Source organism: Melopsittacus undulatus, chromosome Z, assembly GCF_012275295.1.
Source record: "Melopsittacus undulatus isolate bMelUnd1 chromosome Z, bMelUnd1.mat.Z, whole genome shotgun sequence".
Lineage (NCBI taxonomy): Eukaryota > Metazoa > Chordata > Aves > Psittaciformes > Psittaculidae > Melopsittacus > Melopsittacus undulatus.
Genome location: NC_047557.1, coordinates 11,073,725 through 11,189,925, shown reverse-complemented (window position 1 = coordinate 11,189,925; position 116,201 = coordinate 11,073,725). Strand labels below are relative to the sequence as shown.

The following is a 116,201-nucleotide window of genomic DNA, read 5'->3' as shown; positions in this document are numbered from 1 at the left end:
GCACCTCACCCAGAGGTACATTGGGCTGGGGGCATGAATAGGAGCCAGCAGCCCTGCTGCCCCCCCCTTTGGTCCCCCCAAGCCTAAATCCCCCAGCAATACAACCCTGAGGCCCCCCAGCAGCACCTGCGAGGGCCAGCACATGGCTGGCAGCGGGGGTCCGGGCTGACGGGTGCCTTGGGGCTGGACGTGCCTCAAATACTTTCCATCCCATATTCCTGTATAAGCACCCATGCTACATTCTCCCCCCTTCCCTGGCCTCTGCTGCCCACCAGCCCTCCCTTCCTCCTGGGGAGGGGGGGGGGGGGCAGGAAGGGTCCCCGTTGATATTCAGGCAGCAAGAAAGCAGGAAAACCAGGTTTTATTGGTGAACGCGTCTTTCCAAGGAGACATCGCTATCCCCCACCCCACCCCGGAGCCTCGGGGGGAGCTGGTTTCCTTCAATGTTTTAATATGGGATGCTTAAAGTATCAAAATAGTGAGAGAAGCCTCAGCGAGTGCAAAGGGGGAAGGGATGGAGGTCCCGGAGCCGAGGAGGGGTGGGATGCTGGGCTGCGGGACCCTGGGGATAACTGGGCATTAGTGGGCAAGGCACGAGCTGGAAGTGTGGAGGGGGGTAATAAATGAACACTGAAAGCTGCAGGCTCAATACTAGAGAAATGGAGGAGTTACAAAAATACTGCAGATCTCGGAAAACAATGCAGGCACTTGGGAAGGGGGAGGAGGGAGGCAGAGCTGGCTGGGGCTGCGGAGGGCAAAGAGCATCTCTAGGGGTGAACCCATTGCATCCCCCCTATCCTGAGCAGAGGCACTGCACCCTCCGGTCCTGCTGCTCCCCAGAGGAGCCCAGGCTGAAGAGGATGCTCAGGGCAAGGGGAGGCTCAGTGCCTCCCAGGGAAGCTGTGGAGGGAGGAGGAATACTCAGCCAGCAATAAGGCATTGGAGGTGAAAGGCGGCTCTGTGCAAGAGCTAAGAGAGACCACGCTGCTCCCTGCGCCCCATCACACAGGAGGGGGCAAGCCACGCGCCTCTCCCCATCCCGCGTGGAGGAGAGAGAGGGAAGGGGCACAAGTGGGAAGGACAAAAGGCACACAAAAAAATCCCCTATAGTGAAGAGCTCTCCAGCCCCATTGTCGGGGCTGGCGCGTGAGCCCTGAGCCGGTGCAGCCCCAGCTTCTACCCCAGCCAGGTCCCCCAGCACCACGGCCATGCCCTCGGTGAGCACAGGATGCTGTGCTGGGTGCTGAAGCGGAGCTGCTGGCGCGGCACCGGCCTGGAGCAGCGGCTGGGTTAGCCCTGGTGCTCCGTGTGTGAGCAGAGCCCGGGTCTAAGCCCTGTTCTTGAGGCGGGTCGTCTTAAATAGGAGCGGGCGGGCGGGCAGCAGTCTGTGCGGTGGGTGAGCGGTGGGAGCGCTGAGGGGCTCAGTTCTGCTCCTCATCCCGCAGCTCCGAGGGCAGGAACTTGTACTGCTGCTGACGGATCATAGCCAGCTTCTTCCGCGCCTCCTCCAGCTCCCGCTCCTTGCGCAGCATCTCCTCCTGCGCAGCGATGATCTGCAGGGAGAGAGCCCTGCGGTCATGGCTGCCCCTGACAGGGATGGATGGGGCCTCTGCCATGGCAATGGTGACCCCAGAGCTGGGCTTTTCCCAGCTCCTTAGGCTGGTGTGGCCACAGGAATGAGGGCTGGAGTGCCTGTGGTGTGATCATGGTCCTATGGAGACACAGGGAGCAGCATAGCTCCTGGGGCTCAACCCTGCACATCCCATAGCCTGTGGCCATAAGGGACCTGTGACACCTTTAATCCAATGTTCTGCTCTTCTTATGTGTCATGAACCCTGGGATGGTGCAGGCACTGCACCAAGAAGCCAGGGCATTACACTGCTGGGAGCATGCACCACCAGCAGCTGTGCCCACTGCTACATGTGGCAGGATGAGGGTGAAGCCACAGTGTTTAATTGGTGCTGGGTGGGATGGACTTGCCTGCAGCATGTTTGTGAGGCTCTCTGGAGACTTGCTCCATACTGGTGTGTGCCAGGACACAAGGACTGTGGTGTCAGCCAGAGCCAGCCCTGTTCCTCACCTGTGCAATTCCCCCGACCATCTTCTCCTTCACCACCACCGTTTCATCATGGTCCTGGAAGGCAGCTGCCTTCTGTGCTGCCTTCACCAGATTGTCTGATGCTCTCTTCACTGCATTGCCGGCAGCCTGTGGGAGGGAAGTGAGGATCAGCACCCTCAGTCACAGCCCCAGGACAGCACTGCTGCCTGCAGGGGTGAAAAGCCCCTGCCCCAGGCTGGGCTGGCAGCAGGACAGGCATGCTGGGAGCCGCAGGCAGTGATTCCTTTACATGGCTCTCTGCCTTGCCACCCGCTCATGACCATTTCAGGCGCTGCTGCTCAGAGCCAGCTCTGGCTCCTGTCAGAGCAATGGGGCAGGGAATAGGGGGTAGCCCTGCTGACCCTCCCCAGCCCGAGGGACCAGCTATGGGACCCCATGTTAACGCCCCAACCCATGGGCTTTAACCTCTTGTGTGCCATACAGTAAGAGTGCTACAAAACAAGCCACCCAAACATTAACTTGAACAGCAGTGATGCAGCGCATGCATTTCAGGGATTCCTGCGCCAGCTCCTCATCCCTGAATGCCTGATGTGAGCATCACTCACACTCCTGGCACGCAGCCCTAAGTCCAGGCAACACAGAGCCTGCGCTCCAAGGAGCCCATGGCACACAGGCAGGGAGTGTGCACCCCAGGGAGCACCCATGTGCCCTCACCACGCTCATACCCATGCCTCGAGCAGCCCGGGACTCACCTGGAGCCGCTTCATGGCCTCTGAATCATGGTCAGCCTTCACCTTGCAGGCCACCAGGAGCTGTGCAGTGGAGGCAGCCACTTGCTTGGCGGACGAGATGAGCTTCTCCTCGCTGGCGTGGCCCTGTACGGCTGCATTGGCGGCTTCACACAGGTTGTTGGTGGCAGCAGCCACCATACGTGCCTGCAGTGAGAGGGGGTCTCAGGGGGTGTGCAGGAGCCTGCCCATAGAAGGATATGCTCCGACTGTTCCAAAGGAGGTTGTGGGGCATGGGATGGTGATAACCAGCTTCTGCACCGTGTTTCAGGTGGTAGGAAAGGGAGGAAGAAGTGTGGCTGCTTCTTCCACCAAAGGAGGGTCCCCCCATCCCCTGAGCATGACCTTCATACTCACGGCTGAAATGAGTCCCTGGGACCACTGTCCATCATCCAATGCATTGGCAGGGATGGCGCCCACCTGCAAGGAAGAAGAGGAGTGAGGCTCACCACCCTGCGCACACCTTGCCCTGGGGAACAAGCAGCCCCGGGTGAAGGGAGAACCCACCAGAGCTCTGCATCTTCTTATTCCTTTCCCTCGTCCAGCCTTACCTTTCCTTGGGCCACTAATTCTCGCTGGGCCGCTGAGGCTGCCTTCACCAGGGCACTTGTGGCTGCAGCAATGGATTTGGCAGCTTCAAGGATCTGCTCCTCGAAGTTCAGGCTCTCATCTGCTTGCTGTGGGCAAAAGCAGGGTGTGAGTCCCAGGCAGGCGTGCTGGGCAGAGCAGGATGATGGCTGCAGGGGGCTGAGGGGCACATCTGAAGCTGGATTAAGGGCTGTGGGGTGCAGGGATGTGGAAGGCAGCAGGAGCACAGGAAGAAGGACTGGCTGTCGCGTGGGGCTTCACACCAGGCTGAAGCGCAGGGAGGAGAGCCCCAGCGCACCCCAGGCTGAGCACCAGGGTCAGCCAAGGCTCAGCACCACTACCTTGGGCTTGGCTCTTGGTTTCAGCTGCTCCAGCTTCTTGGCTGCAGCCTCAATGGCAGCTGCTGCCCCCAGCAGCTCGTTCTCAGCAATGACAGTGGGGTCTTCAGGGTCGACCCACTCTGTCCCTAGGGAAACCAGGAAGGGAAGCAGGTTAAATCTGCACGAGGCCTCACTTCTGACCTGCCCCTACCTCCTGCAGCAGCTGCTGATCCCTCCATGCTAATCCCAACCCTCACGGCCTTACCTTTCATGGCCTCAGCTGCCTGGATGAGCTCGGTGACGGAGCTGGCCACGCGCTTGGAGTATCCTGCCAGCTGCTGCTTCAGCTCGTGTGTTGGCTTCTGCAGGATCTGTGGGCATGGGGCAGATGTAAGCACATGGAAAAAGGGGATCTCATAGGTCTGTTCAGAGTGCAACCCTAAGGGAAGGAGGGTGGGATACCCCTGGGACCTCCCCCCCAATATCCCCCCTACATGTATATACATCAGGGGTTGTCTGTGGTGCTTTCTCAAGTGACCCTGGTTGGTCTTCTTGTGCCTGAGGATGGGATGAGCTTCCCCACAGGGTTCTGCATCCATAGCTTCTGGGATGTCTCGTAGACACAAGTCCCTCCGTGCAAGCCTTCCTGCACTCAGCAGCTATCCCTATAGGATTTCCCCCCAAATTCCCCAAGCATTTCAAGCTCCAGGAATATTTACCCCTTGCTGTCCCCATTTTGGAGATCTATCAGCCAAGACAAGCTGGGCAAAAGGGGGACCCATACCCTAGAACAGCTGGCCATAGCAGGACGAGGTGTCAGTCATACCCATGAGAGTCCTGCACCGGGGCTGGGGGACACACATGCACACACCACAGCACACACACAGGGTCTGTACACACAAGCAGAGCTCACCGCTGGCCTGACTCGTGCCCATCAGCTAGAGCAGGTGTGAGTACACACACACGGACCCCGGGGTCCCTGCGGACACACACCAAGTGCCACCCCAGCACTGTGCTGGGCACGCAGACACGCCGTGAGCAAGGCTCATGCTGAGGTTAGACACCAGCAGGCACCCCAATGCCGCCTTACTCACCGGCTGGGAGGGAGGGAAGGAAAAGAAGAGAAGAAAGCAGTGAGTGCCTTGGCCAAGACACACAGACACTGGGCAGTGGCAGGGGAAGGGGGGTGCTCTCCTGTGAGGAGGGGTGAAGGGCAGCCAAGAGGAGAGGTGGGAATGAAGGATCAGAGGTCCTGAGTGCGGAGCGGTGCTGCCATCGTTAGCTCATAGCACAGCCCTGCAGGGCTGGGTGAGCTGGGGCATCCGGGTGATGCTCCCACAGCTGGAGGAGACACCTACACCCAGAGCAAGCACGGAGCCATGCTCCTCCTCACCCCCTTTTACACCTTATTCTCCCCACCCTGAATTGCTTCACTGCATTTTTCAGCCACTGGATCTGATTCTGGAGGGAGAGACCTATTGCTACCAAACGCCAAGTCCCTGTGGAGGTTCAGATTCCTTCCCCTCCCCAGTGAAATATGCAGGCTTTCCCACTCCTCTGCCGGGAGCTATCCCAAGTCAAATAACCCTCTCTCTCAAACCTTAACCACTCTTGTTCTAGCTCTGCTCCACACAAGGCACTGGTTCTTACGAGGATCCATCATACAGCAATGAGCTTGCTGCTGCTGACCATCCACTACCTCCTTCCCATTCCCTTACATCCTTCCTGCTTGCAGCTTTCCAGGAACCTGCTACCCTCTGATAAATGGGACCCAATGGTTCCTCCCCTCACAGACCAGAGTGCTGCAGAGGCTGGGGAGTCATGGCTTTATCATGGGCTCTTGTGGGGCCATCCCAGCAAAGTCACTGAGCTGCATGCGGCTCAGATGGCTGGTATCCCTCACAACTGCATCCAAGACTAAATGTCCCATTATTAAGCCTGCTATCTGTTCTGACAACAAGTTTAGAACTGCTAAATGCTTGGAGATGAAGGCACCGTGGAGGCTATGAGCTCACTGAGGTGCCTCCAGTGAACATCTCATGAGATGCACCAAGGTATGAGATTCAGGATATGTATGTATGATACTGCATGCAAGTGGAGGGTTACTCCCAAAATACAGCAGAATAGTCTGATCTCAGGCACTGCCACACTAAGTCATTAGCCCCATTATCTGTTAACAACAGGTCAGCCTGAGAATTCTTCCTCAGCACTCATGACCTAAGTGTGGCTAAAAGCATCTTCCAGACAAGACATTTGATCTAGATGCAGAAGAGAGAAAACTCACTGCTCCTCTTGGAACTGCATCCCAGTGGTTACCTCTCTCAGATAAAACCACTCTGACTTCCCCCTTGCCCCAGGTTCAATTCCTGCCCACCTCCTCTTTGTGCTGCCAGTGCTGGTTATCCTCTGCCTAAAGGAGCCTTCCCTGCAGGAAACCACAGTCTGAGCTCCACCCCCTTCCATCTGGCAAACCTGAACATCACCAGTCCCTTCTAACCAGCTCAGTGAAACCTAGCCACGGAGCTGGCTCTTCCTCTGTCTTCATCCTCACCCTGGTTCAAGGGCTGTCACCGCTGCTGTGATACACAGGCTGGGTCTGCGCATCCCTCTAGAGCCCCTGACTGTACCTCTGTGAAGCTGCCAAGAACGCAAACCACGGAAGGACCTCGCTGGATCCTTTCTACCTCTTTGTGGTCTTACTTTGCTTCTTGTAAACTACACTTATCTTGCAGGACAGTTAATTAGAGCAGCCATCTGAAGTCCTTGGGAGGACTCAGTCAGACAAAGACCAGATCACAAGGGTGCAGCTGGTGTTCGCAGTCATCACCTCTGCTATCTGCTGCCCATCTCCCCCTCTGCTGTGAGATTAACAAGCTGTTTTCAAGTCTCACTCCCACCACTTTTACTGGAAGCTGCTTCTGTGTTTTGCTTCCGTGTTGTCAAATTTCCAGCCTCCATCTGCTTAAGGCCAGTTAATCTCCATCTGTTGTTAGTCAAATAACTTTCCTCAGAGCCTGTTCCTCTTTCCAGAATCCACTTCCACACAAGGGCCTCAGACATGTGCTGTGCCAGCAGAGCCAGAGAAGGGGCCACTTAAAGACCTCAGTGGGAGGAGATGCAGAGCACAGAGGACCCTGGGGATGTGGGGAACAGACATGGGCACCCCCTGCCCACTCTGGGAGCAGGGACAGGGACACTCACCACGAGCACGTGCTCCAGCAGCTCCAGGTATCCATCAGCACACTCTTTGCCAAAGCGCAGCGCCCGCTGCCGCACATCCCCGCTCACCTCTGGGTGGTAGGCGGCTTCCTGAAACCCGGAGGCAGAGAATCCTCAGTTCACATCCAGCACATCCCCGCCAGCACCCACAGACCCATGCCGGACCCACCTTGCAGGCACGCAGCATATCGGCGATGGCACGGCGGCTCAGGTTGGCCGTGGCGATGACATCCTCCTGCCGACACGAGTTGCCAGCAGCCACCGCTTTGGCCGTGGCCATCGTGATGCCTTTTGTCATACGGATGAAGTCCTCTGGGGTGGAGACCTTGGCAGGGGGCACTGGGGAGGAGAAGACCTGCGAGGAGAAGGGTGGTGGTGAGGCACAGCGCAGGCAGTGAGTGGGGCAGCAGACACGGCACTGCTACTGTACTCACCGCCAGCTCCTGGCGTATGTGCTCTATGGTGGCCTCCAGTGCCCTTGTCCCCTTCGTGGCCTCATCCTCAACAGCTTTCACTGTCTTCAGCAAGGAAGTGACGTTTGTCACCATCACCTGTGGAAGGGAAAACACGTGAAGCCCCACATCAGCTCTGGTTCAGTTCAAAACAGCTCTATCCACCCACTCTCCGCTCACACCACCTCATCTTGCTCTCCTACCAATGCCTCCTCTGCATGTTGTGCCCCACGTTTATGTGCCACTTCTTCCCCTCCTGCCCCCAGGTGGGCAGAGAAGCCCCCCCCTGCTCTTTCTCCTTCCCTCCTTCCCCATCCCCTCCTTCCCACCCCATCCAGCTCAGACCTTGGCAGAGTTCTTCAGCTGGTAGACAGCAGGATCATCCCCAGCTTTGCCAGCAGCTGCCTTGGTGGCACCGATCAGGTCTCCAAGTGCCTTGGCCACATCCTTCACAGCATTGATCAGAACCACCTGGGGACAGCAAAATCAGGGCAATGGCTTGGCTATGGTCACGCTCAGGCTGGAGATGGTAAGATCCAGCTCAGCCAGCACTGCCCAAAGCCCAGCAAACCCTCTCCACAACAGGCAGGACCCACCCCAGGGTACCACACAACACCCGCAACCCTCAGCTCCTTCAAACAAGCTTCAAGCAGCTTTCACCCTACAAACCCCATCTCACCTGAGTCTCTGGGTCTTCAGATCCCAGGCTGGCAGCACCCAGCTTCACCACCTCTGCCAGGCGGGTGATGGTGGACACAGAGGACTGGGCAGCCTGGGCTAGCTTCTCCTGGCTGGCTGTGGCGTTCTGCACCAACACCTTGGTGTCCTCCACCAGCGCCTTGGCTGTCTTCAGGATGCCCTCCCTGAGGAGAAGAAGGGAGTCAGAGATGATACAGCCCTTTATGTGCACACATGGTATAGCGAGACTGTGGACCCTGCCTTCTGGAGAGGAAACAGAGTCAGGATGACCTGTACTTGCAGTCCTTGGGGCTACACCACAGCTCATAAAGACAGAAGACCACAGGACAGAGCCTGACTCCCCATCTCACGGTGAGCAGAAGCTGTACAAGGTACCTGTGGTCAGCAAACGTCTCCGAGTTCTCCCGGTTGAGGGTTCCTGCTGTGGCAAACATGATGGTGGTGTCCAGGTCCGCAATGATGCCAGAGACAGCGCTGGCTGCCGTGATGCAGGCTTGCGTCCCACGGTTCCCAGCCTGCAGGGCTGCCAGCACATGAGATACCTGTGGGGTTCAAGGAGGGTGACCTGGGGAGCAGAGCTGCTGTGCACACCTTCTCCAGCATCTCCCAGATGGAGCCACTCCATGTCAAGGAAAGGATTTGGGAATCATGTGGTCTGGACACCCCTTCTCAGCTTTCAGTTGTATCTATCATGTTTGGGGGTTCAGGGGATACTGGACTCTGGTAGTTTGCAAATGAGCAAGGTTTGCATGATGGGCATCAGAACATCACAACTCATTTCTCCTTTGGCTGCAAAACTCAATTTCTGTAATTGCACAAGCACTCACAAGGGAACAAGTTTCCTGATGGAAAGCAGTCTTGGAAAGGAAGGAACTGCAGGAGGTCCTGAACATGCAGGCACGTGCCAGGCATTATAACAAGTGTTTGTTTTCCTTTTGTGATTTCGCTTACAATCACTGCTGCTCTACACTTATCAAATACAGCTTTTAAGCCATGTTTTCATCTGCTATTCAGAAGTGTGCTCTTTAGACTGACTGATGGGACAGGATGCTTTCCAAGATCAATCTCCCAGCACGAGCTACAAGCTTGGCTGGAGACACAGTAAACACTATGCCCATCAATTAAAGCCTGATTTGGAGAGAACCTCGTTTAGCAGCTCCAAAGGCAAAAGACTCAATCCAGCATCCCTCCTGCCTTGCCACATCATTGCCTCTCTCTCTGGACCACTTACCTTCTCGGAAACCTTGCGTGCACTCTCTATCAGCTCCTTCTTGGTGTAGGCATCACTGGGGCTGCACTGCAGGGCTCCAGCCTTGGTGACCAGGGCAGCGCAACCATGACCCAGCTCCTGCACCCGGCGCTTGATGTGGGAGCCAATCTGGAGAGCAATGAATGCATGAGAGAGCCAGCAGGAGACTAAGCCTCATGTCCATGACACCAGCCCAAAACACCACCCACCATCACCCAGCTCCTCTCTCCCAGCTGACAGGCTGCCAAAGTTGGGGCTGTTCAGCCTGGAGAAAAGAAGCTACATGGAGACCTTAGAGCAGCTTCCAGTGTCTGAAGGGGGCTACAAAGATGCTGGAGAGGAACTCTTCATTAGGGACTGTATTGACAGCATAAGGGGTGATGGGTTTAAACTATAACAGGGGAAGTTTAGATTGGATATAAGGAAGAAGTTCTTTACTGTGAGGGTGCTGAGGCGCTGGCACAGGGTGCCCGAAGATGTTGCAGCTGCCCCATCCCTGGCAGTGCTCAAGGCCAGGTTGGACACAGGGGCTTGGAACTGGATAATCTTAAGGTCCCTTCCGACCCAAACCATTCTATGCTTTTATAATCCTTCCACTCAGAAAGATGTAAAAGGAAACATGGTTTTGTTCCACATTTTCACACCATGCTGCAGGGGAGGCGTGAACACTGCCTGCCCCCAGGAGATTCAAGAGTCCTTTGCTCTCAAGCCCCAGCAGACCCCACTCTGCCCCACAGCACGCTCCAGCACAGCCCCCCATGCTCTCACCTCCTCATTCTCAGCAGTGAGAGCAGCTGGCTTGGCCTCTTGCGCCAGTTGCCCGTAGTCATTGGTGAGCTGGTTGGCCAGTGTGCCCAGCTCATCCGGGTTGGTGGTGGATTTGGTGACCTGTCGATGGAAGGAGAGCAGGAATTGGAAGAGCCCTATGCTGTGACAGGCAAGCAAGGAAGGCAAGCGCCTGCTTGGGTGGCAGGCAGAGCTTTCTGCAGCGACAAGCTTGCTTATACCCACCATCTCCTGCACAGTCACTGCGATGGCCTTGGCTGTCTTCACCATCGTGGTCTGGTAGTCCACAAAGGTGCCCTCCGGCTCACCCACTGGCCCCTCGTCCAGCTGTAAGACACCAGCAGGAGGCTCTGGCTCCAGCTCCAGACCAAAACCCTTGTAGGCTTTGACCCTATCTCTTCCTCTCTCCCACCACCAGCCCTGGCCAGGTCCCCTCCATGCTCCCCTGTCATGGTTTAAGCCCAGTCTGTAACTCAGAACCACGCAGCCGCTCGCTTACTGCCCCCCAGCCCCTTCCTCCCCCAGCTCCTGGAGGGATGGGGAGGAGAATCAAAGGAATGTAACTCCCACGGGTTAAGAACAATCCAGTAACTAAGGTATAACACAAACCACTGCTGCTGCCACCAGTAATAATAATGATAAGGGAAATAACAAGGGGAGAGAATACAACTGCTCACCACACACTGACCAATACCCAGCCTGACCCAAGCAGTGATCCAGCCCTTCTGGGTAACTGCCCCCAGTTTCTATGCTGGGCATGATGTGCTGTGGTATGGAATACCCCTTTGGCTAGTTTGGGCCAGGTGTCCTGTCTCTGCTCCCTCCCAGCTTCCCCTCCTCCTTGGCAGAGCATGAGACTCAGAAAGTCCTTAATCGGTGTAAACATTACTGAGCAACAGCTGAACACATTAGTGTTGTTCTCAGGCTAAAAGTCAAAACCACAACACTGCACCAGCTACTAAGGAGAAAGATGACTGCTACTGCTGAACCCAGGACATCCGCTCACCTGGTTGATGGCCTGGGTGATGGAGTCCACCATGCCCCCCACAACCCCTGCAGCACTGGCTGCCTCATTCAGCGTGGTGGTCAGGTCCTCCACTGCCTCCTTCATCATCTGCACAGCTTCCTCCAGAGCCTCCTGGGTGTGGGCAGCTTGCTGCAAGGACAAACCACAGTGAGGGAAGGTGGGCAGCAGCTCCTATCCCAACAGGGATGCTGCACACACACTTACCTCCATGTCTGACACACACACCCTGCAGCACCCATACACAGAGCAGCACACCACAGACACGGTGTGCTCCACATGTACTCCACAAGGTGACCTCCTGCTCACCTTGGGGTTCCCACCAGCCTCCTTGGCTGTGTACAGCATCTGCAAGGCAGACTCAGCCAGCGTTTTGGTCTGGTCCAGGAGGTTCATCTGCTGCTGGTGGTTGGGTGTTTTGGAGGCAGCACCGATCGCTGCCATGATGAGAGGCTCGAAGTACTGAGCCATCTGGGACACCTAGGGAAGAGCGTCATCAGCTTCCGGCCCTGGCTATCTTGTACCTCTCCTCCCACCATGAGCTTCTCCACACACAACAAGCACCTCATCAGCAGCTCCCCATCTCCGTGTTACCTTGTGCCCCAGCTGAGAGGCCTCAGCCCGTGCTGCACTGGCCACAGGCTCGATGAGGTTGCTGATCTCCTGCACAGCTGTGATCATCTGGTTGTGCAAAGCCTGTTGCAAAGAGAAGGCACTGCATGAGGCTGGGGTCACCACGTGCTGATGGGAGCCAGGGGGAAGGATGCCAGCCAGTGTTAAAGCATCCCTGTAGCAGCCCATCCCTGACACACCTCCTGGGAGATATCTTCTCGTGGGGCAAGCTGCTGGCTGATGGCAGCAAGGGAGGCCTGGTCCACCTCCCGCATGCATCTGTTCAGGACATCAATGGCTTCATCGCACTCCCGCTGTCCTGGAGCTTTGTCCCTGTGTGACACATGGATTAGCACAGCACTGGCAGCAGCTACACCACCCCTTTGCCCTAGCCTCATCTGGTGCTGGTGAGAGGCAGGACCCTTCTGCCAGGCTTTGGAGCAGCAGAGTCACAAAGCTGACATGCATTCCCATCAGTCAGGGCTGAAGGAGCAGCTCCCATCCAGGATGAGAGACAACATCTTTATCCCATTCCTTGCCTCGCCTCGCAGGCAGGAGCCAAGTGGATGATGAGCTAAGACATCCCCAGGGATGCTTGCTCAGAGCCAGCAGGTACAGGGCTGCAGCTGAGCGGGCAGGACTCTCCTCACCTCATGTTGGTGATGAGCTTCTTGATGGAGTCCGAGACGGTGCGAGAGTGGCCAGCCAGTACCGACCACTGCGGTGGGTCCTTGGGGTTGACAGCCAGAGAGCGGGCAGTCTGGATGAGGCCAGCAGAGCTCTCCAGCATGGCTTTGGCTGAAGACACGATGGGCTCCATGGCTCTGCGCCCCTGCACAGGGAGATGGTGGCTTGGTGAGACAAGGGACTGTGCATGGGAAGTTACCCCCTTTCCCATCTGCAACCCTCACCACGGAGCAGCCCCTCAAAGCCCAAGGTGCTGCCACCTCCCCATCACACTCCACCAAGGCACCAGCCCTGCACTGGGACTCCATTGCAAGCTCAAGGGGAGACACAGCTCCTCCTCACCCTACAGCAATCCCTATCACATCCTCCCTGCCCCTGCAGCATCCTACCTCTGGGCTGATCTGGGCTGGAACAGTGGCAAACTCTGGGTTGGAGGCAAAGGCTGTCAGGTTATCCACAGCCTCAATGAGAGGTGCGGTGGCGGCGCGGCACCGCTCCCGGTTCTCCTCGTTGAAGTCACCATCCAGGGCCTGGTGTGGAGAGACCAGAGCAGTTACTCAGCCTCTGCCATGCCCCAGATCCCATCCCCACCATGGTGTCCCAGCAGGGAGACCTCACCTTGATGGTCTTCACCAGGTTGGCCGTGCTGTTGGCCACCTCCTTGGCCGACTGGACAAACTGGCGCTTGGCCACAGGGTTGGCAGTACGGGAGGAGGCCAGGCGGCAAGTGTTGCACAGGGCTGAAGTGTGCTTTGCTACGATGGTGGCTGCTGACAGAACCTGCAGGGGAGAGCAGGGTAAGGCAGGATCCATCACAACACCCCCTCCCCACAGCTCCACCTTCCTGCCTGCCCCACATGGGGCATCAGAGACCATAGGGGTCCCTCTTGGGACCCAGGAAGGATTGCCAAGGTCCTGCATGCCCAACTGGACTGTCACCATTGCATCAAAGCTGCCAGCTTGTTCCCAGTGCAGCTGATCAGACACTAGCCATAATCTTAGCCAACTCTTGGGATGCAGCTCTTCCAACCAGCCTCACACTCGCCTTCATGCAAGAAAATGCCCATAAAGGTGCCCCACCTCATACTCACCTGGGACTGGGTGCAGGCAGGGTCCACCAGGTTCTGGCAGGCCATCTGGATGGCTTGGTTAGCTCTGGCAAACTGAGTGGGGTCTACCAAGCCCTGCTGTCCAGCCTGGCTGTTGGGGTCCGACACCCCCACAAGGTAGGCAGCCTGGGAGCAGGAGAGGGGTGATGAGAGAGAGCTTGCACCCAGCAGGACGGCTCAGAGGAGGTAAGGGCTGCAGAGGAGGCTGGTGGGACCGTCCTACAGGGACAGGCTGTGCACCAGGGGCAATGCTTAGGGCTGGGACCGAGCCTGTCTCACCTGAGCAGCTGCCTCCGTCAGCCCACAGAGAGCTTTGGAGGCGGCACTGATGGACTCGCCGAACTCGGGCAGTTTGCTGTTCTTGGCATTCTGGGAGATGCCAGCCATGGACTCGCCCAGCACCTGCAGGAACACAGCGGCTGTGGACACCACCTCCTGCTCCCGCAGTGCTCCCAGGCTCAGAGCTCACTGTAGGTCACCAGCAGGGGTGGAACTGCCTTTACCTCTGCCCACCACATCCTTCCCAAACCCGCCCCGTCCTTCCCCAGACCTGCTCAGGGCTCACCTTGGAGTTCTCCATGACGCTGTCGAGGCAGTTGAAGTAGGACATATCATTGACTGTCTGAGTAGGGTTCTCCAACAGCTCCTTCACCGTCTGCAGGGACACAGGCATCACAGCCAGGGGAAGGGTCCATGCCCTCTGCTTGCATCTCCCTCTTGGCTCCTTCCTGCCCCTCGCAGTGGGGCGCAGCTCTCTGCCCCCCATCATCCCAGCACCCAGCTATCCCAGCCTCATCAAGATGTGGTTTCTCACCTCCAGCTCCCTCAGGGCATTGTCACACTCCTTCTGGCCTGGTGCCTGCTGGGTGCACATGGTGATCAGCTGGTTAATGCTGTCGGTCACAGCCCTGCAAGGGACAATGGAGAAAGACCCACGGATCAACACCACCCCACAACCCTGCCCCTCTGCTACAGCAAGCAGCTCACACGGAGCAGTTCCTCCTACCGTGCTGCTGCTGCCAACTGATTCTTGAGGTTGGGTGCTGCAGGGTCGGCGGAGAGCGCCTTTGCAGCCAGCAGCAGCTTGCTGGAGGACATGGAGATGCTCTTCAGGTTTGACACCACCTGCGCCTGGTCTTCCTTATTCTGCAAGGAGCCAAGAAGAGTTACCTGCAGCATGTTTCCAAGCTCCACACCCTGGGTCTGCTTTGGTGGTTTTCAAGCTGAGCCAGTTCCCTGCATCCAACTCGTCCAACAGTGACAACACTCGCTGAACCAACCCAAGCCACTTTCTCCCTGTGGCTGCTGTGGCTTTGTACAGCTCTGGACCCCATCTCACCAGCTGCATTGGCCACAACCACCCTGACCACCCTGAGCAGCCACCCTGCCTGTGGTCAGCCACCCTCTCAGCACCCCAAACCACCCAGCATCACCCGAGGGGCACTGGCTCTCACCGGGGATTGGCTGGCCATCTCCACTCCTGCCTGCAGGAACTCATTGAAGTCCTGCCCAAATTTGCCAGAGGACTTGGCCAGGTCTTGCGGGGTGCCACGCGACGCCTGCACCAGCTCGTTGGCAGACTGGTTGAGCCCTGCAGCTGCCTGGTTCAACTGGCTCTGCGCCTCCTGGAAGCTCTTGGTGCTGGGAGGGAACTGGAGGCAGGGAGACCAGTTAGGAGAGGCAGCAAGGAGGATGGAGATGGAGGATGAAGGGCTGGTACATGCTTGGGGATATGCTCCAGAGGAGGCCAGTGCAGACAGGCTGGCTTGCATGTCTACAAGGCTTCCCTTATCCCCTCCTGCCCCAGCTCAGCTCACCGAATCTGAGAGCAGCCTCTTGCTGGCCTCTCCCACCATGCGGATGGCAGCGTCCACGTCTCGCTGCCCCGGCAAGCAGTTAACACAGCGGCTCAGGGCCTGTGACACTGCTTTGGCCACCTGCAGAGAAACACAGAGGGGTCACCATTCCATGGCCAGCCTTGTGCCCTTCCCAGGGGACGGCAGGGCACACCAGGTACCCATTCTCCCACCTGTGCCAGGCGCTGCTGGCTCTCCGGGTCTCCAGGCTTGCCCACGGCTTTCCGTGCCTCCTCGATGAGGTTGTTGGCTTTGTCCATCACGTCGCTGGCACACTCCAGCATGGCGTTCTGTGCCTGTGGGTCGGCGGTGTTGGCTGCTACACCACGGGCAGCCTGGCTGAGCGAGCGCAGGGCCTGGGCCACCTCTCGGGCAGCGATGCCTGGGGAGATGCAGAGGTCAGTGGCTGCTGGCACCGCACACTCCCCTCTCCCAGCCCTGGTGCTGATGTTGGTACCTGTGTAGTTCTCATTGCCCTGGGCCACCTCTCCCAGGAGGTGAGCGATGGCAGAGCTCACGGCTTTTGTGCTGTTCCCCAGGTCCTGGGCACACTTCTCCATCTGCAGGGGATACGTGGGACATGGTGGTGGGCTGCACATGCTGGTGGCTCCTCTGCTCCAGCACCTACCCAGCACCACCCCATGCACTCACCGTCTCCCCCGGCAGAGGCTTGAGCTTGCCATCACGAGCAGCTGCCTTGGCTTCCTGCAAGTCCCTCTCCAGGCTCTGCACCAGACCCAGCGCAGAATCTATCTCCAGGGGTCCACACGCCTCCTGCGCCTGCGATGGGGAGAAGGGAAGGTGAGTGGTGCGACCCCTGAGCTCACCCATGACCTGCTGCTGGGCTGTCCCCACGTTTACCCCTACTATAGACAGCCATGGTCCTCCTGCAGGATGGGACCCAGCCTCTCACCTTCTGGGCAGCCGTGCGGAGCTCAGCCAGAGCTGCGGCCAGGTTCTTGGCACACTGGCTGAGCTGCATGGCGGAGGCCTGGTCTGTGATGGTTGGGACGGTGGCCTTGGCTGCAGCTACCATCTTCCCACCAGGCTGCCGGGGCAAAGGGAAAAGCAGTGAGAAGGGGATGAATGCACAGCACCTTTTTGCTGCCCATGTGCTGCCCCTGGGAGGGCCAGGCAGGGTAGGAAAGCTGTAACACCAGAGCTGGTGCGGGGGACACCGGGCATCACAGGTACCTGAAGGAAGTTCTGGCTGGCAGCAATGAGAGCCAGCTGAGCACTGGGGCTGTCTGGCTGGGATTGGCTCCCTCGGACACCCTGCACCAGCATTGGGATCTGCTCTGCCACCACCTGCAAAGAGGAACATCAGTGCAGACGCTGGGAAGAGATGGATCTAATCCAGGACAAGTGACCAGAAGGTCAGCTCCTGGAGGAGCTCCACGAGGACCCCAGGGTCCTGCCTGCCCACTGTGTCTGAGCAGGAAGCCCCAGCACAGCTGATGGGAGAAGGGAGATGCCAGGATGAGGCCTGGGCCCTTACCTTGCAGCTCTGCACCAGCTGCTGCTGTGCAGCAGGGTTCTTGTTGGAGGAGGCAGCGTGCTGTGCTGCAGCGATGGTCTGGGTGGCAGAGGCAGCGGCTTGCTTGGCTGCGTGCTGACAGAGGGAGGCATGGGTTAGCACTGGTCACCACCAGGTCACCCTGCCCTGAGCCTCCCACCAGAACATCCCCAGCACCCTCAACACCCAGCATCCCAAAGCAATGTGGTGCACACATGGGAACAGTGGGGAGGTCTCTGTGGGATGCAGCATGGATGCTGTACACAAAAACGACTTCATCCCTCTGGGAAGAGCAAGGACGTGGGGGCTCCTGGTCAGGTCTCACTGCCCCTGCCTCCTTGCTCTCTGTGGTCCCTTGCCCAGCGTCTCACCTCCAGCTTGTGCACCAGCTTCTTCTTGATGGCGTTCTGAGCTGCGGCGTTGGTTGCCATGCGGAGCCCCTCTGCAGCCTCACGCAGGCGCTGCTGCTGCTCCTCGCTGTCCGGGTGGGCTGCGGCTCCCTGCGGAGAACAGGAAACCCATCACACCTCGCAGGGACCACAAGGTCCTCCTGTGCCCTGGCCTGATGCTGGGGAGTCCCCTGCCCAAGGCAGCCTGGCTGCTTACCAATGACCAGAGCCTCTCTGGGACAGCACAGCTGCACAAGAGCTCACAGCTCCTCTGCTACTACCCACAGCTCCAGGAAGAGCCCCAGTCCATCGCAAGGGTCCCTGGCTCAGTGCAGGACCTTGCTCTGGGAACCACTTCCCATAGGGACTGTCTGTCCCCTTCCCAACCTCGAGTGGATGTAATCAGATGTGGCTGGGGGCCAAAGCCAGCATTCTTCCATCCCATCCCACATCACTGACCTTCGCAGCCTCCACCATCTTCGCAGTGGCATCAGCCAGGATCTTGGCTGCACTCAGCAGCTTGCGTGAGTTCTCAAGGTCTGTCTCTCCTTCCGCATCAGCTTTGATGGCATTGACAAGGTCGGAAGTGGCCTGGGCCAGAATACGAGCCTGACGCACCATTTCCCCTGGGACAGGAAGGAAGGGTGGCCCCGTTAGCAAGTCCACGGGCTCCCTGATACTTCCCCATCCACCACGCTCTACTCCGGCTGCCACCAGGGCTCTCACCAGCATCACCCATGGAGCTGAATATGTTCTCGGTGACATTGAGGATGGTGTCAGTGGCCTGGTCATAGCGCCCGATGGGCTGCCCGCCCAAGGCATGCTGCTTGATGTGCTGCAGCAGGTCATTCAGGGCCTGCGTGACGGCCGTGGCTGCCACCCCAACCTGCTTCAGGAGCTGGTCATCACTGGTGGCTGCCTTGGATGCCTCCACGCAGCCCTCTGCTGACTTAGCCACCAACTTGCCAGCCTCGATCAGCTGCTCCTGGCACACTGGTGAGCTGATTGTGGGAGCCACTACCTGGAGAGGAGGAGAGAGCAAGTGTGGTGGGCTCTGTGTAGGAGATGTGCAGGAATAGCTGTTCCCAGCTCCTGCTTCTCCATAGAGAATACACAGCGCTTAGGCACAGTGACAACAACCACAGCCCGAGCTGTGCCAAACCCCTAACGTCCCACCTTAGGAAGTGTAGTTCTACCACACTCACAACTCCACCACGGAGCTGCCACAACCCCGGTGATGCCACCACACCGAGGCACGGGTTAAAGCCTTGCTGCTTACCTTGGTGCAGGCCACCAGCTGGGAGGTGGAGAGGGCACACTGGGTGGCAGCAGCAATCACCTGCGTCTGCAGCGCCGCGTCCTCCGTCTTCTGAGCCACGTTCTTGGCTTTGAGCACCAGCGCAGCCGCGGCACTGGCCACTGCCTTTGCCAGCTGCATGAGCATGTCCTGTGGGGAACGGAGGGGGTCAGTGCCGGAGCCACCACAGCAGGAGCAATGGCAGCCGCCCGCAGGGCACTCGTGAAATATTCAGCTGGGAAACATGAGCTCTCGGGAGCCTTTCATCCGCTCGGTCCCAGCACCGGCACCATGGATAGCCTGGGGTGGCTGGCAGCACCTTGACTCCCCCTCCACTGTGTGCTACAGCCAGTGGTGAGGCTGTAATACGGCCTGGAGCTGCAGCCTGCAGCACAGCACTGCCATAAACACCACCTGGCACAGCTCAGGCAATGCTCAGCATCACCCCAGCACCTGTGACCTGCTTATTGCTGACCCGCTTATTGCCTAGGCAACAACTGCTGCAAGTCCCTGATGGTACCACAGCAACAGGCTCTGCAAGGCACTGCTGAGCTTTACGTGGAGGGATGCAAAGCCAAACAATTACAAACCCCTCCTGCCAAATGGCAGGCACAAGCTGCTATGGCACAGCCACACCAGGGGCATCTGCCTGACCACAGGCTCACCCCACAAGCAAGAGGGGAGCAGAAGATGCTGCCCCTGGTCATCTGTATTGCAGGCATGCCAGCTATTTTCTAGCTCCTTCACAACAGGCAACACCTCTACAGCCCTTGCTGGGGCTACAGCAGAGGTATGACACAGCACCCGGCCTCCTCACCCCCAGGGCAGCAGCGAAGGCATGGGGCCACCCTGCCAGCACGCAACAGGCAGCAACCAGCACACAGCAAACTGCTTTGCTGCAGGGCAGCAGGCATGACTGTACACCAGGATTAGCTCCTGTGGCACGCTGCTGGTGAGAAGTGGCAGCACCGGTGCCAGACAGCAAAGTGCTTGGGGCAAAGACCTTGGTACGGGGGCCAGAACTCACTGCCCACTGTGCCTGCACAACCCTCCTGCCATGTGCGTGCTCACAGTCAGCAGCCCCACTAAGGACAGCAAAGCCTCCAGCCACCAAATCAATGTCACAGCATCCCCTCACCTCCTGCAAGCCAGGACTAATCCCACTGCAATCCACCACCTTTCCAGACAGGAGCAGAGCAGAGAGCACATGCACCCAGCTCCAGAGTCCCCACACTACTGCATCAGAGCGCAAGAAGGGAAGTAGATACACTCGGGTCTGACAGCTCCGAGGCAGAGCATCCCACTGCATGTGTGCAAATTGTCCTCCAGGTCCTAAACCTGCCACATGGGGATGCCCCTGTGCTGGCACTGATGCCTGGCTGAGCACGGTTTCCTCCCCTGCTGTTGTCTTTTCTGTTCCCTTTGTCTAAATGCCAAGGCTTTCTATTTATGCTGAGGTCACTGTGAACAGAAACACCTTGTTTCTGGAGGCTGTTTTTGGTCTGTATAATGGCTAGGTCCTCCTACCCAGCACGCTGTGCTATCTTGCTATTGCAGGGAAAAGCAAGCCAGCTGGAAGCCAAACTAAACCACCCCATGATGCTGCAGCCACCCTGCAGCTCTCACAGGCAGGAGCAGAGGACTCACACAGGGATGACCCGAGTGCATGGACTTCTGAGAGCCAACCACCAGAAAAACAGGGTTTTGACAAGAGCCCTTCTCCAAAGAGTTCAGCTGATTGTCCTCAGAGGAGCACCCCTCGCACTGGAGAGGGCAGGGACCACCACACCGTGCCTACAGCCCCCTTTTTACCGTCTTTGGGTCAGAGGCAGGCAGGATCCAAGCACGCCGGCTTTCTGGGATCTACATGGGAATCCACAAGATAAGAGGTGTTATATCACTGTGGCTCTAGGGACAGAGATGGGCAACGGCCTGTCCCCTCCCTCAGCAAAGTCACTGTGCCCGGAGCCAGGTCCTGTGCGAGAGCTGATGGTTTTAGGGAGTGAGAGTCTTCGGTTGCACTAACCTGGAACCGGGGGTCGGTGTCGCTCTCCCCTATCTGCTGCAGCAGCTCCCCGCTGGTCTGGCCCACCAGGCCAGCAGCCTGCAGGAGGTTCTGGCGAGGCTGCAAGGAACGAGCCAACATCAACAGTGGGTTTGAGAGCAAGCAACAAACCCCTGTCCTGGTGGCCCCTCCTGCCCCTCACCTCAGCACTGGCAGGCTGTGCTGTTTTCAGCAGGTCTGAGACAGCACTCGCCAGGTTCTTGGCAGCCTGCAGAAGCTGTCGGCCATTCCCTCCTTCATCCTCCATCAGTGCAGCCAGCAGCTTCACACCCTTGGACATCTCCGTCAGGTTGGAAGAGATGGTGGTAACAGCACAGCCCACAGCGGTGTAGTCTGTGTCTGCTGGATCCCCTGCACAGGAAGAGAGGTGTAGGATGGGATGAGCTTCACGTGATGCTCCAAGAGCATCCCCATGCCTGTCACTGAGGTGCTTCTTTCCTGGGAACACAAGAAGAGACCCTCTGGCTCCTAAGCCTGCGTCAGCTGAGTTTGAGCAGGAGAGCATGGGGAAAGAGAGCTGCACCCCGCAGTATCTGTGCTCAGAGCTGTGGCAGGGACTGGACAACATGGCCCTCATCTAGAGGATCGCTGGTCAGCCAAAGACTGGGAGGAAGGACTGGGCTGGGCAAAGCCAGGGTGAGCTGCAGGGGCATGACCAGCTCTACAGGCATATTAGGAGCAGTCAGGGCTGATTCAACTCTAGCTGGGGAAGACTGGCTCATCCAGCCTCTGATGGAGGGCAGGAGCTGTGACCTTCTGGCAGACAAGAGACACCAAGCCTTGTCCAAAATGGGGCATCCCTCTTCAACCCTCCATGTACCTGCTGTGAGGTTGACCACTGAGGCTGTGCCGGCAGTGATAGCATCCACTTGGGAGTGGATCTCATGCTTCGACTCATCCATTTTGTTTTTGCGCCAAGCTTTGGATGCCTGAAATGAGGAGAACAGGGTCAGGAGATGGGGGTGGAGGTGGTGGGTAACTGCAGTCAAGCTCATACAGACAGATGTAGGAAGGAGAGGAGGAAGAGGGAAGGAAGAGCTGTGACCACCCCACACTCCCCAACCCATCCTGATCAAGCAAGATGACCAAGTGTTCCCTCCTCTCCTGGGGATATAGTGGATACAACCCCACCTCCTTGCAGGAAGCAGATCTTTTCCCAGGAGCTGCCTACACCTCTCCTGGGAATGGGGCCAGCCTCACCCAACCGAGACAACAGCCTTCAGCAAAGTCCCCTCTTCCACAGAGCCTTCACCAACACTCACAGCATCCTGCCCAAGGGGTGGCAGTGTCTCAAAGTCATCCAGTGTGGCCTGGGCTGCATGCACAGCCTGCATGCTGGAGTTGATGGTGCCGGTCAGGGCTTGCTGGGCTGAAGTCTGCAACACAGAGACACACAGATATGCTGGAGGCTTGAAATCTAGGCTTAAACATTTCTCACATGCCCCCCCCAGCATGGTGTAACATGCTGATGGTGACTGTGCTCTGGGTAGGTGTTCCCATAAGGGGGGGGACACGGACATCCAGCAAAAAGGGGGTCTCCCCTTTGCATCTCCCACTGGGAAATTCCCAGTCCCACTGTGGGTACAAGCAAGTCACAGTTAACCAGCTCCTGGGGAGCACAGAGCATAGGCAATGGGACCTCGCAAGGCTTTTACAGCAAGAACTAAGCAGGCTGAGTGGGGCCGAAGAAAACATCTCCTCATGGCCTTTTCCAAGTAGTTCTCCTGCTGCAGAGGACATGCAGGACACCAAGGGTAGGCACAGGGCCATGCTCAAAGCACAGCACTGCTGGGGCTGCCCAGACACAGCAGCTTGGGGCAGCTCAACCTGAAGGAGAGGCTGCAGCCAGGGGACTGTAGCTCACGGACCCAAATGGATGGGTCTGCACAATGATGGGCACCCTTTGGGGTCTGTGTGAGCACAAGCAGAGCTTACCAGGGGAGGCATGTGCCCTCGGTGCATCTGGCCACTGGTGATCTGCAGCTGAGGCTGTGGCATTGTGCCCACCTGGAAGTTCTCAGGCCCTCCAGCCCCTGTGCGCATGATGGCTGGCAGGGCCACTGCGCCCAGCTCTGCCTTGCCTACACGGTTAAACTGCTGCTGCAAGACAGTCAACCTGAAACAGGGAGAAGCACAAGGTCAAGGGATGCCCATGGCGTGTGGGAGTGCTGCTCTGAAGGACTGGCAGCTCCTCCTCCCTGTATGCTGTGCTGCAAGCTTGGCTGGAGCCTGCTCTCCACTCAACTTCTGCTTGGCAGCTCCCTTGCTCCTGGAGAACTTACTTCTTTGGAGACACGGTGTCTTCCAGCATGGGGGACTCCTCATCCCCCTCCAGCCCAAAGTGGTCTTTGCTCTTCTTCTGCACAGGGAAGGAGAAAATGTGTCAGCCAGCACATGCTTCCCAGAACTTCCCCTCCTCATGCAGCCCACCACCATCCCACCATATGCCTCTGACCCAACTACAGTTCTCCATGTGCCAGCTGGAGCAGCTGGAAGGGGCACTCTGCATGCCTCTCTGCAGAGAAGCTGGTTTTCACTGCCCTTCCCAGCACAGCCTCACCTTTTTGAGGATGATATCGATGTAGCCAGCAATGAGCTGTGCGATCTGCTCCCCCTCCGTGGTCTGCACCGAGTAGTAACCATCCTGGTAATCCCCAAAATCCTGCAACAGCAGGGCACAGGGTAGCACTGTGGCATTGGCAGTCACCCTGAGCCCCTCTGGTATGTGCTAAGCACTCAATGCCAGCCTTCAAAACAAGAGCCAGGAGAGGCACCAGAGGAGGGCAAGGCTGTCCTGCCATGGGGCTGGCAAGAGAGGGGCTGGCCTGAGAGCAGCCCCCCATGGGGCATCGCTGGGTTGGGGTGGACCAGGACTGGTCCCTACCAGGGTAAAGCTCTTGGGTGATGCTGCCCAACGCTTGATGTTGGTCAGGTTCCACTCCTGAATCACTTCCTTGGTCTTCTCGTCGACACGCATCACACACTCCTTGGTGATCCCCAGCAGCCGCGGCACCAGCTTGTTCTTCCCCTTCATCTTCTCCTGTGGGCCACAACAGAAGGGTTACGGCAGAGACCTTTGGTAGCCATAGAAGTCTGCAATTGCTACACAGGCCACACTTTCTGGTTGTGACAGAGGGCTTGAAAACGAGAAAAAGCATGAACCAAGGAATGGGAAGGCAGTGCACAGGGAAAGGCAGGACAACAGACACTGGAGACAGAAGGAAAACTGGAGCAGTAAGGGTTGAGGAGTAGCAACTGGAGACACAACAAATGGAGGGATGCTGAAGAAAAGGAATTCTGCTTGGTGACAGGTGGGACCAGGGGGCTGCGGCTCTACCTTGACCAAGAAGAAGGAGACTCCGTATGTCTTCAGGGAACGGGCAAGTTTCACATAGCGAACTTTGGCTTCGATCTCACTCATGTTCCCACAGTTCTTGTGGGCCTGCAACAGCACAGACAATATCACACCAGCTCCACGGTCCCCTGGTTGTGCCACCATCACTGTCACAGCCCTCCCAGGCTCTCCCCACCCCATTGACATCCCCTGACCCTGCTGCAGCATCCCTCTGAGCTCTGGGACCACAGGAGCTGCTTCACCTACAGCTTCTGCTCCGTTTCTCACCCACCAAGCTGCAATGTGCTGCCTCCAAGGACAACACCAGCCTCAGCCTTTGGCATGGAGCAAAGAGAAGACCAGGTCTCAACATGCCCCCTGCACGTACCATGAAGATCTTGCGCTCCCCTTTCTGCTTGATGTACTCCTTGGGCAGGAAATCCTTGAGCCTGCCAAGAGACACCCAAGCCAGCTGTTAGAGAGACCAAGCCAGCATTTGTCTTCAACTACAAAGAGGCCAAACCCAGAGCCTCGGATGAACCTCTGCCAGGGCACGGGCTGGGAGCTTCTGGGAGCAGGAAGGATGTGGGAGAGGTTGCTGCAGTAATGAAAGCTGCCTCAGTGCAGGGTGGACAGGCAGACGATGCAGCCCATAACGTGGCATCAGAGGAGGGTATATGGCGGTCTGGGATCCCCCCATCAGAGCCCACTGCATGTCCCTTGGGGGTGCCAGGAGGAGGAGGATGTGGGGCTGGCACTCCTTGCATGGAGGAGAGGGGTTGTAGCAGAGGCAATCAGAGCCCCATGTGCTGGCACAGTGCTGGGACTGCAGTGTTAGGAAAATGGGAAATTGGTTTAAACTTAAACAAGGGAAATTCAGGTTGGATATAAGGAAGTTGTTTACTGTTAGGGTGGTGAGGCACTGGAATGGGTTGCCCAGGGAAGCTGTAAATGCTCCATCCCTGGCAGTGTTCAAGGCCAGGTTGGATTGCGACTTCGGTGATATGGTTTAGTGTGAGGTGTCCTGCCCATGGCAGGGGGGTTGGAACTGGATGATCTTAAGCTCCTTTCCAACCCTAACTATTCTATGATTCTACAACTCTAAGCTGCTCCTGAACCACCCCAAGACAAGCCCAGGAGCTCCTGGGGACACTCACTCCAGAAAACCCGGCTTGTGCTTCTGCTCGTTGTGCGGCCCGAACTGGATCTGGCACTGGTACCCAGCAAACTCGCAGGCTTTGTCGAAGGAGACGGGGTGGGAACCGTTCAGGATGTCATCACGAGCCTGTGAGGGAAGAGGAGACACTGCTGTTGGCTGGGCAGCCCTGCCACCGCTCCCCTCCACAACAAGAAGGACCTGTTTTCCAGGCTTAAAAGAAGCAGCCCTAAAAGAAAGGATTTAGGACTAGGCTGTCCCCAGAGGGACCGTCATAAAGGCTGGGAGAAGAAGAGCAGCAGGACTTCAGGGTGATTCCTATTGGACACAGGAGACACGAAATCCCCTGGGGAACTCCGGAGTACGCAGAGGGCAGGGCTGTGACTGACACGGTTGGCTCTTACCCAGGAGATAACTGCATCCCAAAGCTCCCCCCTCTATAGCAGCTCTTGGACAAAGCCCTCAGCCACCAGCCCTGGCAGCGGAGCTCCATAGAGCTGTACCTGCACATAGAGCAGGTTGAGCTGCACAGGATCTCGTGAGTCCACGTTCTGGTCAGAGTAGAAGAACTTGCGCCGCAGCAGCAGCGTTTCGTTGTCATCGATGCCTTGCTCGCGCAGGGTCCGGCCGTGGTCCAGCCAATTCACTGCAGGGAAGGACAGAGCATGAGCAGGGACAGGCACTGAAGCAGGGCCAATCCCTGCCCCGAGGCTGCTCATGCAGAGTGAGAAATCAGCATCCGTCTGGTGCATCCCAGCATTCACCCTCTGCCCTGGGTTTCCAGGAAACACTCCAGGGAGTCTGGAACATGTTATCACAGTCCTCTCCACTCTCTGTAGCGGCTATTCCCCTGGCAGGGGTCCCTGCTCCTATCCCCAGTGTCCTCAGCAGGGGCTGATCCCACCCCCTGCACATGCAGGCACCTACACTCATCATCTGTGTGCAGCTTCTGCTTGAGCTTTTCCATCTTCTTCTCATCACGCAGCAGGGTCTTGTCCTTCTTGAGGGTACCAGTGACCTCCTCCTTCTTCTCTTCCATAATCTCCCGAACAAGCGAGTACTCATCGTAGTTGGTGATGCCTGCAGGGGAGCAGAGGACCAATCTCAACAGGACTTTGCTGCCGAATACAGCAAAGAGCCTGAAAGAACACAGGGGTGCAGAGCAGTGCCCCTCCCTAGCATCACGCACCCCTTATCCCCATTGCATCTCCACCGAGCTGCTGCTGCTCCCCCAGTATCCCCACCCAACACTGCAATCTTTCCCCACCTCCCTTGCCCCTGTTGCTGCCCCCTCCTCTCACCAATCCGGGCACAGATTGTCATGAGCATGTCCGTGACGGTTTTGGAGTCATCCACCATCACTGTTTTCACTGTCCCATCCAGCATGCGGATCTTCAGGGGCCGCTGTTTCTTCTTGTACTCCATAGTGTCCTGTGGGCACAGCAGAGCACAGCTGCCAGCAGTGGCACCAGTGCAGGGCACCCACATCCCACCATCAGCTCCCATCTCCCTGGTGCAGTTATGGGGTGCTGTAGGGCAAGATGCAAGGCAGCAGGGCAGGCACCCACAAAACCTCCACACTTAGGGCACATCTGGAGCCAAAGCAGGTACCAGATGGAAGGATGCTGGATGGATGCTTACCCCATTGCGAAGCATGTAGTAGTCCAGAGCCTTCCCTGCTTCCAGCCAGATCCCTTTCTTTGGGTCTTCATCCGAGAGGAACAGCCCAAAATCGTTGGCTGAAAAACAGGTAAAGGCTTTGTCAGGGAAATCCTGAGCATAAGGCCACCAAGATCATGGAATGGTTTGGGTTGGAAGGGACCTTAAAGCTCATCCAGTTCCAATCCCCTGCCACAAGCAGGGACACCTTCCACTAGACCGGGTTGCTCCAAGCCCCATCCAACCTGGCCTTGAACACTACCAGGGATGTGCAGCAGGCCAGCCCTGTGCATGAAGCACAGCAGCACTGTGAATGCTAGAGCTTAAATCTAACGAGTGGGCAACAAAGCTGGCAAGCAAGCTCCATGTTTTGCCATAACTGTCTATGAACAAGCTGTCTGAAGCATGCCTACACAATGCTGAACTTGGAACTGACAGTCACAACAGAAAGAAGAGCTTGGAGCTGTGGGTGACAGCTCTCAGAAGTGTTCAGTGCACTGTGTAGCAACAGTGAAAGCATATGGGACCAACAGGAAGGGTGCTGGGAACTGGTTGTGAAACTAGGCTCATCCACACTATGAGTACTCAGTGGTGGTGTGGCCTGCACCTTCCCAGAAGGACACAGCACAGTTTGGAAAGAGACAGAGAAAAGCAACATAAATGATGGAGCCTTGTTATGAGGGACTAAAGGAGCCAGGACTCCTCTGGTTGGGTAGGATGAGGCTGAAGGAGTAAGGATCAAGCCTCACAAGGCCTCAGAGGTGGTGAATCAGTGCTGTTCACCAAATCCTGCTCCCCTGCAGCTGAGGTACCCAGTGCAATGCTGCTGCTGAGCCTGTGCGGTGGCACCGCAGCTCATACCCACAGGGATAACCCTGTTTTCATGCTGCGAGAGGCCAGGACCACGCCTGGCTTTGCCCTGGGAAAGGTCCTTTTCCACCTCTGCAACAACCCAGCGCCGCAGGCTGTCTTGGCTGGCTCTGTTTATAACTCGTCATCTTGTTGGCAGCTCCCTGCGGGGAGGGACAAATTCCTGAGCTGCCCTGCGCCCGCCTGGCTCACGCTGCCGCCGGGATCTGACTAAACAGGGAGCAGGAAAAGCACGGAGCCTTGCCATCTTATTTTTACATTGAGAGAAAACAACCCCAAACCCAAAGCTATTTTCACAGCAAATTCCAAGAGGATAGCGCTAAAGCACTGGAAAGGGATCAGCCTGCCCCAGATCCACAGCTTGAGTGGGGAAAGGCACTTCCTGACACAGAGCAAGAGCAGGGCTGGAAATATACCACCCAAAGGTGACAGAAAACACAGCGCAGCTCCAACAGGGACCCCTGAGTGTCACTGTGAGGAGAAATAAAACCCGCGAGGAACAGGAACAGCAAAGCAGCTGAAAAGGAACTCGGGAATAAGCAGTTCCCTTTAAGGCTTTCCCCTCGCCTGTTTTTTCACAAGCAGGCTGGCTCACGCCCAGGAGCAGGAAACGCAGTGCTCCTTTCAACACCAGTACAGCCCCACATCCATAGGGACACTCATCCCCTCTCTGAAACCGAAAGCCGTGGTCAGCCGGACCGCTGGCCAGCCGGGACGCCATGAGAAGGCATTTCCTTTCATCCTCGAGGAATTCGCTGCTTCCAGATGTCACCGCACTCCCCTCCTCTTCCCACGACTCCTGACCCCCTGCTCACTGCCTCTCCCCTGTGGCACAGCCGCTTGTAGGGCAGCAGGAACCCAGGAGAGCCCCCGGGATGGTGTCCCAGAGCTCCAGCCCCCCCCGTCCATGCAAGACAGGGACAGGCCATGTCCTCGTGGGTGTGAGTCACATCATGAGCTTCTGAGCCATAAACTTAACTTTGAGCCCAGTGACAGCAGGGAGGGCTGAGAAGGCTTAGCAAGGTGATGGAGCACCAGCATGGGTCTGGCAGAGCTGCCGGTGGGGAACAGACCCAATACATGCCCCAAAAAGGAAAAAATAACTTATATGGTTTATTAATGCCTGCAACTGTTTAAATCCACCTAGTCCTGGCTACGGGTGATGGATGCAAGTAGGAAACACGAGCAGAGGCAGAAAGGCAGCAGGCTCATACTGCGCAAGTATTTTACTTCCAAATGTGCTTTCCTACCTTCCAAAACCCCCGCATTTCTTCTGGGGTGTCATGGAGGGAGCCTAAGGGGCTCACCCTTTGATTCCAGTGGGCAGGAAGACCTGGACCTTACTCCCCCCCCCCCCCCCCCCCCCCCCCCCCCCCCCCACTGATGTGGGGAAGCCCACATGGGCACAGAAGCAGGAGAGGAAAGGAAGTCCAGGACCTAAGCTGGGTACCCATCCCCACCATGGACTTACGCTGCCCCATCTGTGCCTCCGGCACCCGCTCACGGATCATGCGGCAGGCGTCGTACACCATGGTGGAGGGCTCGAACTGCATCGTCTTCACCACATTGCCAATGCTGATCTTCAGCGAGAGGGCAACCATGGTGGCGGCTGGGCTGTCCCCACTCCTGCGTCACCTACCAGAGGAGAGAGATGGGTTAGCTCTGACTGCTGACCCCTCCGGAGCACAGGGTCCTTCCTCCTCCCTCTCCCCTAAGGCAGCATCTCTGCTCCCCAAGAGCCAGGACCCAGCTTCTCCTGGTGAGCAACAGCTGTGCCCCACGATGGTGAGCCCAGGAAGGGGTCCCACTTTCCATCCCCATGCTGACCCTGGGGGCTCTGGCCCGTGCTGGGACCCTTGTCCCCTTGTGCTGAGGTCCCAAAGCCTATTTGACAGCAGCTGGTACCCGGTGGAGATGCTGCCAGCAAGGAGGAAGCGAGTACACAGGAGCACACAAGATAAGCCGGCACAGTGACGGAAGGGGTTATAATTAAACCTGCTGTGACACAGAAGCCACAAGAGGAAAACCAAGCTCTGACCTGGTGCTGGCAGGGCTGTGCCCCAGCTATCAGGGCCCCCCATGTCACCAGCAGACAGTGCTGAGCCGGCAGCCTCAGCACAGAGGGACACGGAGGGACGGAAAAGCCCGGAGCTACTCGGGGAGGCGAGATAAGGGCAGCAGGCATCGACCTTACCCGTTCAACATGATTGCCTGGGGGAAGAGCACTGCTCACACAGTGAGTGCTCAGACTGTGGGGTCTATGGCAGCAGCAACTGGAACCCAGTGCCAGGGATCCTGTGCACAGCATGATGTGCAGGAGGGCAAAGGATCAGCCACTGGAGGTCTCGCTGCACAGGCACATGAGAGCCACACCATGCCCATCTGAAACAGGCCCCATGCTGGGTCCAGCTTGGAATTTCAGCTTTGAGCTTGAAAGATTGTGTGTATCAGCTTCAGACATGCAGCTCTCAACAGGGCTCCAAAACATGAGGTTTAACAGCTAATTAGAACTGTGATATCCCATAGCAGAGTAAAATCGTTAATAACACAAGAAAACGAGGTGCAAATTAACACCCTGCTTGCCTGACACAGCTTGTAGGGCTTCTGAGAGCCCTTCCCTTTGGGTTTACTGCTACACACCAGGGTCCCTGCACCAGGTCCTCAGCCCTGCCTCACTGCTCCCTGCCCTTCTCAGCATTCCCAGTCCCCATCCAATCCCAGCCCGATGCTCTCCAGCAGTGACATGCCTTTTCCTCCCCCTGAGAGTCTGCTCATGGGGAAGGAGTCCCTTGCTCCGCATCCACCCAGGCTGCCTCGAGAGGATGCAAGAGCACCGGTGGGCTGCACCACATCTGCTTGTTCTTTCTGATTGATTTGCTCCTATGAGGCCTCCTATTATGGCTGTCAGGGAATGGTTACCAGCCACGTGCATCCTCAGGCTGGCCTCAGGCTCTTGGGCAAGACTTGCTGGCAGCCTCCCTCAGTGATGCTGCACAGTGAGCCTGTGCATCCCCACCCAGCACTGCCAGCTCTGGTCCCCCATGTGAAAAGGGGGTACCTCGATGTGTGGTGCTCCCAACCATGGACCTGAGCGGGTCAGGGGCACAGTCTGTGATGGATACATAGCTCCTGCATCTGATTTTGCCCAGCAGTGAGTCCTGCACACAGCCATGCTGGTGGTGCGGGACGGGAGGCAGGGACAGGGGAGTGTGCCGCCTCCGCCAGCACATGGAGCAGCTCCAGCTCTGCATTCCTGAGCCGTTCTGCAATGTTTCTGCGGAGGCCCGAGGCCCCCACGGCTCCGCTGACGAGGAATGAAATGCATTTCGGGTCCGGAGCAAGAGAGCCTGGTGTCAAGGGGGGAAGAGGCGCCCGCCTGTGCCGCTGCCCTCCATCCGGAAGCACCAGCAAAGCTGCGGAGCCACAGGGACGAGGAACACCCTGCTGCATAAAGGGCGTTATGAATATCCCATGCGCAGGGCGGGCTGCTGTGGTCACCGGGACATCTTCCCTATACCTAAAAATAATCTCAAGTTGAGCATAAAGCTGCTTTCCGTCCCTCCGCAGGAAAAGGAGAACATGCCCCTGACAGGACAAGGTCAGAGACCATGGAGGAAGGGGAGGGGAAGACACCGAGCGGCAGAGAGGAACTGAGAGGAGCCAGCCCACAACCAGCCATTTCTGCAGCCTCCTCTTGCCCTCCTCAAGCCACCCACAATCAGCCACCCTTAGCACACCTTTCACAGGGGCTAAACCCCACAGGAGGATGAATGCTCAAGACTTGACACTCCTGAGCTATTACAACAACAGTGCTCAGCAGGGAAGGTGCTAAAGACACAAGAAAGCCCTCAGGGGATGGGGAGATGGTTCACCTTAATTCACGTATTCTATAGGAACAGCTCAAGCTCCAGCAGCTGAGCTTTGCTGACATCAATGTCTAAAGCAGAAACGCTCCCTGCTGCGTAAATACACCTCCTCAAACCATGGAGAGATTTGTCAGCAGTTAATCACACAGTGCTTGTGTCTCTGCTGCCTCCTGCGAAGGCACCAATGCAGGGCTCGGCCTCTGCAGACCTCTCTCCTCCCCACGTGGGGAAGGAAAAGCTGGACTAGACACAAGGGATGAGACAGCGTGGGAGCCCGGCGCTGCCGACCACGGAAAACAACGGAAAAGGACAGCGGAATTCAAGCTGTTTTTCTGGAAAGGGGTAAAAAACACAACCCAAACTAACCAAGTCTCCATGCACAAACACCAGATTTCTGCACTGGTTGGCCTGCAGAGCAAGCAAACCTGTTCTCGACCGGCTGTCGGTACGCAAAGGCAGATAAGGCACCGGAGCAGCGAGCCCACCAGTTGGCAACCAGACTAACACACTCCTGCCTTTCACAGCAAGCCGCAGCCCTCTGAGCAGCCAGCACGCTCCTGAGCTGACCCCACAACGGCACAGGGGTCTTCTTCATGGGGTCCCCATCTCACCCTGCACCCCATGGACAAACCCACCCCGGTGCAGAGGTCTCAGCTCAAGGCATGGCAGCCCAGGACCCACGGCATACAGCGAGACCACTGACAGCGAGTTTTCCACCACGTGATGTAGCTGCTATATTTGTGCCGGTCGGGCTCAGTGCTGCGAGGACGGTTACAGAGCAGGGTTTTATCTCACCATCAACCCCAGTTCATCAGCAGCCGCTGGCAGCTCTGCGACAGCTTCCAGAACACGCCGTAAATCTTGGGAACGCGGCGATTCTGCCGTTGTTATCATGCTCTTTCCTAAGGGAGCCGTGGATGCGGTTTGGGTTTGTTGGTTCATTGGGGTTTTATTGCACCAATGCCAAGTCTCACTTGGGAAAGGCCCCGCTCCGGACCACCCCCAGGCTGCAGGAAGTACCATCAGCTGCAATCCACCCCACTGCTGGGGTTTTCCAGAGCCATGGGGCTGCTGGCTGCCGGCACACGCAGGCAGGTATCAGGCCACCACGTTTGCTGGCATATCAGCACAAGGAACAGGGTCAAAAATTAACCTGGTTAAGAAGGCAGAGCCGGCCCTGGCTGGTCCACATGGGACCATGGCAGGCACATGGGTGGCTCAGCCCTGCACCCATGGAAGGCTGCACCAGCTGCCCCGGCCCAGCTGCCAACACCATTCAGCCCAGTTCCTCTTCCCCAGCCACATGTCCACATCGGGTGGAAGATGGCTTCTTCCAGCTGAGGCTGAGCTTGCTCCTGTGGAGCACAAGCAGCCACCGAGGCCAGCTCCATGGCACCCCTGTGACCACCTGGCTGTTACCCAAGGCAGGAGCATCCTCTCACCCCACTGGATGGACTGCCCTGTTTGACATAGGAACAGGCAGGGGACAGCAGTGGAGATGGGGGATGACAGCAGCTCTAAGTGTTAACTGCTGCTGTTTCCCACGCATCCCCAGGCCTTCCTGCTCCTGCCTGGCATCCCCTGTCCTCAAACAGATGCATCACAAATGGCAGCACCCCTCGGCTGCCCACCATCAGGCACACATGAGCAAGGGCAGGACTCCATCCCCAGACTCTCCTGTGTCTTTTCAGAGCTGGCACAGCACCCCAAAAGCAGCACTTGGGGTGCTCTGTGAGTTCTCACCCAACCCGAGCACTCACATTCACTAGGGGAAGTGAGCTGAGCATTCACTTGCTCACCACCACACCACCAGCCACACAGAATGGGGAAAGCACGAGAGAAGAGAGCATCACTGCGTTTTGAGGGGCATTTCTTCACCCAGCATCCAGCAAAGCTCAGCTCTGGAAAAGAGGGTGAACCACAGGTTCCCTTCCTCAGTCTTCCCACTGCCCTTCCCCAAATCTTTGGGATGCCCCAAAGCCTTGCCACTCAGTGAGCAAGCTGGGTGCTTGGTCAGTGCTCATCTAGCACTTGGGGTGGGGTTCACCCCATGGCCTGCAGGAAGTGGGGGGATCGGATTCTTTTACCGGGCAACCCTCCGGCTCTAGCAACGCTCAAGGTCCCCAAAATATAACCCCTCCCCTCCTCAAGAGCAAGGCTCGGAGAGAGGAGAAGGGAGTAAACAATTATTGCTACCAAATATGGGTCTAACAGCCAGCGATGAAGCTGCAGCAGAAGCATGTAGACATCCTGCCGGCAGATTCAAAGGGACAGGGAGCACAGGGACACGGGTGGGATCCGACAGCCAACAGGCAAAGCCTGGGGCAGGGAACAGGCAGCGGACGGGGCTGTGCTTCCCTTGCCGGCTTAGCCGCTCCAGGCGGGACACGGCGGACACGGGTGGTGCTCGGTGCCGGGACACGGGCGGGAGCTGCCGGGCTCCGGCACAGCCGTCGGGAGCGTGTCCTCGGGCGTCCCCACCCAAAGCCACGCCGCGGGCGGGAGACACCCTTCCCTCTCGCTTCCCCTGCACAGGGAGGGCAGGAAGCACGGGGAACACTTCGCACGTCCCCCCCCGCAGGACCCCCGGTTCGAGGGGGGCCACGGCCAAGCTTCTCCCGTCCGGTCCCTCGGGACCACCGAGGCGGGGGATGCTGGACGGGGCTTGAAGCGGAGGCTTCGGACCGAGGCCTGCGGCGGTTATACTGGGGCAGTGCAAGTACGGGGCTGGGACTGACGGGGCCGGGCCCAGCCAGTGCTGCCCCGTGTCCCACGGTGGCCGTCGGTGCTCGGGTGCCGCCAGCCCGGGGTGGGGGGGGGGGGGGGGGGGGGCGACGGGGCGCGCCCTTAACCCAGACCAAGGCGTGTCCGCCCCCCCCCAGAGCCCTCACACCGCCGCAGCGCACCCCGGTGCTGCAGGCCGGTCCCGGTGACCGCTCCTCCCCCCTCAATCCCCGGTAAACGGAGCGGGGCGCAGTGGGGGGGGCTCCCCCGGGACATCCGTTTCCGGCAGCCCCCCAGGACCCAGGGCGCGGCCGTTCCCCCCCCCCCCCCCCCCCGGTCCCCGCTGTCTCCCCCGCCCGGTCCCGGTACCTGTGCACGGGCAGCAGCAGCGCGGCGGCCCCGCCGAGCCTGTGCGGAGCGGAGCGGGGCGGCACCGCCCGCTTCCCGCCCCGCCGCCCCCCGCCGCGCATGCGCGGGGCCCGGCGCGCCGCCGGGCGGCACAGCCCGGTTCGGCACCGTGCAGCAGCCGAGCCCGGGGGCGCGCTCCCCCCCCCGCGCGGCCCCGCGCACAAGGCGAGCACTGCCCGGTACCGGCGGGGCCCGGCCCGGCGCTGCGCCCCGGTACATGTGCTTGCCCCCGGTCCCAGCGTCTTCCGTCGCATCCCCCCCCCCCCCCCCGTCGGGGCCCTCGCGCATCCAGAAGTACTCCTGTTTCACACACACACACACCCCATAACATCCCCGTTGCCCCCGGGGTAACCGGTGTCACCGGCGGGAGGGGCGGGCCCCCGGCGCGCGGGGCTCGCCGGTAGCCGGGACGTCACCCGCCGGTGCCGTGCGGAGGCGAAGGCGGAGCGGGGTTAGGGGGCCCGCGGGCAAAGGGGGAGCCGCGACCGGCGGCGCCGCGGAGGGGACCCGGCGGTCCCTAGGGGGGTGTCCGAGGGACGGCCGGGGCGCGGCAGGGGAGCCGGGTACGGCAGCGCTGACACCCTCCGGTGGTCCGCGGTACTTCCCCAGTGCCCGGGCTCGGACAGGCTGCGCTGTCCGTGCTGCCCGAGCGCTGCGGGCGTGCGGCTGAGCCGCGGTCCAGCCCCGCGCTGAGCGGCTCCTCGGCCTCCTTCGGATGGGTTGTCCGGGTCGGGTACCGCCTGCTGTTCCCTTCCCCGCACCTTACCCATTGCCGTCAGTCCCGGTTTTCCGTGCCCGGCGCACGGCTCCTAGACCTAAAGGCATCAGTCTGTGTGTAGAAGCAATGTGCCCTGGCTCTGCCCGGCTCTGCCCCATGCCCCTTCCCCTCACTGCACCGCTTTCTGCTGGCCAGATGCGGCAGCCCCTCACGTCTGCCTGCTCTGCTCCCAGGCAGCTGGCACAGCACCGTTCTTTTTTTGGGGTGGGTTTTCTTTGTTTTTGGAGCTGTTGGTTCGGGTACTTTTTGGACTGATTGTGGGCAGTGAGTAAAAGCTTATGGACGCTAGGGGGGGTATAATGGATGCCCCCCATGAGCGAACGAGCAGGACTTCGGTTCAAGCATCACGGTCAAGCAGGCCTGACCTACAGAGGCTCTGTTGTGTAAACCATGAGAACCATGCAAGGCCGCATCTTCTCAGGCACCAAGGAGTCCAGGACACATCTTATCTGGAGATAGCAGCACCAGTGTAAGCTGGGACTAGACAAAACTAAAACTGACACAGCTGCAAAAACACCAAGTGGGGTTTATCCATCGCTTTACCCTATAAATACTCTTTGCCTCCCTGTGCCCACTGAAATCTCCTGTACAGCAGCGAGCTGCACAGCAGGGATCTCTCCAGGAGCAGACGTCTGCCAAAGTTGCTCCTAGAGACTAAAAGAGACTCTTCACTCAGCATCTGATACCTGCGACTGAGAGTCCCTTCACACACCATCCAATACCTTGATACTACAGCAAGGTAAGTCGTGTTTTGCTTACATTCAGCCTAAAAGTGTAGGAGTTTTCTTGCTAAATCTGATCAGTTTTCTGGTGGTGCCTGGTATAAGGAGGAGCAAAAAGAACAAACGGTGCCCTGAAACTATAGAAGTACCAGTGCTAAAATGAACTGTGTAAGTTTGTGTAACAGTGTAATTCTTCACCAAGGAATGCTGGAATATTGGAGGCTGATTTCTTACGAGCCAGTTAATCAAAGTAACCCACTGTGGACCAGGTTTAACAGGGATTTAAGCAACCTGGTCTAGTGAAAGAGGTCCCTGCCCATGGCACTGAGGGTGGAACTGGATGAGCTTTAAGGGTCCCATCCAACCCAAACCAGCCTGTGATTCTATGAATTTATGTGTATCCAGCTATAGCTTAATTATTTGAAGTGTGATAAGTAGCAGAATGTTTCACCACTGTCTAAATTGTTGTTTAAACCATAATTTAAATCACTGTCAAAACACTGTTTAATTACCATTCTGTGACCGTCTAATCACTGTTTATTATAATTTAATTTCCACTAACCGATTATAATTTGATCATTGTTTAATCATTAACAAAACTTTTAGTTTATCACATAATGATATTATAATGTAAATTGATATGTAATATAAATTGATATGTAATATAAATTGATATGTAATATAAATTGATATATAGTATATGAAATATAATTGATAAATAATATAATTAATATATAATATGGTATGTTATGATATTGTATGGTATGATATGATATGATTGATATGATATAATATAAATCATATATCATAGAATCATAGAATAGGGCTGGAAAGGACCTTAAGATCAGCTAGTTCCAACCCCCCTGTTTATATTATTTTATATTATATTATATTATGGTATTTGGTATTAGGTATTATATTAGATATTATATAATATTATGTAATATGTTATAATGCTAACTTCTTTTAATACTTCACCTGTTGCTGTGGCTGGGTCCCAATAACCTGACAGAGAAACCGGTGTTCTTGGACCACCAGGGCTTGCATAATGGCTTTGCTGGGGATGTATTCAAGGTCTTGTTGTTGCTGCAGAGCCCCAGCAGCTGTTGCCATTGCACAGTAGACTCCGCAGGGGCTGAGGGACATCTAGAAGGAGTTCTGGTGTCTCCTCCCTGCCGGTTCTCACTTTGGGTGTCCTGCACAGATGTCAAGCCCAGACGAACTGTCTCTCCTGGAGGATGATGACCTGATTGAATTCCTCCTGGAGGAAGGTTTTTTTACACCTGATATCTTAGTGGGGGGCAATGTTCTGATGGAAGACTGGGGGCTGCCAGAGCCTGAGGTGAGCTGGTTGGGAGGAGTTGCTGCTGGGTTGTGATGAAGGATGTTTGTGTCCCTGCTGAGTAAAAGCTTTTTCTCCACAGCCTCTGGACAAGGATATGGATGATTTCATCACGTCCATTCTGAACCCCTTTCAAAACGGGGCAGGCAAACGGCAGGATTGTCTACCTGCTGACGGGGACATCGACATGACGGAGGAACAACTTCAGCTCCTGAGCTTTGTCAATGAATTTGGTTTCAGCGACTTCTCCTTCAGCGACTTTGCTGGCAGTGAGACTGCTGGCAGTGAGATTGCTGGTAGTGAATTGGCTGGCAGTGATGCGGCTGGTAGTGAATTGGCTGGCAGTGAGGCTGCTGGTAGTGAATTGGCTGGCAGTGAGGCTGCTGGTAGTGAATTGGCTGGCAGTGAGATTGCTGGTAGTGAATTGGCTGCCAGTGAGGCTGCTGGTAGTGAATTGGCTGCCAGTGAGATTGCTGGTAGTGAATTGGCTGGCAGTGATGCTGCTGGTAGTGAATTGGCTGCCAGTGAGGCTCCTGCCACTGACCCTGCCAGTGACACCCAGAACTCGGAGGTCGTGCAGGCTGATCACAACTATTCCCTCCACTGGGATTGGTCTCTGCTGGAAAGCATAGCATTAGAGCTGGCAAACATGGGAGAGGAGAATATGTCCATTGATGCTGGTAAGTGATGGGCTCGGGCTCTTTCTGTCCTGGCTGCAGGCACAAAAGCAGCTCCACATTGCAGGGTTTTGGGTGGGTGCCAGGAAGCGATGGAGAGTACCACGTGTAGTAGCTTTCGGTTGCTATAACATTGCAGTTTGATGCTACTTAGAGCTGACTGGTCTTGCACAGCCTCACTCAGGCCCAACGTTGCACTGTCCTTTCCTTCCCCAGACAACTGGCAAAGAGAGGAAGGCACAAGCACGGCCCTGGTACCAACCTCTGGTTCCCCAGTTCCAGCTCCTGTGGATACTGTGCCCCAGGCTGAGCCTGCCATCACTATGCAGGTATGGACTGCCATGTGTGTGAGCCCCAGCCTTTGCTTCTGCTCCCATCTCCTCTTCTCCCCTGGCTTGCTTTCTGTGAGTGATATCTCTGAGGAAAGCATGATGCCTCTGTGGTGGAGCTGATCCGTTCTGCATCCTTTCTGCATCCTTTCTGCGTGTCTTCTCTGCCCCAGTGTAGACTCCTTTTACTTTGTATTCTCAGCAGGCGTATTCTTACTGTTTTCTAGGCAAACTTCCCAGAGCTGGTCCTGACTGAGGAGCAGAAGCAGCTGCTGATGGCTGAAGATTTCACTTCTGTGCCACTGACCCAAGTAAGTCTCCCGAACACACTCGCACCACTCGAATGCTTCAGCCAGAGCAGGGGTTTGAAAACGCAGGGTGGTGTTTTCATGAGAGCTCTGCTGCCCAGGTGCTCTGTTCAGGCAGCGTGGGGTAGGCTTTGGTGTACTTTTCCACCCTTCAAGGCCTTGGGGATGTTCATGTGTAACAGCAGCCTCAGCTTTTCTAATCAGGTAGATATAAAGAGCAATGAGACCTGGCTGCTGCCTGTCCCCCCACTCATGACTGCTTGCAGAAGGCAGTTATACCACAAGTGCCTCCAATCTATTATTTTACCCACTTGCTTGTGAGCTGTGTGCTTTTCAACTCCCTTAGGTATGCCTCGCTTTTGCTATGCTGGAACAGCTGCTGTCCACATCAGCAGCCCTTGCTTCACTGGGGGGGGTGGGGGGGTGAGGGGTGTGCAGAGGGCAAAACCACAAGGGCTGAGATTTGAGGTGTACGGAGGGTTTATGAGAGCTGTATTGCCAATGTTTGATCCCAAGGAGAAATTACCTTTGCAGGCTAAACACCAGCTTACGAAGAAGATACGTCGCAAGGTCCAGAGGAAGCGGTCAAGCAGGACTGTCTATCGCAGAAAGGAGAGGAATATGAATAAACAGGAAAACAAGTAGGGGCACACAGTAGTGTCACTCAGCACTGGGGAGAGAGACAGATTCCTTTATGGGTACTTTGCAGTACTCAACTGTAGTTGCATAGAATCGTGTGCTTGTGTTGTGAGAGCAAAGCTCATCCAGTTCTAACATTAGAGCAGGTTGCTCCAAGCCCCTGTGTCCAACCTGGCCTTCAAAACTGCAAGGGATGGGGCAGCTGCAGCTTCTTTGGGCACCCTGTGCCAGCTTTGTTCTAAGTGTCCTCTCTGACAGTTTAACACCATCCTGCCTTGTCCCATCCCTACCCTACCTTTGAAAAAAAATCCATCTTTCCCGTAGGCTCCTTTAAGTACTGGATGCTGTTTTAAGGTCTCCCCTGAGCTTTTTCACCTCCAGACTTAAATAAACTTTCAGTTCAAACTTTGTGCTCTTAATGTATTATGATTAGTATAGCATGGAAGTTACTAATAGAGTGGCATGGGATTTCTGCAAGCAGAATGGATGTAATATAATCTATAACCAGTCTAATACAGAATTTATAACACAATTTATAATTTCTAATAACCTAGATACTAATACAACTTGACTTGGGGTTTTTCATCACATGGACCCTCTGCAGATCGGGTCAGATCCTAACGTACAGTTTGTTATATCAATATAGCAATCATAATCTAGACTCAAAAATTACATAAAGGACTATGAGTCACTCCCTCCATCGTGAAGGGAGACATACGGTGGTGTTGGAGGCGCTCCTGACCAAGGGTGTCTTCAGTCTCACTGCTCAGCACCAGCTTCAGGTTCCCTCTTAGGATCCGTAAGTACTTCATATTAAGGACAGTACTTTCTGTGCTGTTATGCTTCCCTACTCTGTTGCAGGGTCATCAACACAGTGGGGATGGCAAGGTGCCAGGGACCATCAAGGCCAGCAAGAAAGGGGAATAAGCAGCGTTTCACTCAGAATCCTTGTGGTGGGAAGGGAAGGGAATGAGGAATCTGGGGGTTTTGTCTATTTGGTGCACAGGACCTTCAGGGCCCGATAGTAAGGGGAAGGGAATGAATACACAGCCCACTGGGTCACAGGGAATGGCTGCTCCCCCACAAGTACAAAACAGTTTTAGTGCCAAATACATGGCTGGGGACTGGGAACAGGGGAACCAGGCACAAGCCACCATGCTGTGCTGCTGCTGGGGTCTTGCCGCCCTACACCCCAAGAAAGGCAGACCCTCTGGGTTCTCAGAGGCTCAGGGCATTGCTTGCTGTGCTTCCTTCACCTTACACAGAACTTGCTCTGTACAAGCCTGGTGCTGGCCTCACATCATGGATGTGCATGGCTGGGGTGCCTCTAGGACCGAGCATCCTTAGGGATTGGTGTGGTGCTTCTCGGCAGGACTGGGCAGGGCTTACACCTCCCCAAAGCCGGGTGAGGTGTCACTTTAACTAACAAAGCCCGTTTTCCCTCCGTGCTGTTCATCTTCTCTGCGAAGGGCGGCAGCCTCCATGGCTCTGAAGCAGAGGCTGGGGAACATATGGATGATTCAGAAGCAGGACCGGTAAGTACTTCTTGTTGGACCCGGCGGATGTGATGGGGAGGGCTGCTTCTTTGGAACTGTGGCCTGCAAAGGGGGCGATGGGGGAGCGTGCAGCCCTTGGTTTATCCACTGTGTTAACCTGTGTTACCTCCTGTCCTGCAGGTCGCCGTTCAGGCAGTTCAGGCAGCTGCAAGCCTTTGTGAACCAGCCCTCCAAGAGGATTGCCGTGGCTAAAACCTACATGATGGTGAGTGGCTTCAGCCCCAGTGTCTTTGAAGGGGTCTCTGCTGCTTGGGAGAGAAGTGTTTACTGCAGTGAGTGATGCCTGTCTGTGCCCTTTGCTGAGGTCTGTGCCCATCTGTTTCCAGGCTATTCTGTCCTTCAATGTCTTTTTCTCACCCAACACCTGCATGATTGAAAGCATCAAGGCAAAGCTGGATCTTGAAGGTGAGTGCCTGGGGGCTGCCCTCCTTCCCCATAGACACCCTCAATCCTGGGGCACCTCCACCCCAGCACCCCCTTGCTGGGGTCACCACCTCAGCCTTGTTGCAGAGGTCTGCCTTGGGGCACAAGAGGTTGTACAAGAGCTGGAGTGATCCAATCCCTCTTGGATGCTTGTGCCTGGCAGCAGCACAGCATCCTCTCCCTGCTTCCCCTAGGAGGAGGCAGCTCTAGTTCTTCTTTTGTGGGTTCTGGGCAGGACAGTGGGAGGCTGGGGATGACAGGCCCAGAGCATGGGGACCCCTCCACTCGGTCTGGGCAGGCTCCTTTGGTGATGGGAAGAGGGCCATGGTCCACCCAACCCCACTCACAAATCTTCTTTCCACAGAAATCCAATACCTGCTGCTCTGGCAAGGGCTGGTTTTGAGCTGGTTCCCTCTGAGCGGCACTTCCAGGGCAGCCCACCGCAGGCAGGAGTATGTGTGTCCTGGAGAGGGGAGAGGCAACTGTGACCTTATCATGCTGCCCCAGATGAGTAATCCAGCAGCACCATGCAGATGTGACTGCTGCTGCTTCCTCCTGCTTCTCGGGGTGACCCTGGGCATCCTGCCAGGAAGGGGGCAGTGGAGCTGCCCTCATCCCTTCGGAGCCGTAGATGATGCATCAGATTCTTCTGAACACTCCCCTAATTGCTGTGAGCTCAGGTTTGCTGGGGAGGAATAGTTCTGGCACTTTGTGTTTCTATAGAAAAACTCCATATGACACAGAATAGAAAACTCTTGTCAATTTTGCTGTAACTGCTGACATGGCTTGTAGCTCAGGGCACATTGTTGTGGTTTGTAGGGATAGAGTGCTGCACGGAGGGTGAAGGTGGTCGCGTTTGGGGGTACTGTTAGTTAATCTGCACAAAATAGATGGAGTCTATTGTCCTGCTGCTTCTTTGCCCAGGTAGAGGTGGATAAACAAAGTCTTGCACTTATTACTGCATCCAGTGGCCACAAACATCTGTCCCTCGGCCCTTCCCTAGTCCTGTGGTGTTGCCTGATTTCCAGCTCCCACAGAGAGTGATCCTGCCATGGTGACAGGCTCTGCTTGTCACCTGTTCCTGCTGCCTTTGAGCCACAGCACAGGTCCTGGCCTGGCTAGAGAAGGTAATGTAGAGCCCTTCCCAGGCCATGCATGCTGTTGCCTTCTGCAGGGGCTGAGCCTTTCCATCTGCCACAGCCCACTTTGTTTATCCTGGACCTCAGGGGGAGGCACATCTCGGAACCTTCATGCGGGGAGGGATGAAGGAGAGCTCAGCAGAGCTGTTTGCTCCCCTGGAGGCTTTCATGGCCGCAGGATGTTCTCAAAGCTGCGTCCTTGTGCCCAGGCTTTGCTGTGCTGGCCAAGGATGCAGTGAGCTGTTTCTAGCTGCTCCAAAAGGCCAAGCAGAAGCACATTTGATATGGTGAGCAGTGTATTGCTTGAAGTGCAGCTTAGTAGTGAATGATAATAAAACCAGCTGCTTGTTTTAAATAACTTACTGCTGCTTCAATAGCTCTACTGGGCACTTTCTGTATACTTTTAGACTATCATTTAATGGTTAATCATCTCTCCTACTGTAAGACATTTCATAGAATCATATAGAATATGTTAGATTATAAGGGACCTTTAAAGATCACTTAGTTCAATTTCCCTGCCTTAAGCAGGGATGCCTTCTACTAGATCTCCATAACAGTTAATATTTCCCTTAGTAGTAGCAAGTAAATAAACAGTAATGAAGCATGACCAAGTCTCCTGTAGTGGTTTCAGTGCAGGGTACCCAGCACAGCACCCACCTGCGAGCTGTGCCGGCGCCGCGGAAGCGAGCAGCTTCCCTGGTCGGAAGCATGAGGAGCCGATGTCTGCCCCACTGCTGCTGTTGTAACAGAGCTGCACAATGGCAGGAAGTGGAGCAGAGCCAGGGTAGTGCAACAGCCCTGTCCCTTCGGCTGGGGAGCTGTGGGGAGGGCCCTGCTGTGCTGGGGGTGATAAATCAGAGCTGGGCACTGGGGTTGGTTGGGATCAGTGCATCCATGGGAGGTGGGAGTGGACCATGAGTTCAGGCTGTGGAGCCTTGTGGTGGGTTTGGGTGATGGGTGCAGACAGCACAGTGCTTGTAACCCACCCAGTAAGGAAAGTGTGTGTCTGCAGGTGAATGAGACCTCACACTGAAAGCGTGGTCTCTGCCTGTGGAGGAGAGACAGCCAAGGGGTGTCTCTGTCCCCAGCACAGGCAGCAGCACACTTGTATCGGGATCAGGTCTGAGCTCTGCCCTGGCTGAGGCATGCATCCTGTGACATCCCCAGGGAGCTGCTGGACCCCTTTCCCAGGAGCCATGCAGGAAGCTGTCAGACCTCACTTTCACTCTGCAGTTCAAGGCCAGGGTGTTCGATGCCACTGATGTCACTTGGAGTCCTCAGCCCGGAACTAAGCGATATTACTCATCCCAAATGGAACACATGGGTGCTGCCAGCAGAGCAGGGAGCGGCCCCGCAGCCCCTGTTTACCCAGGGTGATGGGTCAGCACTCTGGCTTGTTGGCCAGGTATCAGCATGGGAGAGGGCACTGGGAGAGTGGGCAGGGAGCCAGGCAAGCACAGCAGGCTCCCCATCAAACACAGCCCAGCACACGCTCCTGCTGCCAGGCACTGCCTGCACCAACCCTGCACTGGGGACACTGCAATGAGAGTTTTGGGGACGGTTGCTCCTTCCATGCTATTTTACATTGCTCTCTGTGCTCTCGTGCTGGTCCCACAGCAAGCAGCTCTGAGCCAGTGAGAGGAAGGAAGCTTTGTGCTTTGGGTTAAAGGGCAGCAATGATAAAAATGCCCGGAATGAGTTCTTCAGCAGAGGAGGCTCGCACCCTGTTTCCATCAAGCAGAGGAGCAGCAGGAGCTGTGTGTTTCTGCCACCCTCCTCCTCGCTGCACATCCTCCACGACAGCTTTTTCCCTTGTGTGCTGCAGGGATCAGAGCACATCCTGCTTGCACACACACACAGAGTCTGGTGTTACCCTGGTGTTGTGGTTCCTGCTTGCTCTCCCTGCCATGGTTCCACTATTATTCCCAGTGTTGACCTGTATCCCATGCACCTCCTTTAAAGTGCCTGCATCAGCACTGGGGGAGCACACCAACAGACCAGAAATGTGAGGAAAATACTCTGCTCAGCCCTTGGCATTCCCCTATGGATGCTGATGAATGGAAATGCTCTCTTTTACACTTGGTGACCCCCTGAGCTTCTGTAGTGCTTGAAAGTGTGAGAGCATGACATTAGATTTGCCTCCTGTTGCTGAGGATGGTTTGGGCTCTGTGGCTGATACAAAACATCTCCTGACAGCAACTTCAAAGGAATCATATTCTCCTCCTGTGTTTTTTTTTAAGGAATCAGGATTTCTCGAGTAGAGAAAGAGAGAGGCAGAGATTTCAGTACAAAACATACCCTCCTTTTCAAGGGAAACCTCAAACCCAGCACCCATCCCGGTTCTCATCATTAACACCAATCACTGGACACCAATGTGAACAAAAACTAGCAGAAAACTGATAGTCCAATTAAAAGAGCAGCTCAACACAGAGAGATGGAGCCGCTGCATGCATTGCTGAGGGACACGGCCTCGCCCTGAGGTCTCTCCAGGGGCTGGCTTTTGGACCTGTCCCCATCTGCTTGCGCTGGGAACAGGAGCCTGCCTGCTCTGCAAAAGCCATTTGCAGCCTCCCCGTGCATTCAGGCACCCGAGGAACTTCCTCTGCTGCACTCTGCCTGCAGCCTGCCCTGCAGCCCTGGGATATGCTATCCATAGCATCCCACTGCGGTTATCCTGATCCCGCTGCCTACCCACAGCCCAGCTTGTCCTGCACCCCTGGGGGCATTTAGGAGGGAGCCCGAGGGACAAGATATCCGCAGCACAGCATCACGCTTGCAGGCACAGCAGCACCAGGGAGGGGACACAGGGTAGCCCTTATCCCCATGGAGACTGCTGCATGCAGCTGCGGCTTCACGTGGGTGCAAAAGTAAGGCAAACCCTGTGGGTGAGAGAACAGGCAGAAACCAGAGCCGAGAACTGTTGTCCCCACAGAAACCCTTTATTGTGTACCTGCTGCCCAGCCTTCACGCTGGGCTGAACTTGCCTGGGAAAGCAGGAACATGTGGGCTGAGAGCTGCTGAAATACAGCACCACACAGGAGGCAGAGCCTGGCTGGGGGTTGAGCTGCGTCCTTGTAGTTCGAGGCTTCCTGGGCTTGCTTGCTGCTGCTTCTCTGCTTGCTGTTATCTTATTCGAGTGAAAATGGTGGTGCCAATCCTGCAGGAAACCCAAATCACTGTGGTTGACCCAAATGGGGTTACTTATGCTGTGGTGGAAGGTACGGAGGGGGAAGCAAAGCAGGGGTCCTGTGTTTCCTGCTGGGTGCTGAGTGGGACACCCTGGGCTCCAGCACCATTTAGCAGAGGCTACTGTGGGTGCTGGCACCATGTCCTGCTCTCTGCCTGCTGGGCACTGTGGTAGGAGAGGCTTGAGGGGGTCTGGTTGAGGCCAGAACCCATATTGGGGTCACTCACCCTCGGGTACACTAGGATGCAGTGGCTGGTCATGTCACAGGGATGCTCCTTAGCCCTTTATCACTGGTGGCAACCCCATTTCACCCTCCCAGTCCTGCCATGCCTCATCCCATGGGATTTTTCCCTTCTCCAGCCTCGTGCAGGAAAGCATGCACAGTGGTGGCCGTGGGAACCAGTGCTCACCGTGTGGCTTTCCAGTCTTCTTCAGGGCTGTCGGATGCCTCTCGCAGGAGCCATAGGGCATGCAGGGTCTCCTCCCCATTGGTGCCTACATAGCACTGGCCCAGGAATACACTCATCTGGGTTGTGTCCAAGTCTGGAAGGGTCCATGGAGGTGTGATTTGGGGTGGTGAGGCATGAACCCACCCCCAAATGTGTCACCGCTGCAGGGTGATGCCCCCTCCTGCTTACCTCGATGCTGCCAGTGCACGGTGAAGGAGAAGATGGGCTGCAGGACCAGCCCCACATCCTGCTGGGACCCCTTCAGAGGCGAGGAGAGGATATTGGAATTGCCAGCAGCAGATCCCGGCAGGTAGGAACCGGAGAAGCTGCCGTCCTTGCCAACGGTGAACACAACCATCCTGCAGCCAGTGTCACTGCGCCATGACCCGGAGAGGAGGCACTGCAAAGCCAGCCAGGGAGGATGGGGCAGCCTGCTTCTGCCCCACCACCCTGCTGCTGCCTGGGGATGCTCCATGGTTGCTGTGTGAAGCTGGTGGCATTGGAATTGCCACCTCGGCTTGGGCATCGCACCCGTGGCAGTGATTGCCTCCGGCACCACCATTGCCCTGGGCTCTTTGCTGCTGCTACCCAAGGATGAGCAGGTCCTCACCATGATAAAGCAGAGGGTGCACTGCTTTCCCAGTATGTCTGGTGGGAAAACAGGGTTTCTCTAGGATATGTTCCTGTTTGCCTGTCTCTGAATGGATTCCCATAGTAAGGAGCATCCTTGTAGGAGCACTCCCTCCCTCCAAAGTCTCTCCACAGCTTCCCTCAGTGCCCCACAGTGCTGCTCCCACCAGCTCGGGCAGCCCATCCCCTGCTCCCTGCTTAGCATCACAGCCCCAGCAGCACACTTTGGGGTCTAACAGTACCACATCCCCATCACCACCCATCCCCATACCTTCCTCTCTGCAGGGGTGACGCAAGCCACCAAGCCCAGGGTGAGGACCAGGGTGAAGGCACCGCTCCCCATGGCTGCAGGGCTGGGAAGCACAGCTCCCTCCCGGCCCTTTATAGATCTGTAACCAGAGCCCATGAGCAGTGGGCTGGCAGGATGCCGGGTACAGGATAGATAAGGTGAGGAGGTCTGTGTGACCTGGGCAATGCTGGAGGAATGCGGGGATGAGCACAGCTGTGGTGGAAGATGAGGAATAGGCTCTTTTAAAGGCACTTATAGCAGCCTTGGAAGCATCAAACACCCATACCCCGTGCATGCAGGCTGGAATTATTGACTGTTTAAACATATAACTGCTTTCTGCTCCGTGTCACCCACCCTAGTGCCGAGCATCTCTGATAGAGGCAAGCTGCACAGGAGGAAAGGCTTACCCTGCCTTCTGCTTTAGCAGCCACAACATTTCTCCAGCATCTTCTGCGTATCAGATGTTAATTTAGCTGGTTTGGTTTTTACAAGTGTTAAAGGAAGGAATAACCACAAAGACACACTGGCATCCAAGCAAGCGTGTTTGCTGAACACATGCAGCATGCAAACCAGCACCTCTTCCTTATATCTGCTGCTCTTAAGGGCTTTGTAAGTACACAACACAGCATGGACCGACCCTGCTTTCATGAGCTGCTTCTCTGCTTGCTGCAGTGCTTGAAGCAGACATGGGGCTGCAGGCAACTGAGAAGTAAGGTGGCATTCAGTTGCATAAACACATGCTCCTTCCAGGACAGCAGCGTCTGGGGCACTGGAGAGCAGCAGGGCTGTGGTGTGCGAACAGCCACTCCTCTTACAGACCCAAACTCATGGCTTATCATAGGGGCTTGAGAAATCCTCCCTGCCCCCGGGATCTGTTGCTGTTGCTCTGGAGGCCACGCTCCATCCTTTCAGCCTGACACCCTGCCTTCCTGCGCTGTTTGGAAGGGACAAGCTGCCCTGCTTGAGGTGCCAAGGAGGTGGCAGCCACCACCCCACGTCACAGCAGGGTGCTGGGGCTAGGCCAGGCTCGATGGGCTGTGCAGACAGTGCACTGGCATCGCTGGGGATGGGTTCTATTTGTAACACTTCTGTAGGAGGCTTCATCTTCACCCATGGACCTGCCAAAAACACTGGATGGAAAGAGCTGACTAAGCTTGGCAGCTGTCCACAGGGGCAGATAGAGTGGCACTGACAAAATGCAGCAGCAGAGAAAGGTAAAGTCTATGGTTGTAACCCAGGGGAATGATGAGATATGTGGGATATGATGTGATGCAATGCAATGGAATGGGATGTGATGAAATGGGATGCAATGTAATGAGATGGGATGTGATGCAGTGCAATGGGATGGGATGCGATGCAGTGTGACAGAATGGGATGGGACAGAATGCAATGCAATGGGATGAGATGCTGTGCAATGCAATGGGATGGGGTGCAATGTGATGCAATGCAATAGGATGCGATGCGATGCAATACAATGAAATGCAATGGGATATGATGGAATGATGGGATGGGGGCTTTAACTGTGCATATTTTACTTCACGTGCTGTGCAGCACAAAGAAAACACTTTACTGACATCTCACATTTACCAATACCATTACCTCAACCACCCAACCATACAGTGTAGAGTCCTGACACTGGAAAAGTGTCTGGCAGGGATGGGTATGGAAGGAAGCTGGCTGGATTCAGGATGATGATGCCACCTCTGCCATCAGCAGGAAGGAGGGTGCAAAGTGAAAGTTTGGGTTAGGATGAGGTAGGAAACGATCCCAGAGAGCTGAATGAGGGGATGAGGGAGGGATGCAGATGTCGCTGGGGAAGGGCAGTGGTGCTGTGGAGACAGAAGCTGCCTCAGAGGGGGAGCAAGGGCAGTCTAGAAACAGACAACCACAGTTGACAGGATTTTAAGGTTTATTTCGATGTGGGAGGCTGGTTTTGCTTGCCTTTGGGGGGCTGCAGCCAGAGTATGGTCATGGGGTGGGTGAAGACGTGTCCTCACAGGATGGGAATGAGCTGGGCAGGTTCTTTCCCCTCTGGGTGCGTTTGCGTGTGAAGACGTTTCTGCCCACCCTGTAGGAAGGAGAGACCATGGACACCTCCCATCAGAGCTGCCAGTGCCAGGAGGTGACAGGGATGTCCCTGCAGGGATGCCCCTGCTCCGGCAAACCTCCTGCCAGGAGGTATTGACATCCCCACTGCAAACCCACACTGGGAGGTTCGCAGCACTCTTCCTTGTGCAGGGATGCTTCTCCTCAGGGCTACTGGGGAGGGCTCCTGTGTCCCCCACCTCCCCCCATTACCTGGTGGCTTTCCAGTCCTCCTCGAGGGACCCGACGGCTTCACGCAGCAGCCACATGGTGCTCAGTGTCTCCTTTCCACCCGAGTCCACAAAGCACTGCCCCGCAAAGGCAGTGGTGGCATCTGGGGGAGGCTTGGTACGGTCAGTGGGGATGGCACCTGTGCCTGTTCTGTGCATCCCCCTCCCTGTGTTCTGGTGGCCTTGCACCAACCCAAACCGTACCAGGGGACCTGCCCTTCCCTAGCAGCTCCCTTGGATAAGGCAGGCTCTGCAGCAGCACATCCCCTGTGTCCTAATGGGGTCTGGGATGCTGTGTGGGAAAGGGCTCCTGCTGCCTCCCTTCATTTAGCTGCACCAAAACATCACCCAGCAGAGAGCTGCATGGCTCCCGGTACCCCCCTGGTGCCATCCCCAGGTATCCCAGCACTTACTGGAGAACGTGTCCCAGCGCACGGTGAAGGCAAAGGTGGGCCATCCTCCCTCACCAGGCTGCTGCTGGGCTCCCTTCAATGGGGAGATGTGGGCACAGCCACCAGCAAGTGTGACCCGTGTGAGGTATTTGCCCTGGAAGTCCCCGTTGTCCCTCAGTGCTGAAATCTCCATCAGTGAGCCCTGCTCGTTCCTCCACAGCCCGCTGAGCTGGCACTAAAGGGACACAGCCACAGCCCCTCTGTGCATGGTGCAGAGGGGTCCCCGTCCCTCCCTTTGCCCCATGGATGGAGCTGCAAGCCCTGCTGCAAGTGTGACTGTGGGGCATGGCTCTACCTGTCCCCACTTTGGGGATATGCTTCCTTAGATGGCTTCTAAGTGGATGGTGCAGCAAGGCCAGCACATCTCAGGCCATTAACATGCATGATATTACCAGATATGGACTCTATAGGAAAGTATGCTCTGTGCACTGCACCCCTGGGCACAGACTGTGCCCTGTGTATGGTGCCCTGGACACATATCCCATTGGAGGGAATGCTCCATGCATGATGCTTCTGGGCACAGACCCCATGGGAGGGAATGCTCCACGCAAGATGCCCTTATGGGAGCAAAGCTTAGTGGAGTTGGTAGAAGTGGGAGTGGGAGACCTAGAGATACCCTGCCCATTGCCTGGACTGGGCACTTGCAAAGTTCTCCTGCTTGTCCCAGCCTAAACAGCATTGAAGGGGGAATCCCAGGCTGCCCACACTGCATCCCAGTGCCACATCCCCACCACCCCCCATTCCCATACCTTCCTCTCCACAGGGGTGATGAACGGCACCAGGGCCACTGTGAGGACCAGGATGAAAGCGCTGCTCTTCATGGATGCAGGGCTGGGAAGTGCGCAGCACAGCTCCCTAGACCAAGCCCTGCACCCTGATCCCTTTATAGGGCTGTAACCAGAGCCCTGCTGGCACCGGACCAGCAGCCATGGGACAGTGGTTTGGTGCCAGGGTGCCCGGGACAGGTGAGGCCAGGAGGTCTGTGTGACCCAGGCAGTGCTGGAGGAACACGAATCTGAGCATGGGTTTGTGCAGAGGAGGGGGCACAGGCATGGTTTGCACATCCACTGTCCAAGAGGCTTTGCCAGCCCATTCCTTGCTCTGTGATGGAGCCCTCCAGGTGGGCACAGCCCGACAGCCATCCCAGTGCTGCCATTCAAACACAGCGATGCAGCAGTCACAGCCTGACCAGGTTTCCCCTGCTGCACTGAAGGGTGCTGTGTGTGTGCCTGCAGAGTTCATCCTCTCGCAATCCCTCCTGTGCTGCAAGTTTCTGCTCCTCTCTCTAAGCTGTTTGCTCCTGCTGCTGTTTCTAAGCTACAGCACAGCCAGGGAGCAGGCAGGACAGCAGGAGAGGATTCCCTGGGAGCCATGGAGGGGAAGGTGGGACCTGCCTGAGGGGAATGGGCAGTGCTAGGCAAGGAGAGAGGCAGAGGAGCAGAGCAGGGAGTGCATCCTGAGCAGGGGGATGGCAGGAGTGATGACAATGCAGACACAGCAGAAGGGGCTGGAGCAGTGGGACAACAAGCTCCCCATCCTGGAGTTCAGGAGAGGAGACTCTGGCCCCTTCGGGGATCAGCCTGGCAGAGTACCATGGGATAAAGCAGGGAAGAGGAGCCTGAGAAAGATGGTTAGCATTCAAGGATATCCTCCTCCAAGCTCAGGAGTGATTGTCCCATAAATGGGAAGTCAGTGAAGAACACCAAGAGGCCTGTATGGAAAAACAAGGTGCTCCTGGATGAACTCCAGCACCAAAAGGAAGTGTGAGGGAGCAGGTGGGTGAGGTGGCCAGGCTGCTAGCCATTATATGTGACAAGTGTGATTTGACCCCTCTTGTAAACACAGAAAGGCTTCTCTGGAAGACACATAGATAGGTAAATTTGCTTATCCCTGAGGGAGGGGGTGCCCCGCGCATGGTGCCCCGTGCGCAGACCTCGTGGGAGGCAATGGCACAAGCACGAAGCTGGGCAAGGTCCAGCTCCATGACAAAGGCCTGTGGAGCCCTCCCAAGGCAGCCCTAAAGGCTCAGTGCTGCAGTGAGGATGTGCAGGTGGGCAGGAGTCTTCAGGCTGTGTGGCTTTGGCACGGGCACAGGGCACAGGGCACAGCCACCTCCTCCAAGACGTCTCTCTGACCTGTGAACGTGTTGCTGCAGGGGAAGACAGAGCTGGAGCCTGGATGTGCCCAGGGCACAGGGGCCTCTCTGGTCCCATCCAGCACAGGGATAAGTGTCTGCTTGGAGAATTCTCCAGAGTCACATCTGAGCTGCCTTGAATGTGCCCAAAGATCCACTCTCCTCCTTCCCGGGGGGCAGGATCTGCATTGCTCATGCACACATTCCACTTGGGTTTTACTTAAACACTTGGAGTGGCTGCACCCAGCTGTGCCCCAGCTCATCGTGGGCAGGAGCTGCCTGGACAAGAGTGAGGAGTGGGGACCGGGAGGTGCCTCTTAGGTACAGGGGAGCACGGGGACAGCAAAGGAGGTCGGTGGACATCCAGGGACACCACAAGGAGGACTACAGATGTCTGAGGTCACCACAGGAAGGGCTGGGGATGCCGGGGAACACCACAGGAAGGGCAGGGGGCTCTGGGGACAGCGCAGTGGAGCTCTGAGGACACAGGAAGGGAGATGGGGAAGGAGAAGCACCTGAACAGCTCCAGTTGACGGTGAAGCCAAAAGTGGCCTGGCTGTCCTTGTTGGTGCGGTGCTGGGAGCCCTGCAGCGGTGACACTTTGATCTCGTTGCCAGAGGCTGTCACAGCCGTGTGGTAGGAGCCGAGGAATTCACCTTTCTCATTCATGGCCATGATGGTCATGTTGGAGCCCAGGTCATTGGTCCAGCGCCCGGTCAACGTGCACTGGGGTGGAAGGGACTCCTCAGCAGTGCTGCAGCGCAGACAGGGTGCGGGCAGGGCAGCAGGAGGGGGCTCCTCAGGACAAAGCCCTGCAGGGAAGAGGAGCCTGAGGAAGCTGGTTAACACTAAAGGATCACCTCCTGCAAGCTCAGGAGCCATTGTCCCAGCAAAAGGGAAGTCAGGTCAAACCCCCTGGAGGCCTGTGTGGGTGAACAAGGGGCTCCTGGACAAACTCCAGCACCAAAAGGAAGCCTGCGGAGGGTGGAAGCAAGGACAGGTGTCCTGGCAGGAACACAGAGAAATTGTTGGAGCTGCCAAGGATGAGGTTCGGAAAGCTGAACCCCGACAGGTTCAGTCAGGCCATGGAGATCAAGGGCAGCAAGGAAAGCTTCTCTGGGCATGTGGGTGCTAAAAGGAAGACTAGGGAAAATGTGGGCCCTCTCCGAATGGAAAGGGGAGACCTGGCTACCCAGGACATGGAGAAGGCCGAGGGACTCAAGGACTTGTTTGCCTCAGCCTGCACTGGCAGGAGCTCCGGCCAGACTGCCCCAGGCACAGAAGGCAAAGGCAGGGACAGGGAGAATGAAGACCCCTCTGTGGTAGGAGAAGGTCAAGTTTGAGCCCATCTAAAGGAGCTGAAGGTCCCCAGGTCCGTGGGACTCAATGAGATGCATGCATGGGCCTGAGGGAACTGGAGGGTGAAGTGGCCAGGCTGCTCTCCATCGTGTCTGAGAAGTGTGGCAGCCCAGTGAGGTTTCCCTGACTGGAAAAGGGGAAACCTAACACCCATTTGTGAAAAGGGACACAAGGAAGAACCTGTGGAACTACAGGTTGGTCAGTCTCACCAGAGCGCAGCAATGTCATGGAGCAATTCCTCCTGGAATCTGTGCAAATGCACATGGAAAAGGAGGAAGTGGTTGGTGTCAGCCAACACGGCTTCACTAAGGGCAAAGTTTGGGTTCCTCTAAATAAGGGTTCCGGCACTGGGGAGTAAGGGAAGAGCAGTTAATGTCATGGACCTGGACTTGTGCAAGGCATTGGGCAATGTCCCACACAACATCCTTGTCTCTAAACGGGAGAGGCATGGTTTTGAGGAGTGGGCCACTTGGTGGGTAGGTAATTGGCTGATGATTGCACTAGAAGTGTTGAGGCCAATGGCTTGATGTCCAAGTGGAGACCAGTGATGATGCGTGGCTCTGCTCAGGGCTGAGTGTTGGGACCAGTGCTGTTTAACATCTTTGTGGGTGACATGGACAAGAGACAGTGGGTGCTTGCAAGGAAACTTTATTGTGAGATACAAATGGGGGAGCAGGGCCACAGGCACCGCAGGGCTGCAGCCGGCTCAGGAGCCCCGAGGCTGCCTCCCTCACTCTTCCTCCTGGCTCTGGCGGGTGAAGACGGTGGTGCCGACCCTGTAGGACACAGAAGGAGGAGATATAAGGGTGGGAATTGCAGCCTTGCACAGGACAGACGCACCCTCCCAGTGCCCATCCCCAGCCAGCCCCATCCCTCCCAACGGTGGCTGCAGCGTGGTGGGACCCAAGGACAGGCTGTGGCCGAGCACCGTCCTCGGTCAGCACCAGCAGCTCTGAGGGCACTGAGCACCATGGTACAGCAGAGCCCCAGACCCCTGGGGATGCGCAGGGGACCTGTACAGGGCATGGTCTCACTTGGTGGCTTTCCAGTCGTCCTTGATGCTGTCCTCATGTGACCGCAGGAGCCACATTGTCCTCAAGACCTCCTTTCCATCCTCACCCACAAAGCACTGGCCCGTGAACACAGTGACAGAATCTGCAGGGATGGGGCAGGAGGAGAAGGGGAGCATGGACAAGGTGTCAGGTCAGTGCCCTGCAGCCTGTCACAGCGCAGGGGGCAGGAGACCCGGGCTGTCCCTGCCCTCTTTGGACAGAGGGAATGGGGAGAGCAGGCAGGGGGGTCTCGAGTAGACATGGACACACAGCAACCCCCCGGAGCATCCTCTGCACCCTGGGCCTGGGACGTGGCACCAGGCAGAGAGCTCCAGAGTCAAGGATGAGGGAGCATCAGGGGGATGTGAGAGCACTGGGGACACCGCAGGGGAAGGCAGGGCACCATCAGGGACACTGCTGTGAGGGCAGCAGAGCTTCATGGACATCAGAAATGAGGAGAAGAGATATCTGGGGTATCACAAGACGAGCAACAGGATGTGGGGACATCACAGTGGAGGGTAGGTGAGATCTGGGGACACAACAGGGAAGATGGGAAGGAGAAGTACCTGAAGATTTCCAGTTGACGGTGAAGCCAAAGATGGGCTGGGTCTGGTCTGTGCAGTCCCGGTACCCCAGCAGCGGCGATTCCACAAGTTTGTTCTCAGTTTCTGGCACATCCCTGACGTAGGAGCCCTTGAGGTCGCATTCTGCGCTCACTGGCTCGATGGTCATGATGGAACTCTGGTCATCGGTCCATCTCCCGTCCAGCACACACTGGGCTGGAGTGGACTGTGGCAGACAGAACAGTGCACATTTGTATTAAACATTTCTTGGTGCATAAGATGCCAGCTCCTTGCACATGTTGCAAGCTTTGCAAGAGCCTCCTCGTCTCTTCCAGGTGTCATAACACCTATCACGGTAGCTGTTATGACCACAAGCAAGAGCACAACTCCTGTTCCAAGAGCTGATTGCACACGTGTAGATGCTAGATCGTGGACCTTGGGGAGGTCTCATTGGATGCAAGCCCTGAACTCCTCCCTCCGCAAGCACGGCTCATGTTGAGCTTGCACAGACACAGACCACAGCCACCATCTCATCGGGCAGCAATGAAGAGGCATCCTCTCAGGAGCGTGAAACCCAAGTCAAAGAATGCTCACGTGGGACCCTCTCCACCAAGACACCCAGGGTGAAGAGGACCAACGGGATGCCACTGGATCCCTGCTGCTGATAACCTCTTATGCTTTATCTCCTTCTCCTCTCTTCCTCTCTTTCTTCTAATTGAACAGCAACAAGAACTAAGTGAGAACTCCTGGCACACAACTCAGTTATCCGGTTAAAGTAACCACAGCTGAGCTGTCGTATCTAACCACGTGCCAGTTTTCTGTATGAATAGATCACAGAAATGGTTGGTTGCTGTCGGTTCACCTTAATTCAGTCCAAGGTTATCACCAGCATGGTCGCTGGTTCCAAGGGGAAGGAGGCCATCCTAAATGCCTCCTTTTGGGTAGCACCAGGGACTCCTCAGCAGTGCTGCAGCACAGCCCCTGCCCACCCTGCCCCTGCATCCCAGCCCTGCCATTACCTTCCTTGCGGAGAGGGCCGGGGCCAGCATGGCCAGGCTGAGCACCAGCAGGAAGGGGGTTGCGTGCACCATCTCTGCAGCAGCAGGTGTACCTGGGGATGTTCTCCTCGCAGAGCTCTGCTCCTGTGCCTGCTCCTCGCCTATTTATTGCTGCCGGGGCTGCGGTGGCAGCATCAGCGGCAGCGTTGTGCAATCTGGGTGTTCCCAAATGTGTAGTTCCTGGCCACAGGAGATGGCAGGCAGGTATTCGCAGCTCAAACAGTGCCTCCTTGCTCACACTTCCTTGGAACCTCTTGGGGAGGCCTTGCCTCCTGCAGCCCAGTGCCCAGCCGGGGGACACCTCACTGATGGCCCTTGTGCCGCCTGGATTGACCCCTCTTGTAAACACAGAAAGGCTTCTCTGGAAGACACGTAGATAGGTCAATTTGCTTATCCCTGAGGGAGGGGGTGCCCCGCGCATGGTGCCCCGTGCGCAGACCTTGTGGGAGGCAATGGCACAAGCACGAAGCTGGGCAAGGTCCAGCTCCATGACAAAGGCCTGTGGAGCCCTCCCAAGGCAGCCCTAAAGGCACAGTGCTGCAGTGAGGATGTGCAGGTGGGCAGGAGTCTTCAGGCTGCGTGGCTTTGGCATGGGCACAGGGCACAGGGCACAGCCACCTCCTCCAAGACGTCTCTCTGACCTGTGAACGTGTTGCTGCAGGGGAAGACAGAGCTGAAGCCTGGATGTGCCCAGGGCACAGGGGCCTCTCTGGTCCCGTCCAGCACAGGGATAAGTGTCTGCTTGGAGAATTCTCCAGAGTCACATCTGAGCTGCCTTGAATATGCAACATCCTTGTCTCTAAACGGGAGAGGCTTGGGTTTGAGGAGTGGGCCTTTTCGTGGGTAGGTAATTGGCTGGATGAGTGCACACAAAGAGTTGTGGTCAAGAGCTTAATATCCAAGTGGAGACCAGTGATGAGTTCTTCATATTTTGTTTTTAGTGCCAGTGCTGTCTAACCTCCTTGTGGGAGATGTGGATAGTCTGATTGAGTACGACCTCAGTAATTTGCTGATTTGCTGTGCAATAGAGCTGACACACTGAAAGGAAAAGATGCCATGCAGAAGGACCTTGACATGCTGGAGTGGTGGGTCAGTGCCAGCCTCACAAAGCTGACCAAGACCAAGTGCAAGGTCCTGCACCTGGACTGGGTCAATCTCAAGCACAAATACAGGCTGGGCAGAAACGGAACTCTATGCTAGTCTTCATCCAAAGAATCATGGCCAGCAGGTCAATGTAGGTGGATTCTCCTCATCTGCTCCACAATGCTGGAGATCCTACCTGCAGTTCTGCATTCACCTCTGGGGGCCCCAACACAAGAAGGACACTCTCAGTAATGCCACCTTGCTGGAACACCTCAGTACTGCTGCATAGCCTCTGTGGAGCCCTGTCCTGGCAAAATGCTGACATGTATCACAAAATCATAGAATACCAGGTTAGAAGAGATCTTACAGATCATCTGATCCACCCTTTCTTGGCAAAAGGACAGTCTAATCAAGACGTCACAGCGCCCTATCCAGCTAAATCTTTAAGTGTCCAAATTTTCGGAATCCACCACTTCCCTGGGGAGGTTATTCCAATGGCTGATTGTTACCATTGTGAAGAATTTTCCTCTTTTGTCCAGCTGGAATCTCCCCAGGAATAACTTGTGCCCATCACCCCTCATCCTTTCCATGTGACTCCTTGTAAAGAGGGAGTTTTCATCTTCTTTGTAGCCACCCTTTATATACTGGACCATGGTGGTAAGGTCTGCCCTAAGCTTTCTTTTCTCAAGGTTGAACAAGGCCAGCTCTCTCAGCCTTTCCTCACACACTGCACAGTCCTTTGCTCATATTTGTGCCCCTTCTGTGGACCCTCTCCAGACTGTGTTGTACAGCAGGGACCAAAACTGAACACAGTAATCCAGGTGTGGACTCATAAGCACTGAGTAGAGTGGGATAATGACTTCTTTGTCTCCGCTGATGATGTCTTTGTTGATGTAATCCAGCATCCTCTTGTCTTACTTTGCTGCAGCTGCACACTCTTCACTCATATTGAGCTTGTTGTCAACGAGGACCTCCAGGTCCCTTTCTACAGAGCTGCTCCCCAGCTGGGCAGACCCCAGGCTGTGCTGCGCTCTTGCATCGTGTTATCCAGAACCTTACACTTGTCCTTGTTGAGCTTCACAAAGTTCTTGTTAGCTCACTTTTCCAGCCTGTGCAGGTCTTCCTGCAAGGTGGTTCTCCCTTCCATAGTGTCTACTTCCCCACTTAGTTTGATATCATTGGCAAATGTGGCTGGGGCACACTTGATCCCACCTTCCAGATTACTTGTGAAGATGCTGAATAGTGTTGGGCCCAGTATCTATCCCTGGGGACCCACTAATGCTAGGTCACCAGCTAGAACAGGAGCTGCTCACCACCACCTTCTGGATGAGGCCAGTCAGCCTGTTCCCCACCCAGCACACAGACCTCTCATCCAGACCGTAACGCACCAGTTTCTCCTGTTTAACAGTGGGCTGCTGTTTCCCTTCTATTTCTGCCTGTTGTTTACGTACCTGAAGAACCTTTTCTTATAGTTTTTGACAGCTCTGGCCTATTTAATAGAATCACAGAATCTGACAGGTTGGAAAAGACCTTTAAGATCATTGAGTTCGACCATTACCCCAGGTTGCCAAGGCCATCACTAAACCATGTCACTGAAGGCCTCATCTACATGGTTTGTGAACACTTGCAGAGATGGTGGCTCCAGCACTGCCCTGGGCAGCCTGTTCCAATGTCTGAGCACCCTTTGGGGAAGAGACTTTTTCTTAATGTCCAGAGGAGGCCACGAGGATGATCAGGGGACTGAAGCACCTCCTGTATGAAGACAGGCTGAGAAAGTTGGGGCTGTTCAGCCTGGAGAAGAGAAGGCTGCATGGAGACCTCAGAGCAGCCTTCCAGTATGTGAAGGGGGCCTACAGGGATGCTGGGGAGGGACTATTCATTAGGGACTGTAGTGACAGGACAAGGGGTAATGGGTTAAAACTTAAACAGCAGAGGTTTAGATTGGATATAAGGAAGAATTCTTTACTGTTAGGGTGGTGAGGCACTGGAATGGGTTGCCCAGGGAGGTTGTGAATGCTCCATCCCTGGCAGCGTTCAAGGCCAGGTTGGATGAAGCCTTGGGTGACCTGGTTTAGTGTGAGGTGTCCCTGCCCATGGCAGGGGGGGTGGAACTAGATGATCTTAAGGTCCTTTCCAATCCTAACTATTCTATGATTCTATGACTAAACCTCCCCTGGAGCAGCTTGAGGCCATTTCCTGTTGTCCCATCCCTTGTTACCTGGGATAAGAGACCAACCCCACTTCACTACAACCTCCTTTCAGGCAGCTGTAGAGAGAGATGAGGTCCCCCTGAGCCTTCTCTTATCCAGACTAAACCCCCCCCCCCCGGTCCCTCAGCCATTCCCCATCGCATCTGTGCTCCAGACCCTTCACCAGCTCCTTTGCTCTTCTCTGGGCCCCCTCCAGCCCCTCAATGCCTCTCCTGTAGTGAGGGGCCCAGCACTGAACACAGGATTCAAGGTGCATCCTCACCAGTGCCCAGTGCAGGGGGATGCTCACTGCCCTGGCCCTGCTGCCACACTATTGCTGGTACAGGCCAGGATGCTGTTGGCTTCTTGGCTGCCTGGGCACAAGCTGCTCATGTTCAGCTCCATCAGTCAGCACACCCAGGTCCTTTCCCATGAGCAGTTTTCCAGCCACTCTTCCCCAAGCCTGGAGCATTGCATGGGGTTGTTGTGTCCCAAGTGCAGGACCTGGCACTTTGCCTTGTTGAACCTCATCCCATTGGCCACAGCCCATGGATCCAGCCTCTCCAGATCTCTCTGCAGAGCCTTATCCTTCAGCAGATCAACACTCGCACCCAACTTGGTGTCATTGGCTAACTCATTGAGGGTTCACTCCACCCCCTCATCCAGATCATCAATGAAGATATAAAACAACACTGGCCTGAACACTGAGCCTTGATGGACACCACTAGTGACTGGTCACCAACTGGATGTGACACCATTTACCACTTCTCTTTGGGCTTGGCCATCCAGACAGTTTCTAACCCAGCAAAGAATCCTCCTATCTAGGCCATGAGCAGCCAGCTTCTCCATAAGAATACTCTGGGAGACAGTGTCAAATGCTTTACTTAAGTCCAAATACACAATATCCACAGCCTTTCCTCCTCAGCCAGGGGGGTCACCTTGTCCTAGAATGAGATCAGATTGGTCGAGCAGGACCTGCCCTTCATGAACCTCTGCTGACTGGGCCTGATCCCATTTTCATGCCCATACTGTGTGATCTCACTTAGGACCACCTGCTTCACCCAATGCTCTGGGACCTGCCCACTAGACCAAGACTGCTGATGGATGGTGTAGAGTGGCTTAACAAGCCTCTCTGCCAGGTCCTTCAGCACTCTTTGGTGTAACCTATCCTGCCCCATAGACTTGTGTACATCTAAGTGGAGCAGGAGGTCACTGACAATTTCTTTCTGGATTATGGGGTCTTCAATCAGTTCCCCATCTGGATCATCCAGCTCAGGGGACTGAGTACCCTGAGAACGGCTTGTGTGACTATAAAGACTGAGGTAAAGGTGGCAGTGAGTACCTCAGCCATCTCCTCATGCTTGGTCACTAGGTTTCCCCTAGTATCCAATATAGGATGGAGATTCTTCTTGGCCCTCCTTTTATTGCTAATATGTTTGTAAGAATATGTTTATTATCTTTTATAGCAGTGGCCAGATTAAGCTCCAGCTGTGCCTTAGCCTTTCTAACTTTCTCCCTACATAACCTGACAATATTCTTGTACTCCCCATGGGGAGACAGTGCTCAGCCACATCCAGAACTCCACAATAAAGTGATCGCTGCCAACCAAGATACTACAAAGGAGGTTTGCTGGGTTTGCAAGTCCAGCAGTGCCTCATTCCTGGTTGGAACACGTAACATTTCCATGAGGAAGCAGTCCTCTATATTATCCAGGAATGTGATGGATGGCATGCTGGCTTCTCTATTGTTCTTCCACCAGTTGTCTGGGTAGTTGAAATCACAAATAAGAACCAGGTTCTGTTGACCTGAAGCTTGCTTCAGTGACTCAAATATTTCTCTGTTTGTCTTAGTGCCTTGGTTTGAATGTCAGTAACAGATGCCTACTGTAAGATCCCCCTTGGAGATAACCCCTCTGATCTTGACAAAGAGGCATTCAATAGGGCTTCCACAGTCCCCATCATTGACTTCTATACATCCAAGGTTCTCCTTAACAGGACTTAGGTTTTCCTGAATAGAGTGGGACTCCTCCTCTTCTGCAAGTCTTTATGAATCACCCTATAGACATCCACCATAGTGGTCCTGACATGTGAGTTTTGTCACCATGTCTCAGGTATTCCTGTGATACCATAACTTTCTGACTGGGCACAGAGCTCCAGTTCCTCCTGTTTGTTCCCCACATTGCATGCATTACTGTACGTACACTTGAAGTAGATGGTATCCCACTTCCCATCTTGGAAGGCAGTTAAGGAACATCTGTCACTGTGCTGGTTGGTCTGACTTACTCCCCATTTGGCTGCAACAGTGTGAGTGTTGCCACTTTGGGCCCTGCTCCAAAGTCCTTCAGTTTAAAGCCCATCTTAACAAGCTGGCCAGCCTGCTACCAAAGGCTCTGTATAGGTGAATCCCATCCCTCCCTAACAGGCTCTAATTGTTCAATCATTCTGTTGGCATGAAGGCAATAATGAAGTCAGGAGGATGCATGCAGTAAGGCTGCATGCTCTGTGGTGAGAGCAGAGGCCTGCAGTCCCTCTGCCACCCTCTTTCCTAGTACTCAGGTTCTTCTAAAGCAGGTAAAAGACTGCACAGAACTAAGGACATTGTAGAAGGACCTGGCATGTAAGGCTGTAAGGGAACTGAAAAAGCTGGAGGAGTTCCAGGGAAGCACCAAGAAGGAAACTCAAGCATCACTTCAGAAGAGGAAAATGGAACCAAGAGAGCAAAATGTGACAATCAAACCACATGCAAGTCTGCAATGAGAATAGCTGAAACACAAAGCAAGTGGAAAGCATGTTACATCCACAGATGCTGGTGGCAATGCTCTCCCTCAGCATTCCTGGCATGGAAACAAGGGGAGCAGCAGGAGGGGGCAGTCCCACCAACCCACTCCTATCCTTGGGCTGCTTACATCCCAGGCAGGGTGCCATCACAGGGTGTTCTGCTCATCTGGGGTTATTTTGGGACTGTAGAGCTAAAGGACCAAGCTTCAAGCTGAGATTCCTGCCTATCCTTTGCTCTGTACAGGATGTGTGACTCACACGATCCCAGCGCATTCCGTAAGTCACAAAATCCAATGGGCAGAGGTATGTGGCTGCAGCTAATGGATGCCCGTTTTCCTGTAAATCACACACTTTTCCCTAAGAGGAGTTCTGGGTGTGCTGCTGCTCCCTGTGCTGACTGCTGGCACAGAGCAGCACTTCCTGCTTGCAGGAGTATGAATGAAGCCAAGAGCCTGAGGGCTGCCTCTGAGCTGGGGAAAAGGTGTTCTCATCCACCTTTTGGGAATGCAGAAGGGCCCCCAGCTTATCGTCCTGTCACACTCACCCAGCATCGAGCAGGGAAGAGCTAGTGCCCTGCCATGCTTGGTGTCAGAGATTCACTCTGAGGATGCAGCATCCCATTAGGGCTGGAAAAGGGGCTGTTCCCTGTACCCCCCACAGTGCTTTAGCCCAGCTTCCCCAGGACATACCCACAGACTGCACAAGGTTGGGTTTGAAGTTAAATAGTTCATTTTATTTGTTTTTGGGGCACATCTTCCCTCGGGGCTGGTAGCAGCCTCCATGCTGGTACACACTGATGGTGCTCAGGGACTTCAGGCTCTCCAAGTCTGAAGTAAGAGGGCTCTCCATCCTCCTCTCAGGCCACCCTCTTGAAGGTATTGCGTCCCACCCTGTGGGGAAGCAGAAGGCCACTAGTGCTCAGCCAGTGGAGGGGCAGGGGTCCCAGTGGGGCTGGGTGTCCTTGGCTCACCTTGTGGCTTTCCAGTCATTGTGTTGGGAGTCAACCTTCTCCCGCAGCATCCAGGAGGTCTGCAGGACCTCCTCCCTGCTGTCCTCACCAAAGCACTGGCCCACGAAGACAGCAGTGGAGTCTGAAGGTAAGCAGGGGCTGTTAGCATCCCAGCAGGACCCCGGCTGCTTATGGGGCTTCATGAGCACCAAAGGGTTTCATGCTCAGGGAAAAAGGTGGGTCCCAATATCTGCAGGGGAATACTCCAGCAGTGATGCTGCCAAAGCAACTCTTGATGCCACCCAGCCCAAGCACTGTTTTAGGAGGTCACCTGCTGCCTGCAGGCATTGTCCAGAGTGGGGACAGCTCGGGAAAGGACAGACTGAGGACAGGAGGAGGGACAAAGGGATAGGGATGGGTACTGGGACCTGCTTAAGCTCCCTTCCTCATCCCACCTCCCCATCCAGGCACAGCCACTGACCAGAAAACTTCCAGTTGACAGTGAATCCGAAGGTGCAAAGCCCATCCTCGTCCAGGTGCTGGGAGCCAACAAGGGGGGACGGCTCGATGGGTTTCTGGGCGCTGGACACTGCGGTGTGGTACTCGCCTGAGAAGTTGCCATAGCTGTCAACCTCATCCACAAGCATCTTGGAGCCCAGGTCGTTCTCCCACCAGCCACTCAGGTCACATACCTAGGGATGAGCAGGTGTGTTCCTGGGGGCTGCCCTCACACAGCCCCTTCCCCTGCCCACATCCCCGTGGGGTGCTGGACTCACCTTGCTCTTCCTTGTGGAGTGTTTATGCCTTTGGTTCAGCCACCATTTGTTGTTGGTTGCCTTTGCCTCCTTCACGTTGGCTTTTTCCCCACCCGGGGTTCCATCTGCCTGGCAGAAGATCTTTGAAAAGAGGTAAAACACAGTGGGAGGCAGGTGAGCTGTGCGACCCCAGGACACATCTGTCCCTGCATGTGGGGATGTGTGCTCTGCATGGCACTGGTGCTTGGCATGAATTGTCAGGTTCACGCAGCACCTGCAGCATCCCACTTGCAAGGCTCCAGCTCCAGGTCCCAACCCAGCCTGTCCTCCACACACCGCACTTCCCTGGGCAGGGGCAAGAAGCCACCCACCGGTGGACCCTGCCCCGGTTTCCCTGCAAGTCCTGCCCACCCCTCCCGGGGACACGGACAGCCCCGGAGCATCCCCTCGGCAGCACCTCCCGCTGGAGCAGGGGTTCTGCTGCCGGAGGGTGCCCCTGATCCCAGGTAGCCTCCCCTGCCCAGTGTCCCATCGTGTCCCGCAGCATCTCCACCTGCATCCCCGCTACGGCCGCGGCCAGCGCTGTCCCTGCGGGCACGGCGAGCGCGCACAGCCGGCGGCTCATCGTCGGCAGCAGCGAAACCGAATCCAACCGTGCCGGGGCCGCCCGCCCCTTTTTATAGCACGGGCAAAGCGCCGGCTTCCCGGAAAGCCTCAGCAGGAGGGACGGGGACAGGGAAGGGGATGGAGGGGCGGGTGGGGATGGGGATGGGGGTGGGAAGGGGACAGGGGTAAGGATGGGGATGTGGGTGGAGTTGAGTATGGGGATGGAGGTGAGGGTGGAGAAGGGGGTACAGGTGGGGATGGGGATAGGGACAGGGGTGGGGAGGGGACAGGGGTAAGGATGGGGATGTGGGTGTAGTTGAGTATGGGGATGGAGGTGAGGGTGGAGAAGGGGGTACAGGTGGGGATGGGGATAGGGATGGGATTGGAGATGGGGGTGGGATCATGGATGGGGATAAGGAAAGGTGTGGAGATGGCAACAGGGATGGGGATGTAGATGGAGTTGAGGATGGAGCTGGGGATGGGAATGGAGACAGGGATGGAGACGGGATGGAGGCAGAGATGGGGATGGATATCAGAATGAGGATGAGGATGAAGGTACAATGGGGTATGTAGGCTGCTATTACATGTCTGTAGATGGGTTGTCTATAGACAAGTAGGAGCAGCCTCATGTTCACAAGCCCTCATTCCCATGGGGAACTTCAACTACCCCAATAGCTGTTAAAGGACAGCACAGTGCAACATATGCAAGTCAGGATGTTCCTGGGATGTGCTGATGTTAACTTCCTTCTCCAAGTGATAGAGGAGACAACAAGGAGAGGTGTTATGCTGGACCTTTTCCTCACCAACAGAGAGGGGCTGCTGGTGAGTGTGAAGCCCAAGGGCAGCCTTGGCTGCAGTGACCATGAACTGGTGGAGTTCAAGATCCTTAGAGCAGTGAGGAGGCTGCACAGCAAACTTGATACCCTGGAACTCATGAGAGCAGACTTCATCCTGGGCTGCATCAAATGAGTGTGTCCACAAGGTTGAGGGAGGTGATTCTGCCCCTCTACTCTGGTGGGACCTCACCTGGAGTCCTGCATTCAGCTCTGGGGCCCTTGACACAAGAGGGATGTGGAGCTGTTGGAGCAAGTCCAGAGGAGCCCATGGAGCTGCTGTGAGGGCTGGAGCAGCTCTGCTCTGGAGCCAGGCTGAGAGCTGGGCTGGGGCAGCCTGGACAAGAGAAGGCTCCTGAAGGGGAGACCTGAGAGCAGCTCCAGTGGCTAAAGGAGCTGCAGGAAACCTGGAGAGGGGCTTGGGACAAGGGCCTGTAGGGACAGGCCAAGGGGAATGGCTTGAACCTGACATAGGGGAGACTGAGATGAGCTCTTAGGCAGAAGCTGTTCCCTGTGAGGGTGCTGAGGCGCTGGCACAGGGTGCCCAGAGAAGCTGTGGCTGCCCCATCCCTGGCAGTGCTCAAGGCCAGGTTGGACACAGGGGCTTGGAGTAACCTGCTCCAGTGGAAGGTGTCCCTGCCCATAGCAGGGGTTGGAACTGGATGAGCTTTAAGGGCCCTTCCAGCCCAAACCACCCTGATTCTATGTAGGACAGGTTGCTTCAGGTTGCCCACTAGTGTGGCCCAGCCTGGGGGTCCCTGTCCCTGTGTCTCATAAAGGTCTGAACGTGGGCAGCCCTGGTTGCATGCACCAGCTCTGAGCAAGAGGGCAGTGAACACCAGGGCAGGATGAGGCCAGGGTCAGCTGTTGCTGCAGGGGAGCAGGGCAGCTGCTGAAGCATCACAGAGGGTGCCATATGGGAGGCAGGGCAGGGGTGTAGGATCTATGTGGCTGATGATAACTGTGGCTTAGGAGCAGTGGTGTTGACACTTCCTGTAATCTTGTGTTTTCACTTTCTGTTTCTGTTCAGTTTCACAAGCAGGATCTTTGCCTCATCCCTGATTCTGTAAGCTGCCTTCTTCTGCATGCACAAGTCTGGGTGAGAGCAAGGGGCTCCAGCCCTCACAGCACAACATGGGCTATTGTAGGGTAACAAAGAACACACTCAATCAAGCCACAGAATTGTAGTAAGACAAAGAAAATGAAGCTAGACAAAAGGTAAAACCCGAATATTTTTGATCATACCTATTTCTATTCACACTCTTCCTGTAAAAGCCTCATTTACTGGAAGGAAAATTTAGTCAGGTTTTTGTTGGAATGCTGCATCATAAACTGCATCTGTGCACATGGAGTCATGTTGTGAACAGTCAGAAATGTATTTATAGAAACATTTATTCAGAATGGACAGGATCTTCTGTTCCATGCACTGCCCAGCACCTGGCAGGGCTGAGAGCAGCCCCAGAGCTCAGCAGGGAAGGAGAGAGAGCAGCAAAGGCTGAGGAAGGCTGGGGAAGGGCAGGAACACTGTGAGAGGAAGAGGATGGTGGGCAGGGCACCACGCTTCCCCAAGGCACTGTGTGCTTGCTGTCCCTGCCCCATCCATCAGTCTCTTCCCCCAGCAGCCTTGCATTCTCCAAGCAGCACTGTCCTTTGAGCCCTTCCTGCCTCTCCCAGCCCATCCCTGGGATGCTCAGGAGCACCCAAGCTGGGAGCTGTGTGTTATGTATTGGGTAACTGGTGAGTTGGGAACTTCGTGATCTAGTGAAGTGATAAATCAGTGAGTTCACGTGTTGTACCGGTCCGTGCAAAGGGCACGGTTTGATGTGTGTGGTTTCATTGCCAATGAGCTTATAAAGTTTAATGTGCAGGTGATGTTGTCCTCTGAATCTGAGTTCCCAAAAGCAGCCTTATCGTGTTCCACTCTGCGGCTTGTCAGGTGATAATCAGATAGTGAGAAATGCAAACATACGTGTATATATCCAGCATGGATCCCTCTAGGATCTGGCCTTAGCCACCCAGTCTGCCCAATAGCTACCCCTGGAGACACTTGTCCTTCCTATGGTCCCTCTAGAATCCAGCCTAGACTTTGGAAAACTCCAAGACCCCCCCCCCCCACCCCCCCCCCACCCCGGTCCCCTCTGTGGGAGCAGTCACCCTGTTACATGTAACCATGAACCCACACCCAGAGCAGCAGCTGGAAATGGAGTTCAATGGGAAGAGGAGGCAGACTAGGGTGCAGAGGTGCAGGATGATGCCAGATGAGGTGCTGGCTTTCCTGCATGCAGCCTTCACCCTGACCTCAACCATGGGGCATCCTGCTGGGATGGGGCTCCAAACCAGGAGTGCTGTCTGGGATTACCCATTGCAGAGTGCCTGTAGATGCCCCACATGGGTGCATGGGCAAAAAGGCACCTGCAGAGGCCTGAGGCCATGATCTGGAAGCAGGGTAACCCAGTTTCTATCCTCCCCTTGTTCCCCAGTCCTGCAAAACACCTCCCTGCATTCCCCCTGCCACCACCTCACTCTGCCCATGGGCACAGGGTGGCTTCTTGAACCCCAGGGACACACAGGACACAGCTCTTTGCAGGCACAGAAGGGTTTATTCAGCTCCATGTATGGGGGCAGCAAGCTTTGGGAAGGGATGCTGGGAGGCACTGGGAGAAAGCAGCACAGGGTGAGGGTGTGTTTCCAGCTAGGATACTGGGAGCAAGCAGGAGCCCAGCCCAGGACCAGGACAGTGGAGAGCCTCAGGAATGCCAGTGGGACAGCAGGATGCAAGCAGCTCCAATCTCCATCCCCATCACTTGACGCGGGTGAAGATGGAGGTGCCGACTCTGCAGGAAGACATGTCAGCAGAGGGGAAGGAGGGCTGCGGGTTAGGGCTAGGGGTAGGGTTAGGGCTTGTGTTAGGGTTAGGTTTCGGGTAGGGCTAGGTTTAGGTTTAGGGTTAGGGTTAGGTCTATGGTTAGGTTTAGGTTTAGGGTTAGTTTTACAGCAAGGTTTTGTTTTAGGTTTATGGTTAAGGGTATGGTTAATATTAGGTTTTGGTTTTGGGCTAGGATTAAGATTATGTTTTGGATTTGCTGTAGGTTTAATTTTCCTTCTATGATTGTTGTTAATGTTAGTGTTTGGTCTTACGTTTAAGGTTAGTTTTAGGATTAGTTCTATGGTTAGTTTTAGGGTTTGGTATAGTACTAGTTTTAGTATTAGTTTTAGTGTTAATTTAGGGACACTACTCACCTGGTGGCTCTCCATGTGTCCCTGCGTGATGGGACCTCTTCCCGCACAAGCCATGTTGTCTCCAGCGTCTCCTTCCCTCGGCGGTCCACAAAGCACTGGCCCACAAATGTAGTGATGGAGTCTGTTGGAGTTCAGTTATGGCAGAGTGTGTTCAGATTATATGCTGTAGACAGAGGATCCTAATACTGGCAGACAGACTGACATACACCCCCTGCCACCCTCCCAGATGACTCTCCTCCCATCCATCCCCGACAGAGAGCTCTCCCCGTGCCAAGTCCCATGGCAACAGTGTGAGCACTTGGCTCCTCCGTGGCCACAGCCATGGTCTCTCTGGGTGCATGGGGGATGTGTGGCTGTACCCCACTCCCAGCATGGGAAGGGGATGGATGGCTGCCCCAGGACCCTGTCCTGGGTATCATCGTACCTGCAAACTGCCACTGCACGGTGAAGCCGAAGGTGGGCTGCCCCTTGTTACTGGAGTGCTGCAGGGCCCCTTGCAGTGGTGACACCAGGATCTGCTTGTCGGTGTCTGCCACAGCAGTGTGGTAGGAGCCCGTGAAGGTTCCAGCTGCGTCCAGGGCCAAGAGGGTCATGTTGGAGCCCAGTTCGTTCCTCCACAAGCCCTGCAGGTTGCACTGGGGACCGGAGGGTGTGTGGCTGCCTTGGGCAGTGCCAAGCCACAGCCCACCCTCTAGTGTGCCAGAGCAGTGGGATGTGTGCCCCACATGCATGGGGCTGGCACAGCCCGTCCACATGGCAGATGGAAACAATGGGGACAGCACCTCCCCATCCCTTGGCAGGGCAGTGGGGTGCTGGGTATCCCCATACGAGGGGTAAGTGACCAGCCAGAGCTGGCAGCCTCCTTGGTCATGTGTGCTGCACCATGGCATGGCACAGCATGGCATGGCACAGCACACAGCAAGGGCAGGCAGCCCCTTGGGCACAAACACACTGTGCTCTGTGGCACAGCTTGGTATGGCACCGTGAAAGCATGCAACCCCCTCAAGGCATGCACCCTGTGCCCCAGGGGTGGCATAGCGTGGCACTGCACAGCACAGCACACAGTGGCAAAATACAGCATGGCACAGCACCAAACAGCACGGTGCAGCACAGCATGGCACAGTACATGGTGGCAAAACACAGTCTGGCACAGCACTGCGTAGCACGGGACACGGTGGCAAAGCACAGCACATGGTGGCAAAGCACAGCGTGGCACTACACAGCACAGCACGGCATGCCGTGGCACATCATGGCACAGCACGGCACAGCACCAGACAGCACAGCACAGCGCAGCAAGAGCAGGCAGCCCCTCGGCTGCTCACGCTGCACCTCAGGGATGGCACAGCAGGGCACGGCGCAGCACGGCACGGCGCAGCACACAGAGTGCCACAGCACAGCGCGGCACGGCACGGCATGGCACGGCAGCAGGCAGCACAGCACAGCGCAGCAGGGGCAGGCAGCCCGGCCGCTCACGCAGCAGCGGGGCAGGGGGATGGCACAGCAGGGCACGGCGCAGCACGGCACGGCACAGTACAGCATGGCAGCGCAGCCGTCCTGCAGCCACCGGACCCCGCTGCCCTTACCTTCCTGGCAACGGCGGAGCGCGGAGCGAGCAGCGCCAGGGCGAGCAGGAGGCAGCAGCCGCCGGTCCCCATGGCAGCAGCGGTGCTGGGGCTGAGAGCGCTGCCCACGCTGCGGCCCCGCTCCCGCACCGGCTCTTTTATGCCGGAGGGGGCAGCTGCCGCCCGTGCAGGGCCCCCGGGCAAGGGGCACGGCGGGGGGACACGGGCCACCGGGCACGGCGGTACAGAGCCGCACGGAGCACGGCGCGGTGGGGGGGCTGAGGGTCGGGACCCCCCGTGGCAGGGGGACACGTTGGGCACTGGGGATGGTGACACGAGAGGTCATCGTCCCACAGGGGTGCTGTGGAGGGGGTGGTGGGATGTGGTGCTGAGGCACAACATGACAAGAGATGGTGGGTGTTTGCAGCAAACCTTTATTGTGAGAAGCAATGGGGGTCATGGGAGAGGGACACACACTGCAGCCAGCTCAGGAGCCCCCATCACCCTCACTCCTTCTTTGTGCGCAGGCGGGTGAAGACGTTGGTGCCGACCCTGTAGGACACAGAAGGAGGAGATGTAAGGGTGGGAATCGCAGCCTTGCACAGGACAAGCCCAGCCAGCCCTGTTTCCCCCAACAGCACATGCACTGTGATGGGACCCTTGGGCACCATTCTTGGTCACCACCAGCAGCTCTGAGGGCACTGAGCACCAGGAGGTGCATTGCTGCTGGGGATGCTCAGGGGACCTGTGCAGGGCATGGTCTCACATGGTGGCTTTCCAGTCGTCCTTGATGCTGTCCACGTTTGACCGCAGGAGCCACATTGTCCTCAAGACCTCCTTTCCATCCTCATCCACAAAGCACTGGCCCGTGAACACAGTGACAGAATCTGCAGGGATGGGGCAGGAGGTGAAGGGGAGCATGGACAAGGTGTCAGGTCAGTGCCCTGCAGCCTGTCACCGCGCAGGGGGCAGGAGACCCGGGCTGTCCCTGCCCTCTTTGGACAGAGGGAATGGGGAGAGCAGGCAGGGGGGTCTCGAGTAGACATGGACACACAGCAACCCCCCGGAGCATCCTCTGCACCCTGGGCCTGGGACGTGGCACCAGGCAGAGAGCTCCAGAGTCAAGGATGAGGGAGCATCAGGGGGATGTGAGAGCACTGGGGACACCGCAGGGGAAGGCAGGGCACCATCAGGGACACTGCTGTGAGGGCAGCAGAGCTTCATGGACACTACAAGGAGGACAGAGGATCTCAAGGCTACCACAGGAAGGGCAGGGGGCTCTGGGAACAGCGCAGTGGAGCTCTGAGGACACAGGAAGGGAGATGGGGAAGGAGAAGCACCTGAAAAGCTCCAGTTGACGGTGAAGCCAAAGGTGGCCTGGCTGTCCTTGTTGGTGCGGTGCTGGGAGCCCTGCAGCGGTGACACTTTGATCTCGTTGCCAGAGGCTGTCACAGCCGTGTGGTAGGAGCCGAGGAATTCACCTTTCTCATTCACGGCCATGATGGTCATGTTGGAGCCCAGGTCATTGGTCCAGCGCCCGGTCAACGTGCACTGGGGTGGAAGGGACTCCTCAGTGGTGCTGCAGCACAGCCCCTGCCCACCCTGCCCCTGCATCCCAGCCCTGCCATTACCTTCCTTGCGGAGAGGGCCGAGGCCAGCATGGCCAGGCTGAGCACCAGCAGGAAGGGGGTTGCGTGCACCATCTCTGCAGCAGCAGGTGTACCTGGGGATGTTCTCCTCGCAGAGCTCTGCTCCTGTGCCTGCTCCTCGCCTATTTATTGCTGCCGGGGCTGCGGTGGCAGCATCAGCGGCAGCGTTGTGCAATCTGGGTGTTCCCAAATTTGTAGTTCCCGGACAGATGAAAGTGTGTTTGTTGGCAGATATTCCCAGAAATGCCAGCTGAAATAGTCCCTCCCTGCTCACATTATTCTGGCACCTCATGGGGAAACCTTGGCTCTTGCAGCTCAGTCATCACCAAGCCCGGGGAAACCCCCCTCATATCTCTTCTGGACCCTTTCTTCCACACCATTGCTGTGCCTGGGGTGCATAAAGGGTGCCAAGGAGCCTTACCTTGGGACACCCCAATATCACTGCAGCACACAGCCTCACCCTCCTCTTCCTCACCAGGCATCCTTGTTTGAAACCCACCTGAAAGGCTCCTTTAAGGGCTTTGCTTTATCCACCCCCAATATTGATGCAGCCAGAGAACAGGCTGCAGAGCACTTGTCCTCCTCTCACCCGAGGCTGGTATGTAGGTTTGCTGCTGTTTTTACAAACTGGCTTTTGTTGTAATTGCTCTGTTTATGGAAAACAAGCATTCCCCAAATACTTTGGACATCACATTTTAATGATGACCAAGGTTGTATCGATGCAGGGATTCTTAAATTACTTCAAGTGTATGTTTATGTATTTTTCCCTTACATTATAGTTGCTGCTGGCTGGAGAGGCTGTAATGGCTCTGTTCACATCAGAACTCTTCATCCCATTCCCCAGTCATTTTCTAGGTAGCCTCCTAAAACATGTGTTTTAATTCCTCCAGGCATCATAGCAAAAGACTGTGGAGGATTCACCAGAAAATGATCTTTTACCTAAAATGGAGAAAGGCAACTCTGCAACATCTCAGCTATACTTCCCCAGCCTTGCTTTCCCTTAACCTCACACTTGAGCCCCAGTTTCCTTCTGACAGCAATAGTCACCACTACCCGTGCTGGGGAGCATTGCATTTCTGCTGCTAGCACCTCAGTGCTCCCCTCTCCTCCCTGCAGGAGCCACACAGCCCTATGGCACCCCTGCCATTGAGGGATGCCTGGCCAGAGAGCTGGATGCCTGTGGGGAATTCCTGCCCCTCTGTTTGCTTTCCTCTATCTTAGAAATGAACCGCACGACAAGGTATGCTTCTACACTGTTTGCTTTGGCCATGTTTTTGGCAAGCAGGTGCTGCCTGGAGTGAGGCCGATGTTTGTGACAATGAGCTTGGTCAGCCTGAACAGGTCGCATGGGCAGCAGGGGCAGCCATTAATCCATCACCATCACCCCCTCTCCTTCAGACCCTTGCCATCTCCCCCTATCAGCCCCTCTCCTTCACATCCTTGCCACCACCCCTCTTCTTCACCCCATTGCAATCACCCCCTATTACCCCCTCTCCTTCACCCCTCTCCTTCACCCCTCCCCATCACCCCCTCACCATCACCCCCTCTCCTTTACCCCATTGCCATCACTTCCTATCACCCCCTTGCCATCACCCCCTTTCCTTCACACCCTTGCCATCACCCCCTATCATCCCCCTTGCCATCACCCCCTCACCACCATCCCTTTGCCATGATCCCCTTGCCATCACCCCCTCTCCTTCACTCCCTCTCCATCACCCCCTCTCTTTCACACCCTTGCCACCACCCCCTCACCATCACCCCCTTGCCACCACCTCCTCTCTTTCAACCCTTTGCCATCACTCCTGTCATTCCCTCTCCTTCACCCCTCTCCATCACCCCCTTGCCATCAACCCCTCTCTTTCACCCCCTTGCAATCACCCCTTATTGCCCCCTCTCCTTCACCCCCCTCCAACACCCACTCTTCATCACCCCCTCTCTATTATCCTCTCTCCTTCAAGCCCTCTCCATTAGTCCCCCCCATCACCACATCACTGTTATCCCCCTGTCATTGCCTTGGTACAAGGAGGTCCCTCTGACTACAGGGGCCATGGGGATGGGTAACACAAAGTCTGCAGTCGCCTTGCTGCTGATAGCAACTCACAGCTTATTTACAGGCAGAGCTTTTGTTTTTAGCATCACACAAACAATATTCCTTCTGCTTTTGCACAACCTTTATTTTTTCCCAGTATTTAACAAACTCTGTGCCAGAAACGTATCTTGAAATTGCAGGCATCAGCTCAGAGCTCAAGGACATAGATTTCTTGACCAGCCTTGGATGAGTCAAAACCAAAACAAGCAGATACCTCGGGTATCTATGTGAGATTTGCACCCTCCAAAGGGCAGCCAGTGAAGCGGTTAGACCCTGGAAATCATTACTATGGCTAAATCCTGAGATGCCATTCCTGAGCCTTGGCACAGCAGGGGAGTGGGCAAGGGGGAACGGGCAGGCAGGGAACAAGTCCAAAGCAGAAAGTGCTGAAGAAGTTAAAAGTTGGCAGGGCTTTGGTTTAAACCTGTGTGTGTCAGGGGTTTATGAATAATAAAGGTTAATGAATAATAAGAATAAAGGGTTAATGAACAATTAAACTTCCCGTATAAACCAGGATTGAGTCAGCCTTGAAAAATAGTGTTACAAGCAAATGTTAGTGAAAGTCATATCTGTAACCAAGGATTCTGGCCCCAGCCCATGGCTTTACCCATGCAGTCATTGCTGAAAGCTGAGCCTGTTGGTTTATTATTGCGTATTACTGATGCAATACAGTCAAAAAGAGGAGACAAAACCAGAAATACCCCTTGAACACAGCCTGGATGCCCCAGCCTATGAAAGAAAGTCTGCAGGCAGCCTGGCCCTTAGGGTTAAGGAGCATTGCTGATGGGTCGCAGCAATCAAACCCAGCCTGGTCAGAGGCTGTGCTGGCTTTGGTACCTGGTTTTGTAGGTTGCCAGATGGATCTGGACATCACCATGTGCCAACACAACACAGAAGGAAGTGGGAAGCTCAAGTGAGCTGCACCATGTCCTGGCACCCCTGTGCCCCCCCCAGCCCAACCTCAGCCCAGTGACCCTAAGGGAGTGCTGCATGGGAGGAAGACATTGCCTGGTCCAGGGGGGCTGTATCCAGGAGAACCTGCCCTTTCCCAGATAATGTTATTCCTGTGCCCAGGCGGATGTGGGAACACTCCCCTGTTAAGAAAAGGACATTCATCACCTGATGGCAGCACGGGCCACCACAGAGATGCCGTGCCCGCACCAGCGCCCAGGCAGGGCAAGAACAGGCACAGGGGTGAAGGACAGGCTGCCTCTAACCCCAACCCTCATAGCACTTATGATTCAGAGGGTGTTAGAGCAAAAGGCTCTCCAGTGAACAGAAAGAGCTTGTACCTAAACCTGGGTGCAGGGTTCCCTCCCCACACCCTCAAAACCAGTGAGGCGCAGCCTCCACAGGCTGACCTGGCACAGAAATGAGGAAAACAAAGTAAGGTGCCCAGCCCTGGGTAGGAGAGGAACAAGACTTGGTCAAGGGCAGGCACACAGAGCCATTTCCAGGCAGCACACTAAGTTCCTTGCCTTGATCTGACACGCAGGGAACAGAGAAGAGGGCATGGGACAGGTCCTATGTCCCCTGCACATCTTGCTCCTGATAGCAGTGTCCCACAAGAGGCAGCCTGATAATGGCCTACCCTCTCCGATTAAGCTGAGTGTTGGCTCTCCCTCTATCCCCAGCCCAGTAAGAAGAGAGGGAACAATGCAGGGTCTCCCTCCTCAGGCTGGCCCCCAGCACAGAAGACACACACAAAAGAGACACAGCTGGACAAATTTATTAAGAACTTAAATGATTCATCCCCTAAAACGTGCTCCGCTGCCGGCCCTAGCACCAGCAGGGAGGGGGGCCATGGTACCAGACCAGGTCCTACTGCTGCTGCTTGGGCTCGATTGTCACAGATTGTCACCACCCAGGAAGCCAGGGCTCCCCTGGGGACTGCATCCACCCTGGGGCAGAGCCAGTCTTTAATTGTAGTGTCACAGAAGTGATGAACAGCTACAGCATCCATGTGCTGGCATGCACCAGTCCCATGTCCTCACACACACTCACACACACACACACACACACACACACACTCACACACACGCATCCACGCTCTGGTTTTCACTGTTTTTGCCCTGCAGACCACCTTACCCAGCCCACTGACCACAGGAGAGAAGGCTCCTGTGCACTCAGGCAAGGTACCAGCTCTGGTTGAGGATGGCTGGGGGGGGCCTGCAGACTGTCAGAGCCCTGAGCAATGGGGAAAGGGAGGCGCAGGCTCCAGCAGCGCCTCCTTATCCCGCTCCTCTCCTTGCTGAGGAGTTGTTACCTGCACCTCTTGTCCCCCCCTCGAGCTCAGTGTTGGTGGTTGGAAGACCCCTGAGGTGAAGGACATGTAGTGGAGGTAGGGAAGGAAGACAGTGATGTGAGTATTATCAGAGAGGAGGGAAGGGCCTCCCCCAGCCCTCCTGGTGAACCTGCTGCTCTGCCCAGTGCCACCGGGCTCAGGGGTGGTTGGGGACCTGGATGGGCTCTGTGGATGCTGGTGCCTGGCTGGCTCTGCGCTCCAGAGCCAGCTGCATGCTCCAGATGCTAAGGGGACGCATGTAAGCCAGTGAGCGGTAGACTTTCTTCTCCCGATAGGCCTCTGGTGTCTGGAAAGCCATCCCCAACTGCTCCCAAACTGTCCGGTAGCAGCCTTCTGCTGTACGAAAGCCTTCTTCCACCAGGCCCTGCAGCAGAGGGAAGATGAACATCAGCATATCCACAGAGCACAAAGAAGACAGCATGTGCCAAGGGGCACAGCATCACCACTCACCTCCTGGATCATGGTGGCAGCCAAGGCATAGACCACACCGACCCACACCTCGTTGGACTGCACACTGGAGGTGTCGGGCTGCCCGCTGGGTCTCATGCCATTCACTGCTCCCATAGTGCCACCAGCAAAGCTCATGACATTCTTCTCGAAGATGGTCCTGAGGGCACTGACGATGTGACTCTTGGGGAAGACCTGGGTGGACAGAGAGGGCTTTGGGCACAGTGCACACAGACCCCTCAGGCTGAGTCTGCAGGGAGCAGGGTGAAGATTTCCATGATAAAGGGGTCAGCACTGCTCACTGGGTAAACAGCCACCTCAGGAAAACAGCAGGAGGAAATGAAAACCCCTCTTTCCCCGAAAAGACAAGAGAACAGACAGGAAAAGCACAATTGCTCAATAGAAGAGATGCTGAACTTCATTCCACCTTCCTCTTGGGGAGGCTGACAGCTCGAACTAGTGTGCCTCAATCCACAGCCTCTCCACCTTCAGGTACTGGCCAAACCCCCCACATCTCTCAGGAGCTTGCTTTGGGGACGAGGCCAACCACACCATTCCCACCCTGGGGACTAAGCCCATCAGTTTAGGGTTACCACTGCTCATTTCCCAGGCAGTGACTGAGGTTCAGACTTTCTCCTGTTCTCTCAGCACACCTGCACCACATACAAAAGGCACTGCAACACCTACAAGAGATGGGACACCAGCCAGAAGTGGCCAAAGAATAGTCAGGGATCACTGAGGCAAAGGCACCTTCCTGCCAAAGGGAAAGACTAGGGTAAAGCCAGTCTGATGAGACCAGAATACACCCTGCAGCTGCAAAGTGAATGCTGTGGAAACTGGTAGTTTTGTTTGGGTAAATGCTGGGAATTTTGGGGAAATAATGAAGAAAATTAAGAAATAAGCTTCAATTCAAGAAACAGAAAAAACCCCAACTAAACAGGGCTTAGGTCTGAATGATTTCAAAAGGACTCTATAATCCTTCCGATTTTGTAACCGGGCGGTGATGCAAGTGTTTGTGGTCTGGACCGAGGTGAGTTTTACACGAGAGGAGGAGATAAAGTGCTCAGACTAAAACACACAGGACACCTGATGGTTTTCTGTGTCTGGAAGGAGAGATCTGTAACTTTTGTTCCAAATGAAAGTTAAGTCTTGTGAAACATCAGCAGTGCTTGAAGCATAAACAGACATTTCAGGCTATTATCACGAGGAAGTAAAAACCTTCACTTCCCGATAAGGGAGTAAAACCAAAAGCAAGGCAGTTGTTCAACAAACTAAAGCCAAGAGCTCAAAACAATTATGAGAACAGACTGAAGTATCAAGCTGAGTAAGCTCTTGCCAAAAGAGGAAAACAAAACAACCTACACAGTCTTTAACAAGACCAAAATCAACTTGACCTGACCACGAAAACACCTGGCAGCGAAACAAAAGCAGTGGAACAGTAACAGCCAGGACTGCACTAGATTAAAAAGCCTCTGTGCACAACTGAATTTAAATACAGTTTCTGCACTGCTTTCATTACTGGCAGTAAAATTAGGAAGTGTCAGTGCAGCAAAAGTGACTTCCTTGGTGAGAAAAGGGAGGTTGAACACTCAATGATCCTGAAACCAAAGGGCTGGCTCCTCTCCACCCCACATCCACTTAGCAACAAGAAAGCTGTAACAAGAACATAATGAGAACATAACAAGAACATAATGAGAACATAACGAGAACTCTATGGCATGGCAAAGAGAAGGAGCAAGGTCTCAGAGCTACTGTGACATCTCTCTGTAAGGCAGGGAAAAGCCAGGCACCTCCAGGTCATCAGCACAGCCAAGGCACCTTCTTGCCACTCTGGTGCTACCAGAACCAGAGCTACCAAAGGGTGTGATGACACAAGGCAGGAGCTCGCCAAGGAGCCTGGGCAGTCCAACCAGACAGCTTTGGTAGGCTCAAAAGAAGGGCAGCAAATCCATTCTACCTGTGCTGAAGTCCAGCAACCAACACAGCCATTTTCTCCCCTGTTGTGGCTCTGAAGGTGATCACAGAACAGTTATAGCTGGAAAGGACTAATTCAGATTAGGTTATCCAAGTTCACTTGATCTGATTTCTTTCCACCTAAGCCCATGTGCTGCTGGGGAGCAAGAATCAGTAGAAGGGGTTGGTGTGAAGCAGCCATCTCTGGCAGAAACTGGCTTTTCTTATTTTGTATTTCATTAGAATTGTACACGCATCGAGAGTGTATTAATGAGGTTACGACCAGAAGCGTTGCCAGTCAGGCAAGATATCAAAATACATAGAATAAAAGCTCTCGATAGCCATGGTAACAGAAGAGAGAGTAGTTTACCAGTCCCACCTCCAGTGAACTCAAAGCTCACCAGGCCGCAGAGAAACAGTGCCACCTTCAGTTAACAACAGTCTTGAGGCTATGGAAAGGCAAACCGAGATCTTCGGACAGAAGCAAGTTCAATGTTTGCCCCCAAGAGGGACGTTTGGGTATTACTGCATGGGGTCTGGGACAGGTTCTGCCTGCAGCCACAGGCACAGCCTCAATTCCCATGCTCCAGAACCCACACTGGGCTAAATGCACTTCCCAGCTCTGTGTCCGGGTGTTGCAGCACCAGCAGCTGCTCTTGCTAACCCATCAGACAAGAGGAGCCAATTCTCCTCTTCCAAATGAAGAGCAACAGACTTTAGGGACCCAAATAAGCCTTAGTTCCCTAGGATAATAATTTAGGAATCTAAACTGGGCAGCAAATAACATAAAGGAAGTTTCATACACTTTTTCCTCCCGTTTTTAAACAAACAGCCCCTTGCCAAGAGCAAGTGGGACCTTCCTTTCCATGAGCAGATTTGGTTTAAGGCAGAGTGCACTGATGTGTGCTTTGGTAGAGGCTGTTGGATGCACACATCTGGATGGAGACCCCTGCACTAATTTATAATGTATAACCCACACCACATGCCAGCCCTGCTGCTGCAGGTCCCATCTCACCCCAGCCAGGATGCCCCTTCTCTTACCTCAAATTCTCCTTGGTCCAGGCCACAAGCCCCAAGAAACCACTGCCCAGCACACTGGTCTGACATGATGCTGTTGGAAGCATCACTCCCACTGCTGTCATAGTTGTAGTATTTTCCTGGAAAAGGCAGGAAGCAGTTTAAATTCAATAGTCTCACACCCCAGCTCATGTGTGCTGCCTCTAGACTTCTCTCTGTGAGGCAGGAAAACGTTTTTCTCCAGACCAGTCTCTTCTTCCTTCCTTTTCCAGGCCATCATAGCCTCTCTGTTTCCTCCCTGGTACTTGTTCCTTCCTTTTCACTTGCAGGGATGGCATTTCCCCTCCTTCTCCCATCCCCTGCAAGGCTTTCTTACCCAAGGAGTCACCCCCTTCCCAAGGGATGCATGGCCACTGAATGTGGCTCCCCACTGCAAGAGCTCACCATTCCAGAGCTTCCTCTCAAATGCCTCCTTGCCCTTGTTCAGGATGTCCATGTACTTCTGCTGGATTTTGGCATCGCCAAGCACCTCTGCCATCTTGCACATCATGCAGACTGCTGCCAGCCACAGCCCACCACAGTAGGCACTGCCAGAGCCAAAGGAGAGAACCATCAGCAACCTGTGCCACCCCATGGGTTGCACAGAACTCCCACATCAGATGGGGACCACAGTCCCAGATCCAAGATATCTCCCCACCCCATAGGTCCCATCTCCAACCTTCCATCTGGCTCTGTTGCTCACCTGGCTCCATTTACCACCCATGCATCGTACGTCTGGTCAGCAAAGCCACCGTTTTCAATGAGCCCATCGTTATCTGTGTCAAACTTCAGCTCTGACTCCATCACAGCCTGCAGGAGAGGCAGGAGATGGTCACATAACCTCTGAATCCTGGCAGCCCCTCACGCTGTGCTCAGGAGCATCCATCCTCTCAGGATGCTGCATGGCTCCCAAGGGAAGTGTGGAAGAGGGATGCCCCATGGTGCGATCTCCTCCGCATACCTGGCAGACTGGCCACATGTCCTGCAGGTACATGGAGTCCTGTGTCAGGTAGTAGTCACGGTACACCTGCAGCACAAACTTCAGGTTGAGGTCCTTCCAGTCAGCTGTGTCGTGCATCAGGTAGGCATTGACACGCTGCCAAGGCTCGTCACCTAAGCAGGGATAGAGCAGATGCAGCAGGGCAGTAAGCAATGAATGTCCCCTGGCCTGCTAAGGAGCAAGGTCCCAAGGGTGCTGCGATATATCAGCACTAAAATAACATGTTGCATCTTGTGCCATCTCTGTCAAGAGCAGCCTTCCTGCTACTGCTTGCCTTCTGCCCCATCTCTCGTATGAGCTCCATACACCACCCCAAACCACTCAAGCTTTTCATTCCCAAACTGTATTCCATGCACTATACCTCTTTTGCTCACCCTGGGAGATAACTACCCCAAGAGAGTTGTGTGAGCAGCCCTACACCCCAACTGCTCCATCCATACCCCTCACCTGGGTCCCCAATGTCATGTGGCACCACATTCTTCAGCTTCACCTGGGCTGTCTGACCACACATCAAATACTGGCGGAGCTGGACATCCTCATTCATCACTGTGACAGCTGGAGGGGGCACAGAGCAAGACATCAGAAAGGCAGGAGGTGCTGCAGCAAGCTCCAAGCACTGGCAGCCACCAGGACCAACATGCCAGGCTGCTTTTTGGGGCAGGATCAAGCCCACAAGATCCCAGCCCTTTGCAAAAGGCTGAGAGGACACCAGGTTGCCCCCAGTCTCCATGGTGACATGCAACTGTCACCAACCCCCTTCAGCAAGGTGGTGGCAGCATCCAGGACTGGGAGAGAAGCCCAGTGGGTTCAGTCCTTTCATAGCCCAGCAAAGAGCTCTGCTCCTCCACTGGTCAGGCCACCACCAAGCAGCTTCCAAGCCCACCCAAAGCATTGGGGTCTGCAAACATCTCCATGGTTCTACTCTGCAAGGGGCATATCATGGATTCGTCCTGTGCACCCCATGTGCAGCAAGAAAGCATCCCACTGCTGGGCAGAGAGACACTGAGGCAGCAACACTGTGGGTTTGCCAGTGCTGGGCCCAGCACTTCACCTAGGAAGGAACTGGAGGAGGGCGCTGACTCCACAGCACAGATTTCTATGGCAGATGCAGCCCCAAATCCTCCATCTCCTTCCTTGGTGAAGACATCAGCAGGCACAAAGCCAGAGTCTTGTGGGTCACTCACCAATGTCATACTGCAGGCTGATCTGCAGCTTGGGCCACAGCATGACGAGAGCAAAGGAGGCATAGAAGTGGACATCGTAGGTGTTGTACATTCGGTACTCCTGACCTGCAAGGAGCAGGGAGATGGTGAGGGATGGGAGACCAGCCACAGGAGAGGAAAGGAGGGGCAGGTTCTCCTTTCCACATGGCCCAGGAGGGTGGGCTCTTTCCCAGCACAGACAGAGGCTCCTGTTAGAAGAGGGGTTTTATTCCCTATATACAGTGGCTCTAGAGAAGACTTCATGTTGTATCCTACACGGCTTGGTCCTTTCAAGGGATTTTGCTGGAAGCAGTGCTGCCCTCTCCCTATCAGAGTGTGAAAAGCATCCCCACAGCAGGTTAAGAACGCCTGGCAATGCTAACAGGGAGAGAGGTGGAGTTGGGACCATCCATTGAGTCCCTGCAAGTTACCTTCCAAATAAGCAAACCTTCCGTACTCCCGCAGCACAGGGAGGAGGTGGGACATGCCAGCCGCCGCCTGGCCCCGCAGGTCCTCGTCACAGCAGTCTGGGGGCAGTTCCACCCAGATGGTCCCCCCATCCGTCACGAAGTACAGCTCATTGAAGAGGGCAGACTTGTACCAGGAAGGCAGTTGGCTGCAGGCAAGAGGGAAACTCAGCCACTGAGGATGAGGGGGTGATGGTTCTGGTCTCACCAGTCCCAACAGGGCACTGGGAAGGTGCTCTCATCCACCCTACCTGTTCTCCAGGATGGGATTCTGCCACGCTTCGATCTTCCTCTCCCATTCCTTGTAGTGCGTCAGGGCATAGTGTGAGAGAGCAGGAGCGGCATCGCCTCCACTGCCAAAAAACCGGGTGTAGCGCCTGCAAACAGGGATTTGGTGAGTATGCCATGGGATCAGTACAGGAAGAGCCCACCCTGCCCCAGGAGAGAGGCTGGGCTATAGTGAACACCAGGATAATGTGACTGCTAGCGCAGGGGCAGTGGGGAACAGGGGATGGGGAGAGGGTCCCCTCTGTGAGCTGGCAGGGAATGGGTGGTGCAAAGCTCCCCAGGCAGGAAGAAGGAGGCTTTGGGACACAACCCGCCCACCTGAGGTGCAGCTTCTCCCTGGAGCCGAAGTGAATGCAGGGCATGTCCCAAGCCAGAGCCATCTCCAGCGTCCTGTGTCCCCGGGCAGGCACTGTGCAGCTGGCACACACTGCTGCTGCTGTCAGCTCCCCCTTCTCTGTCAGTTTGCTCTTACCTGACAGGAGAGAAACAGCAGTAAAAGGTATCCACAAGCAATCAAGGAAGCTCTATGGAGGTGGGGTAACTGATGCTCCCATGCATTCCAATGGGAATGAGACTAGTGTGAGGTGTCCCTGCCTATGGCAGGGGGTTGGAACTAGATGATCTTAAGGTTCTTTCCAACCCTATTCTATGACTCTATGTTTGGTCACCCTTGCAACTTGGATGGTACATCCCCAGGGTCTGAAGGGATGACATTACTACATAGAATAATAGAATAAACCAGGTTGGAAAAGGCCTTCATGGTGGTCAAGTCCCCCCCCAGGGCCTGCCAAATCCACCACTAAACCAAGTCCTACCCCTCTACTCTGCTCTCGTGAGACCTCACTTGGAGTATTGTGTGCAGTTCTGGTGTCCTCAACATAAAAAGGACATGGAACTGTTAGAACAAGTCCAGAGGAGGCCACGAGGATGATCAGGGACTGGAGCACCTCCTGTATGAGGACAGGCTGAGAAAGTTGGGGCTGTTCAGCTTGGAGAAGAGAAGGCTGCGTGGAGACCTCATAGCAGCCTTCCAGTATCTGAAGGGGGCCTACAGGGATGCTGGTGAGGGACTATTCATTAGGGACTGTAATGATAGGACAAGGGGCAATGGGTTAAAACTTAAACAGGGGAAGTTCAGGTTAAATTTGAGGAGGAAGTTCTTTACTGTACGGGAGGTGAGGCACTGGAATGGGTTGCCCAGGGAGGTTGTGAATGCTCCATCCCTGGCAGTGTTCAAGGCCAGGCTGGACAGAGTCTTGGGTGATATGGTTTAGTGTGAGGTGTCCCTGCCCATGGCAGGAGGGCTGGAACTAGATGATCTTAAGGTCCTTTCCAACCCTAACTATTCTATCATTCTATGATTATATGTCACTAAGGGCCTCATCTATGTGCTTTTTGAACACTTCCAGGGAAGGTGATGCAGGGTAACTGCTTTTTGCAAGCAGGAAAAAAATACCTGCCATGGGCGGAGAGGTTAAAAGAAGTTAGTCATCAAAGCAGAGGAACAAATCAGGCAGGAAAAGCCACCAGGCATGAGTGGAAGCGACAGAGCATCCCATGACTTTGTAACTGCGCTGCACTCAGAGGTGCTGTGACTTTCTAGTGACAAGTCATCATTTCCAGGCTTTCTGCATGGTGCTTGGACTGTGCCTGTGTTTACAGAAAGCCCTGAGGCAGCTGGATAATTACACGCTGGCTCTGACATGTGTACCAGGTAAACTCATTATAGCAACAATTTTAACAGAAGCACAGATTCTTACTATGATAATACTTGGCATGCATGATGGAAAACCACATTCCAATCGCCTGGAGAACTCTGAGTGCATCTAGGCAGGAAACTTAGTTTTCCGGAAATATTTATGTAAACATCCTATTTACATAATTTAGGCTTCAAGGAATCTCTCAGAAGCCCAGTGCCAGCACCACTAGTTTGTCAGCATTGTCCTTGTTCAAAAGCTGGCAGAGGCATTAGGCAAATGGTCACAATGTGAGGTTAGCAGCAAGGGCTGGGAGATGCCACCCTGCTTCAAGGCTTCTGCCCAGGGAGCGAGCAGACAATGGAAGATGATGCAGAAGCATCAGTGGAATACCAGAGGCCTTCAAGGAGCTGATATAGTAACAAGAGGACAGCAAGTGGTAGCAGCACCAAACCCCAAGGACTGCTAAACACCTGTTAGAACAAATCTGACAAGGCCAAGCTTGCAGATGTGGCAATAGGAACGGAGGGAAGGCAGCCCAGGCATCACCCTGGCTACTGGGCAGAAACATCAGCTCAGAGTGCAGACGATACTGGAGTGTGCAACTAACATAGCCCCAGAGTGGTGCGAACAGCTTTGGGGAACCACAACAAGGGTAGCACGATAAGCTATGGGAAATTTGGATACAGCCTAAAGCTGGGAATGACTGAGAGCGTAACCAAGAGCTTTTTGTGATGGCACTGAAGTGGATGGAGGGAGGAAATCCACCTTTGCTTGGGTTCCCTGTGACCAGTGTGGCTACCCATTCTCCCTACTCCCCCTCCACCTACCACACAGAGGGACTCACCAGGGGGTGACTCCAGCCTGCCATCATGCAGGAGGTCCTGCCACACCTCTCTACCCAATCCCGCAGGATTGAATGCCTTAAGGTGTGTGACTCCTGTGCCAGCCTGTGGAAGAGAAGAGCATCATCAGGAAGTGGTACTTCTGAGGGGCAGATACACATCTGTCCCCTCCAACAACACTGGGACACCACACTCGCTCCCCACATGCTGCCCAGCAATGTTAACTCCAAATCTACCCACCCTACAAGCTTCACCTATAGGGAAGCTTCTCTGGGCACCCTGTGCCAGGGTCTCAGCATCCTCACAGGGAAGAGTTTCTTCCTAATGTCCAATCTTAAATCTTCCCTATGTCCCTCCTGGCACTCACCCACAAAGAGGGTGCCCTCAGGAACATCATGTCCCCACTCCTGCTCCAGTGGTCAAGCACTGAGGATGGGTGCCAAACCCAACCCATTGCACACCCATCCCTCACCAGCCCCTCAGGAGCTACACCACCAGTGCCAGCCCTTTACCTTCTCCCGGGCAGAGATGGCAAGGGTGAAGGGGTTCACACGTGTGCAGTGGTGCAGCAGGACACCAGCAACCCGCTCGCCGTCCTTCTCAAGGGTGAAGGGCTCGTTCCAGTGCCCTCCACTCTTGTCCTGCTTTGCTCCCATGCCATTCTGCATGCTGAACATGATGGAGACGTCCACATCCTCATCCCTCCCATTCTCCACCTCCCAGATGAAGACTCCCACTGGCAGGCTGGAGTCCTGGCAGGGACAGACAAGGCAGTGAACAGGGCTGGTGCTCCACGGTTAGCTGCTCCCACTGCCTGGGAGACCACATGGGATACAGCAAGGAACAACTTGGTCTCAGAGCCCACTGCCAAGATGGGGAGCAGCAATAGGAACAGAGGAATGGCAGGGGCAGGATATACAAAAGCCAAATCACAAGCCCTGAGCTAGCAGGCCCCACATGGGGCAATACACAGGCGGAAAGCAGCGTTCAGTGCTCAGATAGGTGTCTCACCGCTCATTTGCTAAACAGGTTGATACAGGTTCACGTGCCTTGCTGGGGTAAGAGGAAGGTCAGGTATGTCAGCAGCATGGCTTCCCACCCTCGCCTGGGGCTGGGAATGAGCAGGAGTGTCGAGGCATCCCTTGCTACCATCCCAAGCTCCCACATTGCTGTGGGGGTTCCTCCTGCCTGGGAGCACAGGGAAGTGTTGGGGAAGCCCAGCTGGGAAAGCCCTGCTAATAAGCAGCTCTTCCCTTGGGCACGGCAGGCAAAAGCCAGCTAAAGCACTCTCTGGAACACCCAGCTGACAAACCAACCCATGAGTACAGGCTGAGGCCTTCCCAAAGTGCTACCACTGGATCCTCTGGGCAGGAAAGTCACAGCTCTGGACCTGCCATTCCGGGTGGATGGGAGCTGGGATGGTCACAGGAAAAAACCAAAGGCAGGAAACAGGCAGTACAGGGTCAAAGCACAGTTCAGAGGGGAAAGAGCAGCTGCCAGAGATAAGCACAAGGAAACAGGGATAACCCTTTCAACACCAACTGCTCCAAGAGGGGAAAAGCCCTCCAAGGTTCCACCTGGCAGCTGGCACTAGGACAGGGCCTTAGGGCAGAAGAGACCAGGCTGGGAAAGAACATTAACAAGGTGGGAAGCCTGACTGTCTTCAGGTAACGCTGAGCTGGGCAGGAAGGACAAGGAACTCTGCTACTGCAGCATCCCCCTGATACACAGACAATATTCATAGGCCAAAACCTCACCCCTACAACCCTCTGCTACCAAAACATGACACATCAAGCATCCCACTCCTGTCTCTGCTGTGCCAGTCACAGAATGGTTTGGATAGGAAGGGACCTCAAAGCTCATCCAGTTCCAACCCCTGCCATGGGCAGGGACACCTTCCACTGGAGCAGCTTGCTCCAAGTCCCTGTGTCCAACCTGGCCTTGAGCACTGCCAGGGATGGGGCAGCCACAGCTTCTCTGGGCACCCTGTGCCACTGCCTCAGCACCCTCATAGTGAGCAGCTTCTTCCTAATGTCTAATCTTAAATCTTCTCTTTGTCAGGTTAAAGCCATTCCCCCTTGTCTTGTCACTGCATGTCCTTGTGAAACATCCCTCTCCAGATTTCCTGTAGCCACCTCTACAGACTGTAAGACTCTTTTAAGGCCCCCAGACACGTGACTTCTCCAGGCTCTCCCATTCCCATGCAGGCAGCTCTGCCACATCCCAGCCAACCTGCTCCATGAAAGCCATGTTGCAGCAGTGCTATGTGACCCGGTGCTCCCATGGAAGGGGTTGCAAGCTGCACGGAGCCACCACCTCCTTACCTTATAGTCATGGGGGATGACAGGAGAGACCTGGCGGCAAGTGAGCACCACGTTTTGCCCCGGGAGCTCATAGACCATCCAGGCACGAGGGTACAGGGCATGGTAGAAGGCATAGTGGCCACAGTACCCCCAGTTCCAGCCCTGTAGAGTGTTGGGTTTCTCTATGGACAAGACCTGCTGGTAAACCGTCTGCCCCTTGCACCGCAGGCACACCGTGAACTGGGGAGGAGAGATGCATGTGAAGGGGTGAGATGAGCCAGGCAGCAGATGCCTCAACCACCCAATGCATCCCTTGCAGACCTTGCTGCACCCACCTGGTCAGCGATGACTGTCCCATAGTGATAAATGCCAGGGTTCAGCTGCCAGCGGCAGAACTCTCCCCGCCAGCCACGGGTGATGGTGCCTCCTCCGATCCCGCCCAGCGGGCACCCTGCCACAGACACCAGAAATCAGCACCCCCAATGCTCCCCATGGCAGGATCTGGCTCAAGAAACCCCATTGCCCACACCCCAGAAGCTCCTTGTCCCACTTCCCCCCCTCTAGTGCCATGATGGCCCCATGTGAATCCCTGCCCACCCTGCACTGCGCCAGTGCCCAAACTGGAGGCTGACCATAGATCTGCTGCAGAGGAACAGCACATAAGAGGTCAATGAAGGCGGATTTCTTCTCTATGCGGGTCTTCTTGTACCACCACCTGAAGTACCTGTAAGGGAAAGGAAGGTATGGAAGAAGATGGAAGCATGCATCACTGTTCCTCCAGCGTTACTGGGCAGGATGTGACTAGCATATGTTGCAGCTCTTGTAGAGCTCTTGCACATCCCTCTTGTAGACATGTACCACAGGAACCTGTGTCTCAGGGCACACGGGGTGGCAGCCCCTGCCATCCATCTGCACCATGTCAGCAGACATAAGCAGGCACAGCAAGGGCACAGCATAAAAACAGAGCACTCTGACACTCAAGAACAGGGCTCCCAGCCTTTCCATGAGGAAGTGGTAATGCACACAAGGACCACCACCTCCATACCTGGTACGGCATGTCCTCACTAAGGCAGGTCTGGGAGCAGAAGCACAAACCCAGGGAAGCCATACACTGCAGGGACGTGAACCTTGGTCTTCCACTTCCACGTCCCCATGGTCACACTGCACCTGCCAGTGCCACATCCCTGGGTGCGGATGGCACGGGGCAGCCTTGCCCTGGAGGAGGCAATGCTGCTGCCTGCAGACTCACCTCTGCTCACACACCAGCTGCTCACCCAGCCACTGCCCATCAGATAATTCCTCACCCAAAGGCCTGGGAATCCAGAAACACCCAAACAGGGGCACACCTGAGCACTGGGTGTGCCGGCACCACTGCGGGCAAGAGGAGCCGGGCTGGGCCCTGGCTCAGCGCTCGTAAAGGACTGGATTTGGCTAGTGAACCGCCCCGAGTTAAATCTTCCTCAGGGAGACAATTAGCATACGGAAAACAGCTACCAGACCAGATGAGGTTGACGAGCTTCCCACAGCAAACAGACAGGCAAGACCCAACCGGTGGCTACACGGCCCTTGGTGCCAAGCAGGGGCACGGGAGCCCTACAGTGGGCAACCTGTGCAGTGTCTCACCACCCTCATAGGGAAAAACTTCTTCCTAATGCCTAATGTAAATCTCCCCTCTGTCAGGTTAAAGTCATTCCCCCTTGTACTGTCACTACTTGCCCTTGTAAAACATCCCTCTCCATATTTCTTGTATTCTCCTTTGGGTATCTGCAGGCACTGATGCCATAGTGTTGAGAGGCCAAAGTCACCCAAGTGTTAGCCTGCCCTATTCCAATGGCTGGTAGGATGCTGGTGATGGGCAATAGGTGAGCACTAATTCCTCAGACATGCACATAACCAGGAGCAAAGGGCAGAGGTTTTTCCACAATACCCCTCCTCCTCCACTCTTCCCCAACCAAACACAACCATACTTTGACTACGTGGCCACTGAATGCTCACCTTTACTCATCAGTATCAAAGGTCCCCAAACCCTTCTTGGGGTGACGTTTTCTGGGCTGCAGGCTGCCTTCCATTCCTACACCTCCGTGTCTGTCTGTCTGTTTAAGGACATTTTGCCTGCAGAGGTCTAGGGCACCAAGAGAACCAGCCTGTCCTGCACAACCAACCCTCAATCAGGGCCTGCCACTATCTCCAAGCTACATCTGCTTGCAACTCCTCTTCTCCGAGCTGAGACAGCCCTGGCTTCAGGCTGTTGAGGCAAGGTTTTGGCAGCACACTCTCTCTCAAGGAAATTATTTCACTTCTTTGTCTTGTTAACCTAGAACCAGGGAACCAACCCAGCCTCTTCCCCAGCAGGTTTCTGGTGACAGGAAACAGGGTGCTCAGGCAGAACAGTTGCAGCGTGGCATCCCAGCTCCTTGCAAAGGAGGTGACTGAGGGTCTCAAAAAGCAGGCTTCCTATGAGCATACAGCAGGAGAGGTTTGCGATTAACAGCCAGCCACTGCCTGAGCTGTTCTGCCATCTCAATAGCAAACTGTTCCCCCGCCAGCTTCTTGCAGCATCACGCAAGCCAGGAAGAGAAAGGTGGCCAGTGCCCAATTGCTGGCTGCTAACAGCTCTGCCAGGGCTGCAGAATAACCGGGAGAGTCTCCGTGTTCTGCAGCTCCCAAGCTCCCTGCCAAAGCTGGAGGGCATTTCTTTCCCTTCAAATTGGCAATGGAAATAAAACATGTCTGTGCATTACCTAAGTACTCCAGATCCGTGCCGTGACCCCCTGCCAGGGCACACCAGCCATCTGCAGAAACCTGGAGCCTCCCTGCACGGAGGGTTTGCTCTGTGCAAGTGTTTGGAGCTGACAACCGAACTACCTCCTAAATTTGTGAGGGAAGAGGCAATAGTTTGACTTTCAGCTTCTTGCTTTTGAACCTTAAAACGTTTCTGCAGGGCTGATACAAGCTACTGGAGCCCTAAAGCTGTTGCAGGGGCAATCACCCCTGCCTTTCACTGCTCACCCTACCAGAACTTCACGCTTTCCTACATGCTCAGCTCACCCCAACCTGCAGTGGCAGCTTTTCCAGCAGCATTTCTCCCATGCATGACCCACGCTCTCCCTTCCCTTATGCCCAGGCTCATGCTGGGATGTCTCAGGTCGCCCCGAAGCAGTCCGCTACCTGCCCCTTCTTCAGGCTTTGCAAGCAGCAGCTTCCAAGGACATCGAGCAGGGAGGGGGGAAAAAGAAGAAGCTTAGAAAATGGAGGGAGGAGACAGAGACAGCACCAGGAAATAAATCACATCATCCCTGGCTCCAGTGCTCATCGTGACGGGTGTGCGAACACCCCCAGCAGCGGGGCTGCCGCTCTAAAGGTTAACGCGACACTGCCGTTTCCCACGCGCGTTCTCCTGCTTACTTCCAGGTCACCCTAACGCACAGTCAGAGCCCCATTCCCGATCCCCCTACAGCGCACGGCCTCTCACAATGCTCACAATTAACCTCGAGCTTAATCTCCATCCGCCGAAAAGTGCCTTGTGCCAGGAGCTGAGCACCGGGCACTGCTCGGGGTGATGCGGCACCGAGCCTCAGGGGACACAGATGGGGGTAAAGCCCCATCCAAGCCATATCCCAAGCCATATCCCAAGCCCTCCTAGCTCCTGTTCGGTTCTAAAGAGCCCTTCAGGACGCCTGGCTCTGTCTACACCAGCGCTGGCGCCAGGACAGCCGGCAGCCCGGGGCCTTCCGCGACGCGCCGTGCTCTGCTCCCTGTCCCCCGAGCCACCGCCGCAGCACCGACGGGCACTGCAAGCGCCGCTCCCGGCCCCCGTCTCCCCCCGTACCGCAAGCCGAGTCCGATGTGCCGCAGGACGTCGCGGAACGACACATCTCCGGCCCCGTAGGGCTGCCGCGGCTCCTCGAAGCGGTGCGCCAGGCAGAGCCGCCAGCCGGCGGCCGCCACCCCGCGGCCCGGCGCTGTCCCCTCATACAGCCGCTCCAGCGGAGCCGAGGCCGGGGCCGCCACCGCCGTCCCCTCGCACGGCCGCTCCAGCGGGGCCGCCGCCGCCATCACCACCCCCGTGTGCCGTGCGAGCCCTCTTCACCGCGCACCGCCCGGCCCCGCCCCGGCCCGGCCCCGGCCCCGGCCCCGGCCCCGGGGCACGGCGCCTCCGAGCGCGTCCGGAAGCCCGGCCCCTCCCCGCCGCCGGAGCGGCCGCGATCCCCGGGGCGCCCGAGCGTTCCCGAGCGCGGCCCGAGAGTTCCCGAGCGCTCCCCGGAAGCTGCCGAGCGCGCTCCGAACGCTGCCGAAAAGGCCCCGAGCGCCGCCGAGCAGGGCGGAAGAGCTGAGGGGAAGCTGGGCCTGGAGCCGTGAGGGCTCCGTGCGGGGCAGGGAGCGCGGCGGAGCGGCCTGGGGCTGTGGGGAAGGTGCGGTGCTGTGGGGATGTGCGGTGCTGTGGGGATGTGCGGTGCTGTGGGGACGGTGCGGTGCTGTGGGAAGGTGCGGTGCTGTGGGAAGGTGCGGTGCTGTGGGGACGGTGCGGTGCTGTGGGAAGGTGCGGTGCTGTGGGGACGGTGCGGTGCTGTGGGGACGGTGCGGTGCTGTGGGAAGGTGCGGTGCTGTGGGGACGGTGCGGTGCTGTGGAGATGTGCGGTGCTGTGGAGATGTGCGGTGTTGGGACGGTGCGGTGCTGTGGGGATGTGCGGTGTTGTGTGCGCGGCCCCTCAGGTGCGTGTTTACATGCGTGCTTTTGCTGTCGGGGCCGCCCCTGAGCCGCCTGGGTTGAGGTGGCAGGGCTGGGCCGAGCCCCCCTCAGTACGGACTGGCCCCATTGAGCCTCTGTGGGTCTGAGGGGGGGTGTGTAAGGATGTGTATGGCCAGGGTTGTGCTTGGTTCCCGTGTGCGAGTGAAGAGCTGGGGCTGTCTCTGCCCTCCCCCCTGCCATGTGTGTGAGGAGTGTGTATGTGTGTGTGTGTGTCTGTGCCAGGCCACAGCTGTACCTGACCCCTGGACATGTCAGTATGCTGTACGTGTCAGTGTGCTATACATGTTTAGAGCTGGGGCTGTCTCTGCCCTCCCCCTTGCCATGTGTGTGAAAAGTGTGTGTGTGTGTGTGTGTGTGTGTCTGTGTGTCTGTGTCTGTGTGCCAGGCCAGAGCTGTACCTGACCCCTGTACGTGTCAGTGTGCTGTACGTGTCAGTGTGCTATACATGTTTAGAGCTGGGGCTCTCCCTGACTTCCCTGTGCGTGTGAGGAAGGGTACTGGTGCATATGTGTGTATGTATGTGTGTGCCAGGCCAGAGCTGTCTGTACATGTCTGTGTTTTGAGTTGGGGCTCTCCCTGACCTCCCCGTGTGCACATGCCCTTCCTGGCTGTTGCTGTCCCCCTCTGTTACACCACCTAGCCGTGTCTCCATGCCCACTGTTCCTTTATTTCTTGGCAGGTGTGCGGCAGGGCTGTCCAAGCCATGATTGAAGTGTTGGCCAAGCTGGGCCGTGGGCCCGTGTTCCTGGCAGGGGAGGTGCTGGAGTGTGTGATCACTTTCACCAACCCGTTATCAGCCTCATCTACGTCTGCCAGCAGGTATGGCAGCCTGTGCCAATCAGCCCTTCCATGCATAGAGCCTCTGGCAGAGCTGCCTGGGTGCTTCCAGAGGGAACGGCATTCCCTCCCTCCTGAGCAGCCAGATGTAGTCATGGCTGTGCTGTGGGACAGTGGTGCTAGCTCAGCCACTGGTGACTTACCAGCCTGCGGTACTCCCTTAAGAGTGCTTTGTGCCATTACTGTTTCAGGGCTGAAACTGAGGTAATTATTCTGGTTTTCTGCCCTCAAGAAAGAGACGAGAACAAAGCTATGCAGTTGAAGTTGCTTTTAACTGCTCTTCAGGTGAGCCCTCGGTGATGGGGTTGCCAGCAGAAAATGAAGTCAAACAGGCTGCCAAAGTGGGATATCTAGTTACACCAGGGTGACAGTCTCACAGAGCAACATCCAGACGTCATGATTTCCTATGTTTATGGAAGGTGCTCTCTCTGTCCAGCATTGTGCTGGCACGTCAGTGCAATGCCTGCCTCCAGAGCTGGCAGGCAAAGGGGCAAGCATTGCCCATAGTCAGAAAAAGGCAGCCTTCTGTGGCAGCATTTTCTGTGGCCCAGCACTTGACTTCTGCATCTCCCCTTATCATTGCTGTGCCTGAAAGAGGTGTTGAGGAAACATGACAGTAAGGGAAGCTTCCTATATTATCTCACTGTGGGTGACTCCACATCATAAGTAGTCACCCAAAGCATCCACGTCCGCTGAGTGTGTGGCCTTGTCTGGCTCTCCCAGGGGTGGAGATTGCTTTCTCATCTTGAGCCCTCCCTGGGAAGCGTCCATTCCCAGACCTGTCAGGTTCGGCATCTTTTCATCACCAGCACACATTTCACATGTAATTGTTTTGGTGGGCCTGCTTCCAGTGCTTGCAGCCTCAGCAGCAGCAAAGCGGTGTCTTGTATTCCTGCCGCAGGGCTTCTTTGTTTATTGCCTTACTTAACTTTTCATCTTTTTCTTCCTGGTTCACCTTGCCTGCTGAGTTCAACTTTCACATTCAGCTGTGGTGTATATTTGCCTTTCCAGAGTTTTGTCTTACATGGTGGCAGTGCTGTTTTGACTAGCTCTGACACATGTGGAACTGCAAGTGGAGCAGTTTTGGAGGTTCACAGTGCAGTTACAGAAGCTTCATTTGGGAACTTCAGGTGTGTCCTGACCTGCAGAAAACTGCCACTTGGAAAGTCTTTGAAATAAAGAAGCAGGCAACCAAAACTGATGAGACCTGGCAAAGTCATATGAGTGGCAACACCAAATACCAATTTACACAATGTGGGTTGCGTAAAGGCAGGAGCCAGACCAAAGCACAGTCACTGCAAAAGGCAGATAGACCTGTCAGGAACTAGAAGCTTTCGGGGCTGTCAGAAGCTGGGGTGGAGGTGGTGGAGCTGAGAAGCACGCATTTCAAGTGTAGGAACAGAACTAAAGGACAGTCAGTAATGCCAGGAAGTTAATCTGGTGGTAGTATACAAGAAACAAAGCTCTTCTGCCCAAAGGCAGTGTGAAACAGGGCTCTTGTGGGCTACAGGAGTCACAGGGGGAGGTGAGAGAGGAGGGAAGTGACCTCAGCACCAGCACAGGATCCTTCCGCACCCTGTGGGCTGGAGCAGCCGGATGTGTGGTAGGAAAGGACATGCAAATTTTGTTTGGGTGTCTGGTTAGAAAAATTAAACCAATCCAGCAGTTTGTTGTCAAATGACAGTGTTTGAATTTGAAGGTAATGTAATCATGCTGAGCCTGCAGAATCATAGAATGGGTTGGGTTGGAAGGGACCTTAAAGCTCATCCCGTTCTAACCCACTGCCATGGATATAGACACCTTCCACTAGACCAGGTTGCTCTAAGCCCTGTCCATCCTGGCCTTGAACACTGCCAGGGATGGGGCAGCCACAGCTTCTCTGGGCACCCTCTGCCAGTGCCTCACCATCCTCACAGTGAGCAGCTTCTTCCTAATGTCTATTCTAAGTCTCCCCTCTGTCAGCTTAAAGCCACTCCCCTTGTCCTGTCCCTACATGACCTTGTAGCCTGTAGTGCCTCTCCAGATTTCTTGTAGCTCCAATTTAGGTACTGTAAGACTGTTAAAAGGTCTCCTCAGAGCCTTCTCTTTTCCAGACTGAACCAGCCCAGCTCTCTCAGCCTGTCTCCAGAGCAGAGCTGTTCCAGCTGTCACAGCATCTTCATGGACCTTATATAAAATATATATAAATGTATATATTCATGGCCCTTATATAAAATTAGTGAATATTGTCTCTTAAGAAAGATTTTTCTTCTCTGTTGCCATGTACATTTCCAGATACCTTACAACCTTATGGCAGCCCTTATGGAAAAGCCATGCTGGTGCTTTTGAAGATACAGGATGACAGTTGTGGGGTTAGAGGTAACTGGGTAGAGTAACCAACACGTGTTTGTGTAGAGGCAGCCAGCACATACAGAGGATCAAATAGCACATTGTTAGTCAGCTGAAACAAATGCAGCACGCCTCTCCCTCTGGTTTGTCTGGACGTTTAACTGCTCTGATGTGTCACATTAAGAGATACCCGTGTGCCACAAAAAATCCCTGTGCCACCTAGAAGTGGTGTCAGTGCTTACTAATCAGGTAATGGTGTTAGAAAACACCAGAGGAGCCATACATTGGCTAATTGAAATAAAAATTCTGCTGCTATTGAAATAAAATAGATGAGTGTTTTCAAAACTGAGAGCTATCAGTACTGCCATGGGAAATATCTTGTGGAATAGCTGGTGATCATAGCAGGGTCCAAGACATGATGCTGTTTTTCATGCCAGTTCTTGTGGCTGAACAAAAAAGGGGCAAAATGACACCTTTACCTCCACTATAGCCGTCAAGTCCCTTGCATCAGGAGGAGAAAATAGGTCCTTACAGAGGACCCAGAAGTGTCCTCCTCTGGCCTGACAAAAACAAGTTGATGTTCCTGAGGGGGACGGTGCTGTAGAGAGGGAGCACATCTGTGCCCTGCCTGCTCTGGGGAGTGTCGAGCTTGTGGCAGTGGGTAGTGTGGGCAGGGGCAGCTGACTCCAGGTTGCAAGTGGGTGTTGCTTTTTAATTTGCCCACTTCCCTGATGGTTGTGTTATTACCAGAATGCCTTGGTGTACTGCTCTGTGTGTCACTTCTGGCTTGGGATTCAGTTCTTTGTGGCTAAGAGCCCTCTGCCAGGCCTGGCCCATGCATGATGAGTAGATGTGTTCTCTCAAGAGTGCAGTCAGTGGCCAGTCCCAGGCTGTGGGTGATGGGAAAGATGACTCAGTGAGTAAGGCTTGGGACCGGATCTTGGCATGCTTGACCTCAGCATATTTGCTGGAGGATCCCTGTGAGCTTCTGCACAGGTCACTTCACTTCTGTCCCCATTGAAGGGGTGGCTGCTCACCTGCACTGGTGGCTGTCTCCTGCCACATATGTACAGTGGGCTTCTCAGGGCAGGGGTGTCTGTGCTGTGCTCAGGTGTTGTGGCTCAGGCTGCAAATATTGCTGCTAAACAAAAGCCTTCAGGTCTAGAGCCAGGCTTTGGGTGAAACTTTTGTCAGCAGATGGAGTGGAAGTGGCTTTGTGTCAGCACCCCATCCCAAGCTTGCTCCAAAGGCTTGTTTGGAGTGGGGCTGTGAGAGTGGCGGTGAAACAAGTCCTTTCTTCCAGGCTAGCAGTCCCACATGGAGGCGAGCAGAAGGAGCTGCTCTTCTCTCAGTTCATGCTTGCTGTAATCCAGGTTTAAAGCACAAACATGAGTGTTGCTCTTCTCTGTTCCCAGTGAGATGCTGGCATGGGCCAGTGCCCAGATCCACTGCCAGTTTCACGCCAGCGAGAACCGGGTGGCACTCCCTCCTTCTGATGGCAGCAAGCATGACGTGCAGGCAGAGAATGAGACAGTCTTTGTGCCCAACAGAGGTGAGTGCCACTCTTATAATCCTTGGTAGGGATGGTGAGAGTGCAGTGAGCAGGAATCTAACAGTCTATAACATGCCTCTTGAGAGCAGAATACATAGAAGTGAATGGGCAGTCCGTGTTGTTTTCCTTGTGTAATTCCCTGGTGATGGCTGCTGCAGGAGCTTGCTAGTACTGGGATCAAAGTGGCAACAGCTTGAAGCAAAAGCTTGGAGTGTTGTCTGTCCAGCTGTTCTGGAAATGTCTAATGATCTGACTGGGACGTAAGGTGTTTTGCTCCTCAGACCTCTTCTCCCCATTCCTCGTCTGGCTGCCCTGGTCACAGCCCGAGGCTGGGCAGCATTAATGTGTTTTTTCTCTTCCAGGAGAACGGGGTCAGTGTATCCTGTCCACCCCACCAAAGATTCTCTTCTGTGACTTGCGACTGGACCCTGGGGAGTCAAAGTCCTGTGAGTCCTGCCTCCTCTTCCCCTGCTTGAACCTGGTGAGCCCTGCTCTCAAAGCTGGCTCTGCAGACCTGAGTGCCCAAGTGTCAGACCCTGGTGCTTCCTAAAACAAGATGCTTTGGTGGGAGTATGAGTGTTGAGGAACAGCATGCTGCATCACCCGTAGTCTGTTCTCCACCATATGAACAGTGCATACAGCAACACAACCCTCGGTCCTGCCCCTGGCCTGTGTCCTTTGCTGCAGGTCCGTTGTATAGCTGTGGGGCATAAAAAGGTTTGAAATACCTAGCTGCAGCTGAAGGAACGTTTACACACCCCCATGCTTCCTCACATTTATTTCTTCAGCCACACTGGAGTGTTCTTGGAATATAGGCTCTGGAAATCTCTGCTTCCTCTTCAGGTTGTGGCTGTCCTGGAGACCACAGTCTTCTGCTGCTCATAGTTTTTGTGCTGTAAAAGTGAGCACTTCTCTGCTCAAACCTCTCCATGTCTCCAAAGCCCTCCAGCAGTGTCCTTCCAGTGGGTCCCCTTTAAGCTCTCCTTCATTACTACTTTCCCTTTTGCTGTTTAGAGAAATTTTTATCCTTTCCACAAGGAACTTGCAGCCACTCATTTTTGTTGTTCCAGGCAACTACTTCTACCTGAGCAGACAGTGGTGAAAATACAAGTATGTGTTTTTGTCTGTTGGTCAGTGACTGCATGACCCAGCCTGTCAGTTTATGTGGCATCTCCTTTGCATTCCAGCAGCAGTGTAACAGTTGGGCACTGCAGGCTGCACATGGAGAGCTACCTCAGGTTGTCCTAGGGATCTGCTGCATCAGCCATCCCTAGGGAATGGTTGATGGAGACATCTCAAGTCACAGAGCAGAGGGAGCAGAAGGCAGTGCTTGTGGTGGAGAGTTTCTGCTGGAGCTTTGAGCTCTGGGGAGGTAAGAGCAAAGCTGCAGGTGAGACTAAGAAGCTGCAGGCTGTGACATGCTGGTGTTGAAGCTGGGTTCACCTGTCTTTCTAGGCTTGAAGAGCCCTGACTGGAGGGAAAGGTGAACAGGGTGAAAGCAGTCAGGCTTGGGTAGGTGGTGAGTGGGGTTGGGCAGTGCTGTCTGGGGCTGTGTCTCCTGAACTACAAAACAGATTGAGCAGGTTTAGTTATTTACTTACTCTTGTACAGCTGGGGAAAGGAGCTGGTCCTGGCACTTTGCAGACAAGGTCTGCTGTGCTTTCTGAAAGTTGCTGTGCCAGGGAGGGGGAGAAAGGTGGCAAATATCTCAGCTGGCATGAGGCTCACTGGGATTTTCCTGTGCTCCTTGCTGCTGCCAGTGTGGGGCTGGAGCACCCATTTCCCAGGAGCAGGGGGAAGCCCCTTTTCCTGGTGCATCTCAGGCTGGCTCACCAGTGTTCTGGGAGAGCAGACTGGTGACCACAGTCAAACCTCCAGGTGGCTGGGATGGATTGAGAGTCTTTCCTTGTGTGCTGGATTTGCAGGCAAAAGCTGTTCAGCCCCCAGCTAAGCTGGTGATACTCTGTCCTTTCCTTCCCAGTGGTATTGTACTCTGTGTGTGTGACACTGGCACAAGCAGCCTGCATGTGCCTTGCACTTGGATGCCCCTCCATAGAAAGGACACAAACTCTTCAACACTTCGAGCTTCCTTGGCTGTATGTTACAGCCTTTCCCCTTGGCTGTGTGATGCTGCAGTGTGTGGCACTGGGCTTTTCAGTGCTGAAACCCCCGTATCACAGCTCTGGCTCTGCCAGGCTGCTCACACCAATCCCATCAGCCTGTAGAGCTGCTCCTCACGCGAGACTGCATCTGGCACGCCTGCACAGCATTCCTGGGGGCTCCTGCCAGCTCTGTGGAGGCAGAGTTAAGGCTGTCTGGGTGTGTATCTTAATTCTTCATTTCCTGTTTTTCAGAAGTTTTGACTTTTGCTGCGCAGTTTGCAAAGGCAAAAAATAAAAGAAAAAAATAGTAAAACCAACGCAAGAAATCCTCGTTCTGCTTCAGCAAAGCACTATGTTATTAAACTGTAGCCAGAGCTGGCACATACAGCTGAGGTCAGGCTGTCTCTTGATAAAAGGCCTTGTTTTTAGTTGCTGACCAGCTCATTCCCCAATATCTTCCTCTTGTTATGGTGCCTGTATATTGAAGTTGACTCATCTGCCATCCCTTCGACATGATGCCCAGGCTGAGCTCTTTAGATATGTCACCATCAAACGTCTTCTGAAGCCTTCAGTTTCTGTGGCTGTTTTCTGCCTCCTCTCTGGTTTTGTAATACCTTTAAATATTTAGTAGATCACAGAGAGGAGAGGAAATGGAAGCAGCCTGGACACAGCTGGGAGCCCAGCCAGAGGGTACAGTGGGTGGGTAGGGAAGGCATCCGTAGCTTCAGGAATGTGCTTCCTTCTGGGATATGCACAGAAGTTGGGACTTCCTGAGTCTTGGCATTCCTGTGCCAGGTAGCGAGCCACTCATCCCCCTTGGGCAGCAGTGGTCTCTGCTCACATTATCCTCACTGGGCATGAAGGTCTTTGTGAGCAGTCCTTTAAGCTTGGTACAGGGGGTTAAAAACAGTCTGCTTCCTTCCTGGGAAATATTGTGATTTTCCTCCCTGTCAGGACAGTTGCTGGCTTGATCTGCACCCCGGTCCAGCAGGACAGGCTTGTGTTTTAAGGTGTGACAGCCGGTGGATGCTGCATGCTAGCACAGGCTTTTTTCTTCCTTCCAGTCCTGTTATTTTACATCTAGAAGTTATATTTAAAAATGTAACCCTAGCTTTTAATCTAAGCCTCAATGTTTAGGATGTGCCAGAGGTGGGGAAGGATCTGTGGTTTCACAGCAGGATGCTGCCCTTCCTCTGGCAGGGTGTATCTGTGTTATGGTGGGCAAGCCAGAGAGGTGGAGACTTCCCACAGTTCACTGTTTGCGCCTTTCTTATTACACAGTGTGTGGTTTGGGAAAGCTGCAGAAGTGTTCACGCTGTGTCGAGAAGCGTTGGGGTTTGTGTGGTGGCCAAGGGGCTTTGAGGGGGCTGCATGTGATCTAAGCCAAACCCCGGCATCACAGAGGTCTTGGAGACAGAGGCTTTGTGGTCCAAGTCATCAGTCTGTCAAGTGGGATGTACCACAACTTGTTGTGAAGATCTCTTGATTTGTTTCTTGGCCGTTTAGATCTGGTGCTTCAGAGGAAAACACAGGAAGAAGCTAATTTTTGTTGCTGAGTTTGGGGTTTGTGTAAGGCCAGTATCAAAAGAGGCATGAGGTATTGATCAGCACCTCTCTGCCGCGTGGAGCAGAGCCCTGAGGGGGCTGCAGCGTGTGACCACGTTGGGGAAGCGGTGTGCGAAGGAAGTGCGCAGAGGCAAATTCAGGTTGAACTCGTGATGAGCAAGTTTAGCTCTCATGTGTTCGAGTTCCTGGATTTTACATCTTTCACATTCTTTTGAGACAGAAGAGTTGGTTTGTGTGGTTGTATGTTCTGGAAGCAACATCTGGATGACGGTGTATGTGATGTGAGGAGCAGTGCCCTGGTGCAGGGAAGCCAGGGAAGTGCTTGGCATGCTTTTGGAAAGAGGAGACAACAGAAAGCACCAGGCACTGTCCATAGTTCAACACCACTGCTGGTGCTAACCCTTGGTGCAGGGTGCCTGTGAGCACCAGCTCTGGAAGCTTTCTTTGACCTTTGGAAAGCAACCTTTCAATCTTCTTTGTGCCCTGTGCAGATTCATACTGTGAGACGCTGCCCATAGATGGGCCTCCCTCTTTCCGGGGACAGTCAGTGAAGTACGTGTACAAGCTGACCATTGGCTGCCAGCGTGTCAACTCCCCTATCAAGCTCCTGCGGGTACCCTTCCGTGTCCTCGTACTGCACGGTAAGGCCATGTGCTGCCCTGCCTGCAGGCACAGGTCTGGCTGCGCCCTGTCCTTCTAACACTCTTGTCTTCTCCCCAGGGCTCAAGGATTATCAGTTCCCACAGGATGAGGCTGTTGCACCCTCAAACCCCTTCCTGGAAGCAGAGGAGGGCTTGAAGAAAGACTCTCGCTTGGCAGACCTGGCAACAGAGCTGCTCATGGTGGCCACCTCCCGACGCAGCCTGCGTAGGTCATATCCCCTTCCTGAATCTGCTGTCTTAACCTGGGCTTGAAGCACAGTTCAGGGCTTGCTGCAAAACTCTTGCTGGCAAAGCAAAGCCCTGACTGGGGCTTTGGAGCAGCTCCATTAGGTCCTGCCTGGGTCACAGTTTCTTCCCTAGCTCTTCCCGGTGAGTCAAAGACTGTTCCTACTTCAGCCAAAGGGATCCTTTTCCCAGCATATTGCAGCTGCTGCAGGTGTTTCCCAATGGGAATGCTGCCTCTAGGGTCTGTCCTTCACACCCAAACAGGAGATGGGGGTCACCTCTGCTGTGCTCTGTGATTAACCCAGAGCAGTGTATGGAGTAGATCCTTTTCCTACCCCATCTCTCTTGCTCCCTTTTTGCTCCACAGACCTGTATAACATCAGCAACACTCGTGGCAAGGTGGGGACGTTCTGCATCTTTAAGACCGTGTATAAGATCGGAGAGGATGTCATTGGGACCTTCAGCTTCTCAGAAGGAGACATCCCATGTCTGCAGGTCAGTGCTGGCTTCGGGGTCACTGTGGGGAGAGGCAGGAGGGAGATGAAGAAGGGATTGGGGTGGCACTGGGATGTGGGGTTTCTAGTGGGACCCAGCTGAGGTCCCCTGGGACTCCCTTGGGATATAAGGAGGAAAAGGGCTCCAGTTCTGAGGTCGTTTGGGAAATGGAGGTCCTGGGGCTTTGCACGCGGGCTGTGTGAGGTTGTGAGAGTGAGTGCTCTTTGGTGAAGGACTTGGGGGTGTTGGTCGATGAGAAAATGAACATGAGCCAGCTTCAGTGTGCACTCACAGCTCAGATAGCAACCGTATCCTGGGCTGCATCAAAAGGAGCGTGACCAGCAGGTTGAAGGAGGTGATCCTGCCCCTCTACTCTGCTCTCTTCATGTGAGACCCCACTTGGAGTATTGTGTGCAGTTCTGGTGTCCTCAACATAGAAAGGACATGGAACTGTTGGAACAAGTCCAGAGGAGGCCACGAGGATGATCAGAGAACTGAAACACCTCCCATATAAGGACAGGCTGAGAAAGTTGGGGCTGTTCAGCCTGGAGAAGAGAAGGCTGCGTGGAGACCTCATAGCAGCCTTCCAGTATCTGAAGGGGGCCTACAGGGATGCTGGTGAGGGACTCTTCATCAGGGACTGTCATAATAGGACAAGGGGTGATGGGTTCAGACTGAAACAGGGGAAGTTCAGGTTAGATGTAAGGAAGAAGTTCTTTACTATGAGGAATGGGCTGCCCAAAGAAGTGGTGGATGCTCCATCCCTGTCAGTCCTCAAGCCCAGGTTAGACAGAGCCTTGGGCAACTTGGTCTCTTGTGGCAGGGGGTTAGAACTGCATGACCTTAAGGTCCTTTCCAAACTGAATTATTCTATGATTCTGTGATTGCCCTGCAGTTCTCAGTGAGCCTGCAGACGGAGGAGAGCATCCAGGAGGAGTTCCAGCGCCGGCGCGGGCAGCCGGTGACCTTCAGCACACATGCCCGCCATCAGGAGGCCTGCCTGCACACAGCACAGAGCAGCTTCAGCCTGCCCATCCCACTCAGCTCTACCCCGGGATTCACCACCAACATTGGTTAGTGGCACCAGGGAAGGGATCCCCTCTTGCTTGTCCCCATAGGAGGGCTGTGCCCTGTGGGAAGGAGCAGGTTTATTTGCGTGTCCCCTTGCCAGGACACAGCACTGAGGCAGCTGCTGTCCCTGTCCCTTGTGGCGTTGGCTGCTGACCCCCTGTCTTGCCCACAGTGTCCCTGAAGTGGAGGCTGCACTTTGAGTTTGTGACCTCCGGTGAGTCGGCGGGGAACTGCTTGGTTCGTGGGAGCCAGTCAGAGGCCATCACCTGGACTGGGGTGGAGCAGATGGAAGTGGACACTTTCAGCTGGGATTTGCCCATCAAAGTCCTTCCCACCAACCCCATCCTGGCTTCCTATGTATCTCAGTTCTCCAGCACTAATAACATTACCATCTGAAGTGCGGAGAGCTGGTAGGGCCTGTGGTGCTAAAACATGTGCTGCTGGTGGGAATGGCAAGCAGGACTGTCACCAGCATGCTGCAGGACACACATCCCAATGTCCCCTTCATCTGCAGTCACCGGGCAAGTCTGTCCTGCTTGCAGGTGGAGGAGCACTGTGCTTGCTGTGGTATCTTGTGCTGCAGCCCTTGGCTGGGAGCTGGATCCTCTCTGCCTGGGTAAAGGTGCAAGTCCCGGCACTCACTAAAAAGGAATCTGCTGCCCAGAGAACAGCCTGATGTGCCTTTACCCCATGAGGGGCCTCCAAGAAGGAAAGACCCAGCCCAGGAAAAGGAGAAGGGAGCTTTTCCGGTGAAGCCCCATACCAGCCTTGTGTGAAGGCTCTGCCCCTACAGAGAGACCCCTCAAGCAGAGGTCTGTCCACATGGGCTGGGTGGGATCTTGCTTTCCTGCCCCAGCACACATTCTACCTGCTGCATGGAGTGTCCTGTACGCACAACCCTACCCTCACCCAGAGAAGGCAGGTCCTGGCAGGCCGGCTCTGTGCTGTCAGCACGTGTTGGTGTCCTGCATCCCTGTGGCCATGTGCTGTGGCAGCACCACGGTGATGATCCACAAGCTGTTTTCTGCCCACCCTCCTGGGTGTGAAGGCATCCTGCTGGTCTCGGGATCCTTAGGGAGCTGGAGTGAATGTGTGCTGTGCTCTGGAGGTCTCCCTGCTCAACCCCCAGCTCCCCGTTTCTACCAAACCTTCCATAGTTTTTCTCTATTAATAGTCTAATAAAAATCCGGATGTGCAAAACTCATCCTTCCCAGGAGGCTTGTTCCTGTTCCATTCCCAGTAATGGACACAGCCCACCCTGCACGACAGTCAAAAGGCTGGAGACGTCCTCTTTGTTTAATACCTTTATTGCAAGAACAGAAACATCTACACAAGGCTCTGCGCAGCACAAGGCATGGCACCAGCAGGGGCAGGCTGCCAGGATGGCCAGCTCCATCCTGGCACATGTGGATTAACTTCAGCTCCCTGAACCTGGCAGGGCACCCTGCAGCAGGGCATGGGGCCTGCCCTGGAGACATTCAGTGGTTCTCCTGCTCTGCCACCGGCTCTGGGCTGGCTCCGTTGCATTGTTGCCCAGGGCTGGCCTGCAGTGCTGGGGATCCCCTCCAGCCCCAGGAGCTGTGGGAGCAGGGGTGTTAGTGGTTCCAGAGGTTGGTTGTACCCCTCGTGCTCTGGGGCAGAGAAGGGGCTGGGCTGAGGTGTGTGGGTTCTGCATACACAATGCTCCCCAGTGAGCTCCCAGTGGCTGCTGTTCAGGGGGACAGAGGTCAGAGGCAGAAAGGAGCTGCTTAGCTTCAGGCTAAATGTGGGAGTACAGCACAAGGCTGTGTTTGGTCCTGTAGCCCTTTAGTAGCTGGAGGTTTCCTGCCCACCTGGGAGAAGGTCCTACAGGATCTACCTTCCCATGGTATGCAGAGCATCTTTCGGGGAGGGTGCCCTGTTTCTGTTCAGGGAACTGAAGGCAGAAGCAAAGTCGTACCATGGCAGCGCTAGGGTGTAAATGTTAACTCAGTACCATAGTGTGTGCATAGTGGTTTCCCTCGAAGGTGGCAGCAGTGACGTCTCTACAGGACAGGGCAGGTCTGGAGCATGCAGGAGGTGTGGAGGGTGATGCCAGGGGGGCACAAGGTGCTGCTGAGCCTTTATCTGCTCAGTCTTGCACCCAGCACCTTGTTGATGAGCGGCTCGGGGGTGCCGGGTGAGCCCCACTCATGCTCCAGGCTCTTCACACAGGGCAGGCTGGGGTTGGCCTTCTGCACCACCGAGATCTGGCACGTCTGTGAGTCATAGTGGGCTTCACACCAGTCAGGGAAGTCAATGGGGTGCTGGGTACTGCAGGAGAAGGCACTGTCAGCTCCCCTGTAGCTCCTGGGCATCTCATTGTGCTGCGACACCCCTGACCCCTGCTTTGTGTGCCCACTCACACCACCACCCTCAGCACTTCAATGGGTTCCTGCCCACCTCTGCCCCTTGTTCCCCAGGGCCTGGCACCCCACATTTACACCCACCAGGCTCAGACACAGGTGCCATGGCAGGGCAGCATGACCGCAGTATCCCACCCCAGCACCCCTGGTCCTCTCACTCACGTCTCGCAGCAGCCCACGCCGACGGGGTGCAGGCAGGTACAGAGCAGGCAGTTGGTGCTCAGCCACGACTCCCCAAGGGAGAACTGCTTCCCCTCGTACTCGCAGGGAGCTGCAAAGGAAACGGTGGTGATGAGCACACGTGGCCCTGAGCTGGGGTGTGTGGGACCCTCCTCAGCACCCCTTTTGCCCTGAAGGAGGGGCAGGGGGATGCCATGACCTCCCACCCACCCTATGGTACATAAGACACTTGATGACCTCTCCACCACCCTGCAAGTATGGGATACCCAAACATCTGTCAAGGGTGATGCTTCCACCCATCATCCGCTTACCATGCCCTGCAGCTCTCCCCACTACCCTGGCAGCCTAGGGCAGAGGCAAGCAGCTCTGGCTTCCCAAGAGAGGCCATATCCAGCATCCCTTGGGATCTGAGCATCTCTGCAACCCTGGAAGGCAGCCCTCTTCCATTTGCTGCACGATCAGCCCCAGCCAGGCTCCTGCCAGGAGCAATCCATGGCCCAGCAAGCTGTTTCTCAGCCAGAGCCCTGGGGAGCTGTTGTGTGGTTTATAGACTGCTCCTTCCACTCGTCACTGGCCCATGAACACACTCCTGAGCTCATCACCATCCCTCCTGTGCTTCACAGAGCCCCACTGCTTCAGGGAAAGTGGAGGCTTCCTCTTCCCATCAGGTTCTTCCCTTCTCACCTCTCTGCTTACCTTTAGCTTGGAAGTAGCATTTGGCCTGGGAGCCCGGCAGCTGGAAGAGGAGGGAGAGCAGCAGGCAAAGCCAAGCACACCCCATCTTCTGTGCTCGCATGGCCATGGTCAGCGTTGAGCTCGTCTTCACAGAGGTTGCCTTGCTTCTCTATTGCCTTTGCTTCTTCCCTTCTCGCTCGCTCTGAGCGCCTTTTTAATGCTCTTCTCCTGATCCCAACAAGAGATATTTATAAAGTTCAGCTTTACGACCCTGGCCACCAGCTGTGCCCCACTGGAAAAGTTGTAAAACTCATTTCCTGATTTGAAAGGCATGAAAACAAGAGGTAGGATCAAGATTTTTAACAAGCTGTGAAAAGCTGATTCATGCCCTCCAGAAATGTCTCCAGTTGGAAGCGCTGGTGGGTGCAAGGCTCCGCAGCGAGGGGAGATCCAAGGGACCCCAGCGGGGTTGCCCTCGGCAGCATGGTGAGCACAGAAGATCCTGGACCTTGACCAGGATAGCCCCAGGCTCCCCTCTGGTCACACTGATCTCTGATCCTTCACAGCAGCCAAGGATTCGGGAGCATCCCATTGTGTAGGGACGAGAGAAGCACAGGTGTCCTGTCAGCAAACAGTGTGGAATGCAATGGCACTGTCCTTGGTGGGGATGGAGATGCTCATGAGCAGCTCCTGGGTACCAAAACATGGCAGTTTCACTCCATCCTAAGCTGCAGCCAGGTGAGGCCCATGGCCATGCATGGGTTGGGGTGACAATGAGGTTTTTGGCCAAGAGCAGGCAGTACAGTGTTCGCTGGCGAGGAAGGCTGTACATGAGGCATGACCCAGGGCACATCTGAGCAGTGCCTGTGAAAGTGGGGCCATGCCTGTGTACATGCAGCACTCACAAGATGCTAGAGCTGAGCAGCCCCTTTCAGAGGCTGGAAACCAGCCCCAGCAGAAACAGGGGATAGGAGGGACAAAAACAGAGACCAAGGTGCGTTTGGTCAACGATGAGAGAGAACCAAAGGGCTTGGCTGGAAGCAAGCAGCCCTGTGAAGATGCCACACGACCCAGGGACATGCCCATGGTCCTCACAGACCCTAACCCAGAGGTGCTGCCTGTGGGCTGAAGTGACAAGGCTGCTATCAGCTGTCAAAGGGAGGGATGGAAGAGATGGAACAGGTCGGAGCCATGGAGAGCTGCTGGCAAAGGGCTGAATTGCCAAGAGAAACCACAGCCCTTGTCAGAGGTGCTGCTGGGAGCAGGAAGCAGGCCCAGCCGGTGAGGAGGTGGTGTCAGTAGCGGTGGCATATGTGGGTCATCTTCCCTGCGTTAAGCTCCCTCTGTTCGGAGGGGCTGGGGTAGGTTTACACACTGACGCGTGAGGCTGAATATCCCTTCCAGAATTTGTGTTGGCACCCGCTATCATAGCTGGGTATTTTTTTACATCCCCATAAATGCCCAATCCCTCCTTGAATCCTGCTAAATTTTGGCCTCAGCGTTTTCCTGTGGCAGCCTAATTAAGCATGGAGTGAAAAAGTGGAAAAGAATTGCTTCCTTTTATCCGCTTTGGATTCGCCACCTTTGGCTTTGAAGGCACAGTCCCTTCGCGCTGGTCCTCTGGGCCCCCTCGCCATCCTCTTGCATCCCCATCCTGCATCTTATACTTCAGCCTCTAAAGGACCAACCCCAGGTTTGTGTTGTTTTCCCCTCTGAGGGTTACCCCAATGCTCTCATAGTGCCCTGGGTGCTGTTGTGTCCCTCCTGGTGGGTTGCTTGGGTGGCAGTGAGCATGGGATCAGTAGGAAAAGGCTGATAACAAATCACAGAAGCTCAGAGCACTCATGAGCAATCTGCTGGGTACAAGGACGTACACTGAGATGGTGAAGTGTACCAGTGACAAATCAAAGTCACCCTTTTGTGCAGAGCTGTTACTATATAAGGAGGATAAATGCGTTCGTCGTCAGAGTGCTAAAAGAGTATTCTTATTGTGTGTTTGGGAAGAGAAGTCAGGCACGTTGGTAACCACAATGAAATCATCCATCATGGTTTCATCACCGAGTGCGGCAAACACTGAACAAAAGTGGTGGGTTTCATTTGGAGGCTGCATGGTCTGGCTGGGCTTCCAGAACAGCACTGGGAATCTGGGGGGAGAGCATCAGCAGAAGCATTCCTGGGATCTCTGTAGCTGTTCTGGCTTCCCAAAGACAGGATAAAGGCTACCAGCCCACATTAGCACCGTTTGCTGCGTAAATGCAGATGAAGAGGAAAGGAGATCAGGACATCCCTTGGCATGTTGCAGAGGGACGTGTAGTGTGAAGCACCCTCCACAATGTGGCTGTGGGCTGGGGATGGGGCTGGTGGCCCCACACACCTCTTCCCCCTCCAGACTTCGCTCCTTCCCCTTTCTCTTTGTATCCCTGGACACCCTTCTGGCACCATGCAGGGACCAGAGCAGGAGGGGGCTTATAGCTTGGGAAGCAGCAGCTGGAGTTGGGCTCAGTGCTCCAGAGCTCAGATCTGGTACCCAAAAGATGGTGATACCCTCTAGCTGCACTAGCAAGTGCATCCCAGGGGAGGTTTTGCCCCACAGAGAGAAAGAGGGAGCTGGTTTTGGTGCTCACAACATGGGGAGACAGCTGAGACCTAGGGAAGAGCCACAGAAGGGATGTAGGGTCTGGAACGGGTACCTCACTTTAAGCTCAGCCACTCCATCATGCATAGACCAACAGCAGGGACCTGCTGCATGTCCAGGAGCGCTGCTGGGGAGCAGTCACCATCCTTCAGCATCCCCAGACCCTGCAGAGGGTCACATCCATATCTCAGCATCCCCATACCCTGCAGAAGGTCACATCCATGTATCAGCATCCCCAGACCCTGCAGAAGGTCACATCCATGTCTCAACATCCCCATACCCTGCAGAAGGTCACATCCATATCTCAGCATCCCCATACCCTGCAGAAGGTCACATCTGTATCTCAGCATCCCCATACCCTGCAGAAGGTCACATCTGTATCTCAGCATCCCCATACCCTGCAGAAGGTCACATCTGTATCTCAGCATCCCCATACCCTGCAGAAGGTCACATCTGTATCTCAGCATCCCCATACCCTGCAGAAGGTCACATCCCTATCTCAGCATCCCCATACCCTGCAGAAGGTCACATCCATATCTCAGCATCCCCATACCCTGCAGAAGGTCACATCCATGTCTCAGCATACCCAGACCCTGCAGAAGGTCACATCCATGTCTCAGCATCCCCATACCCTGCAGAAGGTCACATCTGTATCTCAGCATCCCCATACCCTGTAGAAAGTCACATCCATGTCTCAGCATCCCCACAGTATGAAAGCTGCTCCTGGCCAGCTTGGCTTCTGGGTTGCAGCTCTGCCCAAGAGGTGTTGGGTGCTGCACCCACCAAGGGCTCAGTGTTGCCCTCCTCTCCCAGCAAAAGCTGGGTCCTCTTGCTGCTCAGCCCCTGGCTCCAAAGGATGGCATGCTGTATGGGCATACATGAGCACCCAAACTGGTGGGTGCTGGGAAGGGATGGGAGCAGCTCACCCCATCCCCACGGGAGGCACAGGGGTAATAAAGGATGCTGGACAAGTTGCCATCAGCAGGATCCAGGAGTGTTATAAAACCTGAATCTCCTGAGCCTTCAGCTGGGATTGCAGCTGCAGAGCAGGAAGCAAACAGGATCCCGGCTGGCATTGTGAAAGCAAACACCATAAATCCGAGGAAGTGCTGCGATTGCTGTTTTAGGCACTGGGGAGCTTGGCTCCTGCTCCCCACAAGTGCTTTATTTTCTCTCTAAACAGAGAATAAAACCCCAACAAACCCAACCCCAACTTATCGCTCAGCTGAGCTGCCCTGGTGCTGCCTCGGGCCCAGGGTGTCTGCAGGATGTGGGTCACTTGCTCAATGTCTCAAAGATGCTTTGAGCTGCAGAGCCCCCAGGGCAGGGTGCAGGCAGGGAGCAGGCAGGGTGCAGGCAGGGAGCAGGCAGGGTGCAGGCAGATGAGATGCCAGCTTTAGGCTATGTTCACTTACCTGTGAGCACTCCCTGCTCACTGGAATGGCCAGACCCCAGGGGGAGCAAGCAGGGGGGCAGAAAGAGATGGGGAACCAGGAGCTGGGAAGGGGGGGACAGAGGGCTGCCCGGGGCATGGCAACCAGCTCACTCCATCCTTTGTCCTGTAGCTGGTAAGCCAGATGGGATAGCTCGAGAGGCTGGAGGTGCAGGTGGGATCAGAATCAGCCCCACCAGGGCTAAAGCAATGGGGCTGTTGGTCCATAAAGGGGACAATGCAGAGGGGACAGGATGGAAACCTCGATGTCACTTTGCTCTGCTGCCCGCTGGATGGAGCTCGGTGACACTGGGAAGCCGCTGGAGTGTCCTGCGTCTGCTATGGGAGTCCCTGGCTCCGGCACACACTGACCCTGCTGAAGGGAAGAGCTGTGTCCAACGCATGGGATAGGAGCAGAGTTTTCCAGGGGCTCCACAGGCCTGGGCTGGATGGTGTCTGTGGGGCTGCTGCTGCGGGAGGGGGTCTCTTATAGGATGGTGTCTGGGTCCCCAGCCATGGGACAGGGTCTGGTATGGGATGGTGTCTGTGCGTTCCCAGCCGTGGGATGGTGTCTGTTAGGGGATGATGTCTGTGGGTCCCTACCATGGGATAGGGTTTGTGGTGGGATAGTGTCTGGGGTCCCAAGCCATGGGATGGGGCCCGTTATGGGATGGTGTCTGTAGCATGTGCTCTGCCCACCCCATTTTGGGTCTGTTCTCTGCACAGCTGGTGCTCAGGTAGAGTTCCATGGTCCAAGCAGCCCCTTGCCATGACCTCCTCAGGCTCCCTTTCCCTCTTGCCCTCTCAGACAGCCTCATCTCCTGCTCTCCCCCATGCTCCATCCCTTTCCATCACCCTCGTGCTGTCAATACCTGCTCTGTGCCAGGCCAGGTTTTGGCACTGGTGAGTGAGCCACGCATCCCTGCTGCCCTCATCCCTGCCGGTGCGCTGGCCCCCCAGCACCCCAGTACCCCAGCACCCCAGTACCCCAGCACGGAGGGGTGCAGCATGCATCCCATGGCTCTGCCCGGGCAATCCTCAAGGAAACGTGCGGAGTGTTTAGGAAAACAGGGCTTGGCACCCGCCGGCCATCCCGAAAACAGGAACACATCCGTGCGGGCAGCGAGCGCGAGAGGCAGCACTCCATAAATCCCCCGGAGCAGGTGCTTTGTAGTCGGCACAAGGAAATGAGCACATTATTCAGCTCGGCTTAAACCCTGAAATGCTTCCTGTCCTGTGAGTCAGAAATAACCCCGGGAGATCATTCCTGGGCCACGCAGGAGCTGCTCCGGCCAAAACAGTGCCATGGGAGACCTGGGGGCCTGGGGACCTGCCTGAGGGGTCAGGCACAGTGTGATGGAGGTGGCTTCACCTTGGCAGCAGACGGATCCCATCCTATGGGATGTGCTGGGGAGCCCCTGGGGAGTCCCTGGCCTGTCCTGGGCACCATGACTCAGTGGGATGCAGGGACTGGGAGAGCCCCAGAAGGCACTGGGGCTTCCTGGTTCCTGGATTGATCCCATAGATCTTCCCCAGCCTCCTTCTAGGATCAGGAAGGCAGATCCTCCCTTGCACCCTGCATCATCCCGGGGCACCACAGGCATCCAGGGAAGCACCATGGGTGCTGCTGTGCTTTAGGAGCACCCTACAAGAAAAACCATGATGGAAGAGACCATATGAGCATGGGGCTGGGACTGATCATACCCAGCATGGGGGTCCTGGAGCAGATGGAGGGAAAGCAATGCAGCAGGTACCCCAGCTCACCAGGGGCAGTGTTCTCCTAAAGGGGTAATGGTTGACACATCCTGTCCCAGTGCCCTGCAAGGACACTCACAGGGTGCCACTGTGGATGTGGGGCATGGAGAGGTGTGGGGCTCTCCCCATGGACACGCTGGGTCAGCCCCTCTCCTGGACCAGGGAGATGATACAGCTTTAGCATCACCCACATTATTCCCTTTAAGATATTTGCCTCTGTTCTATTTTTGCTGCTATTGGCACATAAACCCCAAAACCAAGCAAGGAGCCCTCCAGGTTTCCCAGACAGCAGCATGGGAAGCCCATATGTGCAAAGGCTCCTATTTGTGCTTGCACCCATCACTTTGTTTCTCATGACCACCTGGCCAAAGCCGTCTGAACCTTCTGGAGATGTTCCTCCCATTTAGGTCTGGGTGGCTCCTAAAGCACTGAGAATGAAGAGACCAGCAGCACCCTGGCTCCTACTTGGATGGAAACGGGGACCCTCGTGATGCCTTCTCCATCCCTGCCCTCTTCCTGTACCCCCTTCACAACCCATTGACAGCCCCCAGCCTCCAGCAGGATGGTGTTGCTGATGCTCGACCTCTCCATGACCCAGCACCATACGTGCCCTGGCACTGCCTCCTTCCCCTGGCCCTGCTGGAGCTGACCGTGCTGCAGGCACTGCCTGTGCCTGTGTGCTCTTTACAGCCACCTCCTGGAGCTGACAGGTTCCTGGCCCCGCTCCCTGTGCAGAGGTGAGGGTGCTTGGCAAGTTCTTAGAGATGAAACAACCATCAGCTTTGATCTGGATGGAGAACAGGATGGGAACATCATGGGCATGAGCTCCCCAGGGCAGGTGGGCACGGCTCTACCCTTGGTGCAGTGCAAGAACCACCACAGACCACCGCAGACTTGCATAGACAACCACAGTCCATCACAGATCACCCTGGACTCCATAGACTGCCATGGACCACCACAATCTGCCATGGACAACCATGGGCCGCCTTGGACAATCATGGACCACCACAATCCACTGCAGATCAGCATGGAAGGCTGTGGAATGCCATAGAACACAACAGACCACCCTGGACCATCATCGGCCATCACAGTCCACTGTAGACCTCACTGTGTAACTCTGTGAACTCCCATGGACAACCACAGGTCACCATATTCCAGCATAGACCACATCGACCACATGGATGGCCATAGACTGCCATGGACCATGGATCACCACAGCTCACCACAGATGATCATGGATCTCCACAGACTATGACAGACTATCACATCCACCATAGACCACTATGGACCTCCATGGGCTGACACAGATCACCATGGATCACCACAGACCTCCATGGACCACCACAGACTGACTGCCAGCAGCATCAGCGTGCTGGGCACAGGTCTGTGGGGGGACAACTGGTCAGACATGGGATGCCAAGTGCAGAATGACTAAAACTCAGTGTGGGAGCAGTGCATGGGGAGGTGAGATGCGGTGACAGGAACCCCAAAGTATGGTGAGCCCCAACCCCCCGTGCCCCAGGGAGCAAGCTGAGAGCTCTCCCCCTGCGTGCACTCCTGTGGGGATGCCCTGCTCCGATCAGGGGCGCAGAGCCGGGACGGCCGCCCCGTGTGCCCTGGGGGTGTCCGGATACAGCCCCGTGGGTTGCGCAGTGCGCGGTGCGGGCACCGGGCCCCCTCTGCTGGCACGAACTGGTAACCACGGGGTGCCCAGGACACCCCATGGCGCCCGCAGTGGGTCCCTCGGGCTGCCCCATTCCTTTCTTCACCGCATCTCGTCTCGGTTTCCAATGAGCCTCCTCTTCCTGCATCCCGCATCCGAGAGCATCACCCCGGCAAGAGGGCACCGGCCCCGGGGTCGGGCACAGCAGCAGGCTCCGTGCGCCGTGAGCCCCCGGCAGCGGATGCTGTGGTCCCGATGGGTCTTGTCCCGGACCCACCGTGCCCAGCTCCACATCCACGGGATGTTCCTCCAGACCCTTTCCCCTTCTCCCTTCTCTTTGCTGATGCTCGCTGGCGGTTGGATTTCACCGTCCTCCGGCTCAGGCGCCGCCTCCGGCTCCGTGCTGTGACCGGACCGGGGTATTTATAGCCCGCAACACAATCCCCAGCGCGGGTTGTGCCGGTATTGATGAACCGGGCTCGGTGACCCCGACAAGGGAAGGACGTGTCACTCGTGGCGGGGACACCTGCAGTGGCACAGCCGTGATTACAGCAGCCCCAAACACCCTGGGGTGTCATGTCCTCCGCTGTGGGGCCCTGCCCCGGCTCACAGGAAGGGATAAGGACCCCATATTCACCCCTCGGCACAGCATCCCTCATGCATCCCATCCCCATGGGATTTCGCAGGGCCGGCGGTACCAACAAGAACGAAGGGTTCCCGTGTAGCTATTGGGCTCCGCAGCACCCCACACACTCATGCCACCTCCCATAGCTCTGAGCAGTGGGGCAGGGTCAGACAGCAAACACACACACCCCCTCCCGCCCGATGGGAGCAGGCGGCAGGCTGGGAATGTGAGGAATGCACCGCAGGCATGCTGCCCCTGCCCAGCTCCCCCCGCCCCACCGGTCCCCCCTGCAAGCACAGGGCACCTCTCTGCCCCCCCCGGGCCGACGCAGCCCCCCATGGCTGCCATCACCTCACATCTTTCCCCATATTGTCGAGATGCCCTGTCCCCATGGCATCCTACCCCATAGCCAGCCGGTATCCCTAGAGCTCCACAGGCTGCCCCATGGTCCCTCCCTTCCCTATTTTCCTCCCAAGGCCTGCGACCCACAGCACAGGGGTTAGTGCCTTAAACCCCGCAGTGGTGACATGCCCCCTGCCTCCAGTCCCCCCAGCTTAGGCAGCAGGGACACCAAGTCCCTCTGGCATGGCTCCCCACTTGGATCCTCTGCTGCTGGGGGACATACTGCATGTCAGGGGCATCAGGATGCTGGGGCATCCCGAATTCCCAGAGATCTCCCCAGCCTTCCTGCCTGCCCTCTGTGGGGATACCCACACCCAGGGTACCGGCTGTCCCCCCAAACGGGGCACCCAGATCCCGGCATCCCCTCCCCAGAGCCCCACTCTCCCTGTATGCCACAGCCCAAGCCCTCCCAAAATCCCTGTTGGGGTCACCCCTCTCAGCTGTGCACCTCCTCACACCATCAGTGGAACATCCTCCAGGTCACCCCTTTGCCAAGGCCCCATCACATACACCCCCTGCACTCCACTGCATGTCACAGCCCTTGGTGGTTACCCCCAAAACGGGGCATCCCTCCCCAGGTCCCATCCTAAAACCTGGATACCCCCTCCTGAACTGGTCCTTGCTGGACGCCCCTGGAGCAGAGATGCCCTTCCACAGTCCCACGCACGAACTGCTGACACTCCGAACGCAGCTGCCCCCTCCCCACCACCCCCTATAGACCCCCTATAGAGCCCCAGCACCTCCTCCTCAATCCCACACAACTGGGGCCTCCGGACCTAAGACCCCCCTCAGTACCCCCCCTCGGGGACCCGCATTCCCTCTCCCCATCCCGTCCACCGGGGACCCCTAGAGAGCGATCCCCCCCCCCCATTTCCTCCCCAACCGGTGCCCCCCATCCCTCTAACCCCTCCCCCGGACCCCCCCGTCCTCCTCTGGGGACACCGCCCCCCGTGTCCCCCCGCCCCGCGGTGCCGCCCATCCCCGTGCCGTCCGGCCGGGCGGGGCCCAGCGGCAGAGGGCGCTGGGCGGCCCGGGGCGGTGCCGCCGGTTGGGGGGGGGGGTGTGGAAGGAGGGAGCAGGCAGCGGGCGCAGGAGCCGCGGGCAGGGGAGCAGGCAGCGGAGCAGGCAGCGGAGCAGGCAGCGCGGCCCATGGCTCCGCTGCTGCCGCTGCTGCCGGCGGCGCTGCTGCTGCCGCTGCTGCCCGTGCCCATCCCGGCGGCCGCGGGGCGGCGGGTGCCGACCCCCGACGGGGCGGCTGCTGCGGCCAACTTAACGGTGGCGGTGGTGCTGCCGGAGCGCAACGTGAGCTACGCGTGGGCTTGGCCGCGAGTGGGGCCGGCGCTGAGCCTGGCGCTGGAGGCGCTGGAGCGGGGGGAGCCGCCGCTGCTGCCGCGGCCCTTCTCGGTGCGCGTCGAGTTCATGAGCTCGGAGCTG

At 55.7% G+C, this 116,201-nt stretch overlaps 10 protein-coding genes across 11 annotated transcripts in view; 2 read left to right on the top strand and 8 right to left on the bottom strand.

Moving 5' to 3' along the window:
- Positions 1–342: 342 nt before the first annotated feature.
- TLN1 (talin 1) lies at positions 343–34,767 on the bottom strand. 2 transcript variants are annotated; one of them, XM_034072601.1, is made up of 58 exons: positions 34,694–34,767; positions 29,206–29,369; positions 26,847–26,944; positions 26,507–26,636; positions 26,133–26,285; positions 25,709–25,851; positions 25,207–25,334; positions 24,438–24,498; positions 24,053–24,157; positions 23,600–23,755; positions 23,276–23,377; positions 22,998–23,074; positions 22,651–22,831; positions 21,978–22,091; positions 21,536–21,644; positions 20,858–21,066; positions 20,677–20,775; positions 20,463–20,513; positions 18,633–18,800; positions 18,080–18,374; positions 17,813–17,979; positions 17,336–17,464; positions 16,947–17,060; positions 16,643–16,756; positions 16,362–16,496; positions 16,100–16,228; positions 15,906–16,008; positions 15,622–15,830; positions 15,410–15,529; positions 15,047–15,244; positions 14,599–14,738; positions 14,407–14,500; positions 14,158–14,247; positions 13,872–13,994; positions 13,575–13,718; positions 13,102–13,263; positions 12,873–13,013; positions 12,447–12,628; positions 11,997–12,129; positions 11,779–11,880; positions 11,494–11,664; positions 11,167–11,316; positions 10,386–10,487; positions 10,143–10,262; positions 9,357–9,503; positions 8,501–8,667; positions 8,106–8,289; positions 7,772–7,897; positions 7,409–7,525; positions 7,144–7,329; positions 6,957–7,064; positions 4,021–4,126; positions 3,777–3,901; positions 3,399–3,524; positions 3,205–3,267; positions 2,812–2,994; positions 2,081–2,206; positions 343–1,553 (listed from the first exon to the last, which is right to left on the bottom strand). In XM_034072601.1, the coding sequence occupies exons 2-58, from the start codon at positions 29,333–29,335 to the stop codon at positions 1,422–1,424; spliced, it is 7,677 nt and encodes a 2,558-aa protein (XP_033928492.1). In that variant the 5' UTR covers positions 29,336–29,369; positions 34,694–34,767; the 3' UTR covers positions 343–1,421. The 2 variants fall into 2 exon arrangements, with proteins under 2 accessions (XP_033928492.1, XP_033928493.1); XM_034072602.1 differs by lacking the exons at positions 20,463–20,513; positions 34,694–34,767 and having other exon boundaries at positions 1,422–1,553; positions 29,206–29,335.
- Positions 34,768–45,768: 11,001 nt separating this feature from the next.
- Positions 45,769–47,254, bottom strand: LOC101874820 (avidin-like). The gene is made up of 4 exons (XM_005152014.2): positions 47,183–47,254; positions 46,471–46,681; positions 46,243–46,375; positions 45,769–45,802 (listed from the first exon to the last, which is right to left on the bottom strand). Exons 1-4 carry the CDS (start codon positions 47,252–47,254, stop codon positions 45,769–45,771), a joined length of 450 nt encoding a protein of 149 aa, XP_005152071.2.
- Positions 47,255–49,168: 1,914 nt separating this feature from the next.
- On the bottom strand, positions 49,169–50,788 carry LOC101879503 (avidin-like). The gene is made up of 4 exons (XM_005152127.2): positions 50,717–50,788; positions 49,929–50,142; positions 49,499–49,619; positions 49,169–49,268 (listed from the first exon to the last, which is right to left on the bottom strand). The coding sequence occupies exons 1-4, from the start codon at positions 50,786–50,788 to the stop codon at positions 49,169–49,171; spliced, it is 507 nt and encodes a 168-aa protein (XP_005152184.2).
- A 3,304-nt stretch (positions 50,789–54,092) lies between these two features.
- LOC101879834 (avidin-like) lies at positions 54,093–56,217 on the bottom strand. Its single transcript, XM_031051504.2, has 4 exons — positions 56,095–56,217; positions 55,079–55,301; positions 54,495–54,615; positions 54,093–54,236 (listed from the first exon to the last, which is right to left on the bottom strand). Exons 1-4 carry the CDS (start codon positions 56,164–56,166, stop codon positions 54,191–54,193), a joined length of 462 nt encoding a protein of 153 aa, XP_030907364.2. The 5' UTR covers positions 56,167–56,217; the 3' UTR covers positions 54,093–54,190.
- A 6,671-nt stretch (positions 56,218–62,888) lies between these two features.
- On the bottom strand, positions 62,889–71,881 carry LOC106023531 (uncharacterized). Its single transcript, XM_034072672.1, has 12 exons — positions 71,759–71,881; positions 71,468–71,678; positions 70,894–71,014; positions 70,638–70,679; positions 70,149–70,257; positions 68,990–69,200; positions 68,613–68,686; positions 64,440–64,559; positions 63,908–64,027; positions 63,613–63,823; positions 63,153–63,273; positions 62,889–63,072 (listed from the first exon to the last, which is right to left on the bottom strand). The coding sequence occupies exons 1-12, from the start codon at positions 71,828–71,830 to the stop codon at positions 63,039–63,041; spliced, it is 1,446 nt and encodes a 481-aa protein (XP_033928563.1). The 5' UTR covers positions 71,831–71,881; the 3' UTR covers positions 62,889–63,038.
- On the bottom strand, positions 67,956–69,206 carry LOC115946960 (avidin-like). The gene is made up of 3 exons (XM_031051505.2): positions 68,990–69,206; positions 68,566–68,686; positions 67,956–68,159 (listed from the first exon to the last, which is right to left on the bottom strand). Exons 1-3 carry the CDS (start codon positions 69,156–69,158, stop codon positions 68,126–68,128), a joined length of 324 nt encoding a protein of 107 aa, XP_030907365.2. The 5' UTR covers positions 69,159–69,206; the 3' UTR covers positions 67,956–68,125.
- A 3,697-nt stretch (positions 71,882–75,578) lies between the features above and the next one.
- GBA2 (glucosylceramidase beta 2) lies at positions 75,579–91,514 on the bottom strand. Its single transcript, XM_034073290.1, has 17 exons — positions 91,258–91,514; positions 88,061–88,152; positions 87,764–87,879; positions 87,450–87,668; positions 85,638–85,877; positions 85,128–85,230; positions 82,902–83,055; positions 82,547–82,672; positions 82,260–82,444; positions 81,811–81,915; positions 81,074–81,181; positions 80,588–80,739; positions 80,330–80,436; positions 80,032–80,174; positions 79,612–79,727; positions 76,621–76,812; positions 75,579–76,534 (listed from the first exon to the last, which is right to left on the bottom strand). The coding sequence occupies exons 1-17, from the start codon at positions 91,482–91,484 to the stop codon at positions 76,307–76,309; spliced, it is 2,613 nt and encodes an 870-aa protein (XP_033929181.1). The 5' UTR covers positions 91,485–91,514; the 3' UTR covers positions 75,579–76,306.
- A 138-nt stretch (positions 91,515–91,652) lies between these two features.
- Positions 91,653–104,220, top strand: RGP1 (RGP1 homolog, RAB6A GEF complex partner 1). The gene is made up of 9 exons (XM_034073292.1): positions 91,653–91,840; positions 92,858–92,997; positions 96,759–96,895; positions 97,258–97,341; positions 101,055–101,204; positions 101,284–101,430; positions 101,818–101,945; positions 102,841–103,018; positions 103,189–104,220. The coding sequence occupies exons 2-9, from the start codon at positions 92,882–92,884 to the stop codon at positions 103,410–103,412; spliced, it is 1,164 nt and encodes a 387-aa protein (XP_033929183.1). The 5' UTR covers positions 91,653–91,840; positions 92,858–92,881; the 3' UTR covers positions 103,413–104,220.
- Positions 104,221–105,118: 898 nt separating this feature from the next.
- MSMP (microseminoprotein, prostate associated) lies at positions 105,119–115,022 on the bottom strand. The gene is made up of 4 exons (XM_034072670.1): positions 114,963–115,022; positions 106,277–106,400; positions 105,563–105,671; positions 105,119–105,308 (listed from the first exon to the last, which is right to left on the bottom strand). The coding sequence occupies exons 1-4, from the start codon at positions 115,020–115,022 to the stop codon at positions 105,119–105,121; spliced, it is 483 nt and encodes a 160-aa protein (XP_033928561.1).
- Positions 115,023–115,916: 894 nt separating this feature from the next.
- NPR2 (natriuretic peptide receptor 2) overlaps positions 115,917–116,201 on the top strand; it is an 11,224-nt gene continuing 10,939 nt past the window's right edge. The window contains exon 1 of the mRNA XM_034072778.1: positions 115,917–116,201. This exon is cut by the window's right edge and continues 457 nt beyond it. Coding sequence (XP_033928669.1) covers positions 115,917–116,201 — 285 coding nt within the window.

Excerpts from the sequence above, each read along its gene's own strand:
- TLN1 (XM_034072601.1), bottom strand. The coding sequence starts at position 29,335 with ATGGTTGCCCTCTCGCTGAAGATCAGCATTGGCAATGTGGTGAAGACG. Across the intron at positions 26,637-26,846 it reads ACTACATGCTTCGCAATGGG|GACACTATGGAGTACAAGAA; the intron begins GTAAGCATCCAT and ends CTGTGCCCACAG. Across the intron at positions 16,757-16,946 it reads AGCTGGTGCAGAGCTGCAAG|GTGGTGGCAGAGCAGATCCC; the intron begins GTAAGGGCCCAG and ends TCCTCTTTGCAG.
- LOC101874820 (XM_005152014.2), bottom strand. The coding sequence starts at position 47,254 with ATGGGGAGCGGTGCCTTCACCCTGGTCCTCACCCTGGGCTTGGTGGCT. Across the intron at positions 46,682-47,182 it reads TCACCCCTGCAGAGAGGAAG|TGCCTCCTCTCCGGGTCATG; the intron begins GTATGGGGATGG and ends CTGGCTTTGCAG. Across the intron at positions 46,376-46,470 it reads CGTGCACTGGCAGCATCGAG|ACTTGGACACAACCCAGATG; the intron begins GTAAGCAGGAGG and ends GGACCCTTCCAG.
- LOC101879503 (XM_005152127.2), bottom strand. The coding sequence starts at position 50,788 with ATGAAGAGCAGCGCTTTCATCCTGGTCCTCACAGTGGCCCTGGTGCCG. Across the intron at positions 50,143-50,716 it reads TCACCCCTGTGGAGAGGAAG|TGCCAGCTCAGCGGGCTGTG; the intron begins GTATGGGAATGG and ends GTGTCCCTTTAG. Across the intron at positions 49,620-49,928 it reads GCGCTGGGACACGTTCTCCA|ATGCCACCACTGCCTTTGCG; the intron begins GTAAGTGCTGGG and ends AGCCTCCCCCAG.
- LOC101879834 (XM_031051504.2), bottom strand. The coding sequence starts at position 56,166 with ATGGTGCACGCAACCCCCTTCCTGCTGGTGCTCAGCCTGGCCATGCTG. Across the intron at positions 55,302-56,094 it reads CGGCCCTCTCCGCAAGGAAG|TCCACTCCAGCCCAGTGTGT; the intron begins GTAATGGCAGGG and ends TGTCTGCCACAG. Across the intron at positions 54,616-55,078 it reads CGTCAACTGGAAATCTTCAG|ATTCTGTCACTGTGTTCACG; the intron begins GTACTTCTCCTT and ends CCATCCCTGCAG.
- LOC115946960 (XM_031051505.2), bottom strand. The coding sequence starts at position 69,158 with ATGACCCTCTTGGCCCTGGACGCAGCTGGAACCTTCACGGGCTCCTAC. Across the intron at positions 68,687-68,989 it reads CGTGCAGTGGCAGTTTGCAG|ACTCCATCACTACATTTGTG; the intron begins GTACGATGATAC and ends GAACTCCAACAG. Across the intron at positions 68,160-68,565 it reads GACACATGGAGAGCCACCAG|AGTCGGCACCTCCATCTTCA; the intron begins GTGAGTAGTGTC and ends GTCTTCCTGCAG.
- LOC106023531 (XM_034072672.1), bottom strand. The coding sequence starts at position 71,830 with ATGGTGCACGCAACCCCCTTCCTGCTGGTGCTCAGCCTGGCCATGCTG. Across the intron at positions 64,028-64,439 it reads CGGCCGTAGCGGGGATGCAG|ATCTTCTGCCAGGCAGATGG; the intron begins GTGGAGATGCTG and ends CTCTTTTCAAAG. Across the intron at positions 63,824-63,907 it reads ACTCCACAAGGAAGAGCAAG|GTATGTGACCTGAGTGGCTG; the intron begins GTGAGTCCAGCA and ends GCTCATCCCTAG.
- GBA2 (XM_034073290.1), bottom strand. The coding sequence starts at position 91,484 with ATGGCGGCGGCGGCCCCGCTGGAGCGGCCGTGCGAGGGGACGGCGGTG. Across the intron at positions 82,673-82,901 it reads AGGGAGAAGCTGCACCTCAG|GCGCTACACCCGGTTTTTTG; the intron begins GTGGGCGGGTTG and ends CCCTGTTTGCAG. Across the intron at positions 80,437-80,587 it reads ACATGTGGCCAGTCTGCCAG|GCTGTGATGGAGTCAGAGCT; the intron begins GTATGCGGAGGA and ends CCTCTCCTGCAG.
- RGP1 (XM_034073292.1), top strand. The coding sequence starts at position 92,882 with ATGATTGAAGTGTTGGCCAAGCTGGGCCGTGGGCCCGTGTTCCTGGCA. Across the intron at positions 101,431-101,817 it reads CACCTCCCGACGCAGCCTGC|ACCTGTATAACATCAGCAAC; the intron begins GTAGGTCATATC and ends TTTGCTCCACAG. Across the intron at positions 101,946-102,840 it reads GAGACATCCCATGTCTGCAG|TTCTCAGTGAGCCTGCAGAC; the intron begins GTCAGTGCTGGC and ends ATTGCCCTGCAG.
- MSMP (XM_034072670.1), bottom strand. The coding sequence starts at position 115,022 with ATGCCCCAGCATCCTGATGCCCCTGACATGCAGTATGTCCCCCAGCAG. Across the intron at positions 106,401-114,962 it reads CCCAGCAGCAGAGGATCCAA|ACGAGCTCAACGCTGACCAT; the intron begins GTGGGGAGCCAT and ends ACCTCTGTGAAG. Across the intron at positions 105,672-106,276 it reads ATGCTACTTCCAAGCTAAAG|CTCCCTGCGAGTACGAGGGG; the intron begins GTAAGCAGAGAG and ends TTTCCTTTGCAG.